At 39.0% G+C, this 142,449-nt stretch overlaps 13 protein-coding genes across 15 annotated transcripts in view; 5 read left to right on the forward strand and 8 right to left on the reverse strand.

Annotated features, from left to right (window-relative positions):
* Positions 1-526, reverse strand: part of avil (advillin) — an 8,375-nt gene extending 7,849 nt beyond the window's left edge. For both annotated transcript variants that reach the window (XM_053315166.1, XM_053315165.1), the window contains exons 1-3: positions 467-526; positions 177-251; positions 1-4 (exon numbers count right to left, since the gene is read on the reverse strand). The exon at positions 1-4 is cut by the window's left edge and continues 193 nt beyond it. In XM_053315166.1, the coding sequence (XP_053171141.1) occupies positions 1-4; positions 177-251; positions 467-526 (139 nt within the window). The remainder of the gene's footprint in view (positions 5-176; positions 252-466) is intronic.
* A 4,474-nt stretch (positions 527-5,000) lies between these two features.
* Positions 5,001-8,097, forward strand: olfml3b (olfactomedin-like 3b). The gene is given in 4 exon segments (XM_053316311.1): positions 5,001-5,108; positions 5,111-5,233; positions 6,205-6,490; positions 7,313-8,097. Coding segments are annotated over 4 exon segments (1,302 nt in total).
* A 6,264-nt stretch (positions 8,098-14,361) lies between these two features.
* Positions 14,362-17,751, reverse strand: cdk2 (cyclin-dependent kinase 2). Its single transcript, XM_053315055.1, has 7 exons — positions 17,409-17,751; positions 16,545-16,622; positions 16,323-16,443; positions 16,041-16,211; positions 15,272-15,373; positions 14,959-15,162; positions 14,362-14,637 (listed from the first exon to the last, which is right to left on the reverse strand). The coding sequence occupies exons 1-7, from the start codon at positions 17,522-17,524 to the stop codon at positions 14,533-14,535; spliced, it is 897 nt and encodes a 298-aa protein (XP_053171030.1). The 5' UTR covers positions 17,525-17,751; the 3' UTR covers positions 14,362-14,532.
* Positions 17,752-23,423: 5,672 nt separating this feature from the next.
* On the forward strand, positions 23,424-30,384 carry LOC128356145 (melanocyte protein PMEL-like). Its single transcript, XM_053316592.1, has 13 exons — positions 23,424-23,481; positions 24,641-24,736; positions 24,826-24,972; positions 25,368-25,502; positions 26,355-26,516; positions 26,611-26,895; positions 27,001-27,209; positions 27,372-27,846; positions 27,966-28,127; positions 28,230-28,332; positions 28,942-29,147; positions 29,242-29,332; positions 30,234-30,384. The coding sequence occupies exons 1-13, from the start codon at positions 23,424-23,426 to the stop codon at positions 30,382-30,384; spliced, it is 2,280 nt and encodes a 759-aa protein (XP_053172567.1).
* Positions 30,385-37,654: 7,270 nt separating this feature from the next.
* Positions 37,655-43,331, forward strand: prph (peripherin). Its single transcript, XM_053316599.1, has 9 exons — positions 37,655-38,202; positions 39,999-40,059; positions 41,196-41,291; positions 41,492-41,656; positions 41,740-41,865; positions 41,952-42,172; positions 42,935-42,987; positions 43,100-43,173; positions 43,260-43,331. The coding sequence occupies exons 1-9, from the start codon at positions 37,658-37,660 to the stop codon at positions 43,329-43,331; spliced, it is 1,413 nt and encodes a 470-aa protein (XP_053172574.1). The 5' UTR covers positions 37,655-37,657.
* Positions 43,332-46,626: 3,295 nt separating this feature from the next.
* On the forward strand, positions 46,627-56,514 carry timeless (timeless circadian clock). The gene is made up of 29 exons (XM_053316591.1): positions 46,627-46,717; positions 46,864-47,017; positions 47,383-47,497; positions 47,972-48,034; positions 48,187-48,288; positions 48,425-48,580; positions 48,679-48,812; positions 49,320-49,407; positions 49,511-49,687; positions 50,255-50,472; positions 50,559-50,662; positions 50,758-50,927; positions 51,013-51,135; positions 51,648-51,799; positions 51,881-51,978; positions 52,063-52,186; positions 52,321-52,522; positions 52,609-52,748; positions 52,926-53,005; positions 53,119-53,242; positions 53,362-53,444; positions 53,580-53,734; positions 54,113-54,344; positions 54,612-54,680; positions 54,836-54,954; positions 55,133-55,367; positions 55,725-55,776; positions 55,871-55,938; positions 56,147-56,514. The coding sequence occupies exons 1-29, from the start codon at positions 46,636-46,638 to the stop codon at positions 56,275-56,277; spliced, it is 3,750 nt and encodes a 1,249-aa protein (XP_053172566.1). The 5' UTR covers positions 46,627-46,635; the 3' UTR covers positions 56,278-56,514.
* A 4,581-nt stretch (positions 56,515-61,095) lies between these two features.
* On the forward strand, positions 61,096-75,119 carry LOC128356149 (transmembrane protein 198-like). The gene is made up of 5 exons (XM_053316598.1): positions 61,096-61,188; positions 72,559-72,811; positions 72,987-73,562; positions 73,667-73,815; positions 73,970-75,119. The coding sequence occupies exons 2-5, from the start codon at positions 72,658-72,660 to the stop codon at positions 74,117-74,119; spliced, it is 1,029 nt and encodes a 342-aa protein (XP_053172573.1). The 5' UTR covers positions 61,096-61,188; positions 72,559-72,657; the 3' UTR covers positions 74,120-75,119.
* A 25-nt stretch (positions 75,120-75,144) lies between these two features.
* mmp19 (matrix metallopeptidase 19) lies at positions 75,145-80,090 on the reverse strand. Its single transcript, XM_053316600.1, has 9 exons — positions 79,927-80,090; positions 79,701-79,789; positions 79,468-79,598; positions 78,267-78,476; positions 77,915-78,160; positions 77,059-77,178; positions 76,525-76,689; positions 76,297-76,424; positions 75,145-76,187 (listed from the first exon to the last, which is right to left on the reverse strand). Exons 1-9 carry the CDS (start codon positions 80,020-80,022, stop codon positions 75,957-75,959), a joined length of 1,416 nt encoding a protein of 471 aa, XP_053172575.1. The 5' UTR covers positions 80,023-80,090; the 3' UTR covers positions 75,145-75,956.
* A 4,677-nt stretch (positions 80,091-84,767) lies between these two features.
* On the reverse strand, positions 84,768-93,033 carry suox (sulfite oxidase). Its single transcript, XM_053316593.1, has 5 exons — positions 92,904-93,033; positions 89,987-90,057; positions 89,502-89,670; positions 88,016-88,282; positions 84,768-87,150 (listed from the first exon to the last, which is right to left on the reverse strand). Exons 2-5 carry the CDS (start codon positions 90,043-90,045, stop codon positions 85,927-85,929), a joined length of 1,719 nt encoding a protein of 572 aa, XP_053172568.1. The 5' UTR covers positions 90,046-90,057; positions 92,904-93,033; the 3' UTR covers positions 84,768-85,926.
* A 4,783-nt stretch (positions 93,034-97,816) lies between these two features.
* Positions 97,817-104,030, reverse strand: mcrs1 (microspherule protein 1). Of its 2 annotated transcripts, none has more exons than XM_053316597.1 (14): positions 103,875-104,030; positions 102,935-103,089; positions 102,606-102,744; positions 102,335-102,499; positions 101,622-101,731; positions 101,390-101,498; positions 101,088-101,226; positions 100,245-100,302; positions 100,082-100,110; positions 99,761-99,853; positions 99,587-99,669; positions 99,419-99,506; positions 98,349-98,476; positions 97,817-98,254 (listed from the first exon to the last, which is right to left on the reverse strand). In XM_053316597.1, exons 2-14 carry the CDS (start codon positions 103,087-103,089, stop codon positions 98,168-98,170), a joined length of 1,383 nt encoding a protein of 460 aa, XP_053172572.1. In that variant the 5' UTR covers positions 103,875-104,030; the 3' UTR covers positions 97,817-98,167. The 2 variants fall into 2 exon arrangements, with proteins under 2 accessions (XP_053172572.1, XP_053172571.1); XM_053316596.1 differs by having other exon boundaries at positions 100,245-100,320.
* A 2,348-nt stretch (positions 104,031-106,378) lies between these two features.
* LOC128356147 (25-hydroxyvitamin D-1 alpha hydroxylase, mitochondrial) lies at positions 106,379-112,934 on the reverse strand. The gene is made up of 9 exons (XM_053316595.1): positions 112,672-112,934; positions 111,801-111,991; positions 111,132-111,322; positions 109,896-110,096; positions 109,121-109,284; positions 108,866-109,032; positions 108,689-108,770; positions 108,379-108,576; positions 106,379-107,638 (listed from the first exon to the last, which is right to left on the reverse strand). Exons 1-9 carry the CDS (start codon positions 112,903-112,905, stop codon positions 107,525-107,527), a joined length of 1,542 nt encoding a protein of 513 aa, XP_053172570.1. The 5' UTR covers positions 112,906-112,934; the 3' UTR covers positions 106,379-107,524.
* An 11,381-nt stretch (positions 112,935-124,315) lies between these two features.
* mettl1 (methyltransferase 1, tRNA methylguanosine) lies at positions 124,316-132,497 on the reverse strand. Its single transcript, XM_053316046.1, has 6 exons — positions 132,233-132,497; positions 130,960-131,087; positions 130,669-130,853; positions 127,341-127,454; positions 125,388-125,489; positions 124,316-124,649 (listed from the first exon to the last, which is right to left on the reverse strand). The coding sequence occupies exons 1-6, from the start codon at positions 132,310-132,312 to the stop codon at positions 124,506-124,508; spliced, it is 753 nt and encodes a 250-aa protein (XP_053172021.1). The 5' UTR covers positions 132,313-132,497; the 3' UTR covers positions 124,316-124,505.
* Positions 132,498-135,665: 3,168 nt separating this feature from the next.
* Positions 135,666-142,449, reverse strand: part of LOC128355880 (E3 ubiquitin-protein ligase MARCHF9-like) — a 7,360-nt gene continuing 576 nt past the window's right edge. The window contains exons 2-4 of the mRNA XM_053316259.1: positions 138,505-138,660; positions 136,897-137,089; positions 135,666-135,976 (exon numbers count right to left, since the gene is read on the reverse strand). Coding sequence (XP_053172234.1) covers positions 135,666-135,976; positions 136,897-137,089; positions 138,505-138,660 — 660 coding nt within the window. The remainder of the gene's footprint in view (positions 135,977-136,896; positions 137,090-138,504; positions 138,661-142,449) is intronic.

Genomic DNA, 142,449 nt, shown 5'->3' on the forward strand with positions numbered 1-142,449 from the left:
GGGTCTGATGAGATACAGGAGTGGGGAAACAGTGGATATAAGAAGATCATGCTATCTGATATACTGAAAGAATAAAGGCAAGAGTTTGAGTTTAAAAGAATAGGACTTAAATATACAAATGAGCAGCACTGGCACGCAAAACCACAGTGATTCATTAGTGACCTCCACAGACTTACAGAGAGAAGGATGTAGCAGTCACCCTCGTAAAAGTTTCCATAAGATTTCTCAGGGACTTGCACCAGCTCCAGTTTCTATTGCAGAAAGAGAAGAAAGTGTCCATTTTACTTAAATGTCCATCAACATTTCAGAGCTTCTAACCAGTATTCTTCAATCTCAGCTTTTTTACATAATTGCAGCTCAACAAGTGCTGAACTGATTATGTTTGTGGAAGAATAGAAGTTTTTTAAAACAGTGAAATGTTGTTTTGCCATTCACATTCACTACTGCAGCATCAAAATCAAATTACCTCGATCCTCCAGATGATAATCCCCGGGTTTTGAGTTACTGCTCTAAATGTGTACTCCATGTTGCTCGGATACACTTTCAGTGGGACTTTTGTTACTTGGCTTTCTTCTCTTGGAAAAAAGACAATTTTTGGTGCACTTAATGCAAAATCCTTGTGGTAAAAAAATGCACAACAGCACAAATGTAGAAATTATTTTTAAAGGTTTTCATCCTTAGCCTTTTCTCTTGCTAAACAGCACAAAATTATACTTTATGAATTACAGAACAGAACATACCTGGTATTCTTGGTTACAGAAGTTCCTGTAAGCTTATATGATCTCCCAACAGCTGATTTTCGATCTGATAAAAAAAAGCCCTCGATCCTCTTCCGTTCAGTACTCCTAAAAGATTTGCCTGTGTTTGCATGTTTCAGGACCCTTCAGTGTTCTGCCCAATCACTGAGAAAGACACAAAATCCTGTAGGCAAATGTTCTGAAAAAAAGGAGTGACTCATATTCAAATTATTACATACACACATTAACACAGATCATCTCCATCACATCCATTCATTTTCCTGCCTTCTTGTCCCTTTCCCTCCACGTTCGCACCATACATGGTTATACACACAGCAATGATTACATAGATAAACAGTGTAAAAAGTGTTTATGACCTTTCACTGGAATACTGTAACATGATCATTACTGTATGAACTCATAAAGATTTTGATTATTGTTTAAAATTGGATTATAGATACAGTTATTATAGTAGTAGTGTCTTAATAGTAGCAGCACTAGCAGCAATTTTAGTATTATTATATCCAAAGTGAATGCAATAAATAAGATGATCATAATTATTCCACTTTCAAACAGACAAATCCAGTAGGCCTATACATTAAGCCTAACTGTGTCCGCCCATACTTTGTCACTGTTTGCACCCTTCTTACAGTTACAGCTCTGTGAGCTGCAGATGGGCTCTGACATTGGTTGGAGACACAGAGACAGCCCGTCCAGGACGAGCCCCCTCCTAAGTGGGTCCACAGATATCTAAGTTGAATGCAGAATCAATATGAAATTACATAAACTTATTCAAATGGATGTAATTGAAAAAACAAAGCTATTGAAGCTTAGGTTTCACTCATTCCTGGAGGTCACTATACTGTATACAGTCATTCCTCCAAGATAAATGTATCATACAAAATCATTGGAGTTTAATGTGCTTCAATGAGCTGCTGTTGACTTTTACTACTGTTGACTTTCAACTATTTCTATGCTACTACCATGTCTAATTTAGATTTGTGTTTCATTTTTGCAAAAACGCTTTCATTCTCTTTACACTTTCATTCTCTTTACATAAAAATACATAAACCTTAAATATTCAAATCAACCATCCTTATACAAACAAACCTTAACTAATGATGGCGCGAGGTGGGATAAAAAACAGTCATAAACATGTTCCAGGATTTAGAATTACTATAGTGTAAATAACCAAGGGTACAATAGCCCTTTAGATGCGTAATGTTAAACAGCATCAGTGCATGAAGATGAGATAGCCTGGGAGCCCACTGGCAGAATTACAAATGAGTTTCTACTCTGTACAATAGACTACTGTCGGCAAGAGGAAATGACTTTCACACTGGCACAAACCACTTCATGAACAGTGCAGTGTCATTAATGATCCTCAAGTCTTAAAAGTTGCCAGTAGAAATGAAGGCATACAAGCTGCAGCACATCTTTCTGGGCTTTGTGAGGCTGGGCTTTTATGTTTTCAGGTTGGTAAAGTGATTTGTATCAGTAACTTGATAAACAGAGAAACTGAATGATGAATGTTTCTTGTCATGGTGGAGTCTCTTTACTTGAACAATTGCTGGTCAAATCCTGTCATTTTTGTGATCTTTAGTTTTATCAGTAATTCTTCCACACATCAGACATCGGAACAAAACACACAAAATACAGAAGCTCCTCCCTGCTTTGAGGTTCCTGGTTTGATGTGATCAGTGAGTGATATTACAAAGATAAACTCCACCATGTCATGATAGGGTCAGTGGACTGTGCGTGGGCAGACACACTGCAAATATGAAAAACAAAAGCAATTGTAGTTTGTGCAGAGTGAAAATAATACTGTTTTTATTTGCAGATTCCATTCAGGGTTTTAGAAGCACACAGTGAAACTTTTTTACATTTACATAATAACATGTGAGACAGAGCATGAATGAACACAGTGACTTCAGTATTTAAGCAGCTGTAAACCGTCTGAGTTTCATAGATTGTAAAAACTGCTTACTTTTCTGCTGGACATTACATCATGCTGTCTTAAGCCAAAATGGAATGAAACACACACGTGTCCACCTTAAAAGGACAGGACGATCGTATCAATTATAGCATGAACACAGTCTGTCCCAGAATGGGTTTAAATATACACATACACAGTAATCAGTCTGTGCTGAGTTTTAGAACCAACTGGAAAAACACAGTAATCCAAACTTTGTTGAAAAAGAGATGTGCAGTGATGTAATTTACTCTTCTTGGCTTACTGATTTTTTAAAGAGCAAGGTGGTTGTAATTACAGGGGAGACCAGAGACAGTTTTAACGCTATTTCCTATTGCCCCAGTAATTCACCATTCATCCAACCAACAACTGTTTTGGTTTTGTTGATGTCTGAGAGACATCTGTCCCAGTATTACTGCAGCAGCTGGAAACATGGCAGACACATCTATAACACAAAAAATATTTAACATATGAATCCAGCATATATATTTCCTTTTTCCACAACTTTGTTATATTTTAGGTTTACATGACTACTTAAAGTGCTTAACAAATGAAAGTAGAGAAGAGTAGACAATTTAAACAACAGTTAAAATCTTATAATTCATTTTTTTCAGTTGCTTTGGCACATTTCACACGTTTTCATCACTGAAGATGCATTTACCAAAACAGCTCATAAATTCAGCAAAACACTATAGTTAGCCTGCAAAAGGCCTTAACTTATCCAAAACATTTCATTCATGTTTCAAAATTAGGTTATTGTGTCAATGAATAAATCATTTCTACCTAAATGAGACGTTTCTTTGACACTGTGTAAAACCAAAGTGGTCAAAATGTTTAGATGTTTAGTTTAAATGAGAGGAGTCTGGGAGGACGTTCCTTATCATCATCATGTCTAAACAGTCTTGCCCATCATGTTTTCTTGGTGTACCAGATTGTTATTTTTCTGAGGCTAACTGATGGCTATTGCGTATCAACGTGACTAATCTTCAGACACTGATTTCATCCTTTGCAGACTTCTGATGGTAGGTCATCACAAGCAGCATTCATTGCAGAAAGCAAAGGGATTTGTCAACGTCCATACTCATAACTTGCATACCATTGGTTGACCTAAGATGTGAGAAACTCCCAACTCCCTATTTAGTGAAGTTTGAGTTTCACCTGACAACAGATTTATCAGACTTTACAACAATTTCATATCAGTGCTATTTATGAAACATGGGCTTGGCCGATTTTGACAATTAAATGGACTATTCTGTATGTGATGACTTAAACAATGAAAGAACATATTTTTGAGAGTAACACTATTCAACTGAGAAGAAATACAGTAACATTGTTTTGACAACTTCAACTGTCATTAAAGTATTGAGCCAAAGCAAATGAGAAAAAGCGGAAGAGAGACGCAGGGAAACAAGAAGTAAAATAATAAACAGAAGCAGAGTAATAATAATACATATTAGAGCAACAACAGTAATAATCATTACTATAACCACTTTAACCACCATCACCTTAATTGTTTTAATCCTGTAAGATTAAGCAATAGTGTACATAATGAAGAAATGTCAGTGGAGGAGTAATAGACTCTGTGATTCTAATTAATCCATTCATAAGTTTCAGTATAATATCCAAGAAAATCAGAATGGTTGATGCCCCTGGGAACTTCTCATTATAACTTAATATGACTCAAAAATGTGTTTTTCTGTTCCTGTATGCAACTTACATGAATGTGATTTGGAAACTCAAAACCTCCAGTGAACAAATGCTGAGAATGCACTTCACAATGAAGCAGGAGACTTCTTGTGTACCGTTATTACATTTTTGACATGAAAAAATATTTGCATATTTATAGATTCTGCATTTTTTAAATAAGGAAGATATTGGTGGACAAATAATATGAAACATAAAGTATTATTCAAAGAAGAGTATTTGATTTACATCTTAAAACATGTCTGTAGGAGGCTTTGGAATTAGGCTGATTTTCTATTCTGATTAAAATATACTGTGCAGAGTTTCCTTTTCCACACTACTACGGAGCTCATTGACTCCTGAGCCCCACCTACATTAAGCCTCCTATATAATGTGTGCTCCTTTGCCACATCTATTTGCTGTTTTCCTTTTTTTTAATTAATATATTAATTTTTAAGTACTTCTACTCTTTAAACCCATACATGTAGTTAAACATCAGATGACACATTTGTTTGTTCTTATCTCTGCAAACCAGGTAAAAAGCTGAAGCAGGAGTAGGAAGGACTGGCTCATGTCTCTTTGAGACTTTGTGCCTTCATCTCCACCAGATGTTAGTGACTCCTCCCAGAGAGCTCAGCGAAACATTCCAGCCCACCTCTGGGACTCTGCTGGCTCCTTCACACACTCTCACTGAACTCCAGTCAGGAGCTTACAGTAACAGAAGCGACTGACCTGACACAAAATGAGAGGACTTGTTGTCTTGGTAACTTTGGCCTGCTTCACCAGTGCTCAGCACCAAACGCTGATTGACTACTTGGAGCGGAGGCTGCTTGCTATAGAGGTAAGACTCACTTTACCTTCCTGCCGAGCCCTGGGCTCCAGAGTCCCTCTGAGAGGAAACTTTCAGGGACAGGGCATAGGCAATGGAATGCAGATGTGGGTAAATCCAGGGGAAAATCCTGGAAAACTGAGCTCTCACAAATGTATAGGGAGTGAGTCTTACCAAGGTAGAAATGCAGTTTAAAAGTTTCATCAGTCTTGATATGCATATATGATGTAAAAACTGCAGTCCAAAATTACATTATTAAAAAAAGTTGATATAGCTGTAGAATTTGTCTGTTAAAGATGATCAAGTAAAAGTCAGTCTCAGCATGTGCCAGATTAAACATTTCTTAGAGGATTTCCTGCCTGTGTGGAAACTTATTTCTGTGATGTCACTTAATTTAAGGAACAGGCCACTGCTAAATAACCAGTAATAGCTCGCCATGTGGATCTTGCCATTCAGTTATACTGTTTTAACACTGCTGTTTTGTTTGTATCAAAAGGGTTAGGGTTAGGGTTTTTATAACACATGATCTACTGTCTTTCATACCAGGTCTATAGTCCTTTTTACATGGATTATTACAGTAAACTATATCTACATTCCTCAGCCTCTGTGTTGCTGGAAAATAGTGTCAGACTTCGCTGATCACCTGTAGAGAAAGTCTATCCTTAATAGGGAGGTCAGAGGTCAGAGTGCACGACAGGGCAGCACCCGCAGTGAGTGAGCTGGTGTTTTTCTGAAGGATATTTGAGCAGGGTAGATGTTTGCCACGTTTGGGCTGAACCTGGCTGTTTGAAAGATGAGTCTCCTACTTATTATGCCTTTCTGTCCCAGTCTATTCACTAAACATGATAATAACATCAAATTATGGCCTTTTGAGTGAATTCAATACTTTCTGGAAATGTATTTACATTCCCTATAGAACACATATTATAAGAAAATTAAAAAATTCAGATATAACTAATCTTTGTCCCCTTATTTAAAAACAGGACCGTATCTCTCTGTGGCATGAGCAGACCACTCGCTATGCCTCAGAGCTGCGGGAGCTAAAGCAGCAGATGGTTTCCCAGCTGGAGAACCTGGACAAAGAGAAAGAAATACTGCGAATAAATCTAGACAGCGTGGGGACTCGGGTGGACCGGGTGGAGCGTGAACTGGACTACTTGGAGACCCAGAATGGGGCTCAGCCATGTGTGGATGTGGACGACAAGCTGATAGAGCAACAGGTGACTCTGGTGAAGGAGAAGCAGAAGGCCAAATATGCAAAACTCTCAGGTGAGATGTGGTGCTCTTAAACTACACGACTAACCTGTTTACCAGAATACACTGTGTGTATTAATGTGCAACAATTAGGATGAACCTGAAAATGAATAACTTCATATGACCAACAACTAAAAAACAAAGTATTGCATTTATAATCATTTGAATTGAGACATGAATAGAAATTTGTTCATACACAGTTCACCTAATCTATGCCTGCAGTGTACATCCAGTAGAGTTTATATTTTAGGAAATATAATTTTGAAGTTACAGATTAATGACACATGTAAAACCTGAATGAAACATAATGTACGAAGCTGATTCCATAGTGAATGGTTTGATGAGTATGAAAATGATATATAATTTGATATGTTGTGGGCTTTCAACAGCTGCTGTCTGGGATATTTTGGACATGTCTTTATTAGAGGGCACTCTCCTCCACCATCATCAAATCACTAAATCAGGCACAGATTTTAAATTACAAAGAGGTCAGGTTTAATTTAAATAACTAGTACACAGATCATGAAAGCTGATATTGGCCAAAAGCCTTACGGTGACATTCAATGTTGGTTTTCCTTAGATTTGTCACCCATTTGTATAAACCATGAACAAATAAGGCAAAGACAAGAGAAACACATCATACAATCTGTCAGTAAACATGTCTCCAAGCTGTAGATTGTTTCAGATTATTTAGTGAAGTCTGTCTTAAGTAACATAAACAAGGACTTGACTTGGACCTCAAGGACTTGGGACTGGTCCAAATTACTTTAGACTTGACTTGTTCCACTTCTTATATTTTTAAATGACATCATGCAATGCCTGTCACTCTTATTTCAGACTGCAGAGACATGATCTCCAGTATAAAAGCCATGAAGATCTTGAAGCGAGTTGGAGGGCCGAAGGGCATGTGGACCAAAGACACCAGCAGGGGCTCTGGGAAGGTGTACATTTTTAACGGGACAGATGAAGACACCATCTATGAGTTTCCCACCATACAAGACTTCAGCCGTTCGTCGAGCATGTCTCTGTCGAAGCAGATGAAGTTGCCATCCGCCTGGAAAGGAACAGGTCATGTAGTCTACAACAATTACGTGTATTACATCAATCAGGTCGAAGAGGTGAAGGTGGTCAAATATGACATGAAGAACAGCTCTGTGGCAGACAGTGCAGTGTTCCCTGTCCAGGACCATGTCCCAGTGTACGGACTGACCCCTGAGACGGCGATGGACTTGGCTGTGGACGAGGAAGGCCTGTGGGCCATTTATGCCACACGTCAGAACGAGGGGCACATCTCTCTGGCTAAAATGGATGCCAGCTCGCTGGACATTGAGCAGATGTGGGACACAAACTGTCCAAGAGATAATGCAGAGGCAGCCTTCGTCATCTGCGGCACACTGTATGTGGTGTACAACACCAAGCACCCCGGCCGTTCACGCATCCAGTGTGTGTTTGACGTCAATGACATGGTGACCAATGAAGACGCACCACTGGTTTACTTTCCGAAACGTTATGGAGCTCACTCTAGTCTGAAGTACAACCAACAGGAGCAGCTGCTCTACGCCTGGGATGACGGCTACCAGATTCTCTACAAGCTTGTCATGAAAAAGAAACTCGAGGTTTGAGCTGAAAAAAACAAACAAACCCAAAAACAACACACCCAACTTCCACAAGCGCACCTGATAACCCTTCAAGATCCACACCAGTATTACAGTGCAATACAGATCAAGTATACTTAATATCACTGCTGATCATGTTTCAGTGTCTGCTGCAGAATTTCAGAATTTAACCTGACTGGTCTCCATTCCACTCCATATGCATGCTAGCATACTATTGAATATGACTTGAATTGTGTATTTTCCATCACAGAAAACATTTTGAAAACTTCTGTTGTTACATGTTAAAGCAGTTAAAATCTAGCCTGATTTAAAAGTCTGCACTGCATTACAATTACGACAATTACTGAATTATTTTGACAAAAAATAATGTACGTACAACTTTAACTTTGCCGTGACATGAGTCTGCCTTTAGATTTACATATCATAGATATATGAATGAGAAGCAATAGAAGGAAGGGAAGACACATTCAAAAATGTGTTAACACTATTACATTGTTTTAAAGATAGCCAGCAGTGATATTAAATATTGTAGTAAAGTGAAATGGGTTAAGCATGAAAAATCACCACAATAGTCCTTTATTCTGAATCTCCAAAAGCATAAAAAAGTTTAAAAGTGCTGTCTTGTAGAAAAGGTATCTGTATACTTTCACACATTCACAGATGTGAACGTTGGACATATTTTTCCAAACTTTTTACTTGATTAATTATATGACTTCTTCATCGGAGGCACAGTTGTGTAATCACCGTACTGCTTAGCAGTTGCAGTGCACCTTCATCTTCACAAACATTTCTGTGTCTGCTCGAATAGATTTACTGTACTTACCTGTGATTTCTTGTGCCACTCTCTTGTGCCAGGTTTCTAAAGTTATTCAAAGGTCAGTTTAGTTCAGCTGTTAAATCAGACAAGCCCTTGTTTCTTTTTTCATGCTGCGAATACAAACAAATGCAAAAAAAAAAATCATAATTTTAAGCGATATAATAATATACCTTAACTTCACTAGATATGCTTTTGTACTTGTAACCTTTAACCTAGTGCTGTTTTCTTTAATTAATGTGTGATTTACTGTTGCCACATTTCTCATAGACAAAAGACCCTTTTCACATCATTTTTACTTTTCATATACGGATGCAACTAACTTTAATAGTGGCTACACTCTATTCATATAATCCAGAACCAGGACCCCAGTATTGCGGATACTGGCTCATTAATCAACTTACTGAAACTTAAAAGAAACAGAGACATTATTAATGTTATTAGTAACACTGTTGCTATTCCTGCTATGATGTGTCTGCTGTGGGGAAGGTGTAACTTGTTTTAAAGTCAAATCAGCTGATTTGTACTGTAATCAGCAGTCAGAATGTGAGCAGCTGTTTGGTCTGATTAGTGGCTGCATGGTTGATTATTAGAGTTTATGAAGGACTTCCATGGCAGCTTAAAGGTTGGGAAATGCTGGTTCATCTGGAGTAAGAGCTTTTCTTTGCTATAAGCATATTAGAAAGACAAAGGTAACAATATGAGTAGCAATTATTATAATTAAATCTAAACATAGGTTTCAATGCTACTGAGTTAGTCTGAATATATATCATGGATATTGTAAAACATTTTTTAGAGGCAATGCTTAGTTCAGAAGACAATAATGTTTTCTTTAGTCATTCTTCAGATTTTTCTCAGTATCAAAAGACCCCTCTGTGTCTTATAATGCAACGACAGCAGAGTGTAAGCTCAGAGCTGCAGTCAATATAAATGGGACATCTTCAATGATCAGCTAGCAGGTTAGCACTGTTATCGTTCTCCGTCTGTCTCATTCAGCACTTCAGTGGTTCAAGTCAAGCACATACAGTACAGTATGTAATGCTGTTGAGTATAGATGTTTTTTAAAATTTAAATAAAATCACCAAAATGAACAAAAAGCACCACTATTTGAAGTTTGTCTTTTACAAAAAAAATGCAAGTTTTTAATAATTTATGTCTGAAATGACATTTGTATTTTCTGCTTGTATTATGTACATTTTCTATCAATACTCTGCCTTCGTTCACTATGAATTAAATGACCTTTTTACCTCTTAACAGTGTCTGTCTTTTTCTATGATCAGTATGGAGGGTATTGAGCTCTTGCTCACTCGCTTCAGATTCCGGGATAGCCTATTGTATATAATTTGCAGGTGTCAGGGAGCCGCTATCAATAAATATCTACCAGAACTTCCGGGAGAGTTTGGATGTCTGTGTTTCATATGTTTTTGAGTTATAAAGGAAATTTGGGCCTGTTTATTCCGATTGAGGTGTTTACATTAATTTTTTCATTTTCATTCAATTTGTGCTTCTAAACCGATTCTAATCGGAATATTATGCTCCATGTAAACCTGGCTAGTGAGTGTGGTATCACTTGATTATTCTTGCTATTACCACCAGATGGCACCAGAGTAAAGTTTGCAGACGACACCTCTGTGGTCGGTCTCATCACCAACAGCAACGAGTCATTGTACAGGCAGGAAGTGGATGAACTGGAGAAAGGGTGCAAAACTAACACCCTTATCATCAATGTTAACAAAACAAAAGAGATGATTGTGGACTTTCATAAGGCTGGCACCCCCTGAACTGCAATCAACTGGTGATACTGCTACCATTTTGCTGCTATTCATGATTTTAACTATTTATTATATCCCTCAAAGGCATGCTATAGCTAATGCCTCTTGGTCTGTGAGATTTTTGATAGTACACATGTACACTTAATCTCTATATCGTTTTAGTTGGTTTCCTTATTTTTTCATTGACTCTTAATGCCTATTGTGTACATGTTCTTTATTTATCATATATTTATACTTTACTATAATCAATGTTCTAAAATACTGCAACATTCACAAAAGGTCCCAACAGAAACTCCATGTCATCCGCAAACTCGGTGCCCTCTCTGTTGCCCCCACCTTCTGTCACTACTGTACACCAGCATCATTCAACCCATCCTCATGTACTGTTCACCCTGTTTCTACAACATGCTGTCCACCACTAACAGGAACAAACTGACAAAAATAAAATACACCGCATCCAAGATCATCAACCATCCCACACCCAACCTCACCAAGCTCAACCACAGAGCAGTCCAAAATTGCGGACTGTGGAATAGGTAGCCAGCAGGTTAGGTAAGGAGTGGGAAGTGAGAGTATCGGTCGACTGCCTGTACGAGTCCAGTAAACGATATCCTCAAACTACTTCTTACTGAGTGACTTCTGACTTCTCTGCCAATATTAAACATAAAACTGTTGGAGCTCGGAAACTAGACGAGAGTCCTGGGGGGAGAAACATCAGGGCTGGCAGGGTAATGGAGGCTGGGGAGGAGGAAGAGTAGCAGACTGTAAGTACCACAAGGAAAAGGAAGGACAGGGAGAAAGTGAGAGGATATAATTCGAAGGACAGCGACATGGATAACCAACAGGTGATGCCAAGAAAAGTGGAGGCGAAGGGAGATGAACAAAGTGTTCATCAAACTGAAAAGGGGGGGGGGGGTCGGCAGCTTCAGAGGAGCTAGCCCCCTAAAGTTATCTAAGGCCCTTAAAAATGAGATGGGGGGTGTACTTAATGCCATTACATTGAATAATGGTGCACTAAGGATCAGAAACAGATCATAAGAACAGCTAACAAAAGCTTTAAAAAATGAAGAGCCTAATGGGAAAAACGGTTGAGGGGTATGCTCCAACAGGCAGGACTGGAAGTAAGGGAGTAATTTACAATGTATCAGTGGAGATCTCAAAGCAAGAGTTGTTAAATAACTTAAAAGGGGGAAATACACTTAGTGTGACAAGATTGGGATGATATCCGAATGGGAAAAATAGTACTCCAGTACTAGTGGAGTTTAAAGAGGAAGGACTGCTTAATAGCGTGTCACTGGAATACATGATGCATGTATTCAGTAAGACCATATGTGAGAGCCCCTTAGTTTGAGATGTTTCAAATGGCAGAAATATGGCCATGTGGCTATAGTTTGTAGAGGCCAGCGTGGCTGCAGACGACGTGGGGAAGATCATGATGGCAAAGAGTGTGAAAAGCCTGTTAAATGCTCAAACTGTAGATGAGACCATCCTGTTTCATTTAGAGGGTGCACAGAGTATATCAAAGCAGAGCATGTTCAGAAAATAAGACAGGAAGACAAAATATCATATCCTGAAGCAGTGAGAAGGGTGGAAGGTCAAAAAAGGCCCACGACAGAACAGGTACAGAGGCAAAGAGCTGGGAAACATGTCATGTTACATGAGAGTGAAGCAGCTTGTCAACAAGACACAATTGTGGTTAACAAGAAGGCCTTTCTAGCTTTTGTGGTAGAGGCAGCTTGGAAGATCAAAATGGTGGCAAAAAGAAATCCGATGCAGCATGGGAAGTTGTGTCAGCAGCTGAAAGGCTGATGGGGATATCAGGAATAAGACATTTCCTAAGAGAGGGAGAGCTTCCTTGTTGGAGATGGGCATGATGTATGTTTGTCTCAGAAAGTTGGGACCTCACAAATCAAATAAGAAATATAGACTAAGAATGGGCTGAAAATGTACCCTAACATAGAAATGAAACAAAGAGCAGGGGGTGCGACGGGTTTACTAAGCAACACAGAGCGATCAGGGTGCTTTCTTTCTCTCTATCTCTCTCTCTCTCACACGCTGCAATGACAGTCACACACACTCACTCCCTCTAGCAAACACTCTTGCTCGCTCCAGACTCCGGGAGATTATTGCAAGCATCAGTGGAGACTACTGGAACTTCCGGGAGAGTTGAGATGTCTACCATATACATATATGTCTATATCTATGATGTCTACAGTATGAGTAGCATTTGAAAATCTCAATTGGCACCACCCAGTGGAAGTATGAAAGAAGGCACTGTCACTTTTAAACCACAAGCTGTTGTGAATTTCACCAATAATTAAATAATATTGGTCTGATACTGATCTAGATAGCTGGATCTAGTATCTGACACTTTTATTTTAATGTATAATCATTCAATTAGTTTTATTATTTTTTTTACATTTTGTTTTACAGAAAGCAATGTTTAAGCCTGATGTTGCAGACATGAAAGAATGATCGGTCTCTTTCACACAATGAGATAGTCTACAGCTTTTTAATCAAACACTGGTATCTCTAGTCTGTATTGGCTGATATTCCCAAAGCCCATTTATTGGGATTGGGACTGAAAAGGTCAGATCGGTATTTCCTTACCATTACCGTTAGACATACTTAAGTTACTTCATCTTCATCACTACTGCTATTTCCTGACATAAAAACAGGACAAAATACACTTTTACTTAAAAAACTGGACCTGTGTATTTGTAGGGCCAGAGATTAATGAAGTGTAAGAGTAATTTGATTAAAAATGCAACACAGCAGAGGACTCTGGTATTTAAATTGTTTCACAAGCTTTTTGACCAAAAACAGAACTCATTAACACTCAAACTGTGACTCAGCTTACTTACCAAATGAACCGACTGTAGTCGGCACTTATGATCATTATCAAAATTATCCTAACAGCTGAATTTTACTTTAGGTAAACAAACAGTTATATAAACAAGTTTATTTTTTCAAACTGTAAATAAACAACATCCATAAAAACGGTTCATTAGGTGTGGATAAAATCTAGAGTAAGAAAGATGGAACAGCACATTGAGAACTGTAAAAGAACCATACAGAAACACTTTTATATCACAACTGTATGTACAATGCTGAGTAATAAAAGAGTTTGGTGAGTGATCCGGACAGGAAACCTGAATGGCTAACAGACATTTTGGTGCATTACAGCTAAAGGTGCAGTATTAAAATCACTTCAAGAAAATATGGACCCAAATTTGAATTTAAATGACAGAAAATCAACCTATAAGAATATAGTTTTAATCTCGTGTTCTTTTTGCACCGACTGTTTCGCATCAGCTCACTGTTTGTTGTGTGGCAACTTGTGCTGAGAGCCGACACTCCATCTTTCATTCGGCTGGTGCTCACCCAGTCTTAGAAAGCATGACTTTTGTTATTTGCACTACCCCAAAAACGTATTAATCATTTATTTCTAGCTAGTTGACTATTTAAATTTGGACATCCTAAAGCCAAAATACCGTTTAAATTCGGAAATTGAATGGCACAGAATGTGTCGATCTGACCTGCACTCCAGTCAGACCACTGCCCCGATCACAAATAACATTTACATCAAAAGGTAGCAGTTGCAGATAAATATACAAAATATTGATATTGTAGAATTACAGTTATATCTATTATCAATCAGATCTATTACAACATTTAGGGCTGGAAAAAACAGCAAAACTCTCGGGACATCTACCTTCTAGAAACTGGTTTTAAGTATCGTATCAAATATACGACACGTCCTGTAGTGTCCACTTTGTTTGTCCGTTCCAGTCATTGGCCTGAAGTGATGTCCTTATTGCTTAGACGTTAAAATAGCCAAATATTTTGCATAACTCAGAGTCTCAGATGAGGAACTTGCATGGTGACGTCACGGAAGAATCGATGTGCAAGAGCGTTTTTGGCAGATAACCTTTTGTTTGGGTCATAATTCAGCATTTCCTGCAAGAGAAAAAACAACAAAGTGGTCCATTTAAATTTGGAGGGACATGTCTGAATGTAATCATTCATGTGCACATCTGGATCCAGATTTTCATTAGTCGTGAATCATGAGACATCAGATTTATATCATTCAAATTAGTAGAGAAATAATGAGGATGTTAAAAAAATGTCTAAAATGTGTAAACTTGCAATGCTATGAACTCTATCAAAAAAATGCTGGATTCACAACAAAGCTAATCACTTGTTCATTCATCAACTTACACTGAAACCTGCTAACTAACTAATGAATGAATGAATGAATGAATGTATAAATGTTCTCACTCCAAGCAGTTCTCTTCCATCCTCATCAAGAAGAGGCACCACTTTGGATAAATCCTGCCGGGCCCACTTGGGGAAAGATGGTTTGTAGTCGGGCATGGACGTTACTCCTGGCCACACGGTCTCATCTGGTGTGCCCAGGGTGCGGAAGATTCGGAATAACTGATCAATCTCTGAGTCGCCAGGGAATAAGGCCCTCCTGGTGATCTGAACAACAGCGGACAGTGATGTAAGAAGGTTGCTTCCATTGTAACGCGCAGGCTTCATTTACTCATTGCGCAGTTGTTTTATAAAAAGATGAAACTGAGTGCAATACCATTTCAGCAAAGATGCATCCCAGACTCCAGATGTCGACAGCTGTGGAGTAATATTTGCAGCCCAGGAGAATTTCTGGTGCTCTGTACCAAAGTGTTACCACCTGGAAAATATCAACGAGGAAACTTACAATTACTGCTCAAATAAAACGGCACTGAAAGTATCTAACTCCTGTATCGCGATGCATCTCCAAGCGAAACAGGATAGACAGGCTGGACAAAACCCTGGGAGGATTTTTATTTGAATGTTGAAAAGTGGGCATGTCATAATGAATCTCAACTGTGCTGCTAAAAGTTGAAGATTGATTGATGGATAAATGTCATGATATAGGTTTTCAATTGGTTTTGTTCAAGCCTACGTAAACACACATCACATTTTGTTTTACATGATTGTATTTTGATATAAGAACACAAAGAAATTGTGTGTATTTCTTGGCACATATTGTTAAACAGGTGAACAATGATAGGCGAACAATAGTTAATCTTGACTTTAGGGTTACAAAAACAATTTCTCAACAACAACAACAAAAAAAACCCATTTAAAAAACAAAATAAAAAAAATTAGCCACACAGATTATCTTAAAATGTGCTGCAAAGTTAAGAGATTCATGACTTCTCATTGAGTCTAGTTCTTGAAAATTGTGGTTCTTACAGGAACATAGAGGTTCATCCCCTAACTGGGCACTGTAATGAATATGCACTTTATTATTTAACCCTCACTTACTTAAAAAGCTTGTTGATATGGGTGAGCTGGGCAGCTGTACACCTTACCTCATGTGTGTATGTGCGAACAGGCACCCCGAAGGCTCTTGCCAGGCCGAAGTCAGCCAGCTTGATCTCACCCTGAGCGTTGATGAGGAGGTTCTGAGGTTTTAGGTCCCGATGAAGAACCCTGTGAGAGTGGCAGAAGGCCAAACCTTGCAGCAGCTGGTAAAGATAACTCTACAAACAAAAGAAACACACACAGATGAACCAACTCAGAAATCCATAAGCTCTTCGTTATTAATGAATATATCAGCTCAGAGACCGAGACTGCACTGGTCTGATGTTTACCTTAACCAGAGGCAGTGGGAAACCGGTGACTGACGAAGAGTCCATGAACTTCTTCAAATCTTGATGAAGGAACTCAAACACAAGGTAGAGTTTGTTCTCCGTGTGGATAACATCCCGCAACCTGAAACATGTAAGCAGGCACAACTGGCTCAGAAACTGACATAAGCAGGTAACACGTGACTCGTGATGATTTCGAGTTTCTGGAGGCAATCGGGAACTTACTTGACAATATTTGGGTGACTGAGTTCTTTGAGAAGAGAAATCTCTCTGATGGCAGTGCTCGGTACACCCTCTGTTTCCCTGTATGAAAAACATGGAAAATTGACAATAATTTCATTTTGTTCATTATTTCAAACAATTTACATTATAAACAATGTTTTTAATGAGTGAAAACAATTGTATCTTTTTACTATCAGGACGGTTTGACACAATTACTGGACTTCCATTACAAAATGTAGCCATAGATTTAAAAACAGCCTCTCCTCTCCTGGCACTGTACGTTAGCCAACAAACTAAACTGTGGTCTGAAATAAAAGGTCAGAAATGTCAGTCATGTGATACCATGTGTTACCATGTGTTCTTAGTGTGTTGTTTTTTTAATGATCCTTTTAATTTATGCAGAGCATCTTTGTGCTCCCTGAAAAGCAAGTTACAAATAAAATGTATTATTGTTGTAAAATACTGAATAAAGTGAGTCACTGATGCTACCTGCTGAAGCCCAAGGATTTGGGTTTCTTTGCAATGCATGGCAGCATACAGATATATACATACATCATATGGCTTGTAAGTTCTTCTCTACTAAACAAATGATATGTTGTTGAGAGCTCCAGTTGTAGTAACTTAGAAGAAAGCTATAGATGTATATATTGGATATGAGGGTTTTCACTTGTAGAAAAATATATGAGTAATGTTAAAAATGAGTGCAACGCTTTCAGTTTCCAGGTGAGTCACTCTTGAAGTGTTCAGGGTGGTGGTGTGAAACACAATTATCTGTCATCGTGATGAAGCAGTGTGCCGGTTCAACAGCCTCGGTACAGACATATGAAGGCTTCATTCACGTTACCGTCACTCATGTGTAACACTTACGTGTCCAGTCTGATTTTCTTGAGAGCGACAGTCTCTCCAGTGACTTTGTTCTTGGCTTTGTACACCACTCCATACGTCCCCTCTCCGATCTTCTCCACCTTCTGAAACGCATCCATTTGTACAAAGCTATGACCGGTGTGTTGGTTATTTAGCTTGCTGAGCTTCAGTCTTTGTGTCGGGGCTAACAACTGGCTCGGTGGCTCTGGATACAAACGTTAACCGACATGTACTGAGCTGCTCCTCCCGATAAGTTCACAACGGTCCCGGTGTCACTCCACAGCTGGAGGAGAGTCGCCGTGTCGGGGGTAAACCTTCTCAGCTCAGAGGGCGAAAACAGGTAAAGATCATTGGTTGACCCAAATACTGGTTATATCAGTTAATATCACGGTTAGCGTGGCGGCGGCTCCGCTGCGGGAAACACAACACAGTAGCGTTTCCCGCGTTGCCCTGGGAGCGCTCGTTTTTGTGTTCAAACACTCCCGACTGATGCAGGCGGGCGGTGTTGTTTTTGTAATCGCTTCTAGTCCTAATCGGTAAAACAGTTTTGTAGGAGACTGGCGTTAGTGAGTGAGTGAATGTTTGTTTTAATATGCTGTAAATTGAGTTTAATTTGTTAGTTTCAATTGTACATTAGTGGGTGCACGTCGCGAGGGCGGGGCTGTCGTGTGTCGAATGAGAAATAAACATATAACAAACTAACCTTGGGTCACGTGGTGAGACGGCGAGGACGTTTGACGTCATCAGCGTCGAGGCGAAAGCGGTAACAAAAACGTTTTTTTAAATTCATGTTTTTACACATTTTACATAACAAAATAGTCCATTATTGTAATTACATTATTACTGTCTTTTTTTTTTTAAATAAAAAACTTGTAAAAACTTTTTGTTACCAGTTAATGTCTTCTCTTGAGCTGGGCCAGTAGAATTTATTAATGCCATTGCAGTTAATGCATTTAACCAATATGTTTTGCTCTTCCACTTCAAAAATGATGCCAGGATAGGCGTCATTGTCGTAGTTTACCACACACCATACCCGAATGTGTTTCGCCTCAATGAGTTCATGCCACCATCTGATTTTACTTGTGCTAGCAGATGCAGGGACATCTTCTTCATTCATAGTTGTCTCCTTTAACTGGTAATGGGGACAGTCCAACAGACCTTCTCTCTGGCAGAGACATGTGATGTCCCGTTATTTCAACTTGCCTGGTGACACACTGACGCGCCCTCATTGTTCCCTTTATTGGAGCAATATATCATTTTTAACAATCAAAAGAGTGGAAATGCCAGCCCCAAGAAGTTCTTTCTGCTCAAGGTTTCTGAAGAGTAAATTTCATTTCATACACAGTATACCGCAGGCGATAATAAAGGAGATACACAATTGCTCTCTCTAATGGCATTAAGTATAGTTCTTTCACTGATCTATAGATTCAAGTGAGATTCAAGAGATTGTATGCACAGCAACACAGCAGAAGGCAACATCAAAGGCAGTGGAGTCTGGCGTCTTTGAGCTCTGGTTTTAGAGTATATGATAAAATATTTACATTTTTTGTAAAAATGTCATTGCCTTTTTTTCCTTATCTTTGGCTCTCATTAACTCTTGTTTCATTTCTAAATAAAGCACACTCAGACCATTTTCATTCATTTCATTCTTTTTCGTAGACCACTTTGTCCCCCTGGTCATGAGCATCCCATCCTGAATCTGTGACCACCCAGGGGCAAGATAAATCAGTCAGGGGGCCCTGGGGTAAAAAGGTGCTGCTGGTTGCCTGTTAATACTCTGCCCTCCCAACAAATGTCTCCAGTTGGGACACAAATGGAGGACATTACTATCATATTGTATGCGTCTTAACCAATAAGCCATCAGGATGCCAAAGTAAGCTTTAATGTTCCTGCAGTTTTGTCAGGTCTGATAAGGAACTGCAGGACATCTGACTTAAAAAAAACTCAAACAGGAGGAGGATCATGACTCTGTAGCCTCTTATTAGGTCTGCATGTACTGGCTGATGACATTTCCTGTCAGCTGTATTGCACTTTTAGGGGTGGGAGTAGTTAAACTTTTATGATTCTTATAAATATATTCCTCTTGTACATATGTGAAGTTTACTGACATCAGAAAACCTTTAGCATAACTCCACCCAACGTTAAACAGTACACAAGTCTAATCAGCCCGAAGGAGTGAAAACGTGTGTGATCAGATTGTGAAGAGGCTTTAAATGTAAAGTTTTTGAATGGTAATAGGACATTATGATATGTTTCAGTAAGAAAAGTATAAATAATTAAATAAATTATGGCTGAATTCAGATGGGTTGTTTCAGTTTCAGGGTCCTGGTGGTGTGAATGCTGGCTCACTGTCAAACATACTGAAATACTGTTGAACCATGGTTGATGTTATTAACACCTTTGCTTTTCCTACTCGGACAAGTAAAACTAAATTCATCTCAAATTTGGACCAGGATGACGCATTTGGTGTCTTTTGTTTCTGTATGAAGAAACGGCCTCTGTTGGTCTTTCTAGATATGGAAGCATTCATACCAGCACTGCACATGATCAGTACCCAGAGGCCTGGCATGTCTCCACCCAGCAGATTTATATGTAAAGTGACGTCTCTGGCCTTCACAAAGAACTTATTTCATTGACATTATTATACATACAGTATGTGAGTTAATGGCTCTAGTTTTTATCCCACATGTAGCTATATTGGCATTGTATGTCGTTTTCTACTAATGCTGTTTTATATATGTATGTGCATATTAATATTTTATCATGTTGAGGGTCGTGGGGGGCTGGAAACCTTCCCTCTTTCTTCTGGACTAGTCCCATCCAAAAGTGCTGGATTCCTGTTTTCCTTCTTGTTTTGCTTTCCCATTAAGCAGTGTTGGTGTTTGTGGTAAAAAAAGTAATTTTATGACCAATAAACAAAAGGAATTAGGATCACAAATGCAAAAATGAGAGAAGTTTCATTCAGCCTTTTGGTTTTGTAGTCCTTGAATGTACTGAATGCCTTTTAATGACTTTTTCATGAACTGATTTGACTGTCTGGTCTGATCATGTTCTGAGCTTTCACAAACCAAATAGCCATATTGATCTGGCTTTTTGTCGATTTTAAAACACAACAGTGCTTTTCTGTGAGTTAAAGCGTGAAAAGGGAAAGCTGGTGTGGGGGTGTGTGGGACTACAGGTGGGGGGAGGGCTCAGGGTTTGTGTGAGTTTATATAAGTTTTAAGGCATTGGTTTTCCTTTGTATGAATTCCCATTACTTTTCACACATAACTGCGCTTTTTGACCCTATGAAACCAGAGGAACTAAACTGTAACAGTTTAGGCAAACTTGATTATTTTCAGCTCTATACATATTAGATTGTTGTCACTTATTAATGTTATTATGGAAAAGCATTAAGTTAGACTAGCTGTGAACAAAACTACCAGAGATCCTGAACTGTGAATCTGTGTAACACATAGTTGAATCGATCTGTAATTATTCCTGGAAAGCAAGCAGCCGTAAATTTCCCAAGTTTTCCATGACATCTCCTCTCTAAAATACAACTCTCTTAATTTTAAATGGAATAGCCAGGCAGGAACAATGTTGTTAAAAACATTATCTACAGTAAGGACTTAAGAAGCTAGCAGTGGACTGTTTGTAGTATGTGAAGTCAGGTGCTCTGTGGGAAGGATTTATTTCCTCCTGAACTCTGCTGTGAGCACATGAGAGGTCACATGCAGTGCAGCCTGAGCAGTCTCAGCCATGAGGCATCATCGCTGGGAAAACCACCATCACTCTGATCCGCTAACAGAATTCCTAATGAATTCCTGTTCAGAGTAAATAGTTATTTCGTTAATAGTTTATTTTTTATTACCAATATATCAATAATCAATCATCAATAATCTATTCTCTATATAACTTCATACATATATAAAGTTATTATTTATTTTATTTTAACCCTTACAAACTGTCCATATTCTGACTCATAATTAGTCTAATGTTTGATTAATCCTTCTGTTTGATTAAAAAGACATTCACAATCACTATTTTATGGTCCAGGAGAACATTTCATAGAATATGATGAAAACATGTTTGAATGCTGATTTTGGAATTTGTTTTAGTAAACCGAGGTTAAATTAGTACATTTTGTATATTTAACATGTGTATCAGCTGCACAAAAATAACAAAAAGATGCATTTTATTTTCATGTTTGTATACTGTTGGTCACATTAGGAAAAGTCAGACTAAAAGAAATGTTTATATAGTGCTTTTACAGCTTTCAAATGTAAAAATTGGTCAAATTGGACCCTGAGCAGTATGTAAGGGTTAATTACTTATAGCTTACAGTTTAAAAGTAACAGTGATTTTTCAGGTCCTTGATGATTACATGAAAAAACAGAAAGCAAGTTGGTTTTCATATTAAGGTTGTTAATTTTCAACAATCCTTAATAATTTAGACTATTGACAATTCTTTAACTGACAGAAAATACTTTTCAATCCTTTTCATTGTGTAGTTTTGTGTTGCACTATATATGTGCATGGTAGATTGTTTCTTAAAACCTCAATACTGAGCATATTTCTCCTTTACGACCAAATCACATAACCCTTTCAAAGAAATTAAGAATATCTGGAAGTGGAATTTTGGAAAATTAAGAGTTACACATGAATACAAAGAGAAACAGACTGAACCATTTTTTTTTAAAATTATTATGAACTCATCTACTAACTTCATATTTTGCCCTTCAAGAACATTTTTATAATGCACATTTGTTTTATTTGAATATTAACTGGTGAGTAGTTTATTAGAGTAAACTTCCTAACCAACAAGGCTCAATCCATTTTCTTTTGCAGCAACATCTTTCATGAATGTTCAATTATTTGTACATATATTGAGGGTTGTGTTGCCATCTGGTTTTTATATTACAAATTAAAATGTTGCTTTTATGTGTCCCAGCTTTATAGAGCATAGTGTTCAGAATACCATTAATAATTAATTGTGATCTGTCAATGATATCTTGTTTCAGGATTTATTGATTTTTTTTTTTTGCCCTGTGTTACCAGAAAATGCTAAATAAGTGACGATTTTGTCTTGGATTAGATGTGACTTAAACTGAAACCATGCAAGAGAAAAATAACTGGAAACTGATTTATATTTTATGATATAACAACTTTTGAGTGAAAATGTTTTTTAGTCATTTGTAGGATCAATCATCTCAGTCCTCTAAATGCATCGTAATCTCCTCTGGACTAAACTTTTGGACCATAAAGGATGATCGGTCTCATCATCTGAGTCTGTGTGCTGCTGTGATTCTAGAGCTGCTGCAGCCTGAGGAGGACAGCAGGATACGGAGGAATGGCTGAGGAAATAAAAGGATGCTATTGATTTGCCGCCCACACACTCATCTTGTGACGCCCGTGCACACATAGCTGTAAGGTCATACGTCTGAAACAGGCATGACTCTTTTGGTCACGGATCTCAGCACGCGTCATCCTAAAGCAGGCACAACATTTTCATTTACACTTTGCAAAAAACTTATTTCCCAATAAATGCCTGCACTTTAAATTAAATGACTAATATTCACTTTCTCTTTAATTAAGGACACATTTTTTGCCTCAAGTCACTGTAAATATTGCACTCTGACACCTTTTTGTCACATCAAAAACCTTTTTTTTCCATCACAAGGCATTTGCAAGTTGTTTTTGATGTGGCTCACATACTGTACACCTTGAGATAAAACACTCTTTTTGGGGGGAACTTTAATACAAACTGAGTAGCTGTGAGTGAGAATAAGAGTTCTTACAAAACACAACAAAAGTTAACAAAACAGTACTCCCTGTCTGTTCTCCACTAAAGGGGGCGGTGCTGTTTTACATGATGTCAGAGGTGAGAAGAAAACTTATGGTAATTCAGGCCCGAGACCCTCTTAAGGAGAGTGAGGAGACATTTTTTAAGTCTCTCTGGGAGTTGTGTTGGGGTTCAGGACTGCCTGGTGAGGATCGGGGATCAGAGAAAAGAGAAGGGCAACAACCAAATACAGGATGAGGACTCTGGCATCACTGCTGCTGCTGGTTTTGGCTATTACATTTGCCACTGCAAGTGAGTACACCTGGATTTATGGATAACAAAACTTTCATAAGACAATGGTACATAAATGTCCTCAGCTCTTCATTTTATACTGCAAAAATGTAATTCATAGTATTTTCAAGGATTTTCAAGACTTTCTTTCTTCTCCACATGTCCCATTTCAAAGTAATGACCACTCAAACAAAAATAATCTGCGAAAAAGTTTTTCTCGTTTGTTTAAGAAGAAGTCTGGAAATGAGTCTAAATTATTTATTAAGATGGACATTTTGTGTGTCTTGTGTTGCCAAATTCTGCAATTAGAACTTTGTGAAAGTGATTAAATTGTGATTACTGTGACTAATGCATTTCTGCTTCCCATTAACTGCAAATGTTTGTCTGAATCTGTGAAATAGTGATTCTTTGTTTGGACAGCAAATTGTTTGATCTGTCATTTTACGCCTGTGTCATGCTAACACCACATTCTGTTATGGATGTAGAGTATGTAAACTTTTACATGCTAATTTTACGTTATTACACCATTTTCTATGCCAATTTGCATTCATAACTCTAAAGCACAAATATTATGCAAAGTGTGTAACTCTACTGTTATTCATAATCATCATCATCATCATCAATTTATATTCATAATGTTCTTTTTTCATTTAAAAAAAATCATTATATTGAGAGTATTTTAAGCAATAGCATTTTAAAATGATCTCCCAGACATTCTCTCACACTCACACCCAGTGTCTGGGATCCCTCATTCCTTGGGCTGGGATTACTGATGCTGCTACTCAGCTGATAGTCACATGAAAGGGATTGAGGGGGATTGCAGGTCGTGTGACTGCCACTGCTAAGAACCCTGACACCCCTCATCCTCCTTTGTTTATGTGAGGTCGGGCCTGTAGAAACTGAATTTCCCCTCTGGGATAAATAAAGCTGAATCTGAATCTGAATCTGAATCAACACCAAAAACACTAGACCTGCTCTTATTTCCATCAGCATTTCCATCATGTTCAAATAACTCAATTTAACACCATTAAACAGGATTTTTAAACACAGAATAAGTCACCCCATTTTGTTGCTTAACTGTTAACGCTCATCATGTTTGGTTGTTGAACATACTTGGGGGAACAATATGAGCTGCAGAATGTAATTTCTTTTCCTGAAGAGTTTGTAATCTTTCTCCCAGGGCAAAGAAGCCAGTTCACACGCTACCGCTCATGGAACTCACGGATGTATCCCGTGTGGAAAGATGGAGACCAAAGATTCAGAAACTGTTGGTCTGGTGAGGCTCTTTCTTTTCTACTGTGCAGGACTCATTTTCTCTACCAGATGATATAAATATGTAAAATTTGTCTTTGATGTTATTTTTAGGCGGTGAAGTAACCTTTGATCTTAAGAATGATGCACCCACGCTGACTGGAGCAAGAGCGACCTTCAATATTAATCTCAACTTCCCACCAAACCAGACTGTGCTCTCTGATGGTCAGGTGGTCTGGGCGCGTAACTGCACCATCAATGGTAAGTCAACATTTCTGCTAATAGCACTGACTCTTTGAAGAGGAGACATCACCACAAATTTTGTCTGAATGGGAAAATTTGGTGAAATCATCAAATTGCTACCTTTCATAAATGCACAAAACCAGGAAGTAGTAACAAGCAGCTATGAATGGATAGTTGATCATTTTATTAAAGACGCATCTATAAAATTATCTTCACTCAAACATTTATTTTTTTCAATAAATACTTGATGATTATGATGAAAAAATCTGTAACTGTAATTACCAGTTAATTGTGAGAATTTCATCATGATGTTACGAATGAAAATGTATTCTTAGTTTATTTCACCTCATTTTAATATACAGTGTTGCTGGTTATATTATCATTGGTTATATATTTATGTTGATCATTCTCAGGACAACAGTATGTGGAGGGTCAGGCTGTGTATCCAGATCGAGACACTCAGTCAACCGGAGTTTTCCCTGACGGCACACCGTTCACCAGGAGCCAGAACAAGAAACCTCACTATGTGTTTGTGTGGAAGACATGGGGTAAAGATATTTAATTTCTGTTTGAAACCTTTTACATTGTGATTCACTTGAAATTACATTATCACAGAGAACTTCTGTGATGAGAATACAAACCACCTAAGAAGAGCCAAAACACGGAGCATAAAAGTGTCGTGAGAGTATCAAGGGCAAGATTTTCCTTGATCCAGTGAAGTTAAAGTTTAACATTTGCCCCAGGTTGTATCATAAACAAAGATGTTATAGTAAAGTTCTTGTCAGTGCTGAAGATGTTCTTTGATCATTTTATATTTGGCATGAAAAATCATTAATACAACATTAAGACACTCACAAGACACACAGGTTTTAATTGTGCTGTTAACTTGTAAGTGAGACGTTTTATTCACACAATGGCCTCAGTTTTTCATTTCAAATCATCAGGCTAACTAAAACCTGGCCAAAGGGAACAATTGCCCTGGGGCCTCAGACCCTCAGGGGACCATGAGGCCATATATACATGTTTTTCAGCTCTGTGGTCATTTAATTAACTGCTCATTTGTTTTGGCCTTTAGGTCAATCCTGCATTTATGCCTCTCTAGTTATGGGGCCCTGTGCCACTATTTACATTATGCTTATTCTTAATTACATTATTTTCAACCAAATGACCCCCAAATAGGGCATCAATAGTCAATTAGCTATGAAGAAGCCAACCTATGTGTTCCCTGATGAAGACGCATTTTCTTAATTGAAATTAGGAAACAAAAAGGAACAGAAATTGAACCTATTCTATTACAGCTTGTCAACAAACTATATTAAAACATATATTGAAAGTGACATCTGTGTCTCCACATTTAAAACCAGTCAACTCTGAGTAATCATGTTGTTGCTGTATTTAAGGGCGTTACTGGCAGGTGGCAGATGGACCATCCTCCTCGCTCACCATTGGTACAGACAACATCCCACTGGGCTCCTACAACATGGAGGTTGTCATCTATCACTGCCGTGGCAAAGACAAGTTCATCCCCCTGGGCTATGCCTCCACAGTCTTCACCATCACAGGTGACCCATCCAATGATTTATAAACTCTTACAATGTCTAGTCTACATTATCTATCCTCACTATGACATCTATACATTTTCTGTTCCATTACCAGACCAAGTCCCCTTCACCGTATCACTCGCCCAAGTCAATGACATAAACCAGGATGACACAAACTTCATCCAGAACCGAGCCATCGCTTTTAGCGTCAACCTCCATGATCCCAGCCAGTACCTCGGTGCAGCTGATATCAGCTTCAGCTGGGACTTTGGTGACAGCACAGGAACTCTGATCTCCAGGGAACGCACTGTGACCCACACATACCTCGCTGTTGGGACCTTCAAACCTCAGGTGGTATTGATGGCGAGTATCCCCAATGGCTGTGGAAACCCTACTGCTGGTAGGAGTTTAAACATTTTTTTCTTTTTCATCTGTTCTACATACATACTGTTCTATGTGATCGATGAATTAAGTTTTACTCACTTATTTTACACTTTTCTTTCAGTGGCTCCTGTTGACGCTTCTGCTGCCCCAGTTGTAATCATTATGGCCACCACCCCTGGAGCTGTCCCAGCTGACGATGGAGAAGTGGTTGTTGATACAGACACAGAGGTGGTGGAGATTGCCTCAGTAGCACCTGCAGGAGTTGATGCAGCTGTTGTTCCAGCAGAACAAGATCCTGCCAATACTGTCGCTCCTGCCGTGGAGACAGATGCTGCTGCAGAGGAGACAGATGCTGCTGCCGTGGAGACAGATGCTGCTGCAGAGGAGACAGCTGCTGCTGCCGTGGAGACAGATGCTGCTGCAGAGGAGACAGCTGCTGCTGCCGTGGAGACAGATGCTGCTGCAGAGGGGACAGCCGCAGCTGCTGTGGAGACAGATGCTGCTGCAGGAGAAGTGGCCACTGCTGCCCCTGTCGCACCTGCAACTGAAGAGCCGGCAGATGCTGACACAGCTGCTGCAGATGAAACTGCAGTGGTTACAGATGCAGCTGAAGAAAATGTAGCTGTGATTGACGCTGCTGCTGCTTCAGTTGCCCCTGTTGCTGAGGGAGAAGAAGCTGCAGTTGACGGAGGAGCCACTGCCCTTCCAGAAGTTGCTGACACTGTTGCTCCTGTGGCAGAAGTAGCTGAGGATCAAGAAACCGAAGTTGTGGCTGCTGATGCTGCTGCTGATGTTGCTGCAGAGGTTGTCCAAGCTGCAACAGAAGCCCCTGCTGATAACGCTGTAGCTCCTGCTGCCACTGAGAGCACAACTGTAGAAGAGGCAGCACCAGCCGAAGCTGCAGTTGCTACTGAGGCCGAAACACTAGAAACAGAGAATGAGGTTGCAGCTACTGAAGCTCCTGCAGGTCTGTATTTACTATAAACTCAAATAATGACACACTAAATAAAATGTGTTAAATAATGAATGAATGAAAACCATGTTGTAACGTTTTCATCTTGTCATCATTTATTTTTGAAGAACCAGCAGGTGATGTGACGGTTCCAGCTGAAGGTGAAGTTCAAGCAGAGGTGGAAACAGATCCAGCGCAGATTGCCCTCGTTGTGGCTAAAAGACAAGCACCGGAGCTGACAGCTGACTGCATGGTCTACCGTTACGGTTCCCTTGCCACCTCCGTAGATGTTGTCCGTAAGTCAACACAGTTTTTTTATTATAGCAGTTAGTCTGCAGTTCATCATAGCTTAATAGAGTGTGGTTTAATGTGTCTTGTTCTCTCTTTCAACCCTGCAGAGGGTATTGAAAGTGTAGAGATTGTGCAGGTGTCCAATGTTGTGTCAATGGCGACAGCGCTGGATCAGAATGCTGTGGATGTCACCATTACCTGTCAAGGAAGGTGAGTAGTAACATTCATTGCATATTGAGACTGAGCTAGTTAAAAAGTTACGATTGTGCTTGTTAATTACCTCAGTCTAAAAGTACACAACTCTTTCTGTCAAAATTGCCGAACTAAATGAAACAATGTATTGATAATTTGTTGCAAGCAAAGTTGTATCTTTGTTTGTTTGACACACTGACACAAAACAACTTCAGAATAGTAAGACAAAAGCATAGATGCAACCCATTTTTTATTTATTTTGCGATCAACCCATGAAGTTGTCACCTCTGGTTGTCTGTTAGTGTGTGCAATCATCATAATCAACCTGATACAAAAATACAATTGTCACTTTGAGGAACTGCATGTTAATATTACAAAGCTTCAAGTGCCTGCGACTTAATATATAAAGCACACAAACAAGGTCATAAGGTCCTCTCAGGTGTAGAGATTTGGACTAGTCCAGCTATTCATATTAACTAACAACATTAATTTATAATCTTCTTGTTAGCCTAAATGGAAACCATGTCATGTAATTGTGTAGTATGTTTATAACAAAAATTAAATATTTATGTAATAACAAATCCACTTACGATTGTTCTTGTGATGATTGTTCTCGCCTTTCTTCAGTCTGCCAAGTGAGGTCTGCACAGTCATTTCGGATGCTGACTGCATCACTCCAGTGGAAACGGTCTGTAATGCAGCTTCACCATCTCCAGACTGTCAAATCGTCCTCCGTCAGTTCTTCAATGACTCCGGAGTGTTTTGTTTGAATGTCTCTTTGACCAACGATGTCAGTCTTGCTGTGACAAGTGCTAGAGTCAGTGTAGCAGTAGGTGAGTTAAAAAAAAGTCATTTATTGACATCCACTCACAATAATTAATCTGTATGTTATTTTCTTCTCATCTGAATAATGTGCCTCAATTGCAGCCTCTGGAGGTTCCCCAGCTGGAACTGCTGCTACAGTGCTGGGCGTTATGGTTCTTGCCTGCGTTGTCTGTTGTATCGGTTTGATGTACAGGTAAGTGCCAGTAAGAGCATGAACAATATCAACACCATATCTTGTCTAATCATCAGCGGTGCATTATTTACTTATGCAGTATTAGGAAGAATAAGGGCCCATTGATTGATCCCTGTGGAACACCCCAAATCACCTGATCAGAAATGTACAAAAAACTGGCAACCTTTTACAAATCTTACCTTTCTTGAAGTTCAAACCAATACTAGCTCACTCCAATAGTGTCACAAAGCGAGGTTAACATGCTTATTCATTTTCTTGTCAAGAGTTAGATTAAGATCAGTACTGTACAAAATCTACAAGTCAGTATGCTCAATATGAAGCTGCACCCAGGAGACGTTAGCTTGGCACAAAGACTGGAAACTGGGGAACTGTGTCCAAAGTTTAAAAATCTGCCTTCCAGCACTTCTAAGCTGTTCCAACATTAAACCAAGATTTGACATTTCAGTGTACTGATAAATGAACAAAATACAACATGTTAATTAGTGACCTTCAGCGGAGCTTGAAGTTGTACTTTTTAAATTTGATACTATACTATACTATACTATACTACACTATACTACACTATACTACACTACACTACACTATACTATACTATACACTACACTACACTACACTATACTATACTATACTAAGGTAAGTAATCACCTGCTGGCTGTAGCTTTATATTTATTGTGCATATATCTAACTCGCAGAAATAGTGATGAGTAGAATCTCTGCTTTTGGTTTCTTGTTAGTTTTGGTGTCTCCTCAATGGTTTCTTTCTTTTTCTTTTTACATTTTTTTGGCTCTTCATTAATGCCATATAAACTCATACAAGATTCAAGGAGAAATTCTCATATTCCGTTTAGTGCCATGAGTGCTATGGGTGAAATCTTGTTACTTGTTTCATGGCTTTAAACAGGCGGTTCAAGCAGTACCAGCCACTGAGAGAAGACCATGACGGTAATGGAGGCAGCTCGGTAGTAACATCAGTGCCTTTGTTGTTGTGGAACTTGCTAAGCCGACAGTCACCAGGAGAAAGCCGTCCACTTCTTCAGGGGAGGATTGTGTGAACATCATCATCCGCTCATGCACTCTACAACAATATCTGCTAACATATCGACTTCATACACATAATACTCTAACTGTATATTGTAACTCCCAGTCAGTGTATTAAAGCAGAACCAATTATGTGAACCAAGTTATGCAAACCAGTTGCCCTTTGTACAACATCATTGGATTCAGTTGTGTAATAAAAAATGTTGAAACATTTTTAGAGAAAAGCAATATTTATTTTGACCAACAGTCTTTTATATTAATTGGCACTAATAGTTTATAGAAGCCATCATTTATTCTGTTATTTATGGCGTACTTATACCAAACCAATTGGAAAATCATCATCAATTGATTTCAGTTCAATTTACTTACAACGTAATTTAAATCACGTGCGTCACAGAACATTATTGTCTTTGTTATCCTAAAAGAAATAAAATGGAACTTTATCACCATCATGTGTTTCCTTTTCCTATACATTTAATTTTTATTTTTATGTGAAATTCACATGTCCTCAACAGTTCAAGAGCTGGTAAAACTGGATTTTTAATCTGATCATCGAAAAGAACATTTAGTAATTTTATTGAACACCACACAATAGTAGGAGAAAAATACTGAGGAACTGACACACCAGAACAAACATTAATTATATTTAATTGCTATTTTAATGAAGCTATTGAAATTGAAATTTTTACATAAACAATGGATCAAATTACTTTATGTGATGTGAAAGATGCTCAAAGTGATCAAACAGAGAAATATCATCCAATGCTGCAGTTCCCCTCAGGTCTGTGGAGCGGTTTGGCGTCTTTCAGCTCATTGTTTTGTTTTTTCTACTTGCAACTTTACTGTTTTGGTTCATTCTTATTGCTCTCATCATCATCAGTTAGAGATGCAGCAGGCAGCTGTGATAAACTTACTAACACCAAACCAGTCAGATATTTTTCTCAGGAGTTACTGAATACCACATATTGGATTTATATAAATTAGATGAGCAGAAAGTCTCTGCTGGATGTGTAAATAATGTTCACAATATAAATTTCATGAAGTGATAATATGCCAGTTAAACCCTCAGAGTTGTTCTACCACAACTTGGATTCAAGGTTTGTATTTGTAAAAGAAGTCAGCTTGTAATCGTTTAATAATGATGTTAAGTTAAAGAAATGTATATATAAAAAGAATAGCGAAAATGTTCAATGTATCACAAATTTAAAGTGAGCCACAGATTTGTTTGAGATGCAGAGAACATTTAAGCAAAACATGATTATATAACATTCAGAAATGAGCAACTACAGCAACTCTGCAATATATAAATATAAAGTCCTGCGATGAAAGTATTATTTAAGTAACAGCATGCAAGCATTATTAACAAAATGCACTTAAAATATCATGTAAAAGGATTCATAATGCAGAAAAAATGCTATTATACACAATATAAAATTAATGCTCTAATAATTAATGCATTATTTCTAGCAGTAGTTACTCAAGTTAGAGCTCATTTTAAATATTTTATATGCTGCCTGTTAGTTTAATCTGTAACACTACATCATATTTTATAAACCTCTCATGTTTTTTATGTTAAAAAAAACTCTAACATTGTCAGATAAATAAGTACTGATTAGCAAGAAATGGAAATATTCTAGTACCAATACCTTATATTTGTAAATGTATTTAGTTTCTCCCATTGCCTATACACAATACACAGTAAAATATTCTAAAAACAACAAAAGATGCTGTGTTTGAACGGCAGCAAACCATAACTTTATAAAATATGTATGACTATATCATTAACAATTTGGATCAGGCAGCAAAGATGTGGTCAGAAAGTGGTGTGGTTACAGGACAGACTGTAGCTGTCTGTGCTGCAGAAATATTACCATCATGTTCTGCTCTCTGCTCCATTAAAATTATTATTGTTTCGGGCTACCTCAATACATTGAGCTTACAAAGAGCTGCTGGTAGTAACATGTACACTGTATGACAGGAAACACTGTAGCAGGAAAAGAGGCTGACATCACTGCAGTAAAAGTCGTTAATGGAAGATGCATAGCCTACATGGCAAGAACAAAGATGCGGTCCGACGGGGAATTAAAGGAAAACATTGCTCTTGATAACATGATTAGCATACATGAATCAAACTTTATGAAAATTGTACATAAAGGCTGTTGCATTTTGTCCCAATGATTGGTGTTATTGTATTGTATTGTATTTCTATACAAATGTTGGAAAAAGTAATATACAAATTGGTCTCTATGAAGCAAAATTAGAGCCAAGACATATTCTTCAGTGTTTCTCATCAAAACCTGTTGGGATTTCAGTTTTTATTGGCATGTATTATGCATGCATGCACTATTCAACAATGTCCTCTCTTGCTGTGTCTCTCGTTACTTACAGTACATACGTATTCCAGATGAATATCCTCCCACACAGCAGAGGTCCATTACACTAATTACCAAACACAGTCATTAATCATTCTTGGCTGTTAACTTGTCTCTTGGTCACATGTACCAAGTGCTGTTTGGTCATCTCCATTCACTCCTGATGTGCTCTGCAGCCCCAACAGACCATCATTTTTCACAGATGATCTCTATCTTGGCCTAGACAGACCTATCAGATCTTCAGCTTTAGTAGGTCACAACATCCTTGAATTGTCACAGACAAAGCAAACCACAATTACTGGCTGTAGTGTCACAAAGCCCCAGACAAAGGTTGGAGAGGCAGTGTACTGGTTTCTGTTTGTCAGATAACAAGACCAGACTTACAACTTTTGACTCTTGTCTGGGCTTTAATCTGGGAGATGAGTCAGTGAGGTAACACCAGCTGAGCAGCCTCACAGCTCTAATTAATATGACACACTTTGTTGTTCAGCACTTGCCAGCAACATATCTTAAAAAAGATGCTGTTCCCTTCATCCGTTCTCCACATTGAACAAACCCTGTTATACTCAGCAACTAACTAACGTAGCAGTTAGCCTCACTGCAGCCCACAATCACCGTATACTGCAGACTGTTTTCATACAAAAATTGTCTGGTTATGTCTTGGTTGTCGAATGGTTAAAAGCATTACTTATAACCACAATGTCCCTTAATTTTTGGTTCATCTTTATTCTCTCTGTTGTCACATAAAAGAAACCCAGAAACCAACTATGTTACTATGTTAAATTAAAGCCAATATTTTAACCTGCACACAACATGAATATAAAGGACCTATTGTGCCTTTTGTGTTTTTCTGTTATTTACATACTTATTATGTTGGATACCTATGTTAAACTTGGTGTTCCAAAACTTGATGTTAATGTATGAAGAAATGCTCCCTGAAAGTCAAAAGCCAGGGCTTTAACTTGCTCTGAATGTTTTGTTTGTAACATTTTTTTCTATCTTGCTGACGAGCTTACCTCAGATTGTTGCTTCTGGAAAGGTGACCAATCAGAACAGAGTGGGTTCCTTGAGAGAGGGGCCTTTAAGAGACAAAAGCTTAAATTTCCTGTTTTATACAGATGCTGAACTGAGGAGCTGCATGAAGGGCCGATATAAGATAAAAACAAGGAGTTGTTTGAACTGTGAATCATGCAAAGCTACTCTAGTGGAGTCCCAGAATAAAATTATAGACCTTGAAATGAGCAGAATAGGTCCTCTTTAAAGTCTTCCATCAAATGTGGCCACTTGCAGTAGCATAAAAAAAAACAGCAACATACATACACTATGGCAAACAACTTGCAAGCGTCTAAACCATGCCAGACCTCAGATTATACTTCCTGCTTGGGAGTGGGTTTCTGTATTGGTCATTACAAAAAAGTGTAAAAAATCTGTAGTGTATTTTGTATTTACAGCTTATAGTAAGACTACAATATATTCTTTGACTCAGCTTGTTGCGTTTTCAGTTAAATCAGGTGAGGAAGGATTACGTGGAGGAAACGGTCTCATATGTTGCTTTTATTTCATACTCTTCTTTACAGCACCGGGAAAAATACATCAGTAGCCATGGTCTCATAAAAAGTTACCGCACATACACAGTGCACCGCTCCCACTCATTACCGCCGTCTCATATCACAAAACGTAAAATGTCAAGAAGTAAGTGCCCAAACATAAAAACAAGGTCACAACAGTTAGAGCATATGTCTTATAATACAGGTTCAAACAAAAACAGACTGGCTGTAATCCTTACAATATGGGAGCTTATCAAAACAAATGAGATGATATAACTTAAATCTAATGTAAATAATATGGTTGATGAGAGTACATAACTTAACACAGCTGATAACTGTTTTAATTGAAAGGATACTAAAGCCAGTTCCCTCAGAAAATCAGTTCATATTGGTTGCACGATATACGTTCACGACGGCTGTCATGATATACATTCTATGGCAACACTGTAGTGACACAGATTGTAAAACTGAGGATGATGGGGTGGTGGATGGGCCTGTCTTAAGTGCATGTCCCATCACAGATTTGCAATTAATGTATGCTACTACTTTACCAATCATACCCACAGTCCTTCTCTAATTGTTTTACTTGTGTTACTACAACCATGCTTTAACCATAGTTTATTTACTTTTCATAGTTGACATGCACAGATGTTGTAAAAACAGAAATTTAAAAAATGTTGACTTCTGTATAATCCAGGGTTTTACAAAATTGTCCAATACTGATATTCTTGTCAGACAATAGGGTTGGGACACTACTACTATGAGTCACAAAAGTCACAGACATTTTCACATCCTATCCACAGGGGCTATAAATGGAGCTATAAGCTCAGTTTTCTGCAGCATTTTTCTGCAGCAATGCTCTGTGCTATTGTCATTGCTGGTTGCATTTGAGGACATATTTGATTAGATTTCCTATAAGAGGCCACACCCAACACATGAAAAGCATATAGGACAATATGATGGCGCTCAAACGTCCATAATGAAATGATAACAGAATATAATTATACCTTATTTTCCCATAAGACTGGCATATCGAAATACCTATTTAGATGTGAAACATGACACACATATTGTGAGTTCAATGTGTGGAAATGGGAGTAGATATTCTAGCTTGATCCTGTCAAAGAAGCATGATTGAATTTATGGCCCCTGTGGGAATAGTCTGAGAACCAGAAGGATCAATCGCTAATGGTTACATCTGGCAGAAGTTTAGTATTACTAACACAGTCGAGTCCAAAATCATTAACTGTATGTTTTGTGTGTGTGTTTCTGACATACATACTGTTTTTAAAATGCAGGACTACAGATTGTGTTACAGCTGATAAGAAATCCTGAAAGAGAGGCCATATGTGCAGGTTGGAGCAGGATCTGGAAAAATAATAGGAAGTGAGATGAGCTCTGAGTAGAGAGAGTGAGACAGAGAGTGAGACAGATGGGGAGGGAGAGTGGGGAGAGAGTTACTGACCATAAAGCAGGTTGATTAGATTACAGGGCCACGGCTAACATCGGCCATTTATTACATAGAAAGCCAGGCCTCAGCAGCAGCACACATGCAAACCTGCAAGGAGGAAAGTCAAGTGTGTAGATGTGTGTTTGTGAATGGGAGATAGAAAAAGAGATAAATATATATATATATATATATATATTTTTTTTTTATTTTACTACAGTGTGCTCCAGATGCTCCCTTTTAGGAAGAGCAAAGTTCAGTTAAACCAGTTCAAAACAGTGCTGAGTATTGATTGATCAGCAACATAGACTGAAGTGTGTTTGAAAAAAGAAGAAAAAAGACATGACAAAAAACATTATATTTGGTTGTATATTTGTATATTTGATTAGATAAATGAAAAATAAAATGGACAGGAGGTACCAAGCATCACTAGGCACACAAAGGGAAGAAAGCGACACACCCAGTCAGCACTGAGCATGCCCAGAATTACATCAACTTTATGCTGGATTGGTTGCCTGTCTGCAGACCTCAATTAAAATTACTATAGTCTTTGAAAACACACACACACACACACACACACACACACACACACACACACACACACACACACACACACACAGCAGTGGCTTCATAGCAGAGTCCTATTTGCCTCTATTTGAAGCAACTTCAACTGATTTCAGAAAAAGTCTTACAGTGTGTGTGTGTGTGTGTGTGTGTGTGTGTGTGGGGGGGGGGGGGTGATTATTACAACTTACTTTGCATCAAAATACATTATTTTCTGGGCTAAAGTTGCTGAATATTGAATATTGACTAGTTAAAAGAGCATCATTATCAAGCACTGAGTGTATTCAGTTGGCTACAGGGTGTGCTGCTAATTAAATAATTGTTTTCAATGTTACATTAAACTCTAAACTATTCAAAATGTGATCATGGCTCCTAACCTTTTAATAATTTATGCTGGTTAAGTCAGTGAGTCTCTAAACTGCTATAACTTTAGTCACTGTTCCTCAACCTGTGTCATCTGAGTCCTGATTCAGACTCTGTACAACTTTACTGTTACATCACCTGCACCAAAAACCCATTGCCCCCAAGAAACACCCACAGTTATTTGACAGCTTGTACTCTAACAGGAACTACAGGATATAGTGCATTTAAAAAGGATAGAATAACTGCAGAGTCATGGCGCTGTCCCAGACGCCCAGGATATCAATAAAGTATTCCATTACTGTGAAAGGAGAGAGAGCAGAGAGTGGGAGCAAGATAAATGGAGAGGAAAAAGAATCAAAATCAATTTATCCATGTGATCCAATTTAAGCTTCAGTTTCACATTTTCTTATTGAGATATAGGTAACAGAATCCTTGACACATTAGTTAATAATGCTGTGAAAATTACAAGTGCAGGCAAGAATAACAGAAGATGAAGTTGAAGGAACCACTTTGAGAAACAACAATCAAAAAACTGAGACTTAATAAGTGAGCACCAGTGTCAAAGAGGACATAAATCAGAGATGGGAGGAGGGGTGGACATAAGGAGACATCTTTAGTTACCAAAGCAGCAATGTGGAAGCTAGTCTGGCCTCCTGCCAAGTGCTCTGGTTAAAAAGGGTGGAGCTGTCGAGACAGAGAGCAAGACAGAGCGCCGGTAAAAGCACAGAGAGGCAGGGTCTATTTCTGAAGGGTAGGGAGTGGCTAAAGCTTGTATGCTGAAGAGTGATTGAGAAAGGAAGGGTTTATGTGGGTGGGGTGAGGAAAAATGAGGGAGGGGAGGGTGTGAGGATGATGAGATAGCTAGCCTGAGAGCATAAAACCCCCAGCCTCTTCAGTCTGATGTCCTGTTGCTTGATGAGCATCTCCAAGCCTCCAGCTCGCCACCCTTCCACCTCTTGAGAGAATAGCTGCAGAAAATTGAACAAGACCAGCCATGAGCCACACAATGCATACCTCCACTTCCTACAGGCGCACCTTTGGAAGCCCACACCCAATCAACGTGTCTTCTTACTCCCCTTCGTACTCACGTATGCCCTTGTCCGGGGGACGCTATATGCGTTCGGCGTCACCTGTTGTGGCATCCCGCTCCACCACCTACCACCAACAGCGTTCCCGCTCCAGCACCCAGCCCCCTCGCCTCTCCTATGACAAGGTGGACTTCACCCTGGCTGAGGCTGTCAACCAGGAGTTCCTCAGCACCCGCAGCAATGAGAAGGCCGAGCTACAGGAGCTCAACGACCGCTTTGCCAGCTTCATCGAGAAGGTGCGCTACCTGGAGCAGCAGAATGGTGCACTGCAGCAGGAGCTCAACCAATTCAAAGGCCAACAGCAGCATGGCCAGCCCAACCGTGCCTCTGAGATCTTCCAGGAGGAGCTGAGGGAGATGCGGCGCCAGATGGATGACATTGGAAAGGAGAGGGACCAGTACCAACTGGAGAGGGATAACCTGGCTGAAGATTTGGGCCTGCTCAAGCAGAGGTTGGTACCAACATGATGACAAAAAGTGTGGTGCGTGAAGACATGAAGATAAATTAAGTGAAGCTTGAGACAGACAGATAGACAGATAGACAGATAGACCGATAGATAGACCGATAGACCGACAGATAGATAGATAGATAGATAGATCTAGCATTGGTTATCATGTCAACATTTTAGGTAAATTAAGGGGCAATAAAACAAAGTAAATAGATTGTAAGAATACAATAAAATATTTTTAAAGAATTGTTCAGCCTCATGATCATGAACATTAAAGAACAAATTTGCAGAAAAAGATGTGAACTCTTGCATGCCACCTCACTTTTGTATTCACAACTGTTTTTTCTCCTCTTCATTCCAATATTGGTCTAGTGTGAGTTTGCCAGTGTTGTAGCCTAAATTGAGCCATGGGTGTGGGCAACCAGTGCCACCATGATATCCTTCCACTGACACTGTAACATTTCAGCGTCCATTGTCAACTTAAAGCAGAGAGGAGGAGTAAAGTCCCTGAATGTCTGCCACTTGAGACCAATAAAGATGCTGGTGTAGGGCGTGGCACCTCAAGCAGACTGGACACCAGAGGCACTGCCCTGCATCATGTGTATCAGCTTTTTGCAGTGTGTATGAGCCTTCACAGAATGTCTTGTACATTGGTAATTTAAACACAAAACGAGGTGAACCCTATGACAGCAAACCCTGCAGAAAAGTATGGCTGTGATGAATGATTTCCTGAAATAACGCAAATGTATACATTATTAGGAACACACACACACACACACACACACACACACACACACACACACACACACACACACAAACTTATATGCCTTATATGCATGCACACAGGGAAATGAGAGGCAATAGGAGGAGGCAGGATTGATGAACCAGACACAGGGTGGGGTCGACTGAGAAGCAGGGAGGGGAGGGAGAGGAAATGGAACCAGAGGAAGAGAGGTTGGATATCAAGCATGGTGAGAATAGCATCAGGAAAAATCAATGTGACTCAATGACTCCATTAGGTATGTTTTCACTGCCCTGTACTGATGGGATGGTGCCAGAGACCCCATTAGGACAAAAGGCCCCACTGTAACACCACATGAATTAAAGATGAGGAAGCAGGCTCTGTTCTGTGATGCTTTCCACTCTAATCTACTTTATGTCCAGCCCGGGCATGACTTCTGTCAGACAGGACAGACCCACATCCAGACATGTACCCCATCTCTAAAAAAAAGTTATCATAGAATGAGAAAACTTATGTGTCTGACATTTTATGTAATTTATGATGACTCATCCCAGTGACTCATGAATTTTAACTGAGTTTGCTACAGGATAATAATAAGAAGCCTTCAGAAATTGAACATAATGTCCTTTTTCCATTTTTATCCAGTTACACTGAAAATGTTACTCCTATTACCTCTCCTTTGACTGTTTACTGACTAATATTAAATCTCCAATTCTCCACAGTTTCAAATGTTTAAAAACATGGGAAGTATGTCTACATAACCTTATTGAGTGTCCAGATGACCTTATTGAACTGTAGAGAAACTGCATTAGTTGAAAGGAACAGCTGCTGATCCCACTGGGTGCACTCCCAAAACCCTTTTACAGGACAGTGAATTAACTAATTGATCCAGAAAGCTTTTTGCCAGCTGATGCCCTGGTGCAATTTTAGACAGCAAGGATGTTCTTGTAAAAAAAATTTAAAGTGACAATTTGTATCTCTTCTGTAAAAAGGATTCTGTATCTGACAGAGATAACCAAATTATTTGAAATATTCTGTCTCTCTCTGTGTCATCAAGGATGGATGAGGAAACCCAGAAGAGGGCAGATGCTGAGAATAACCTGGTTGCCTTCCGTAAGGTAAACACTCAGCTGGGTGGACCGTGTTTAACATATTGATTACAGTGTGCTCAGGCTCGGGTGGCAGGTCAAAATGAACAGCTTTGTTTTATCTGCAGCACTTCCAGTGTCACCCCGGAGTGAGCAGTACAATGTCAGACCAGGCTTATACATTTTCATCTACAATGTCATCTAAATTGTCAGACTACTGCAGTGGACAGAGACTTAAAAAAAACCTTTCTTCTCTTTTGGCTAAAGCACTTCTCCGTAGAATATCAACGGTAGTGACATGGCTCTACAGATGGAAATGTCTGTCAGTCTGTTGGTCGATCAGTCTGACTGAAATATCTGAAATACTGAAAGGACTGCCATGGAAGTCTGCAAAACATTCATGATGCCGAGAGTAATGAGCCTAATGACTTCAATGAACCTTCACTTTTTGACTACCAACAACATCAATTACCAAATCAGCTTAGCTGCACTCTGACTTTTGTGCTAATTAGCAAACTAAAATGGTGAACATGACGAACATTACCATAAAACTGGTTAGGCAACAGAACTGGTGCAATAATTTACAGACTATTGACATGGAACAGGAATCCTTGTCAATAGTCCACAGGCTGTTGGTCCTGACTGGTTTTCCATGTTGGTGTTCCATTAGTTTGTTCTATTGGTGCAAAATCGGTTTCCAGGATTCATTGCTGGACCTCTTGTAGACCACTGACCAGGACATTTTTATCATCATGTGGGGCGTTTAAGTGCCGTTACATAGGATATTTTTTTCCAAATTGGACAGTTTTAACCCAGACCATGACGTTTCCCTAACCATAAGCAAGTGGTTTTTTTTGCATAAACCTATCTATTTTAACCCAAACCATGGAAAAGGTTGGCGTATCCCACTTTGAAACAATTGAATTTGATCTTCAGCAATCAATGTCCATGTGCATGTGTAATAATTCTGCACTAACATAAACTAACATAAACAGACTATTGACATAGAGGAATCTGAATAGGAAGCCACTTCCAGAGCTGTGAACATGGCTGTACACTCTTTTGTATTTTTTTTTTGTTAATGAAGCTTATGATGCAGTGTTTTAGCAATAGGTGACATTTCTATTATTGCAACATAAACAATGTTTATCTAATATGACAATTAGGATGTGGATGATGCCACTTTGGCCCGCTTGGAGTTGGAAAGGAAGATTGAGTCTCTGATGGATGAAATTGAATTCCTCAAGAAGATCCATGATGAAGTAAGTGGTGCCACCATTTCCCCTCCATTCGTGTAGAAATGGGAAAATCCCTTCAGACAAGAGTAATTTTATAAAAAAAATCTGGACGTCTACAGTACTAGTTACACTGAAGGAGCATGTTGTTGCTTTTTCATTTTTAAAATTCTTGCAAAGGCTTTGATTAGACATTTGTGTTTGTGTGCAAATGCTTATATTATCAGGAAATCCAGGATGTACAAGTGAGTGTACAGACCCATCAGCTGAAGATGGAGGTGGACAGCACCGTCAGGCCAGACCTAACTGGTGCTCTGAGGGACATCAGGGCCCAGTATGAGACCATTGCTGCGAAGAACATGCAGGAATCGGAGGACTGGTATAAGTCCAAGGTAGGCCAACAGAGAGAAAGATAATCCCACTGGAAAACACAAGCACATACTCATGCTTCTTTGCTTAATGTTTGTTCCTGCAGTTTGCTGATTTGACTGAGTCTGCAAAACGCAACGGTGATGCTCTGAGGCAGGCCAAGCAGGAGGCCAACGAGTCCAGGAGGCAGATTCAGTCTCTCAACTGTGAAGTTGATGCACTGAAGAACACGGTGGGGACAAACACCACATGTTATTTTTCTGAATTAATTTATAACGTTACATTGTACACATTACACCTTTAATACATGTTTTTCAGAATGAGGCTCTGCTGAGGCAGATGCGTGAAATGGAGGACCAGTTTGGAAATGAGATTGGCAACTACCAGGACAACGTAGGTAGACTGGAGGATGAGATCCGCCACCTGAAGGAGGAGATGGCTCGCCACCTTCGAGAGTACCAGGACCTCCTCAATGTCAAAATGGCTCTGGACATTGAGATTGCCACTTATCGTAAATTGCTGGAGGGAGAGGAGAGCAGGTAAATATCTGCAGGATACCTGTGTAAAATTAGTAATATATAAACTTCCGAACAGATTATTTTCTTATTATTATTAACACAATTTGTTTTATGATTTCCTTTTCCTTTTTATTTCACTGTCATATATGTATATATATATATATATATATATATATATATATATATATATATATATATACATATGTGTGTGTGTGTGTGTGTTTGTTCTATGATGCTGAAAATGATTGAGATGATTATTTTGTTTACATGTTAATGAAATGCTTAGAGACATTAAATGACTCTTCTTGGCTTTTTACTTGCAAAGCTCTTATTGCACTTACAACAATGTAAGGAGTTCACTTGTGTCAATTCTCCACCGCTGTTTGTCTCTCTGCTGCGCTGCACACACAAGGAGGACTGCGCAGGCCTGCAGTCTCTTCTCCCTGACGCTTCCCATTTCTCCATCAGCTCCCTGTTTACGTTGCTAGCTAACCTCTGTGTACTGCAGGAGGGATGTTCACGTTACACATGCCTTTATCCTTGCGATATATCTAACACATTAAAACAGCCCATTATTACACCCCTAAAATCAAGAGGGCTTCGCGACCCCAGTAGACATGTGGGTCCCTTTGGACTCTATACAAAAGGATTGCAAATTGTTTGCATGTTGAATGTGTTATTAATGACTTTTTGGATGTTGACTTTTTCACCATAGAGCTGCAAAATGTTACTTTTTTAGAAAGCATTAGTATATAACACTCAAATTTTATATTCCCCGTTTAGGATCACTGTACCCATCCTCAATCTGGGCATAACAAATCATCTGGGTGAGCGAGGTAAACTATGATTCTCTTTTGATTCAGCAAAGAAAAAAACCCTCTTCTTTTGTGATACAACTGTAATGTCTGTAATGTATCTAAATGTAAATGTTTAATCTGCTTTTTACAGACTATGAACACATTCCAGACAGCGGGACCAAGAGGACCGTTGTGATAAAGACAGTTGAGACTAGAGATGGAGAGGTACGATTATACATATATATTCATATTTCAGCCTGAGAAATTGATATAAGAGCTAAATTCTAATCTGAGTGTTTCTTTTCAATCAGGTGGTGAAAGAGTCCAGGAGGGAGAAGGAGAGCGAGCCAGGACGCACTGACAAGGATGACCATGAGGAGTAGATTAAATCAGATTAGATAATGTGAAGGCTAGTGCCATGACAGGGGGAAAACAGTAAAAAAAAAAGAAGAAAAAAAAAGAGAAAAAACAACTCTGACCTATTTAGTCCTCATTCCAACTAGTTGTGTTTCATTATCTAGTGCAGAGTCCCTCAGTATAGGTGCAATGTTAAATGAATCCCTTTAGACGTTGTCACTTTGGTGCTATTAAAACCACCTAACTTTTGCTGAACATTTTGTCTCATCTGTAGGGCTGAGCTGAACCACTTTATTAACATACCACTCGAGGCCTTGATTTACAGTGCAATCCTGTGGAATCCTTAGATGACCACACATTTGTAGCAGACTATTAAACAACAGTCTAAGAATAGTTTGAACAGTTAAAGATTTTAGTTGTTTGTGTCATAGACTTACTAACAAAACTTGAGACACTGCCCTCTGGTCAACACCTTAAAGGACAAACCGATAATAAGTTAACTTATCTGCATATGTTTTAGACGCTTTGCTATCCTCTAACTGTTCCAACCTCCAAATCTCCAAAGACAGTGATCATTGACAAACATATAATACACAAGAAAATGATAACACTGAAAAGATGACAGTCATTGATTGAAAAGACTTACTGAATGTGCTTTGCAATGCTGTGTGTATCTGGCACGACTGATGAATGATTAAGTAAGTGCAAATAAACTTAATTGGAGCAAATCTGTGTTGTCTGTCCACATAACTTTTTTTTACATTTTACATTTATATTTACTACAAGACTGTTATTTGGACTTAGTTATAAGGCCAGTGCTCTGTTCCATACAAGGTATTAATAATAATCTTATTGTATTTTATGTACAAGAGCTTCCTGGATTTGTGAGAGTCAAATTCTGGTGTCAGTCATTCAGAATCAGTAGCATGCACAGGAATGGACAAGGGCATTACTAATGTAAAGCAGAGTTTGATGATCAAAACAACATGAAACTCATATGATACATTAACATGGTTAATTGAGGAAACTGTGCTTGATTAGTAATAATAATAATAATAATAATAATAATGATAATAAGCACCCTTTGTGGTGGATTAGTGAATCTCAAAGTGCTACAGCATTAAAAACATACAACACACAACATAAAGAAAATAATAAGATGAAAAGGCCGTCCCAAACAGAAAGGCCTTTTTTTTTCTTTTTTTCACCTTCATGTTGCTTCAGCAGCTGCCTCGCCCCCAAATCTGGTCGTCCTGGGGGGTATTCCAGGTAAGAGGTTCAACATACTCTGAGTCTAACCCTGAACTCTGAGTTGAGATGGGAAACTCTGAGTATCCGGTTCCAGAACAGCTGAACTGAATTAGTTCAATCAACTGAGTATGTAAACTTTGAGTTTAGCGCCTGTGCGACCAATATAAAAATCCACCATCAATGGAGCCCCGATACCTTGATTCACCATGGCAACTATTGAGAAAAAAAGCTCGAGTTACGTCACCTCATTGGAACTCGGGCTCCCCCTGCAGGTCTGTGGCGAATATAATAATAAATAAAATACTTCCTAAAAATAAGATTAACAAGAAGGCAGATATGGCCGGAGAATGTTAAGAAATGATTGAGTGTAATGAACAGTGATACCGTTCTAACAGATACTGATCACGGAATGAAAGCACATCCGAGTCAGTTACCATGGTGACTGACTCTGAGTTTCAGTTACCTCTCTTTCTGGAACGGATAACACGGAGTTTCCCTCATCTCAGGGTTAACATACTCTGAGTTTTCCACATAACCCGCTTTCTGGAATACCCCAATTATTTTAAATATATATTATTATAAAGTTAATTAGTTATTGACAAATGCCGAGGCGAACAAGCAAACACACAACACAACATAAAGTTTTTACGCTACAGTATGAAGCATAGACATATGCGTCTATAGTATGAAGGGCTCCTTCTACTTGTATATTTTGCCCTGAGTACAACCTCTCAGGCGATTCTTTAGCCCTAACTCCGGGTATATTTCACTAAATCCTCAAACCAAATGTCGACCATGGCGCGAACCCTAATCTTACCTTCTTTTCCTAACACAGCCGATTTGGTTTTATTTTGTTTGGACTAGAGTTTGCTGGCTCGGTTGACCTTAAAAGTCAAACTCAGGGCACAAATATCTCCTTAATGACGTATTTCCACATCCGCTGTCTTGGCGCGATACTTGTCTCAGCTGTCAGAGCTGTGTAACAACAGGCTGAAATAAACGACTTACTGATAGAAAATAAATCCAACATTATACACCACCGGCTGCTGGACACGGCAGATGGAGAGTTGCAGCATTTGACTGATCTGGTAAGTTATTTAGGCTCTTTTATAAAGTCGTTTCGCGGTCTCCGTCGTTAAACTGCGGCTAACTAACTTGGTTGGTATCGTAGCAGAAAGTATCAGCTAACAGTTACTTTAACAATGTGTAGAAAACCCGTCCTGTGCTGTGTTAAGATACTTTAACTAATGTAAGCCTTTAACCTTAAATTGTCTACCTAGCAATTACAGTCAATAATTGTGCATTGACCTGGCGTAAAGTTGTGTTAGTTTTGATTCGGCAGCAAAGAGTCCAAAATTGTCCTCCAAAGTACCAAATGACTCACTGGATGTAACACTAGAGGCAGCTTGCTTTGTCTGGGATTTCACTTGATCTACAGGGAACGTTTAAAAGCTTAAAAATATAGGTAATCTGTGGATGATTATATACAGACCCCACTTAAATTATTAAAACTTTCCAGAAGTCTTTAATCAGCTTACTTGAGCAGAGTTGGGCAGACACTTGCAGTGCATTAAAACAAAGTTGTTGATGTAGTAATCCCAGTGGTTCCTAAAGTGGAGTTAGAGGGACCACTAGGGGTCTTTGAAACAGTTTCAGGAGGTCTCCAGGAAAAAACTCTCTTTCTGTTATATAATATTTTACAGCAGAAATTTTGATATTGATTCCTGTGTCACCACAAATCAAACAGGGGGCAATCTAATGCTCATATACTTAGAGGCTATTGACAAGAACACGTTTTAAATCCCTTGAACTAGGAGATTAATAAACACAATCATGTCCAGTTACTGTCATTATCGATTATTGATTGTGTTGGCCTTGTCCTAGAGAATTACATATGAAACTCAGGAACACAGTGGGTGCAACATTTTGTTGCTTTGTCCTGATCTGTTTGGGAGTCACACTGTAAATAAGTTTCTTTCTCTTCTTCACTGTTTCTTTTTCTCTGCTTTACTGCATGACTGATCACATAGATTGAACCCTCATCTTTGTGCTGGCTGATGGTGTTTGGACTTACTCAGGATGAATTGCGAGCTCTTGGCAACGTGTAGTGCTCTTGGCTACTTGGAAGGAGACACCTATCACAAAGAAGCTGATTGTGTAGGTGAGTGGTGTCAGATGGTAAAGATGTATAATCTGAGTTTCCTGCCTCATGAGATGGATGGGTAGTATACTGATGTTATTGATAAAGAGCAGAAAAGCATCTATGCAAGCCCTATTTTCATGTATCTCATGTATTTGTGTTTGCAGAGAGTGTGAAAGACCTGATCCGGTATTTGCGGCATGAAGATGACACCCGTGATGTCCGCCAGCAACTGGGTTCAGGACAGATTGTACAGAATGACCTTCTACCTATCATCACTCAGCATGGAGAAGACAAAGTCTTGTTTGATTGCTGCATCAGGTAGACGCCCCCTGACGAAACTTCTCTCTTGAACCTAAAATCTATCCTGATGAATATTTATAAGCGAGATGAAACAAACTATATATTTGTTAATCTTTCATAAAACAGTCTCATAATGCATATCAGTGCCACTATTGTTAGACATTACTGCGTGCTGTTTTACTAAAGAAATATTTCATCACAGTTATTCAGAAATGTACAATTTTATGCAATACTAGCAATCTGTAAGTGTTGCTAATACTTTTGAACAGAATTAACAGTATTTCCTGAAAGCTGTATATGATACTGAGTCAGAAAGCTGGGTACTTATGTAAACCTTTTTTTGTTGTTGTTGTTGTTGTTGTTGTTTTCTATTGTTTTTCCAGGCTCATGGTCAATCTCACTCAGCCTGCCATGCTTTGCTTTGGTAAAGTCCCTGATGACCCCGTGTTTAGACATCACTTTTTGCAAGTGACATCTCATTTACAAGACTGTAAAGAGGTATTGTTCCCTTTTATAAAAGTAATTGTATTTACATTTTCTTAGGGCTACATTTAATACATTTCAATTATTTTCATTATTGATTAATCTGTTGATTGTTTCTCAATTAATAGAATTGTTTTTTGGTCAGAAAATGGGGGAAAATGTCAATCACTGTTTCCCAAAGCCAAAAATTGCATCCTCAAATGTCTTGTTTTCTCCAGACCAACCCAACATATAGTTTAACATCATAGAAGACTAAATAAATCTGTAAATTTGAGAAGTTGGAATCAGAGAATTTGTACTTTTTTTTTTTTTCTTCAGATCAACATAACTGGTGATTAATTTAATCGCCTCTACGTTTTCTTATATGTATTAATGTCTGTATGGTAAATATTGAGGAGTTGGATAAGTTCTTCTGTTACAACCATAACAATTCATGTTTATCTGCACGTGTTAAACATGGTAATAAGCGTCATCTGCCTTTGGTTTCAGGCATTTGCCAGTGAGGCTGTGTTTGGTGTTTTAAGTGAGACATTGTACAACCTTCTACAACTGGTAAGTGATTCACTGGTAAACATTAACAAACAGTAACATTTTTACTTTAGCACTTTCCAAGATTGAATATTGAAGTTTTTCAAGACTATAAAAGTAAAAATGTGTTTGTGCTTTTCTTCCTGTGTCTCCCAACTCACACTCTTTCCCTTCAGGACTGGGAGCAGAGACAGGAGGAGGATAACCTGCTGATAGAAAGGATTCTGCTGCTGGTCAGGAATGTGCTACATGTACCTGCGGACCCCTGTGAGGAGAAGGTCTGACTCTAACACGAGTACCAGCATGATTATCAAAAAGGCAGAGCTAAAGCTGTCCTATACTGAACTACTCTCTCATTTGCCCCTCTTCTCACCTTACTTCCTCCTTCCCTAACTTCTGTCACTCCTGATGTAGAAGGTAGATGATGATGCCAGCGTCCATGACAGGCTGCTGTGGGCCATTCACATGAGCGGTTTCGATGACTTGGTCAAGTTCCTGGCGTCGGCCCAGAGTGAGCAGCAGTGGAGTATGCATGTATTGGAAATCATCTCCCTCATGTTCAGAGACCAGGTTAGACAGAAGAATCTCTTCGGAGGTACACGTGTCTAGAGATTTCCAGCTGTTTTGTGTGTTTGAGTTTTATCTTCTTTTGTTTTTTTCCCTGACAGACACCGGAAGCTTTGGTGAGCGCTGGTCAAGCTCGCTCAGCAGAAGAGAAGCAGAGAGACGCTCAGGAGCTTGACGCACTGAGACAGAAGGAGCTTGCAGAGAAACGGTCTCGCATGTTACACAGAGGAACCAGGTACATGGCAGCAGATATACCACTTGCAGTATTTGCCAGACAGAAAGGGAAGCTCGTATAGCAATCATACCTCTTAAAAACTCCAATCTGAATTACCTGTACCTGAGTGACCTGCTGCAGTGCCTGGGTGATCAAAGGAATAAGTGTATTACAGGAGAACCACAAGTCTTAATTCTTCAGTCCAGGAATAGATTGTATTTCACTCACAGGTGAAATACTGCTCATCTGGACTTTTATTTATTGCATTATACGTTATACGTTATATTTCAGATTCATCTGTATATACTGTTACATATGAACAGTATACATATACTTTGTGTAAATGATTAATGTTTCAGTGTACACTTAATTCTAACATCCATAGACAAATATCTATCGTATCTATCGTATCTATCGTATCTATCGTATCTATCTATTGTATCTATCTGTCTATCATCTGAAAAACATATGTATATTTCTATTGTATTTTGCTTGACGGTGCATTGATTGTTGTTTTTGTTTTTTCAGACACTCCCGCTTCAGAGGAGCCTTTGTTATTCAAGGCCTTAAGGCAATTGGGGACAAAGATGTGATTTATCACAGAAATATTCATGATGTGAGTTGTAGAATTACTAATATCTGTGATACTAGGATTGGTGATGCTTGCAAAACTCCTCTCATAATCATGAATCTGTCTCCTTTTTTTTTTTTTTTGTTAGTTCAAAAACTATACTCATGATGCAGGTAAAGCAGTGAGACGTGTTCCCAAGAGGAATCGACGGGCACAGGAGTGTAAGGACAAACGCCGCTCTGCCTTAAACGTTCGACTCTTCCTGCGAGAGTTTTGTGTGGACTTCTTGGAAAACTGCTACAATCGGCTCATGTACCTTGTCAAGGTTAGCCACTGTAACATGAATGATGATTTTCTTGTCACACTGACGCAAAATCACACTTCCTCCTTTGGTGAACTGATACAAAAAAACATCTGAATTTTTCCAATTAACTACTGTGGCCTGTTTTATGTTAATAGCTGTCTGACGTCCTCCTATTATGTACACAAGAAAGCGGCGTGGCCCAATGCATTTCTTACTTTTTCCATTAACCTCACTTTCTGTTTCTAATATTGATTTCCACTCTGGACCATTAAAAGTTGCAGTTTTTATTAATAGTTGGTGTAGATTTATTCATTTTTTTTATGAATGTAGGATTCATACACATCACGTTATTATTTGATTAATTCAGATACATGGTTAAAGTATTCATTTTTGGTGAGCTGCAATTGGAACATTTATTTCCTAGGCTGTGCACAGCACACACACTTGCAGGGAAATTACACCATTATTATTATTGCTGTATACAGTTTTCAGTTTTGTATACTTCTCGTAAGTTTCAGAAGCCTTGTTATATACAATAGAAAGTATAATACTCTCAGCACTTCTTGTTCTTTCTCGTTTCTTTTACAGGAAAGTCTGATTCGAGAGCAGACTCAGCAACACGATGAGACCTACTACCTCTGGGCACTCAGCTTTTTCATGGCTTTCAACCGGGGCAACGGTTTCCGTGCTGATTTAGTGTCTGAGACCATGTCCATCCGTGCTTTCCATTTCATTGAGCGCAACGTCACCAACTACTATGAGATGATGCTCACTGACCGCAAAGAGGCCACGTCCTGGTCCCGCAGGTAGGAGGTTCACTAGGAAGCAGGTTATTAGAAAAATGTCAAAATCTGTTAGTTGGTCGCAGACTGATAACATGTTGTTTTTGTAGGATGCACCTGGCACTAAAAGCATATCAGGAACTGCTGCTGAATGTGAACGAGATGGACCGCTCACATGATGAAACCATCCGTCAGAGCTGCAGTGTTATTAAAAGTAAGACCCTACTAGCTGTAGTTCAGATAGAGTACTCTTTGAAACTTTGAAATATGAAATCCTGTTTTCCTCATCTATTCACTGTCACCTTCAAGGTAACATATTCTACATGATGGAGTACAGGGAGATTTTCCTGACCTTGCTGAGGAAGTATGATGAGACCAGACAGCCTCACTCCTACCTCAAAGACTTGGTGGAGTCAACTCATCTCTTCTTGCGTATGTTAGAACGCTTCTGCAAAGGTCGCAAAAATTTGATGGTTCAGGTAGGTTCTCATGCTAAATTTGTGTACATTTTTACTGTTTGTACCTGCTTGAAATGTTTAATATCTAGCACTGTTAACTCTACAGAAAAAGCGAGTGAAGCGGAAAAAGTCTCGAGGTGGAAAAAAGCCTACTGTAGAGACTAGTCCAGAAGCCCTGGCAGATACCTGGAAGGTTGTGGAGGAAGAGCTGAAGGCTACAGGGCTTCAGGTCAGTGTGGAGATCTAACTCAGAGAAGGAGCAAAGAGATAATCTCCTCTCGTCTGGATTCATTGAATTTCAGAGGGAGGTTGTCAAAGGACAGATTTTGCATGTGCAAGTGTGTTCGGCTTCAAAGACGTTTCTGAAGGTCTGTAATCAGGATCCCCTTTGACGAACCTCTTGAAAGACATGATTTAGGGCTTTAACCATTTAGTTTGAAAAACAAGTCCCATTTTCTGGGTTTCTAACTGGATATTAAGCTCTTATCTATAATAAGAGTATACTGTAGACCCTCTGGGTCATTCTGTGACAGTAGTAAGAATATTTTTGTAAAAGTTTCATGAGTTTACTGTCGCATGCATCATTATAAAGGCAAAGCTATTGTCCACAAAGCTCAGCTCATACACAATAAATGCACTAGAGTGGATTAGATCTTAATGAAAATTTTAAAGTAATAAACAACTCACTAACCCTAACCCAAATGGGACACATTTGGTCTGTCATCTGCTCTCTGTCTGCAGGTGTCAGGGGCTTTAACAGAAAACACTGTGCCATTTGATGCCACATCTGAAACTCCGCTTGAGGAGCAGCGGACTGAAGCTATGGTGCGGGTGCAGGATGCCCTGCTGGCACGACTGGGTCCAGAAGCTTTGGCACTGATGCGTGCTGCCAGGTCAGTGAGACTCAACACACTGCAACAACCTCTAACACATCAAGTGTGTAGTATATAAATATTAAACATTTTCATACTTAGGGAGGTGTGGCCAGAGGGAGATGTGTTTGGTTCAGCTGATGTGGAACCTGAAGAGGAACTGGAACTCCTCAAGCAGATACTGCATGCCAACCTGCCCAGTAAGTGTTTTAACTTTATATTTATGTGAATATTTGCGCCATAATATATGTGCAGCATTCAAACCTTGCCTTTTAAAATTTCAGGATCATCTCTTCCAGAGCCTGTGGTAGAGGAGGATGATGATGCAGGGTTAGAGTTGGAAGAAGAAGAGTTGGAGTCTGTCCAGGTTTCTGAAACAGAGTTCAACTTTCTGGACTTTATCAAGAAGTGAGGAAAAGTTAGAAATATCCCTCAGAACATATATCTGCCACTGCAAGGCAAATAGTAGTTTTGAGTTTACTTGCTAAAACATTTTGTGACCTTCCCAGTAAGGCATGGTATTCTTCTCTGACCCCTCACAGGTTTGCCAACCCCAGTATTGTGCGTCCATACCTCCTCCTGTTAAAATCATACTCAAAAAACACACCTCACACTAACCACTGCATTGCTCGCATGCTGCACCGCTTGGCAGTCGACCTCAAAATGGACGCCCAGCTTTTCCAGCTGTCAGTATTCCACCTCTTCAACAAGATCATGAATGACCCTGCTGCAGCTGCTTATAAGGTACAGTAACAACTGTAAGCAAGCTGTTTGTGATGTGAGGTGAACTATAGACTTACTTATATACTTTCTCTCTCTCTCCCTCACAGGAACTAGTGACCTTTGCCAAGTATGTGCTGAACCGTTTCTTTTCACTGGCAGCACAAAACAACAAGGCATATGTTGAACTGCTGTTCTGGAAAAATGTGGGGGCTGTACGTGAGATGACTGAAGGCTACAGCAAAGACGGGTTGGTGCTTTCATTGTTTTGTGTCTCTTCTCTACCAATGTGTGTCATGTTAAACTGACCCTTATTACTTACAAGTGAAATATGCATTTGTATGAAATTGTAGGGCATACAAATAACAAAGTCCAATTTGTGTTCTGCTATTTGAAATATTGCATCTTGTTCATTTAAATGTTTCAGACAGGGAAAGAAACCAACATGGACTGAAGAGGAGGAACTGGAGTTGCGCAATCTTTATGAAGAGCACCGACACTCTGAAGGTCTGCATGCGTTTTGTTCTTTGCTTGCCCATCTTTTCCTGTCTGTCGTATTCTTATAAGTTTCACAATGTGTAATTGAGTCTAATACTCTGTCACTGACGTTTGATTCTTAGTGCCAGACATTGTGGAGACTCTGCTGCCATTACTCAGCGATGCAACCCGCACTCGACGCCAGGTCGTGATACAGTTGGTGCATATGGGACTGGTGGGAAATGCTAAAGAACTGAAGAAGCAGAAGTACGTACAGACAGCCTGAGTCATTTATTTTATGTACTCTAGATTGGTTTGGTTTGTAATCTTATATATATTTCAAATGTTGAGACCATTTTTAAAAGGATTGTACTTATTTCACAAAGGAAAGGTACACAGATTGTTCTTTGGACTGAAGACCAGGAGGAGGAGCTGCAGATGCTTTATGAGGAGTTCAAAGACTCTGACGGTACATATTGAATACCATATCATCATTGTAAAAGCCATGACTAGAGAAAGCAGTAGCCTGTTTTTGTACCTCATTTATTTGATGTCATTCATTTGTCTCTTTAGTAGATCAAACTGATTGTATGTATTTCCACAGATGTGCTGGGTAATATACTGAAGAAGCTTACAGCCAAGCGCTCTCGTGCACGTGTGGTGGATAAGCTACTCAGTATGGGGATGGTGTCTGAGAGACGAGAACTTTATAAGAAGAGGAGCCGTAATAATCAAGCGAAGAGTTCTGGTAGAGGAATGGTAAAGTTATTTTAGTTTTACTTCGTACTTCTTTTACAGTAAGACTGTAGAACCAATTGAGAAAGATGAGATGATTATGCCACTGATACAAAAATAAGTATATCAAAATAAATAATATTTGGACAGTTACACATGTTTTGTTCTTCAGGCTCTGTCCTTCAGCAAATTCAATTTTTAAAAAAAGGGATAGTACAAGTGCCTATTTTCAGCTTTAATTTGATGTGGTTTACACCAATATAGAATAAACTGTGTGAGAGATATATAAAAAATCATCATGTTTAATATTTAGTTGAAAATCCATCAGCAGACGCTTTCTATTTTCCCTGGTGAGGCTCTCCTCTACTTTACTCACAGTCTGGTCTGTATTTTCTCCCACAGACTGAAGAAGATTTCCTATCTGGACTAACACAAGAATTTCCAGATGACCTTGTGGACAGAGATGATGACGAGGATGCGTCTGAGGAGAGTGAGGAAGAGGAGGAGGAAGAAGAAGAAGAGCAAGAGAGAGAAAAATCAAAAAAAAATGGAAGACGGAGGAGCCAAAGTGTGCAGTCTCCAGTAGAGAGGAGAGCTGATGTTGGCGCCATGGTGTCTAATCTGCATCAAGAAGGTGAGACAAAAGCCAAACTGTCCACAATAGTTTTTACACCTGATTTAAATGGATATTGGGAAATAGTGAAAAATTGTAGATATTAAATACGATTAGAAAATATAAAGTAATACCAGAAGCTGTTTCTGTTAGATGAAGTATGATGTTAAGCCTACAGACTTTGGTGTGTATACAGATTTTCCTGAATTATAGGATTATTATTATTGTATTATTTAGGATTAGTTTTGTTTTGTGTTTATTTATTTATATATATTTTTTTAATTAAAGGGATGTCGGGACCTTTGTTGTGGCTACAGAATTGCCTGAACAGAACAGCACTTGACCGTGAAGAAGATGGTAAGTTCAACTTTCAAAAAAGTATTCCTAGAAAACCAACTTTTCTGTTTTGCAATTGTTTATGGGTTTGTGAATGTCTTATTGTAATTAGTGGTGTTTAGTCATTTGAAACACATGATCTGATGTGTATGATTATGATGTGGTCCATTCACCAGACTTGTCCCAGCCTGTGGCACTCGTCCCTCTGACTGAGGCAAATGAAGATGCAATGGAGAATAAGAGATTTCAGAAACTGTTACGCAAACTGGGGATGCGAGCACCTGCAGATGAACAGGTGTGGTGTTTTTATTTATATATACCCTTTATTTTGTATATATATGTGTGTGTGTGATTGCAGAATAATGAATAAATAACAGATACATTAAGATACACCTGATGGTATAATACTATATTGCTTACATTGTACATATATATAAATCAATGGCAGTAATTGTTCATTATTTGGTAATCAGGAGACATTTTGGAGAATCCCAGCAAAGATAAGCCCATCTCAGCTCCGGAGCACAGCTGCAGCTCTTACTCAGAGAGAGGACGAACCTGAAGGTGTTGAGGATATGGAGGGACAGGGGAGTCTTACTGAAGAACCCCGAGAGGAGAAGGAGGAGGTCTCAGGTGAACAGAGAACACAAGCTCTGAGAGCACTGCTGCTCGCCCGCAAGAGGAAACTTCCCACCACAGAAAATGACGGTATGTGTAGAAGTTTCTTATTCTGTGTCTTGTCTCACAATTACAGATGTGCGTTAAGTGTCATGTTACTCTGCTGCACATAATAACCTGTTTTTGTCTAGTGAAGTAGCCAAAAATGTGGTTTCGACAGTGAGAAACCTGCAGCTACAAGTTTGAAAATTAAAGTGTACAGTGTTGTAATCAGTATTAAGTGATGTTAAGCTTCTCCTGTGGTACGACTGGGATATTTGCTCGAGGACGAAGAGCCAGCACAAGGCAGCTAAAAGAGATGTGATGTGTTCAATTTTAGATGTTGATAAAACAATCAAGGCTCAGCTCTTTGACCTGAGATAACTGTTATTTTTATGTTTTTCTTAGCTCCTGTGTCAGATGTCACCCCTTCTGAGGGTGTAGACGGTACAGTTGAGAGGTGATGTATCAACCCCTTGTTTTTGAGAAATAAGCCAAATTCCAGCCCTATCAGTAAATCTTCTAAATCCTTACTTTGTGCCTGTTCATATCAGATCCCAAAAAAAGACTTCAGCTAAAAGAAGCAGAGTGCTGGACGACGACGATGATGATGAAGAAAAAGGTATTTCACTTGGCTGTTTTGATAAGGACTAATAGGATACCTACACAGCCAGAAAGATAAAGGCTCAAAGTGAACCTGGATAAAGATTTCATGTGTAGCTTTACATCTGTGCCATAGTAGTCCAGGACCAGTATTGGGTCTCTCACAGCAGAGGTGTTTAATCATGACTGTACTTCAGCGTTTGGCTCACACAGTGCTGTCTTTACAGAGGATAAGTCCACCGCTGCCATGGACCTGGATAAAAATGATGACGCAGATTCAGACAAGGAGGATATTTCTGCACCTGTGAAGCGTAGACGGAAGATGGTCTTAATTGATGAAGAGGAAGATGAGGATTAGTCAACTGTCTCTAATGGACTGTGAAACCCGCAGGCAGGGGAGACATAAAAGTCCCTAATTTTGCTCAGAGGTAGGTGCAGCCCTCTGGGGGTCTACAGTCCACACAGCAAAAACTCCATTAATGGGAAACCAAACAACCCGTAAACCTCCATGTATATAGATAGATCCTGTTAAGCATCTTTTCCCTTTTGTCATCTCTTTGGTAAACAATAGATCAGTGCATTTGTTTAGTTGTGATGAAAACTTTCCTTTTAAGTTGTTTTTCTTGCATGGACATCATACAGACGATGCACTAATGTGTTGCATCAGATAACTTTCATAATTCCAATAATCAGATGTGATTTGATCTGAAAGCTGCAGGTTAATTGATTTGTTTGTGTTTTCTTTTTATAAAATTGTGTGTACGTATTTTTCTGTCATGTTCACTTTGGATATCTGAGTAAAATTCATACTTGCAAATCAATAAAAAAAGCACTGTTGTCAAAATAGTGGCTCCCTGGCAGTTTTTTTGTCACTTTGTTGCACTGCCTAGTTTCAACACTGGTGGGCACATGTTTCCCTTTGAGGAAATATTTGGGGATATATCTCTTTTAATTTAAAACATATTAATTATTTAGAGCTAAAATTCATAATGAAATGAATACAAACACTTAAAATAGATAGTTTTAAACAGCTGTCTAGTGAGTGAGAACAGGCACAACAGGGAACACAACAACATTGCAAGATACTTTGAATTTGATTTACACTTCTGCATGAGAATACCTTTTTGACTAAGCTTTCCTAAAAATGGGGAATCCTATATCCTCTGTATGTCAGCAGTCGCTGCCTGTAGTCATCCACGTTTTCCAGCTGTGTCGGAGGTGGTCTCTTGTCCTCACATCTGGACCATGTTAGTAACTTCCTGTCACAGCATCTGCTCTGCCCCCATCCCACTGAGCCAGAAACAGACCTGACAATCCACAGATACTGCTGTGAGTTAAGCACATGTGCACAGTTGTGGGCGGTTGTAGTTCATGAAGCTAAGAGGCTAAAGGTATATCACTTCCTTTGAACACAGAAACGCATGTGTGAATGAATTTACCAAGCTTAGACAGTCTGAAAATTACACAAACCGATGACTCATTGTTTTGTCACCAGAACATAAACGCAAACACCTGGAGGCTGTCTTACACACGTGAGGAACAGATGCATTATAACAATCATTAAATGTTGCGCAAACTCTCAGAAAATAGATGCCATATTTTTATAAGTGAAAACAAAGACTTGTCTTTATATTGAAAAGGGATAGAAACTTCAGTATGAGTCAACACGTTTCATATATGAAACAACAGATTGGGAGATTTTAGTTGACAGAACAATCTCACCACAAACTCTATGTAGTAGCTGTTACAGAGCTTTCGATCACATATAATCATCAGCAGATGGAGTTTACTCATTTTTTGAGAAATTATGCAAGTCCAATTTTTCATTTTTTCTGAGGAATTTAAGAACCATTTGTCCATGTTGTCAAAGAAGCTAAGGTTCAAAGTCCAGTCTTGGTTTAAGAAACAACAGTTGAGAAAACAATCTCACAACTAGGTCCTAGACAGCATTAATCCATGTGTGGTTCACAAGTTGTAGAAGGCCTTACAGTGATTCCTCCACCGCTTACTGTCATTTACCTTCAGGCACATTCTAATGTTTGGATAAATGTTCAGTTTGTGTGTGGAGGGTGGGTGTTACCTGACTTGTTTATCATATCATTTATTCTTCCCAGAACTCTCTTGGATTGGAGTTGAGCATGTTGCAACACAACAAGAAGCACATGTAGCCATTACCATACTGCTATGGGGAGCTTTTCATGTAGAATTGAAGGAATGAATTCTAAGGAACTCGTCAGCTGCTCACTTGCAGTCATTTAATCAACAGTTTATTTTATTCTCTGTACAAGCAAACATTAAGTCTATTGCTAAATCCTCTTGAAAACACAGTGAAAAGAGGCTTAGAACAATGTGCCAATAAAATATCAAGTTACTGGGACACTGAAAGGCACAAAATCTTGGAACCTACAAGCCACGTCAAAGTATTAATGTGTAATCTTCATGATCTGCTCAGTCAGGTTTTGACATGATCTCTGTATACTGTTTAACGTAGACTGTGGATACACTGAAGGTGGGAAACGATGAACACGTGTGGCTGCAGAATTGTTATGTGCTGTGGCCATAGTGTCTATGGTCATGGCTCTAAATAAATAAGACCCTGATCTTTGCACACACGGCCACCTCCTCCGGTGTACCCTGTGGAGAGAATGAAGTGCTCCCTCAGTCTGCACTCACAGCTGTAGCTCATTCCCTCTGAATATAATCCACAGGGTCCTGTGTCACCAGTTGGTGCTCTCTGAATCCTGCAAATCCCCATTCCTCCTCGGTGTTTCATGTATAAATATAAAAGGGAGTAGGGAATGAGTTAGCCTGTAATATATACAACTTGTCCGCCTGGACATTCAAACACATGGTCACTGTCTTAACACATGGAGCTCATTAAACTTAGACACTTTTATATGTTAGTCATGGTGACTACTTTCTAATTAGCACCCTTTATAAAGAGTAAATTGTAACAAAGTATTTAATTAATGGTTAATAAAAATGTACTAATGCTTTATAAATCTGTGATAAGCCATTAATTCAATACATTTGACTGGTGACTCATTAACAGACAATCGTGTGTCATCAAGTGTGCACTTAATGTTTATAAGGGATTACTATTAAGTCAAAAGTTTCTCCCTTTCTAATAAGCCAAAAGCAAAAGTTAGGAAGACATAATATAATTATAAATGTGAATAAGAAATCCATCCAGTCTCCATAAATAGGTTTTGGATTTCAGACACACTGCAGCAATTTTCCACAAAAGTTACACAGTTCCAGTCCTTCTGAGTGCTTTATGTGAATGATCAAATAGTGTCTTTTATATGGAGAAAGATGAACCTAGTGACTCAAAATAGTGTTATTAATTAGAGTGCTATATAAAACATTAATAAATTAGTTATTATTCATTGAAGGCATTATTTTATAAACCCTCTATAAGGGGTACATTATTTAGGATACTACCCATACAGCAATGTGAAAATACTCCATTACAAGTAAAAGTAAAACATAGTTAAAGTAGTGGTTGGTCCCTCCGACTGATATATTATTATATATGACATCATTAGATTATCAATACTGAAGCATCAGTGTGAGCAGCATGTTACTGTTGTAGCTGCTGGAAGTGGAGATAGTTTCAACTACTTTATATACAGTTAGCTAGTTTAGATCCCAACCTAGGGGTCGGGTCCCTCCAATAGGTCATCAGGTAAATCTGAGGGGACCTGACATGATTAATGGGAGTGGAAAGAAGAGTACCCTAATCTGTTTTCAGTTTTTGAACTTTTTTTCTAATTTGTGATTTTTTTGCTGAAATTTTGGATCATTTGAACATTTGTTGAAATGAAACCACATAAAAAGTTTGGAGAGAAAAATAACTGTTTAGTGGAGCTGTTAACAACTCATAGACGGAATCCCATTGCATTCACTTGAAAAAAAGGAGGAAAAAAGCTGTTTTTCTGAGTAATCTTTTTCTGTTTTCTGAGTCATTTTTTTCTGAGTAATATTTTTTCCCCCGTTTTTCTGAGTAGTCTTTTTTAAAGTGATGCAATATGATGATCCAGACTATACACTGATATCAAAAGCCAGATGGGTTGAAAAAACCCCCACTGGTTTCATCTTTAACAATGTGTTGTATGTTAATAGCTTATAGCTTATATTGTCATCTGTCTAAAAAGTAACGTAAGCTCACAGTACAACACCTCTTCTTTAAATTCTACATTTATGAAGCTTCATACATTTTCAGTTTTTGTTGACATTGTAAAGAAGGTGATCATTCTACTTCATGTTTATTACTGAGGTCATTGTGGGTGATGCTGGTATTATTAGGGGGCACTATATTGAATGTTCCTAATATTTTATCCTATCCATTAACTTACATGAGAGGGTCAAAATATTAGGGACACCATTCAATATAATGCACCTCAGTATGCCACCACGATTATAAACATAAAGTGGAATTATCACCTTTTTGATAATGTCAACAAAAACTGAAAATAAACTTCAAAAAAGTATAAATTAATGACAGAGCTGTTGTATTAGATTGCACAGGTGTACCTAATGAAGAGGCCAGTGAGTACTAAAGTACAGTGCCACAAAACTGTACTTAATACATTACTCAATTAAATGTACTTACTTTTCTAGATACTGTTGATATATGATACTTCAACAGCCCCCCCCCCCCCCCCCCCCCCCCAATCTCCTCGGTGGATGTCCAGGCAGCCCCTCTCCCCTCCCCGCCCTTCCAACGGACCTACTGAGGGCATAGGGAGGAAGGGAGGTGGAGGGGGGGGCATAGGGACTACCCCGGAGGGAGAGAGCGGGAGGGGGAAAAAACGGTTTTCTCCTTTTGTTTTTTTAAAGTGCCACTCACTCCAAAACTGAGAAAGAGGAGAGGGGTGGAGGTCCAAGAGGAGGGGGAGATGTTGTTGCTGAAGATTTTCCAGAGAGGTCAGTAACACAAAGTTATGTGAGAATGGAAAGTAGCTAAGCTTCCCCTCAGCGGCCGTCAGAGGAGTCTTTTTAGACGAGATTTGCATGAGGCGGGGACAGAAAAAAGAAAAAAAGAGAAAGAGAGAGAGAGAGAGAGAGAGAGAGAGAGAGAGAGAGAGAGATATGTCGTTGTTGATGGCTTATTATTACAGCCTGTGAGTTTTGAACAGAGCCTATAGGGAGAAAACCGGTTTTCCCTGGTACCCTACCGCCGCTTTGTGTTAGTGAATGGTGGGGAGTTTTTCCTGTCTGACGGGGAGAAGTTAACCTTACAGCCGCTGAACACACAGGCTCATCGGTAAGTCAAAAAAAGAAAAATCACTTTTACAGAAGAAGCAGAAAGTTATTTTATGTGTGTGACACGTGTCTACATATCTTCATATATAAGCTCTACTTTTCGTTTTAAACACCAGGTTTGGTTGTAGCCTACGTTTGTTGTACTTTCTTAGAGGACATTTGAACTCCGTTATAACTCCGCCGTGACAATAGCCGCATATTTCATTACTGATTGATTATAGTTGAGCATTTCCAGCCCAGATACTGACTGATCAGAGCCAAACTCTACAGCTGGAAATGTTTGTAATAACACGTAGCATTGGCCAGACTGCTGCCATGACTGCTCTCCTCTTTTGAAGCACAGCACACTTCAGTACAGGGACCATAATACAACTTATATCCTTCAGCATTTGAAGACAAAGACGTAATGATGGACGAACATTTGGGCTTTATTAGTGAGCAGGATAACAACTTCAGGATTTAAGTTAGTTAATGCAGCAGTTGTAGTAGTAGTGTATTAAGTCAGGAAAGCCTCATTTCAAGTTCTGGACATAATAATGAATAAATAAACTCCACAGGTTGTTGGACAAATCTGAGCACTCACATCCTGTTTATGCAAACTATATGGAAACATCCTGCATGTTGTAAGGAAAACATTTCAAGTCTCTTTATGGCCCACACATTGCCTGCGAAAAACTCCTGGGCCCTGTGGTTCTGCTGTGTGATCCAGGGTGGGAGTGCCTCTCGGTTTTAGGGCAGTGTGATGACAGCCTACAGGTCCTGTCTTTACTGGGGACTGTAGTCTGTAGTTACACCCTCTCAGTGCACCCCATTGACCTATACTGTCAGCCTACACCAGATGGTTTTGCCCCTTTTGAAAAAGGCAGAGAGGAAGCCCGTCCTTGCGTTGGGGGAAAAAAATAAAAGAGACGGCAGGAAAAGAGGTATAAGGAGCAGGGGTTTGATGAGAGTCAGACTGCACATGTTGTTTTGCGTGGTGCCTTTTAATTAACACAGACTCAAGCGTCTCATTTTTGTCTTTGCCTTTGTTGCTAGAATATGCTGACGCGACATGCTGACTTCCCTTGTCTTCAGCAAGCTACACAGCATAACGTCTATATTTTTTGTTCAAAATACTGTCAGCAGCATTAGGAGAGTCTTGCTGGGGATGAAGTGGACTCAGTAGGAGCAGCTGACACACAGCAATGTTTGAATCCCCATTTGACGAGGGAAAACTTTAATTTTAAGTTTGGGTAATTACTGTGTTTGGATGTGCTTTCTTCTTTAAACACAAGCTGTCTTTTTTTCCTACAGACAGTCGGGTTATAGGCGACTCTCGATATGATGGCAACAGTGATTGACTATATTTTGTGGTGAAAGAAAAAATGAAATGAATTAACCCTTTCTTTTGGGCCAGTTTACATTATAAAACAAATATCTTCATCTAAAGCTGACTTTTCAGAGCCTGTTTTTAAAACATTTGGAATTTCCTTTTTTACTTTCAGTTGTTGTAGATTGATGTCATTGCTGTCTGTGGTTTTGTCTGAACACATTATAATATATTCAATTGTGTTGTGAACTATATGATCTTTGATGACAGCAACAGCCATGAGAGCCAGAGACATGTCTGCTCAGCCTTTCTGAAGTCTTAAGGCCTGTTGGGTTCAGGGTCCAGCTGCATCTGACCCATGTGCTCACTCAGCCTCCCTTCGTTAGTCCAGGTGCGGTACATATGGACAACACAGAGCCTGTCATTATGAATAAGAGCAGTGTTAAGGAAGAGCTGTGCTGTACAATCTGCTGCAGTTCTTCTGATAAGGAGTCTGTAATGCTTCGTACCAGCAACTTTCTTTTCTTTTAGGAAAGTGAATTTGAGCTTTTTTGTTTTCCAAGAAAATTAGTCAAAACAAATAATCAATTATTCAAATAACTGACGATTCATTTGAGGTCGATTGACCAGTGAATGATTAATCAACTCATCGTAAATAAGTAAAGACAATCATCTTGTTGTTCCTCTTTCATTTAGTCTGATCTGTGCGTAATACATAGCACAGAGTTGAGTAATGTGGTCATTTACATTACTGATTATGACTAGTTTTGATGACGTAAAAGAAGATCCTGTCTTGATTTTGCTTCTTACTGTAAATGATTGTCACAAAAGTTGCCTCCCTGAGAGAGAAACCGACATGGCTAAAGAACATTGTGAGTCAGTGTGGGTCCCTGAGATGGAAAAATCTCTGTTCTGGGTGCAGAAAAAGCCCATTGTCACACAAAAACCACATAAAAACTGATACCAGTCATTTCCAAACATCCATCCATGGACTACTTATAGCACTTTAAACATTGGTTAGAGTTATGTGACATGGGATGGGTGTTGCATTGGCTTGGAAAATGATGGACATACATTATGGGATATTTTAAGGCCTGTGAGATCTCTGCTGGAGGTACAATTATTGTAGACTGGAATGTGACAAATAGGGTTAAATGATAGAGCTGCAGAGGAGGAACTGCAGACATATATAGGAACTGCGTGGAGGTCTGAACCAACACTGTGTTCAGACTCCTCGTCTACTGCTATAGCAAACTTATCTATAAACAATCACAATTCAGTAAGTAGCTTATGTGATTTTACTTTGGCTATGCACCTAACTAACTGTTTAAATGGAAAATTTGATAAGAGCTAATCAAAGTTTTTTATTATTACACTATAGAGATATCCGTCAGGTGTTGGCATCTTGCTCAAGGGCACTTCTGCAGGGTGGGTGGTCGCTTGTAGTTTCTCCACGTCAACATAGAGTTCACATATCAGCAGCACATATTATCTCATACACAGAGCTGTACTGTCACGCTCTCACCAACATATGGACATCAGCCTCTCCACCACACCGCCTACTAAATGCTGCTCTCTGCCACAAACCGTAATAGAGTGTTGTGGAAATGCCCCTCCTTACTGCACAAACTCTACACTCTACTCGCTGTCCTCTGCTGCTGCTCTGACTTACTGATGAACAAATGGTAGCACATACTCTGGATTCTACAATATTAATCACCATGTGTAATCACCATGTGTATTTTAGATGTACAGCACTGTATAACGCGTGAACCATAACCTTGTGACTCTCTTCAAAAGGCTTCTCATTGTGTTTCTGATCTTTTCTCATGCCTCTCCATAAGCAGCTCTCTGAGGTCTTAAGTTGAAAGGCCTCTATTGTTTAGACTGAAGTCAGGCAGACATGAATTTGGCGAGATTATGAGGTGGGAACAAGTTAGAGATACTACAAATAAAGTATTGCCAAGTGACTATTGTTGAGGTCCAAGGTAACAGGGAAGTTTTGGCCTTTAAAATCTAAATTTGATTTATTGTTTTGGGAATAGTCTTTATTATATGGGACTTCACTGTAACAGAGCAGCAGCCAAAACTGTGTAAAAATAGCCAGATGTTGTATGTGTGACGTGTGATGTGACTTTTTATTACTGTATCAAGGTGATAAAATCTAGGAACTTTATTGTTTGCAAAATGTAGTTGATTTGCTCAGCTTTGAGAGACGCATATTGGGACTAGCGTTGCATAATTTCTAGAGACCATGTTGTGAGTTTTAAAAACTGCAACAGAGTTTAATCTTTGCCCTCATAATAAACCCTAAAAACTGAGCTGCAAAAGAGTTGCATTAAATTATGTTTATTGGTAAAAGGCTGATTGATTTGTCTTGTTACAGCTGTGACTGAAACAGCTGATGACGAACCATGATGAAATAACATGTGACACTGTGGGGAGACAGCTGATAGAAGAAAATAGATCTGCGGATGAAAGAATGAAAAGACAGTCACAGCTCAGAGCTGTGTGGGGCGAAGATTAAGTCTCGTCGATGCTGCTGATTAGCCTGGCTAATGCCAGATCCTACCACAATTGAGGTAGGGTCTGGCGAGGAGCTGTTCATTTCCTCGTATTTGAGGCGGGATCAACGAATGTCAATCAAATGCTTCTGTACGCTACTGGACAAACTTACAGCCAATCATATCAACAATAGACGATGACGTATTCAGAACCTGTAGGGAGCATCCTTTTTATAAAGGGAAAATCATGTTGCGCAAGTTTTGTTCTATTTTCAAAGTGAACTTGCCTTCCAGTTTATTTAACACACAATCTACTGCTGCTTTGAATGGAACATTTTGTCTTGGTGGCCTTGCTAATTTTCTGAGCAAAGTGGAATGTCCCTCGAATGAGAGCATGGGTATACCCAGGCTAGCTGCTGATCACACTCAACCCTAAAATGGCACTTTGGTGATGTGATAAGAGGTGAAAAGCTGTAGTGAATGCACCCACAATGCAGTGAGGATGCACTGGGATCAAGTCACATACAAAGGTCACAGACTCATGTTCATATGTGTGGTGTGTATGAAAATGTACCCCTGGAAGCAGAAAGTCATCTCTGAGGTGTGTTTATGGCAAAACAAACCTTAAAATAGCTTACAGATGATTTGCCTGTGACAAACAATCAGATAAGGCTTTGAAGTACCAAGTAGCCACCACAATGCTCTTGTCTAATTGTTTTTTTATTGTATTTATTTGTGTGGGTGTGTTTGTTTGTTAGTTTTTTCAGCAGGGAGGAAGGATACATCTGGATTTTCAAAAAAGGGCCTTAAAGCCTTCACCTATGTCAAATGTCAAATGACAAGAACATGACTGATGTGTGACTGGTGGATATAATATGGCGGAGAGTTTTTAGCCTCAGGATTGTGACCATTATTAAAATAATCAGTGCATCATTCTGCATGGAGCTCAAACACAGAATATATGAATAAACATAACAAAAGCCCAGAATATTTGAAGTCTGTAAAAAGCATAAACTGAGGTGCTTTGTTCATTATGTTGATCACATGTTTTCACACATGATCTTGTTGCCCTTTCACACATGCAGCCACTGTTGCTCATGTGGGAATGTTGGGTCTCTATAAAGTTAAAACCTGAAGAGTTTGGTTTAGAACCTGCTCTATGTGTAAAGTGCCTTGAGATAACCTTGTTGTGATTTGGCGCTATACAAATAAAGATTGATTGATAGCACACAGCAGGAGATTTTCCATCTCACGATACGCAACCTCTCACCTGGTTTAGGTGAGGGGTGATGCTTTAGTAGAGTGTATGGGAGGCAGGAAACGACGCAAAAAGTAGGCTATGGTTGTTCATCAGAAATAAGGCGCTAGTTTCACAGCAGAGCATTCAGGTTTAGTCAGAACAACACAGTTTAACTGACCTGCTGTGTGTATCCAGCACCAGCCGCATGTAGGTAACATCACCAACACATTCACACATAGGTGCAGTCAGACATTACAAGAACTTTGAACTAGTTTGGCAGGGTGAAGTCTGTTTAATGTCTGGTTTGAGTGATTCGGACATTTGCGCTCACACATGCAGCTCCTCCAGTTAATGCCCGGGTAACTTCAGGGTTGCAGTGCGTGTGTGAAAGGGGCTTATGTAAGTTGTGAGAGCACATCAACACAGCAGTGGCTGCCACACACAAACACCCCACTGAAATAGTCTTAGTCATGCATGCAGAGGCACTCGATGACACAATAGCAAATGTTTTATGTAGATTAGCGAGTCTGAAAGATTACAAGCAAGATTATTGCAAGGCTGCCTTTCCTGCCATTTCCATAGCATGGATACAGTCCTTTTCTCACATCCACTGCTTCATATGTCAGTGTGAACTTTCTTAGTGGTCCAAAGTCCTGCTGTAGTCGGCTGCCTCATGTTTTCCTGCCCCAGTTTCTCAGCTGAAGTCTACAGTGTTGTTGTTGGGTGAAGTGAAGCTTCAGTGTGGATGATCTGACGTTTCTATCACAAACACAGGGGTCAGTTCCTGCTGAAACCTGATGTTCCACTTCCTCATCTGGTCCTGGGCTTCCTGCTGTGGAGAGGCAGGAAGTTCGGTAGTTGCGTATAAGATCTTGCTCAGTATGTTCCACTCAGAGGGAAATCAGATGATATTGTGATATGAGCCTGAATTTATACAGTTTAATGCTTAGTGTAATATGGCAACCCATTTTAACAACCCCCACTGTGACAGCAGCATTACCTCCATGCTTCCTGTTCTTCCTGATCAAAAAATTAACTTTTTTGTCCAGCCACTCAATAGATTACCTTTGTTTTTTGTTGTTGTGTGTTTTTTGGTTAGTGATAGAAGCAAATCTATCAGCCATTTGCATATTTTACCATCACTCAGCTGTTGCTAATTTTGAGTCCAGTCTAGACCTCACCAGTCTTGGGGTGTTCAGCTTAAGGTGGCATGATTTATAGCTGCAACTGCAGAGCATGGACCCTGGTGCATCTCACATTCTTGGGAGAGTCCTCCAAATGAAGTTGTCAGACAGCCAAATCATAACACTGCAGGTTTTCAGCTTCTCAGCTGGCCCTGGCTGTCAGGTTGGAGGAGGACTTGCAGACTCTTTGGCTGTGATCACACACTCCCACCCCTTGATTAAACACACCCAAATTAGCTATGTGGGGAACTTGTAGTCAGCCCTGCCTGTTCTCAGCAGCTGAGAACTCAAATATGAGCTATTCAGCCCCCTGCAGTGTTTGTTCAGGGGGAGTAAACCCCTGAGCAAAGTTTTGTTTCAAGGGCAACATAATATAACAGCTCATCATGTGCAGCCGACGCTTACTGTGGCTAAAACTCAATTCTTATCTGTTGCCCTCTGAGTACATAAATGTATGTAAGTGATTCTCATTATGTGTGTTTTAACAAAACATTTAAGCTTTTATCAAAACTCTGTGACAAGTAAAGGTATTTGACACTTTTCAAACCTATGGTCAAGCTGGAAATGAAAGAGTCGTTCAACCCTTTTGTCAGGACCAAGCAGCAACTACCACACTGATGGCTGCCAGATGATGGCTCCAAAAAATCTCTGGCTCCAATTGACTGACATTAAAAAACACATCAACCTTCTCTAGTGGCGCTTTTCCACTACACAGTTCCAGCACGACTCGACTTGACTCGGCTCGACTCGACTCGTTTTTTTTTTGCGTTTCCACAAGGGATAGTACCTGGTACTTTTTTAGTACCTGCCCTGCTGAGGTTCCAAGCGAGCCGAGCCGATACTAAATGTGACGTCAACAGACTGCTGGCCACTGATTGGTCAGAAGAGTTGTCACTGGAAGAGTCATGAGCCGTACCGCATAAGAATCAAACCCGGCATTTTTGAATACCGGCAACAGCGCTACAGCCATACGGCTCAATTTTCTTGCTTTGTGTGTGACAGAAAGCCACATACAGCAGAAAGTACACCACTGCCTCCATGTCCTCCATTGTTTATGTGTTTGTGTTGCGTATAAAATGAAGTCTCTGCAGTTTCGCTGAGCCGTACTATGACGACCCCGCCCCATTGAGTAGGTACTTTTTTGTAATGGAAAAGGTCGTTCCTGGAACCGTACCGAGTCGAGTCGAGCAGAGTAGTGCTGGAACTGTGTAGTGGAAAAGCGCCATAGAAATACTGAGTTAATCATTTTTTTCAATAAGTCATTATGGTCTCAGTCTCTAAATTCAGGCCCTCTAATAAGTGTGCTGAAGATCAATTTGGAAATTAATAACATTTGAAGACTTATAGGAAGCAATTTAGCTAAAGTAGGCAATGTTCTGCACCACTCAGTGTTCCTAGTTAGATTCACTTCAATGCAGGTACCGGGTCGTGTTTCCAGAGTGTGAAAGGCAACCCCCCCCCCCCACACACACACACACACACACACACACACTCATCTCCAAACAGAAAAGATGGCAACAGCTGTAAGCAGAGTCCCTGATTTTTCCTTTTACACCACCATGAATTAAATATCTTGACAACATCCAATGTATTGTTGTTAAATCTGCTTCAAAATTTGAATTAGTCCATTATGACCAAAAACCTGAAGATGAGTCACATCAGTTTCAGCTGCACTTTGTGTTTAGTGGTTCTTAGCAAACAGACCAAACTAAGATGGTGAATTTGATAAACATCAGCACATTAGCATAGTCATTATGAACATGCTAATGTTAGCATTTAACTCAAAGCAGCCTCACAGAACCGCTAGCCTGGCTGTATATTCTTAGTTTTGTTGACCTGCATTGAAATAGTTGCCAGGCGACTTTAGCCTGTAGAAAATTCATCTTGGGAGCGCTGGGAGAGTTTAGTCATTGAGATAGATAGGTTTGCTTGCAGTTAGTCCCTCTTCCCTCCACCACTCACCAGCCCTCTGAAGGCAAATACTTGGCACCCATCTTAAAGCAAACACTTGGGATCTACCAGTCTCCTTGGTGCTCTCAGCCATCTTTATGTGGCCTCCTTTTTCGTCCGCATGGTTTCCTCTTAGTGCCACTAGAGGTCACAGCATGGGCCTCAGAGTCTTTGTTATGGCCCATAATGGCTCTATTCTCTCACTGCAGCAAGGACTTCCAAAGCTGGTAGACATAGGACACCATTGTGACTCACGGAGGGGTAACATGAGGCAGACACACAGAGACATGGGAGTGTCCATGGATGTGCAGAGTGTAAAGATAAGTAGACTACTGTTAAAATGGCATTTGAAATATTAACCACTTCACACTCATGTGACTGGCGGTGACTAGTGGTTAACCAAACATGTTCCTTTTATATACGAAACTTTAACAACAACTAAATACAATATGTGGTTGAAAAGGAGGACTTTATAATTTTCATCTCATAACATTGATGAATTAGCTATGAACTGACCACAAAACATTCATTCAAAGTCCTGGCTCACTACAAACAGTAAAGGAAGTTGTGGCAAATTTAGTTAGTGTCCAATTACAGTAATTACTGTACACATAAGCTGCTGTGTGTGATGTGTTGTAAGTTTATTACCCACCATGTGGGTAAAAAACTAAATTTTGAAGTAAATTGTTTTCAAATTTAATCGTGCTGTATGTTGAACATGAAACAAGACACATGAAATCACAGTTACGTTTTCGTCTTGGTTTATTCAGAACTAGATGAGGTTCAAATTCACCTTTTTTAAAATTTGGTATCATATATTTACTATATTACCGTATCTGTGTATAACATTATGTAGCCCTTGAGTAGTAGAATATGACGTTCATCAGGTTTCATATTTCTCTAAATAATAATTACGTCAATTGCAAATAGCTTAAGGTCAGCGGTTGGTAAAGTAGTGGAAAGGCTTTAGAGCAGAGTCAACCACAAGAGACTCGCATGAATCTGGTTGTGGGAAGCTGGCTGGTGCAGGTGTTTTATATCCAAACCAACTGGGTCCGATTATGCTGCATTCATGTCTCATGGGACAAATACAGATGGGGCCAAAACACAGAGACAAACAACAGTATTAAATGACAGTTCAAAAAAGGACTTAGTTTTTAATACATACAGTAAAGTTATCTTTTTGGAGAGACCTGCTCTAGTTTGTAACATTAAAAAAGCAACCTCTTCTCATAGGACTAAATCTACATTCACTCACAGTAACGCCCAAATCGGAGGGAAACAAAAGCTTCTAACAATGAGGTTCCTGTCTGTCCTGTTCGGGGTCACTGAAGGCTTGAGTCCTCACCTACTGGGAAAAGGAAGCCAATCTGTCACAACACTCAGATTAACATGCTGCACTCAGAAAGGCAACAGTTAGCCATCACATTTGATCTCTTATTGCTGAGCACTGTGCAGCCCAGACCCCCGTGTATAGTTTCATATTATCCCACAAGAGAGCTCGGTTCTTCATTTTAAATTGGCTGAAGTTGATGAGAAGATTACAGGCTTTATTCTATACAGAAATCACTGCTCATTTTGTCAGAAAAGTTAGATTTAATTTTGGGTCTGTCTCACTCTATCCAGTTTTCTGTTTGACCTGCGGTAGTTGACAAAATGTCTGTACTGTATTTTAGCTTTGTCTTCCTCACATTTATCCATTTCATTAGATTCATAAGTAATTTCCTATGCAAAAATGAAAGTTTGTAGCAAAGTGATGGAAAAACTAAGTCCAAAGTAATTAAACTTTGTATGTATATGATTAAGAAATCATAATTATTTGATATTTCCCTGCACTCATATCAAATAATTTACAGTAATCTACACATCTCAATTTCAGCAGTTTGCTCATATCTTCAGAGTTTTAAAAAAAAAGTACGTAATTTAACCCACACTAAACATTACTGGTCACTGGACTTCAACTGGTCACATGCACAGGCATATTTGGAAATATTTTCCCTACATTTTTTGGCTTTTCTTCATCAGCAAAGAAATTAGACATTTCTGACAGAAAGCAGAAAGAGGGAGAAAAGACAGACAGGTACTGAAGAGCTGTGACTGACTGAAGAAGAAAACTTTCCCATGAGCTCTCATTTTTTCCATGTAAAGTCATTCATAGGCAGGACATACAAATTACACAGTCTTGTGTAGGCGAAAAACAAACGAGCCACATCGAAATGAAAATCAATTCAAGGTGGGGAAAGTTTCAGGTGAAGAAGGAGAGACGAGGTAGCAAATACGATGGAAAGAGAAGGAACTGGAAAGTATTAAAGAGAACAGGCAGGACCGACTGTTCCTGACTGCGTGTCTAAAGTAGAAAACGTGAGTTTGCTGTAATCGGATCTCCTCTGTGGTGAGATCATATAGGAGGCCTGCCAGCAGCCTCAGAAACTGCAGTCCACCCATAAGCCTTGGGCCCTGCTGCAGCCCTCTGTGACTCTCAACAGGCCTTAACCTATCATATATGATATTTCAAGAGTACGGCTCGGTTCTCATCTGCTGAGACAGAAATGAAAAGCAGTTGGAGATGAAATGTAAACTACTTGTTTGATATGTAGAAACACAATAACATAAAAAGAGAGGCTTCAAACCATTTTAGATTGACGTTAATTGGCCATATCTTCTGTGTTCATCCATGCAATTAGAGTGCTAAAGTAGAGGTCAAATCACAGTTTGAAGAATGTACTGAAATAAAGGATAACAATTTCTTAATAACATAAAATCTGGCAACATTTACCATATGAAATCTGCAACTTTACTACTAGTTACCACTCAAGTCTACACACTGGACCTTTAAAAAGAAATATTACTTGTACTGTTACTTTTCTCCCCTTTCCGTATCATTGTAAAAGGACAATATGACAAATACAACTAGATTCTTTTACTTGTGTAAGAAACTGTAAGAGTTTGAAACCCTGAATGATTCAGCGGGTGGGGGGTCTCAGGGCTGGACAGGGGTCTTGGCACATCTATGTTTAAGTTGTGTAGCTTTGTGTATTGAGTTTGTGACAGCTGCACACACAGAGCAGCGAGGAAGAAGTTGACCTGAAGATTTCTCACTTCACCTTTACCCCTAAAGTTTCACTGTTCATTTGGACAAAACTATTTTATACATAATTCATTCATCAATATTTTCTCTTCTCAGTCCTCACACCTGCTTAGATGGACCTGAGATAACGCCACCAGCAGGTTAACCCTCATCCTGGACTACAGCCAGCCCCGCAGCCTCCGACATACACCCAGAATGGCAGATCCCAATGGGCTGAGCTCCGAAGCGGCGGGGGCAGGCGTAGCTGAGGTTGATGCCTGTAGCTTGGAGATAGAGAGGAAGTATGATGTCATCCCTGCCGTCATCTGCTCCATGTGCTGCCTGTTCGGCATCATCTACTGCTTCTTTGGTGAGGATCCCCACCCCCTCATAGATCTCAAAGTTGAGCAAGCTGAAACTTTTCACATCACACACTATCAAAATGTCACTCATTCTGACTGTAAGCGTGTGTCCATAGATTTACTCTGCTGTGTTTGTTCTGTACAGTTCCTCATCGTAGCTCTGGCCCGTCTCTCCTCTTGTAGGTTACCGCTGTTTCAAGGCCGTCATGTTCCTGTCTGGTCTGATGTTCGGCTCTGTCATCATCTTCTTGCTGTGCCACAAGGAGCATGTGTTGGACACTCAGCTGAGCGTCGAGGCCAGTGCAGGTATTGGCCTTGGTATAGGCCTGCTGTGCGGCCTGGTAACTATGCTGGTGCGAAGCGTCGGCCTCTTCATGACTGGACTGCTGCTGGGCCTCCTCCTGGCTCTTGCCGCCCTGCTGGTCACTCACCAGTTCTACACTCCAACCACTGTCTGGGTGCCCCTGGGTGCTCTTCTGGGAACAGGCATGCTATTTGCCGTGCTGACCCTACAGTGGCAGAAGCTCTTCACCATGCTGTCCACAGCTGTGTTCGGGGCAGCTATCATGACAGTGTGTGCCGACTACTTTGTGGAGATGCTGGCTCTGGCTACACACGTGTATGACTGCTTGCGCCTCACAACTGGGCCACCTCTCTGCTGGTACAGTTGGGTCATTTTGGGCATCTGGCCCGCCCTCAGTCTCATAGGAGTGCTGGTCCAGTGGAAACTGACAGATGACAGCTTCTCACACACTGATGGTAAGGATGTAACATCATGATGTTTTCACTCTGTTAGTTCTGGCACTAGATTTTGGGTAAGTCCGATGTTTTAAAACTGTTTTGAAATCCCCCTTTCCTTTTAGTTGTTATTAGTCGGAGACAGAAGAGAGTCCAGCTGATGCGGATTCGAGAGAAGGACGCCAAGAAACGACAGCAGGCAGGTGGGCAGGAAGGCACGTACCGCCGTAAACCCACCCCAGTGAAACGTTACGCTGGGGATCTACTGGCACCGGTCAGTGTCACCCAACATAGCGTGTGCTGTAGTTGCTGATCATTGTGTGCACAACCACAAAACTTTAAGAAAAATAACTTGTCTCTTGTCTTTTTTTAAGTTGACATCACCATTTCTGTGTTCCTCACTCACCTCTCTGTGTCCTTCTTCTCAGAGCTACCTGCAAAGTCTGCGGGACAGACAGATGGGCACAGGCACTTCCCTTAGCAGCCAGGGCACTGCCAACCACACCATGATCGACTTGGATTATGACACCGGGTCCACTGTACCCCTCACAGCCACAACCCCAGTCGTCAGGGTCTAACCACAGAGATAAGAAGGGACTGCGCTCTCTGGTTCTCCAGTAGTGACTTTCTAACGTAGAGTATAACCTGTAAACGGTTCCATGCAGGAGAGGTTTTTTTATTGCCCTTAAACTGATTTCTTGAGATTTTGGATTTTCTCTTATCAGTGTGTCAGTTGTGGATGTTTTACAGAGAACATCCAGTGGAAGAGAATGCTGCTTTTTAGGGGGAAGGAAGCTTCAAGCTCCTGTATGGTGAACGCTATAACCACTGCAACCACTGTGTTTCTCAGAGAAACACTCGAAACAGATACTAACCAAGCAAGGTCCTCCATTTCTTTTCATTGTGTATTAAATACATAACAGCAAGTACGAGCCTCAAAAACAGGCACAGTTCTGTTTTGTAGTGAATATGACAAAGCAATTTGTTTGACATTACATGTACTGTACTTAAAGAAGTTAGTCATTGCCATGAAGTGTTGTGTTATTACCAGTCTTACTGTTTAACTATGTGGTCGTATGATTTGTGAAAGTTTATCAGTTAAACAACTTTGATTTTGTGTTTTGTTATTTTAGTTGAAGTGTGATGAGAGAGAGCAGAATATGACAAAGTGAAGCAAAAAACAAAATGATACAAATAAGAAGCTGATGGTATTTAAAAGCTCTTTGCTGGAGCCTTTAGTGGGATCTTTTCTAGCAGCACTATTTCTGTGACATTTCTTTGTGTTTGCAATGTAGTTCGTGTCAAAATTCAGCCGGTGAAGAATTTAGACTGTTGTGTGTGTGTGTGCTTGTGGAGTATCTGAGTAAACCTTTTATAATTTATTTTATATAATGACAAAGTACATGGTAGATATGAAAAAGGACAAAAAAAGAAAAACACAAAGCATGTTTGTTGTTAATTTGTAGATTTTTAAATAATTATCAATTTTTGTTGTTTGAATTTTTCAGGGACAATACATACCTGAATCTGTACATACTTGTTGATAGAAATTTCAAAGATAAATAAATGTGTTTGATACAAAAAAAAGTTGCTATTGCATTGGAGATCAGTTGCACTGTTTGTCTCTTTGGGCTCTTAGCAACACTGGCAGCATTACTCACCAGATTTTTCATAGGCAATAAAGAGGTCATGGGGAGGATTTCCTTCTCTGCAATTGGTCAGGGTTGCCATGGCGCTTCCAAAGGTTTTTTTTAGCAGACAAACACAATGAAGGACAGACAGGCCTTTCATCATTACTGAACATTACTTCCAATGCTTTTTCGGGTGACAGGGCATTTTGATCAGTAAAGTAATTTTGCTGCTGACGTTAATGTAAGATTTTCACTTACAAAACCAGAAGACAGATGTTACACATGTTTTCTCACAAACCAGTGTGATTCATAAGCATTGGGTATCACTAATTTAAAAACACTGAACACACCTAAGCAGTGTTTTGGTTCCACAACATGTAAAACTCTGAAGAGAACGTGCACACTCCCATCATCACATTACATCTTACTGAAAGTATTACAACATATAATCCAACACATATGTTAGAGAGAAAAACAGAAGGCCTCCCTTGATTTCTCCCTGAGATCATACAAAAGCTTACATAATACTCACAAAAATACACATTTGGGCTCAAGCCTCACAATATAAAAATCAGCCAGTTTTGTACCAGAGGAGTAGCTTGGCCAAAATAAGATCCAGTGGGGAAAAAAAGCAATCAACACAAGTTTTAATTGTTTTAGATGATAATTCACTATTATCAGTTATCAATGCTGTTGAGGTTGCATGGTTGTGAATGCCCCAGGAGTGGAACCAGCACCCCTGCTGTAGACCTCTTGGTATCTGCTGCCCCCTGATGGTGGATTCTTAGCATCGCATCCAGCGCTCTTTCTTGCTCAGTGGGTATCCTTTGTCTACGCTGAGCAGCTCGTTCACGCGCCAGTAGTCATCTCCCTTGAAGAAGAAGATCTTGTCGTTGGTCCAAGTGAAAGCTGCATCAGGACTGGATGGCACTCCAGTGAACAGCATGGAGAGTGGTTTGGGGTAGATATTCATGCTAGTGAACTTCATCTCATCCCACTGCCAGTGCTCTGAACCCTACCCACAGGTGGACAGCAAAGAGATGGAATAAAAACTGATTTAGAGAGGAAAGAAATGCAGTTATATGTTAAAATGCTGCTGTTCCTTATGCTTTGATCTTATGTACCTTGATAAAGACCAGCTTCTTGTTCTTCTTCAAGTACAAGGCTGCATCAATATTAGGAGGGATTCGTTTCACTTCTTTGGGGTAGCCGTAGTCCAGCGTGAAGGTGGTATATCTCCACACTTTACTGCCTGTCAACAAAAACAGTCCAAACATTAACACAAGTTCTGTGCTGACAGCTGGAGAGCAAAGGGTATACAACAACTGTGTGACTCTGTTGGACAGCTGTACCTTTAAAAAAGTATGTCTTGTCTGTCCTTGGTGAGTGCACAGCTGCACTCAGGTTTCCGGGGAGTTCCTTCCACAGCTTGTCAATCCTTATTGGTTTGTTGTGTCCCAGATCTGAGACGGTCCACACGTAATCTCCTCTGAAAGCATAGGTTTTCCTCCACGGGCCTGAGTGAAGAAACAGTAAACTCCTAAACGGTTGTGACACATTTAATGACTGTGCTGTTGCACTTAAAAATCTTTGTTTGGTCGTATAGCCCACTGACAAAATAATGCAAAGCTTTCATTAAAGAAAACTTGAGGTCAACCAATCAGCATTACAAAAACCTGCTTTTTAAGATAGGGCAAATGAACTAATGTAGTTTTTTTTACTAAAAACTTACATGTCAAGTCTGTTATTTTAAGATTACAAACGCCCCTAATTTGTGTAGACATGGTCTTGTCTATCCTAGTGTGGTTAACACAAAGTCAGACTATGATCCTCACAGGTGGGGCTTCTCCTGTAATTACCACAACTACAACTGAATGATGTCTTACCCAACATGATCGCATCCAGTGACGCAGTGCAGGGGTCAGGAATTTCCTCGGGGCTGTTTTCTGTGGGGAAGAGGCTGTCTAGGGTTGTTGGACTGGCTGAAGTGCTGCTGATGCGTTTGCCTGTAATAAAACAGAAGAAGTTGTAGGTTTTAGGATGAATGCGTCCTGACTTTATTTTAAAAACTTGACACTCAATATTGTTTTCCATGCCAGACAGGTACAGATGAATCTGTGTTTTTGTTATTATGTATTTTATTATAACCAATGAATTATGCAAAATAGTTATACTATGAGTCTATATTAATTGTCTGACTTTCTGACACACAACATAAACATTTTCTCTGGATCCTCAAGACATGTTTAAGACATATAAATACTCTACTTTGAAAATAATTAGATGTTTTTTCTATAGAAAAGTTCAATTATCTTGCTAGACATTCCTCAAAATTACATCTGCTCCCTCAACCTCATTAAAAATCCAGAATCTATGAATATGCAAATGTATTTCCTTTAAAGGTTTACTTCTTTATGTCTCCTACTTTGCTGAAAAGTGTTTGTACACTGGTAGCTTCATGTTTGCACATCACAGTTGTGTAAGTTGCATAACAAACTAGGATTTACTTCCAAACTAGTTGTGATGTCATAAATCATACTCATAGGTACACGCCCTTTTGTTAAGCGCATGAAAACTTTCCACTTTCAGTAGTGGAATGTGAAAACAGCTTCCAGTTTCTGCACATAGATCATTGAGAAAAACACATTTTGAGTGGAGGACATATGTTACAATCAGTCAATACTAATATAGTCGTAGTGCAGTGTAAACACCATCATGTTGCTGACTCCTTCATCCACTCACCATAAAGCATCTGGATGCCTCGCACATCATCTGAATGCAGCTTAAAGTTGACACGGTAACCACTGTAGACCGGTGCCATCAAAGCGCTTCTGAACTGAGAGTGACCCAAGCCAAGGGCGTGGCCGATCTCATGGGCAGCTACAATACGCAGATTAGTTCCATAATAATGTCCCTCTGTCCACCGCTCATCCTCATCAAAATGGACAATACCAGATTCTGGTGACTCAGCATGGGCCAGCACATGACCTGCAGGCGGTAGAAACAAACAGGCATGATTACATGTTCCAGGAGCCAAGGGAATAAACAGTGTTATGACGAGACATAAATACATGTATTTATAGTGAAAACTAACCAGGGCCATCAAATGGGTGAGGGCAGCCATCTTTCTTATGGAAGGAAATTCTTATGTCCGCTCTGCCATAGTTGACCTCTCTGAAGGTCAAAGCAGCCACATCAGACCAGTACTTGAAGGCAGACCGGATGGCTGCCATCACCTCTGACTTCTTCATATCAGGTGTGTAGTTGTAGATACGGTAGGTCAGAGCTCGCTTTCTCCAATGACCTGAAAGAGAAAAAATATTTTTTCTAAGTCACTAACAGTCACTAAAAGTTTTTTTACATTTGTAAGTGAGGCAAAAGATTACAACATGAGTTTGACGACACGATAAAAAGGGACCACAAGACAAGTATACATTCAAGAATCTGTGCAGAAATAGTGGACAAAACCACTTCCAAAACAGAAACAGGAAGAAATCTGAATGCACTTCTAAACACAGCTGTTTGTCCAAACTATTCTTATTTTCTTTTGCCTCTCAGTGAATCAATTTGTGTGCACACATTGAGTATTTTAAAGATATTACTATGTGTACAATATGAAATTATGTAACTTTGGTGACTGACAGTTTTGTCAAAATGACACTCAAGACAAATGCTAATGTTGCTCTGCATTTGCTGAATGTGTAAGTATATCATAGTTTTTCTGCTACCCAATAGCTATTACTGATTATTGTAACTTTAACCTGTCTTTCAAGTCACCCAGCCTGAGTTCATGCAAACTGAAGAGCCAGCCAGCCAAGAGGAGTAATCTGTAACTTTGACACTTAATTCTGTAATTTTAAGTATCCTGGTTGTTAAATTGTGAAAATCATATCTAATTATGTTCTCTTTCACTATAAGGAGGACCACAAGAAAATATGTATTATCTACTCTAGTCTTTCTACCACTAGTTTAAGTCAAGGTGATGGAGGTTGTTGACTTTACAGGTACAACCATTCAACTAGAGCTTAATGGTTTCTAAAAATCTGAATATAGGAAATGTTCATACACTGGTTGCCTCAACATGGTCAAATGATTACAAACACTATTAACATTGCAGGACAAGCTAACAGTGTATCTAACTTGTGCTGCTTAAGAAGTGAACAGAAAAAATAATCACCAAAAATCCCAATAAACTACTTGCTAACAGTTATTAATTGATCAACATTATAACTTTGAAAACTCTATTAGTCTAATGAATGAGAGAACCAAATTAATTGGCAGCTGTACTTACTCACCAAGCAATCTGTATTTATGTTGTCTCTTGTTGAAGGGGTCCTCAATGCCACAGCGGGGCTGCTTCATCACATCCATGGTGGATTCATCTAATTCTCCAGTAGGTGGCAGGTCATTCACCCTCTGGAAAACCCTGCAGGCACGAAGGAATCAAACATCTGCAAACTGATATGGAAAGTATTGTTCCACATGTTGTTCCCTGTGTTTCCCATAAAAGGAAACTCATCTATGTTACCTGAGAGCTTCAATGATCTCTTCCAGTAAATGAGATTCATGTGGATCATCAGCAAGTTCACTCAGGTAGCCATACTTCTTTAAATAGGCCTGTAAAAAGTATAAGCAAACAATTAAACTTTACCACACTGAACAAAGTAAGCCATACAGTTATGTATTGAGTCCTTGCTGAGATAATTATATACATTACATATTGTGAATGTGTGTTAAAAGGAATTAAATCTTACCGTTGCTTCATCTAACTCTGCCCACTGAACCACTACACAAAATGAGCCACTGAGACTGAGCACCAAAAGCAGCACCAGCAGCCCTGTGTAGTTCATCTCCACGTTTATCCACAGATCCTGCACTGAATATCCTTGGCTGATGCTTGGAGCTTGGGAAGTGCTCAGCAAAGGCCCACAGCAGACTGTGTTTGTTCTCCGAGTGCTCCAGTTTTTAACTCAGCCCTGCACATGACTCAGCCCCTGTGGTTGTGATGAGCCATCTCTGAAGAATGAGGATTACAAGAGCAGCCAGCTGATCTACAGCCAACATGTCTGCTGGTAAGCCATACAGCTGTTCAGAGAGGATGTGGAGCCCCGGGAGTGGTCACCTACAGACTAAGACACAAAGTAGTGGGTTTTTGCTCAGCTTTTTATTAGGCACTTTATCTCTCACTCTGAACAAAACTATCACTGCAACATTCCCATGTCCTGTTAATACAGCACTGTATATCATGTGAATCACAATTAAATTATGTATCTAAGCCATTAAAGGCCTCACCCTTCATTTTGAGATTTTCCTGTCATCCCCACCTCTTCTCCATCTGAGACAAATAATTATGTGTACAACACAAATTGATCCATTATTGGACCCTCCCTGCTGACGGAAAGGGATCATATATAGGTTTAATAGGCTGGCAAGTTTTCAATGTTTTATACTATAGCATCTTTATTTGTAATTGTTGAACAATAAAATGTATTCATATTTCATTTCTACTTCTTTTTGATAAAGTTAATTAAATGAAAATACAGTGGGCACAATTTTGAGGTACTTTGCTTTACTTGACTTACTAACTAATAGAAATTTAATCTGTGATGTTTTTAGTCATTTTTGAGTACGTTTTAGTGTTAATACATCTATACTTTTACTTAAGTATCATTTTGAATGGAAACTTTTACTTCTAATGGAGTATTTTTACATTTATGATATTACAACTTGAAGAAGTACTCTTTCAGTCACTGAATACAGTACATTTTTTGTCACGTAATGAAACAAATGTAATCTTGAGAATTTAAAAGTCAGCAATTTGTGATCAAAATGGACTATGGACCATGGACCGGTGTTTCAATGGGCAGACTTTCACAGCCTAAAGCTTTTATCCCCAGCATAGTTACTGCATGGTTCAGTCAGTTTTCAAAAACAAGTTTTCAGTAAAAAAAAAAAAAAAAATCATAAATAAATAACTGTACACTAGCTCCCAAGCTCGAACAACAGAGTTAGCAACTAGCTGGTGAAATTCTCAAGGAAGAGACAGATTTGTTGACCACTGAGACTAAAACACAGCTAAAGAGAGGTAATATTGATCTAAAATTCTTCAGGCGATCAACTCAAATATGAGTCATAACACCACTTTGGGTCTATCAGATGTATAAATAATGTTAGGCCATTGTCAGGACTGCATGTTTGCCAGCTTTCTGTGGGGATTTTTCTGCAACTTGGTGCCTAAAACTTCATGAAGTCCCTTAATTATGTTGTAAATTGAATTTTAATTATAATGCCACGAAAATTAAGGATAGTTAAAGAGGAAAGAGGCTAATCTGTTAATGTATTTCAAGAATGAGAGAAGTGAAGGAGTTTGAGTTACAGATGAATTGATTGGTACTCATCAGATGTTTTTTCCTTCCACCTTGTCAACCAAATTCAGTTCCTGCTTGTTTCAAAGCTGTTGTGTGTCATATTTTGTCATGTCCTAATTTCATCCCAACATTGCTTCATTAACGAAAAAGCAATGTGGAAGTCTGCAGAATTTATAAATATTCAATTGTGGATGACGAAAGGTTGATGTCACCTCATGAAATTGTCGTCATGTGTATTGATGCCTTTATCTTTCAATAATCTGGAACTGGATCACAATAGACTGCAGTGTATAAAACCAAGAGAGATGTTACAGTAGCATTATGCGCCCAAACAGCTGGACCGCAGATGTGAGTGCATGGTGGGTTGATGGCATCGCTCATGCTCAGAGATACTTCCCAGACTAAAACCTGAGACATAGAAACACACACTAAAGGATTGTCTTTTTATCATGTGCCAACAGCAGAGCTCAAATTGACATTTTCCAGAAAGTGAAATAAATAACTTTTTCATCTGTCAACACAAAAGGGACTCAACTAAGAACCTGACAAAGTGTCTGGTGAGCTGCAGACAGTCAAAACATGCAGTGTTAGCATTTCTTTTTTTGGATATTAGCATTAAGTTAATCACTGTCATTAATCCCACAATGATTCTGTTTTCATTGGTTTAATGATTAAACTCTAAAACTAAAGTCTTTTCTTCCTCCATCTTTACATTCCACACTATATCACAACTTACCGCACAGAGAAATAAAGTGAAAGCAGCAGTGGTTTGCATTTACCACCAACATGACACAATTCTCTTTGCTTACAGAGAAAACAGTAAAACTGAGAGTCAGCTTTATCTGCTTCCGATTGACTGTATATGTCACTGTAGTGACAGATATCATAACTGAAAACAAAAGAAAAAGGAACAGAAAGTAGGAACAAGGACGGAGTGGGAGCTCTTTTTAAAAAACACATGTATATGATGAAAGCGGTAACTGTGTTGAAAACAAACACACAGCCGCATAGTATTATAGAACATTATTATGGTTAGTTTAATATCACAGGCTAATATTTATATGAAGTGATTTCTTCCTCTCATCTTCCTCTAAAGCCAGCAGATATTTTTCACGTTGCCAACTTTCGTTCTCTGTCATTTCTCTTAAACCCTAGTGAGTAGTGCACATTTGTATTCCGCTTCACACACACTCATGACAGCGTCATGTTTTTGTGCACAAAACCAACAGGACAATTGTTACAGCAATATAAAACTTGTTTTATTTGTTTAGCTCAGTTCTGTTAACCTCAGCTGTAGTCATTTATGAGTCAGAGATGGATCAGAACGATGAAAGTTTATAAGCAGCCCTCCCAGCGATGAATCCCCTCCAGATACTGATATACAAACAGGTCCCACGGCTTTTATGACACATGTAAACAACTAGAATATATCTGGTTTATCATATAAAAATGTCTTTTTCATTCTCTTGCAAAGAAAATGACGTGCAGGAGATCATCTACATCCTATTAATCCTGTTGGGCCTAATGACAAACTACTTGTCATCATGGGAACATCATGACTCCCACTTTATTAAGAAATCACACAAGCTGACATTAAAACACAATAGTTTTAGACTAATGACAACTCAAATAACTGTAAATTTTACTTTATATTTTTCAGATTTTCTTATTATAGTCCATCTCCTCCTGTCATTTTTTCCTCCTGATATATCCCCTCATACTCACCTCCCTTTTTATCTCTTGTCCACCTTCCTTCCAGCTGCAACCTCATTCCTCAGGAAGCTGTCTGGGTCATTTCATATACCATTTCCTCTGTTACCACATTTTGGAATGATTAAATAAAAGTAAATATCTCATCATGACTTGGTATAATTTTACTGTATACTTTAAAAAAGATTGGTGTCAAAGTCGAAGTATCTAAATCCAGGGTGATGATTTTAGTATCAACATGTGATGTTGGACAGATAGTTGAAACTTCACTTTTTTCTGCTGAAGTAATTAAAAATGTTGTGATTATTAGCCATTCTCAGCAAATGACTGCACCCTGATGGTTTCAGCTGCTACTTTAAGAACTGGGAACTGAATTTTACCAGAAACAACTTTGGCTTTCACAACCACACAATGTATCACTGTGTGAGTGCAATGTAATCTTTCAGGTCATTAAATTCCTGTTGTGAGACTTGGAATTATCCCCTTGGTTTGGTGGTTTTTCCAGATCTCACAGTGAAGCACAAGTCCTGAGTAAGTCCAGTAGTTTTCTAGTTTACAAAAAAAAGTGAGTTCATGTGGTTCCCATAACAACAGTGATTACGCAGTATATTACTCAAGCTGTTACAACCTCTGGGGACTTTCTCCTTTCAAGATAATAAGGTCAGTGTGCTTACATATGTTCCAACTCTCAAGTCTAAACAAAAACTACGACATCACACCTATTTTTTAACTAGCATGTGAAAACTGGAAAACATTTCTACATGCTATATTTTGAATAATTAAAATCACCTTTGAACAAGAGTAATTGTAGTAAATGTTTTTCTATCAACTTAGGAAAACTGCTGTCAGCTACGATGTCAATGTGTTAATAGTTGAGCAACACCAAAATCAAACAGGTAACAAATAAAAGGAAAAACCAACATAAAATGTCTTAGTAAGGTGTTGAGCCAACACATGCCTCCAGAACAGCCTCAATGATCCTTGTTATTGATTTTTCTCTGAACTCTACTAGAGGAATAAATACCATTCTTCCAAAGATATTCCCTCATTTGATGTTTTGATGCTGGTGGTTGGGAACGCTACCTACCAGGTAAAATATCTCATAGGTGTTCAATTAGGTTGAGATCTGGTGGCTGTGAAGGTCATAACATATGATTCAAATCATTTGTAAACTCATAAAACCATTCAGTAACCTGTCTTGCCCTATGGATGGGAGCATTGTCATCTTGAGAGGGACCACTCCCATAAGGATAAAAATGTTTCATCATAGGATAAAACAACTTTGTATTGACTTGCAGTGATCTGCCCCTCTGGACTCAAACCATGCCAGCAAAATGAACCCCACTGCATAACAGAGCCACCAGATCTCCTCACTGTAGGGGTCAAGCAGTCAGGCCTATACCGGTTTTTCATTTAATTTGTCACCCATGTGTAGTTCCTTGTTCAGAAATGTGCTTCATGGCTCTGACTCTTCACCAGTGAAGAATCCAAAGAAAGCAAACATGGCTGATGATCAGTTTTTGTGGTTTCAGCACATTTATTTCAAGTGTAAAATTAGAGTTGTTTATTCATCATCTTCAACGGTAATGCACATTTTATACAACACATGGTGTAATCCAAGTTAATCTCAGGGCTAACTGCTATGACAGGAATTCAGCAGATTCAACTGTCAGTATATTTGAACATTAATATAACTGAATATGACCCTGAAAAACAGCAGGATTACTTCTGGAAAAGCTGTGTGATCACTGCAGTTTAAATGAGTTTCAAAAGCGTGTATATAAAGGTTAACTGTAGCTGGCCTGACAAATTCATTTGTCTGCTTGATAGGAGTTAACATACACTCTTGTTATATTCCTCTAAGAGTTTTTCTGCTGAGCTCAGAAAACTCTCCATTACCTGACACTCGCCTGATAATAGAGCATTTGTTACAGATCAGATCAATCCAGAAATCTGTAATGTGTTGTAGTGTAGTTTGATATGCACGCAGATCTCCAACAGAGATCATAGTCAGGTCTTGTGCTTCAAATCAACTTTGAAACAGAGAGAAGTACAGCCTGAGGGTCATAGTTCAAATCTGACAGCTTAAAGCGACTCAAATTTCTTGTGCAAAATTATTATTTTTTATTTATTATTAAATCTCCTGGCTTGTAGAGGTTAATTTTAAGAAAAGCACAGCTGCAGATAAACAACCCCCCAAATGTCTTCATTGAAAATCAATTAATTGCATTCTTGATAAACTTCAGTTGTTCCCTCAAGTAAACACTCCATGCAACCCTAACAGCCTTCACTATAAATACAGTTACTACATAATTAACTTCATTCTCTGCATATTCCATCATATTAATAAAAATGAGGCTTTTAAGTTATGATGCAAGTTAATCGCAAAGAACAATTCAACCCTTTTCATAAACTGTGCGTACATCTTCGGCATTAAGGATGATTAGAAAAATAAATGTTTTCTTTCCTATAGATCAAAAAGATTCAGGATTATCTGAATCACATTCTCAATTAAGACAAAAGTGTATATGGATCTATATCTGACAAAACTGGACATGTTTTGGTTTGATCATTTACAGGCTTCAGCAACACTGTTTTAGATACTGCTGAAATTCTTTCAGGAAACAAGACTGTATAAATATCTTGTTTCTTGTGTATTGACACATCTCACAGAGTCTATTCCTCACTCTCGTCCTCTCTGATCTTCACCTTCACTCGGTGCCAGGCGTTACTCAGTACTCCTCTCAGGTTCCAGATGGGAGCAACTGTGTCCGGCTGCATGTTGTAACTGTTGTCAACTGCCTTGCAGATGATCTCCAGCTCTTGAGCCTCGGGAGGAAGAGGCGTTGTCAACTCCCAGAGCTTCCAGGCCCAAGCTCGTCCCGTTGGTGGCGTAGGTCCAGGAGCTTGTCCCTTATCGCTGTTCCTCAGCTGGGCCACGTGCCACGTCTTCCCTCCATCCAGAGAAACATCTACACGCACCACCTCTCGGCCTCCGCCACTCCATGCATAACCCTTCACGGTCACCTCCTCGTCACTTCGGTCCACCACAGCGCCATCTGCTGGTGTGGTGATGGCTGACTGAATGGGCAGCTCTTGGATTGCCGGAGCAGATTTAAAGTCCACCGTGTCCCAGTCCGTCCCAGGGGAGAAGCCCTTGTAGTCATTCTGCTGCCAGTGGCTGCTGCTCTCCTCTGCACTTACTATGATCTTACCCAGCCACTTTACATTGCGTGCGCCCACTATACCCGGTACCACAACGCGGACAGGGAAGCCATGGTCAGCCGGAAGCTCCTGACCATTCATTTCATAAGCCAGCAGCACATCACCTTCCTCAGTAACTGCCTTGTTTAAAGGGATGGAGGCACCGTAAGTCGTCCCCGTCACATCTTTGTCCAGCCCCTCAAACTGTACGTGGCGAGCCCACTGTGCCACCTCTGGCCCGTATCCAGCTGCCTGCAGTACATCTCTGAGCTTAGCACCGCTCCATGTGGCATTACTGATGGCAGCGATGCCCCAGTTCAGTCCTTTCACCAGTTTGATCGTATTCATCTCAGAACGGCGGTTACCTGCACACTGTAGCGTGGCAGTCACAGTGTGCTTGGGGAATCGAGTCTTCAAGTCCTCTAAAGACAGCGTCAGCACTCCTCCAGGCAGTCCCTCTACGTGCAGTTGATATGACGCTGGGTCCACCTGAGGAACTGGCAAGTGGTTCCTTTTGAAGAAGAAAGCAGAGGGGGTGATGTAGCTGTCAGAAAGGATTTCAGGTGGCGGCTCCGCATTGAAGGGTTTGAGGTTGTTGATGCGCAGTACGGGGTGACGCTCAGGGTCAGAGGAGTAGGGGTCGGATGATTTAATAGCCTGCTGCTTCTTCTGGTCTTCTGCATTCAGTTCACCAACCTTTTATTATCCACAGACACAGAAAAGTGTTATTAGCCCACATGGGTCTATCTCATTCAAAACATTTCTATTGGTCTCAAATGAGCTCAAATATATCTTTCCTTTGCTGCATACCAATTCATGCTCCCCTGTCTGAAAGGTGTTATATTGTACAATAAATGCTCTTCTGTTCTGTTGGCAGCTACAGAGCATTTTTTTCACTGGCCACTTGAGGGAGTGCCAGTACTTAGTCAACAGATATTATTTTTACCTTGGAACAGACTATGCAGTAGACCATTTCATATGTATCCTCAGAGACCAAATACATGACAGACTAAATAAATGACATGATTGTCCCAGGATCAAATTCAACAGCCCTCATGTGGTAATATCGATTAAACATTATTTAATGGCCTTTCATTCTAAAAAGATGAGTGAGGAAATGCTGTTACTGGATATGCAGATTACAGCTTTTAACTGCCATCAACTCTCACTTGAACTTTGAAACAAACACGCTCCTTTGTTGCAGGTTCGACTTTGATTGGTTGTCCAAATACAGCATCACAATAGCAATCTCAAGGTGAAGCAATGTTATAAAATGGCGTCGACGAATGTTTAAGCTGTCTACACATAAGGTTACTTTGACTAAACTTGGAAACTTTTCGCCTGCAAGACCAGTTCATGTCTGCTGAAAAAGCAACCTTTTATCTGAAAGACTATACTCTACCTGTAGTTCACTGGCTTCATAGTAAATACAATTTTTTGTGTGACAGTAAAGAAGCTAGTGACATGAATGTTCTCTCTTTGAGAGCTTGTTTGATGGACTTGAACATTTTTTAATAATGTTTTTTGAAGTATTAATAGAAACCAACTCTTATATTCCCACCTTATATTCTGAGAGGATTTCCAGCACATGTTCCTGGTTGTGTACAGCATACAGAGCCCAAAAGGGTTCAAGTGCCCCGCCCGCTGCCAACAAGATTTTATCCCCACCTGGGTGCATGGTAACAAACTCAGTGATGTCATAGACGCTGCCTTTGTAAGTCACCCACACACCGTCTTCCAGAGAGCGGTGCTTTGTGACTTCTGCCTGGCTGAAAATGGGAAGAGTAGATGTCTTGTCTGTGGTTTGAGATGTGTCGGCCTGCTGAGCCTGCACGGGAGAGATGAGAGGCAACATCAGTTTTATGATTGTAATTGCGCAAATGACACATGCTGTAAAAACAGCAGCAGCAGCATGTTCTAGGTTGTTACTGATTTTTAAACCTCTTTCAATTGTCAATTACCTGTGTTTGATCATAGAAGTTGGAGCATATACATGACTTACTACTGTTTCTGAAAGTAGTTAATCTTTAGAGAGACATTTAGCAGTATCACTGTGTTCACACATTTATATGGAAGAGCTGCTCTGGTGCTCAGAGAGGTTAAAGTTTTCTTAATGTACGTGTAAGAGCTGTACGGATGAACTCACATAACTTATATGGTAGTAAAGTCTCTGATAGGAGAACTTTGCCCTTATTGCTCTTACTGTGCTGATTTTTAAATAAATGAATAATCTAGTCCATCACTTTCAGGTGCAAGAACATAAATTTCAGTTTTGAGTTGACTTCAATTAGTTTAACAAATGTGAAAAGTAACACAATGACCTAAACAGGATGTTACTACAGCATTTCTGCTTTTATAGTCAGCGGTTTGAACGTTTGCACTTCCTGCAACTCTTCTTCCCTCTGCTGAAGAGATCAGGCAGTATACTCAGCTCAGCTCAGCTGAGGATGAGTGCACATGTTGAGTCACGCAAAATGTGGGAGTGAAAACTGACAAATGAGCTGCCAAGTGTGCACCAGCAGATATGATAGGTCATTGTAACATCTGGTAACTGTTTCCAAAAAAACATAAAAAGGGTGTGTGACTGATAGCACTATAACACTATAAATTCTTCCTGCTTCAATGAAATGTTACTGAACTTTAAATCGTACTGCATAATCGCCTACTTTTACCATTGAAACTGTAACATACAGTACACTTAAATGATGCTGCTCTAGATCAGCACATTATTCTTCATTGATGACAACACATCTGTCAGACAAAGCTCATTTCCACTGCTGCCATTTACTTTCAAAATGAGCGAGGGATTTATTTGGTGGCAATAAAGAACTATCTGGTAAAGGATTGTAGCTGGTGGACTGTAACCTGATTTCGTCGATAGTAATTACTGATCACTTATAGTATTTTATTAATTGTTTGGTCAATAAGATTTCAAGAACATTGTTAAATTAATGTCTTTAAATTGCTTGTTTTGACATCATTTTGCCATATGAGAAAAACCAAAAGGTTAACATCTACAGTCTTTACAGATCTCTTGGCCTCCTAACCTTGTGGTGGTGGAGGACATAAGCCAATACAGCTCCTGTACCAGCCAGCAGTCCCGCCAGGCCATGCCTCCAGCTGGAACTGTGAGCATGCTGGTGCGATCTCTGGTCATCACTGCTGCCGCTCCAGAGACGAACCGCACACGGTGCCACGACAGGTGTCACCTGATGTCTAAGAAATGAAAAGTTTTCATTGAAAACAATGGAAATCTAACTTCTATGCATATCAAGACAAACTCATTATTTATATATAGGTATTGAGTGTACAACTGTGTACAGTGTTATATGTTCATATGCATGTATAATTATACTATTCTGAGGTATTCACAGACTGTAAAATAAAATATAGAGTGATGAACACCACTAGTTAGTTTATTGTACACAATATTCTATTAACAAACTCTAAACTTTTGGTATCCTTTATGAAGGTCAGACCTGTAATTGGTGCCGGTCCATAATCTTTGACAAATACTGATGTAATACTGTACCTTTGGGACTTGAGGGGGCCAAATCGAGTTAGGCTTTGGCAGCGTCTGAGAAGCAGCATTGCACTGATATTCTGTGGAGACAATGAATTAAGGAAAGTTAGCGAACATCCTTCTTTTGATTTAAAATATTAACAAAAACATGGTCAAATATAATTTGGTAAACTCAGATTTAAATAGTTTGGTCTGGCAAAAATAGAGAAAAAAAGGCAAATCACAACTTCCTATTTTCAAACATCTTCCACTAATGAACTGATAAATGATTAATCGATTATCTGCTTATTTCCAGTCTGTTTGTTTGTTTATTTTCTAGTTGTCACTGGGTGACAGTGCAGATTAGGGTGGTGGTTTGGGTCTGCGTCATGATGGGAGCAATTAGTTTTAAGGCTCAGGTGTACAGGTGTACCGGCGCACGGTTTTTACCGCTCCCTAAGACACCATTTTCTACCAGCCAGAACCATTACAATTAGTCAGATCACTTCATAAAACCTTTTGCCATGATGTAAACCTGCTTTGAATGTGACTGTAATAAATGGAACCTCACCCCACTGTGGACGTCGCTGTGGACATTCATTCATTCCTCCATTCATTCATTCATTCATTCATTCATTCATTCAGCTAAGCGTGTTAAAAACAAGTCCCATCCCACACCCAGCCGAGGCTAACTGGTTGCCAGGATAGTCGCTATATCTGCTCTGCTTGACCTCTGCATTACTAACCATGGACAGATTTAAGTTATGCTTATGCCACTCAATAGGAAACCAAATACTGGCATGATATTAACAACTATCCTCAGGCTTGAGAAGCTGCTAGATTCATTATCAGAAAAGTGTCCATTCATCAGCACTTGGATGGTGGTAAATGCTATTTTTTTCACTCAGACTAATCTGGTATCTTTATCTGGTAACAACAAAAAATGCTGCTGTGTGCATAATTTTACACTTCACACACATTTTGTACGGTGAAATAACTGCTTCGTTTTATCTTTTTCAGCACAACTCACCAAACATACTCTATGTTTATAGTCCCTTTATAGTCTCATTAAAATGGCCAACTGAACCTTTAAACCTATTGACTCCTACTAAACTGACCAACCAGCAGTTACTTCAATTTTCAAAAGGAGCCAACCAGCTGAGGGGGAGTGAACAGAGACAAGGAGGAGGGCTCAACCCTGTTCACTCTCCTGACCACAGAAAGGTTAATGTATGTAAACACAGCACAGGATTAAATAACTACCCGAAACTTATCACCATTAAATTGGAAAATGCAATTTATCTTCTTCTGTTGACCAAGACTTGACATTTCAACAATAAAGATGCAGGACATGACTCAGTAAAGGCTCCAGTCTGAATAAAGGAGTGGACTGAATGTCTCTCAGCTCTAGATAAACATATTTGTCTTTAACTTCATGAGGAAAGACCTGTGACTGGAAAGACATTTAAACTTATTTACTATTAATTGGAAGTTTGGACTAAAATTAAAAAGGCAAAAAATGATAAGGCTATTTTAAGAAATAAAATAAAAAAAGAAGAATAAGTCAATATTACTATGTTTATTATACCACTCATAAAACAACCGGTAGCACGCAGAAGAAAGGAGCTTTATCAATCAATTACACCTGCCTTATCACTATTAACAGTGGCTACTGCGATTACGTGTACTTGGGGGTTATCTCCAACTTTCACTGAGGCAGCAAGCCAGCAGGCCAGCCAGCAAGCCAGTCAACAAGCCAGCCAGCAAGCAAGCAGCTAGAAGAGCGCCACTTAAACTCTGCTATTACTGAAGGGAAAGCAGTCCTCTCCTCCTTGTTTTAATGAATCTTGCTGTGTTCACAGTGAGAGAAAAGGCATTCTTTCATAAAGAAGAATGATAATGTTACTATAACTGAACTAAAACAGTGTCAACAGAATAGAATAGTAATGGTTTTGAAATCAGATATACAACTTGAAATGAAATATTGACTGTGCAAAGGAAATACAGACAAGAAAGAAAGAAATGAAGTATGTGAAATATATTTATGTGGCAAGAGCAAAGATTTTCTTTATCTGCAGTCCCTCTTATCTGATTGATAATTGACAGACCCTGGCACATTTACATTTCTCTTGATCAATTAAGTTAAGGAGTGTTACATTTAAGATATGAAGTGGAAAAGTTTGAGAGATACAGAGCTCCCATATTTGAATTAAAAAAAACACCTGTTTGTGTTGCGCAACAAGGGCTGAGTGAGGGGAAAAACACTTTTTAAAAAAACTGGACTTCTCAGGGATTGAACAACTACGGACTTCCTAAACTGCAAGTTTACTGACGACAAACTGTCTGGATATTGGACAACCTTCCAAATTCCCTCCTAATTTACATGCTGTTAAATTTATTCGTGTAAGTGTGTGTGTGTGTGTGTGTGTGTGTGTAGATTTAAAACAACACACTAAGCTGTTTATAGATACACTTTGCATTCATCGTCATATTTTATACCTGGAAGAAGTGCAACAGTATTTGATGCAAGTCCTCTGACAGTAATATTTATCATATAAACAAGAATAATTTACAGTAAACTTGATTGTGTAGGTCGGATATTTACACACATGTCAACTTCACTACTGAGAGGCTGACAGCAGGAGAAACTAGCGGTATGTTCATTTAGCCTCATGTTGGTACAAGTAACACGGCAGACACTAAAATAAATATAATAGCTATATAATAAGCTAGTCAGTTCAAATGGTGTAACAGCGGCCACACATTTTAATTATCGTGGCAATAACCTTTATATGAAGCTGACGGCGTTAACTTAGCTAACAGTCCGGTTAGCAGGCTGAGATTAGCCCGCCCGGCTTCACACAGCTGCACACATATAACATGTTCATAAACACAATACACATGACTTTAAGCTTCAGGTCCTTCTCCCGGACAAAGCAACACTCACTCTGGTTGTGTCAGTCGCCTGCTTGGACCATGGATGGACAGGTTTACACACAAATGCCCTCCCTGGTGATGAGCCGAAACAAACTTACTACGTTGCTCTGAAACGTAACACAGACTGAGCAACGTTCAAGAAGACAAATAGTATTCACTGGTCATCTGCAACACTCCCTACATCTGAGGCGAGCCAAAAAAAAAAAAAAAAACGTCTGAGGCGAGCCACCGTGGGTAAATATCCAACTTAAAACTAACTTCATTGCGGTAGGCGACCGAGCTGCCACCCACCAAGATAACAGAGTCAAAGTAGGACAACATTTTAGACATTGGTGTAGGCCTATAGATGAACACTGTGGGAGTATGGCTATTCAAACTAAGTACTATTTACTTTAGTACAGTTTTGAGGTACTTGTATCTTTTGGTCATTCATTTAATTTAGTAGGCTACTGAAAAACAAAAAATGGTTATTTGATTTTAGTTTTGAAATAGCCTACAAAAGGTGAAATTGAAAAACGAGCTGTTTTTTTCTTTTTCCTGGTCAATAAGGGATGAGCATAATTTTTTTCAATTTTTTGTTTTGTTTTTGTATTTAGAATAATTAAAAAAAAATAAAACCACTGGCAAACAGAAACAAAAAATGACCCGTTTTGTCTTATTCTAAGACCGGATGTCAAGGCAAGAGCACAATAAAGATTAATAATTAAAAAGAAAACAAATCCTGCCCCTGTAGGAGAAAAGTAACACTAACCACCGCTAAATAGTTGTATTTCCCTCTAAACTTCTCACATGGTTTCATTTCAATAAATGTTCAAATGATCCAATATTTCAGCAAAAATCAAAGATTAGAGAAAAAGTCCAAAAACTGAAAACATTTGTGTATCATAACTTTGTTTTTCATCTTTCCTCTCCAATTAATCGTTTTGCCACCCCTCAGATTGTTCTGGTGACCCTGTTGAAGGGCCCGACCCCTAGGTTGGGAACCACTGAACTAAACCAGCTAACTGTGTATAAAGTAGGTTAAACTAGCTCCACCTCCAGCAGCTACAACAGTAACATGCTGCTACACACTGATGCACACACTGACCAAACTACTACTTTTACTGCAATACTTTAGCAAGTCAGTCATCATCATTAAATCAAATTAAAGGCTTAATAGAAAGTGTTACCATTGTCTCCATGCACAGGTGGCTTCAGGGGCCCGTCTGGTAATTTTATTGAATATGTTTGGGACTGTGCACCAATCAAAGAATGTGCCAGAGGCTTTACAGCAGGTTAGTTTAGACTTGCTCCTGTACACTGATTCTTCATGTCCTTATCGCTTCCAGTCATCACACTTTACGAGCACACCCTGAACGCACCTAAATTTACATGGTAAACAAACAGAGACATGCAGGAGGGCAAAGGGATTAAAAGTTTGAATAAAGCCCAACATTGTCAACAGAGTATTGTGTAGTGTTGTACTGACTGTGTAAAAAAACAGAAGCTCAACAGAAACATTTGTCACCATCAACAGGAGTCAATGAGTATGTGTTTATCAGGAAACTTTAATGCTTCACTTGAAGGCCTGTTGCTATGGTGTCAAATTATTGCAGTTTGACCATGATATAGTTAGTTAGATGTGACTTGCTGCCATGATTGAAAATAAAAAAATGGATATGTGTTTGGCAATAACAACAGCATCAAATAAGCAGTAATAATATAAATATCAAATAGCTTTTTTATTGTGATGCTTGGTGGGAAAGATGTAGATTAAGTCTGTATCTCACAGCTGGACTACAGGTGGTCTCATCAACAAGGCAAGGACCCCCACCTACGCAGACTGTTCACCCACCCATGGACACTACACGTTTTATTAATGTAAATCTTATAATCTAACATTTGCCCATTTATATTTTCATTCATCACATCTAACTTGGTGCAGTACATTAACACACTGCATATACTATTTACACTATGAGCATTTTCACAATCAAATGCTGGTCAACCTTTTTTTCCTTCAATTTAATCTTGTAACAGCTTTTCATAATAATATAATAATAATAATAATAATATTCTATATTATGTATGATCACTTGATTTTCTTTTTTCAAATATCTTGATTTTTATAGACTACAAAACTGAGGCAAATTTTTTATATATGCAAACCTAACTTGGAATTGAACCTGATTTTGACTCACTGTTTCTCAAATTAAGTCTACATTTCCCATAAACTGCTTCCATTCACATGTTGCCACTTGTCCCATTTCTGCCTCCATGGATTGACCATATGTGCATTTGTTAACTCTTTTTTTATCCTTAAGACAATAAGAATCAGCTTTTAGACATTTCCAGCAGCAATCTCTTTATCTTTAGCTCAGTTTCCACCAAAAGAACAGTAAATAATCCAACATAGTTTCATCATCTCAATGTATAATGCAACCAGTGTCAGTCTTCTCAATGATAATCTTGTTTTTCTTAATAGTAAATACACCTTTGTTCATAAAATGCAATGCAGCAGTGATTCCTTGATGTTACATGATGCACATTTGACTAAAACCTAAAAGTAGATTAAAAATTATATTAATTTGATATTTTTTCCTCTTTAAAACAGTCTTTTCCATCCTTTAAATGGTTGTGGCAGGTATCAGAAACACTTCTTTTTCTATTCTCTTTTTGCTGTGCAGTAATTAGTATCAAAAAGGAAGAGATGAAGACTCACACCATGAAGATATTTCACACTCAAATTCCACCTGATTTTCTGTGTGCCACCAACCCAACAGAAACTACAGGACAACTGACACAATAGGATTTCTGCAAATTCAGCAAACAACTGCTAGTTCAGACACTAAACCATGTGGTACCACAGCATTTTAATTTTTTTCTTTCTCCCAATGCAACATTTTTTAGGTGTTTCCTTGCTGAAAAGCTGGTAACCTTAAATCACTCATAGTCATGATGTGTCTGGATTTGGCCCCTGTTGTGTAAAATATGGCTGGGGCTTTCCTTTTTTCCCATGTTTAAACTGTCCCAGTGTGAGCTTAACCATGTTTGGGGAATGCAGTCAAAACATAACCTGAGGCACGTACTTAGGATTAAGTTGCTATAGTAACAACTGATTCACTGGACTGGACTGCCTGTGTTTTGATGACATTTTCCAGACCCCATGGTGCACTTGTATGCTCGTGTTAGGATTCAGCCACAGGAATATTTTTCTTCGTACATGCACATATCATTTTTCAGGTAATCCAGGTTCATGGTGTTCAAGTTGTCCACAGTCCTCGCTGCCCTCTCACACCCTCAGGTTAGTAGAGTACACTTTGTAAATGGACCAGAACATCCTGTTGCTAATTGAAACATTTTAGACAAAGCAATTCCTTTTACCCACCACAGTACAGTACAGGCAGAGGCGCTATAAGGGGGTGACAGGTTAGGATGATTCTAAGGGCCTGTGATTGACAGGGACCTTTAAAAATGTGTAATAAGTTCTTATCATTAATAGACAATAATAAAATATTTGATTTACAAAGCACTTAATTAAACTTCATTTTTCTTATTTCTGGCAAAAAGTAACCATCCAAAGCCTCTATATTACCCATACACCCCCCTTTATCTACATGAAATGGTTCAGTCTCCTATTTTCACAGCTCAGTGTCAGTAAAGATTGTATAGCTAGTATTGGACTATAAGAACTATAAACTATAAGTGTTCTCAGGTAGAGGTGTGGTTACAGTATTTCTACATGGTTGGTGTTGGGGCCCAATGTGATATCTTTTCATGGGGCCCAAAATCCCTGGCAGCGCCCCTGGGTACAGGACAGACATTACATTTCCACATACAAAAAGAAAGTCACGGGTAGGCCACACTGTAACTAAATACACAATTAAAATAAATATTTAAGTAATGATATTGTGTGTAGGTTGTGCAGTTGGGTGCAATCTATGAAAGTATGCAAGCAGTAAGATTTTTTGCTGTGCAGCGGAATAAAAATACATTTAATGCTATGTTTCTGATGATTGTTTTTGCATATATTGTTGTATGGCTTTGTAGTTTTCTCTATCTGTGTAACCAGTTACCTTGAAATGACATTTCTCAGAATAAAACCTACAATATTGCCCCTGTGGTCTGTCACTGCTGTTCTCTCTAGCACTACCTGCTGGTAATGCCTATACAATCAACAATACAGTTGTTTCAGATCACAAGTCTGCCACAGGCTGCAGACACAGAGTGATGAACAATTCAGTGAAAGACAGATTGCAGGTTGTTTCATCTGATTGCATCAAAAAGCCCACAGGCTGGATTATATACTTCAGTGTTTCATAATAAAACATATACTGGAGCAAGTCAGAAATAGACATAAATGTATTCCTCAGTAGTCACCCCATCCTCAGCTTGATAGGAAACTGAACCATTAACTCCAGCTTCAGTTTGGTGAAACCTGTTCAAATGTAGTTGATGCATCACTATTTTTTTTTTTTTTTTTTACATTTTATTGATAAAGTTAAAGAGACTTTCACTGACTTCTTATTACAGGATCTTGAAGCACTTAACATACTCTGCTATTCCAAAATTCCCTTGAACTTTTCAGGATTTGAGTCAATCATGAGGTGAATATTTTACATGTATCCCTCATTGGTGCTCAGATAAACTGGTCTTTTCGTAATTTTCTGATTTTTTACTGATCAAAAAATTATTTCAGATCATATAAAGATCATTAATCTTCAGATTTAGCAACAGAAAGCCACGTAGACTTCATTTTGACACCCATATGAGTGTAAAGTCTGTGTAGGTCACTAGTTTTGCAGTAACTGTTTAAAAGTAACATGCTGTAGATCACTGAATCCCTCCCAAATGCAACGATGTACTGTTTCTCACAGTTCTTTGTTAATATGTTAAACTTAAGGTGTCAAGAGTTAATAGGACTGTAAAGACAATTTCAGAATCTCATGTGTATACAAGTTTAATATTTTGAAAAAGCTTTACTACAGAATTTAAATACAATATTCTGAAAAAAGTGGAAAAACAAGGCTCTACCATGAGAGTGTCTACATTACAACATGGAAAATGTCCAAACATCACCTAAACCTGTCACACCATCTTGCTCCAGGATTTAGCTGCAGCCTGTTTAAAATTCACATTTCATGTTAACATATCCGTTGTCAGTCTGATTCTTGGTAGCACTACTGTGCTAGAAATGAGCATCTGTTAACCACTGTTCTACACAGAGGGACAGACTGGATCCATATGCCTGCCAGTACGTCCTTCATGTGGATTCTCCTGCTGGATGGCGGACGTTCACTGCTGCGTCATCTTGGCTGCTTCAGCTTTTATTAGTGAGATGAGTTCCAGGTTAATTAAAAAGACGAAGCGAAGGCCTGCAATCTGTAGGGACAGATATGGTCAGTTAGAGCCACGTTTCACTCAGTATCCATCAAATATATCATGACCGCTACAGATTTAAATCATATCCACATACCTCCACCACTGAGTTGTTGTTGAGCTTCCACTTGTTGCCCGACAGAACCGGTCTGCCATCAATGTAGATGGGTCGTCTGCCCTCATTGGCGATGAAGAAATCACCATTATTCTTCAGTTTAATAATTCCTGGAAACATCAATACATAAAAAAACATTAATATGGTTGATTGTTGAGTTTATTGTCTGCAGCTTCGTGTTCCTAATCCGACTGTATAATCTGACTAGAATCCTACATGTACACAATCTTTTCTGCCAAAAACTGAGAAGTTTTGGTTAATTCACATTTCATTTGATTTTTTTTTGTCCATATGCTCTTCAGTTTTATTTGAGGTGGGCTAAGTTGGAACAAGGTGACGTCACATTCTTCTATGCACTTATCAGGAGTCAGCAATGTTTGAATCAAAATCTCAGTGGGTTCACAGTCAATCAAATCTTATCAAATGCCCTGCCTGGCACATTCTGCATGATTGTGACACTCTGTTTGATGTAACCCCCACAGATATGACTGCTTGATGTACAGTGTGTAGGCAAAACGTCTAGACGATTTAAACAGAGGATCAGTGAACATAAAAGTTCAACCTGTAGGAATGATCGGGATTATCTACCATCAACACTTCGTTTCACTGGTATAGAAAGACTGTGCCTGCCCAAGGGAGGGGTTTGAATGATAAACTATTACTTAATGTGACCAACCGTAGGAATTCACCCTGAGTCACAAGGTGTAGTCACAAGGTGTAGCCACAAGGTGTAGCCACAAGGTGTAGCTTATTGCTGCTAATGAAATGTTTGTGATGATTGATCACTGTGAATCTGCCTTTTGTACATAAAGATGTTCATTCCACCTGCCGGCATATACCTGAGAAAAGATCTTTGACCGACTTTCCCGATGTACAAAAGAATGAATTAAACATCAACTGTTGAATAATTAACTTCTTGGAATGTATAATTCCCAGACCTGGGACCTTTGGTGGGCCAGGAACTACAGCAGAGGTTCTAGATCCTGATTCTAACTAATAACAAATGATTTTAACTTTGCTGTCACAGCCTGAAAATGTTGAAGTTTATTCACCTTGTTTTCTTGATATTTTCCATGCAGGTCCCTCTAGTGACAGATCTACATCTATCTGTTTGTCCTTGGTCGCCCTGCCCAATGTTATCTGTGTGAACATGAAGAAAAAGACAATTAGCATCATACTAAAATCTGACGTAATGTATTTATGAACAAACAATGACTTACCTCTCGTGATCTCATGAGGTAGCGTACCATTCGCCCTCGTAGCGCCGCCAGTGTCTGGTTGTCAAAGTCGGGCATACTCATCCCTGGTGACAAAGACATGAACATAAATAAGTTACACCAAACTGACAAGACTAAAATGATCTGCTTATACTCGGTGAGTGAAAGCTTGTATACCTGTGATACTGTCCACAAGGACCTGCCAACGTGGCAGCTCCTGCTCTAACTGTCTGATCTCCCTTTTTTGGTGACGATCAGAAATCATCAGCTCTGCAGAGATAGAAAATCAAGAGTAAATACATTTATGAAAACAATATCAAGATGATTAAAGATTTAAATCTGTGTGTACAGCAACAGGAAAATCCATTTGGACATTTCTGGCTATAATAACAAACAACTTGAACCTTAACTAAACCTCACTGTAGTGTCAGCTTTGTCACAAATCTTCAAGTAATGAAGCTGAATAACAACTTGTGTCTTTCAAATGAAATTTCTTACCATGTTCCAAAACTTCGTCTCTGCTCTCCCTGTGTTTAAGGAAACACAAAAAAGGGATCAGCATTAAAAACTGATGGACACATAATACTCTAGAAAGAAGGTGGACTCTTTTACAACAAACTGAAATCTTATATGAATACTGTAATGTGAAAGACTGTCTTACTTTAACTTTACATCATCAACCATCTGCTCAGCATCAGAGAAGTTCAGGACTTGGTCACCTTTAGGGAGAGGCTGGACTGTAACAAACAAAAAAAACAACAGAATACTGAGTATAGAGCTCTTCACTTCATTAATGTGATTATTCAATAAAGAGTCATGTCATTTCCATCACAACTGGCCTCTATTAAAAGATGTTGACAAACTATTTTCCCGTATTTTCTATAATTATTGATAAGAGTACGATTTGGTCTGCTCTGAATACTGCAAATATTAGGTGGCATCAATAACAGGTGATTGAGGGAGGCATATTGGATATTTAGTGCTCAAGAATTTATATTTTTATTTTATTTAAAGATGCCTTACATTATTACATTATATGAAAATAAAATAGTTCCTACAAGTTTTGCCATGCTAAGATCCTAATAAAGAGTGAAAAAGTGTGGTTGTGCTTTAAGGGGGAAAAAACCCTTACAGTTATTATGTAGTTAACTCTGTCTGTTTAGGTAAAATGATTTGGTTTGTTTGTTTTTAAATGTTTGCATGTACTTCTGTCAGAACACACCCTTACTAGTGTTTATTTCAGTTAGACATGAAGAAGAGTCTGGTGTGAGATTAGTTCATTTCATAATGTAGTGTACTGTATCGGATTTCAAAGTGACTACTGACAAAAGTTTACACTTCACCAAATTTGTATTTGAGTTAAAGTGGGCAAGTATAACAATACAATTTTTGTTTTTATTACACTAATTTAGGATATTCAAGTGTTAAATTAAATGTTCTTCAATAAACTATTTTGCAAAGTAGGGTTGCCACATCAGGTGCCAAACACTGTAACTGCACTCACCACTCTGGTCATCCAGCAGGTAATACTGCTTTAGAAGCTGCCAGTGTACCAACAGACTTTTTGGGGTGCGAGATTGGTGAAAGACACTGGGGTGTTTGCTCAGGAGCTCCTGGAACACGTCCAGTTTGGGCTGACTAGTCTGTTTAATGACAAACATAATGCAAAGCCTCATGTGAATTCAAAATGCAGGAATCAAAGGTACGCTGTATTCTGAAATAAAACAACAGCTAACTTTTGAATTACATCTCAGACACTATTTGATTGGTGCACATCAGCTAAACTAAAGAAACAATTTCACTTACTGAACCAATCTTGGCCAGCAGTGCCTCCTCAGCCTGGCTGAAGAGAGCTTTGCTTTGGATTGCTGCAATGGCTTCCGGATGAAGCTGCCGCATAGCCTGCCACGCCAGCCTAACCAGACAGACAACAGACAGAACTTGACTGAGAGAAAACTCTAAGGGGAAAGGTGTAAACAAAAAGAGAAACATATTTTAAAAAGTGGGGGAAGGTAAAGTTGCTGCCATGGTATCTTACTTTGAGATGACAGGATCGTAGAGGAGAGCGTACCACCTCTCTTTAATTTCCCGCAAAGTGAAACGACAGCTGAACTTGACCCCCAAATGAACAGAGGTTAGGTCTGTGGTCTAGAGACAAACACAAGATTTCACAAGATAGTACAAAGACACATGACTGTGACACTAATCGCAGTTGGCGCTTTTCCACTATAGAGTTCTAGCACTACTCGGCTCAACTCGACACGGTTCCAGGAACGACCTTTTCCATTCCAAAAAAGTACCTACTCAACGTGGGCGGGGTCATCATAGCGCGGCTCCGTGAAACTGCCGTCACTTCGTTTTATACGCGACACAAACACATAAACAATGGAGGACATGGAGGCAGTGGTGTACTTGCTGCTGTATGTGGCTTTCTGTCACACACAAAGCAACAAACTTGAGCCGTATGACTGTAACGCTGTTGCTGGTATTAAAAATGCCGGGTGTGATTCTTGTGTGGGACGGCTCATGACTCTTCCAGTGACATCACATTTAGTATCGGCTTGGCTCGCTTGGAACCTCAGCAGAGCCGGTTACTAAAAAAGTACCAGGTACTATCCCTTGTGGAAACGCAAAAAAAACAACTAGTCGAGTCAAGTCGAGTAGTGCTAGAACTGTTTAGTGGAAAAGCGCCAAGTGATTCCTGAATGACATCCAACTTCCAACATCCGACGTTAAGCTGGTGCTACTCACCTGCAACACTGCATTTATGAGCAACAGATCATCAGTAGGTTTCCACCGGCCCAAGTCTTTGGTAATATGTAGAGGCTGCTTGCTTTTTTTCACTCTTTTGGTGATAGGTGCAGGGTTTATCACCATTGTAAGTGGCGGTGGTAGAGCTGTTCCTGATTTCGCCACCTGAAAGGGTCGCATGAAAGCCCAAAAAATTAAATCTTCCATCAATCTCATGCAAGCTTTATCTCAGTTGTGCTTTTCTGTGGGACTCTTTTATGGCCTTATGTACCTTTTTTCTCTCACTGGATGAAGGCTCGCTCCCCGAACAGCGGACAGGCTCGATGACGGGAGGACCTTTAACTCTACTGGATGACTTGACAAGGCTGCTTTCCACCAGCTCGTCATCAAACTTCTTCCTCTTTATTGACCTGAGGACATTATTTTGGCGACATTTACATAGCAATTCTTCATTCTTTAAATCCTCAACATACACACAACAGCAACACTACATCACATGCAGTCAGCAACACATCTATATTCCCATTTATAGCCAAAAAGCATGTTGACTATGCTCGTATACAACTGAACCATTACATTGCACAACAGAATAAATCAAACCTTGAGGAACTTCTGCGTTTGGGGACACCACTGCCAAATGCTTGTGTCGCTGTCCTTTTCACATCTTTTACTCCGAGTGACTCTTCGTCCTCTGATCGGCTCTGAGCACCAGCTACTCCCATCGGTGCACCAACCACAGGGTCACCTGCCTGCATCTGTTCAGTCACAACATGACACATATCAGGAAATAAGTTTTTAGCTATTATTTTCTGTCTCTCACATTTATGAACCTTTAACTTAACACTTTGTCTGTCTTATTAGGGTGTTTAAATCCACGTGAGAACATGAGCTTAGGCATGTTTCATGTTGCTCGCATTAATTACAGTCCTGTAATATCTAGCTGAGGCAGGTAAGGGGTACCATTGGTTTCAGGGACACGCCACAATGACACATAGTTTAATTAGCTTGGCCTGTCAGTGCTAAATTAAGGAAAAACCTGGAATCCGTCTGCCTATGTTGACCAGTGTTTACTAATCATATGTCATCTCTGGGCACTAAGTATCTTAATGACAGTGTGTCAGATAAAGTCAAAGTTATGAACAGACAAAATACATATCAAATCTATCTCTTTCATTCTCAATGTCGCTTTACAGCTCCGCGTGTGATCCGTTTTAGTTAGTTTGTGTTTTTGCCTCTGCAAGTCAGAGGAGGGATGAGGCTGCTCATCACCGCCTTTTGTTTACATGTAATCTTAGCTATGGGGCCTTTACGGCTGTCTTCAATGTATGATTATTTATATGGAAATAATAGCTGTAGCGACCAAAAAAGCTTCCCTAAGATAATAGTACATTGTAACTTTGACAGTCTTTCTATTTAGCCTACAGTATCTGGTCAAAATAATCCTAGTTTCTGTTAGCCTAGCTAGCGTTAGCTTAGCCAACATAACATAGATAATTAGCAGGCAAATACGACCAGCTAGCTACACTGTCGTGCGACTCACCTTGCTGTTTGTGTTAGATGCGTGGTCAGATCCGTTAATGGGAGTCTATACGGAGCCTATATGGTCTATATCAACACCCCGTTAGCTTCTTGACTTGGGCGGTTTATTTAGATAGCTACATGGCTAACTGACCACAGGTATTTGACGGATGCTTATTAGCATTAGCTCATCTGCTGCTATGTTTTCTTCTTGTGAGGTTGCACCGCAGCTTCACGACACAACACCGCCCCCTAGTGGAGCGGAGACAGGGCCGATCAAATGTCATGTAAGACATCAATATTTCTTTATATTTAAACTGAACACGTGTTCTTTATTGAAGAATAGGTCATGCATTGTAGGTTAGTTGGTTACACAACAGATAATTGTCTGATAAGTTTAAAACCAGTAAGTGTCTTTTGGTATTGGACCATGGATGTATTACAAGAGAAAAAGGACTCTACTTGCATGGCACCTTTCATACAATAAATACAGCCCAAAGTGCTTTACAACAAAAAGATGTATGCACCAAGTGCTTCAAATAAAAGGAACTAAAGGGAGCTTAAAGCAATGTTTTAAAAAAAGAACAGAAAAGAAAGAGGAAAGAAATAAAATCATTACTGTAATATAAGATTGAATATAAGAATAAAGATTTAATACAAATAGTAATAGTAAAAGTAGCTTTAAAAAATCAAGTAAAAATACAACTATTAAAACGTCCTCCAGGATCTTCGTCTTATCCAATACAGTCCTTTAGGATTCCCATACATTTCTAAAAATCCTACATGACTTTTTATCCCGTTTCTAAGAAAAATGTTTGCTTCTTATAGGATTTTCTCAATCCTGTTAAAAATTAGTTTTTCCTGTTGGTTACAATAAAATACCCCAGGATTCCTAAAAAAAAAATTCAAAATCCTATTAGACTTTTTATCCCCTTTATAAGACAAATGGTTCTGTTCTTGTAGGATTTTCACGGTCCTATTGGAAATATGCTGTTTTTTTCTCTGTTGGGACTTACATATTTTAAACATCTTAGAAGAGATTTATTAATTTTTTACAAGAATTACTATTAGGATTCTTATTCTTTATTTAAAATATAACTTTGTAATGATGGCTTTATTTAAACAGTGTTAGCCACATATCAAATGAGTTCCTGCAAGTTAATCAAATGATAATCGAGTGAAAATGATTTCAAGCCATACATTCCCATCTGTCTGTGTAAATTTTAACAATGAACAATATTCTGTAAACCTGTCATGTCTCACACAATGGACATAATCCAATCATATTTCAGCAGTACTTTTTGCTCATATGTGTCAAGCTTACGTCTGTTGTTACTCACAATTGTTCTTGCTTATGTCTGCTCCTGTGAAGTTGTTCTGTAACTGTTTGTCACTTTGATCAATCATAGCTTGCTCTGCTAATGTCACTCTGTGTTTTATACTGTACTTGTTGTAACTAACACATTTTTCAAACAGTGTTCTAAATTTGTTAACAGATGAAAACTAGCCTTTGGGCCAATTTTGGCATATTTACAGAAATGTTTATTAATATGCACTGTCCCTGACAAATTGACAAACAAAATAATTCATAAATAAATCTAAGAGCATCAACTGCAGACTGAAGCTTTCTGTACTAATTTGTACCATTTCCTTCCTTATGGTTCTCTCTGTAGATGCCTATATTACCTGCTATCATTGAGGCTGGAAGAAATGTTTTTCATTCACGTTACTGTGAAGGTATTGATTTTGGCTTCCCTGGGCATTTTAGTCTAAATTTGTAATCATGAAGAAGTCTCTATCAAAGCTAGATAAGAGAGCCAATAGTCTAATGTTTGATATCAAGAATCAACACTTTTTGTGATTGGGTGATCACTTCTATGGACTATGTGGAAGGATGTTTTTCTGATGATATGGACACTCTGTATGCCCGTGTATAACTGTCAGCACGATGATTAAATTAACAGAATAAATGCTGCAATAAATGTTTCAATCTGACAAAGTCAGCAGTGCATTCATTATAGATATGTATGGATAATGATTCAGTTCAGTATTGCATGATTTGATTGTAACTTTGGGTGATGATGTGACATTGTGAACAAACCTTTTATCGTAACAAATCTATTTGGAGGTGAATCTCCATGTTTAGATTAAACATCATTGCCCCCCCATCTGTTGGACAGGTTGGTCCAAATTATCGACCTACAGCTGGTGCACCACGGCTCCACATGGTCATGTCACACAAGAACTTTGATACTCAGTGTCATATTTCTTAGAATTTACTGCCTACGTGCCACGTGGCTGTTGGCTGGCATCAAACTAACCACAAGGTTGTTTAATCAGCTAGATCTGATCTGATATGACTAATGTTAAAGCAGAAGTTGAAATCCTGAATGGTGACAGAGGGGTATATTTTTCTTAATAAGACAAGCAGGCATCACACACACAAAACTAGAGGTATTATTGATGGTAACCGGGTTCTTGGTTAAGCTAAAGTCTTAGTTAAGCCAAAGAAAATAAACAGACAGATTTAACTTGAAACCTTTTATTGACATTTACAGTAGCAGTTTCAAATTTTTTTTAAATTAGAATAAATACAGAATTCAGATACAGAATTTTACAAAATGTCAAAATATCAGTCATAGTATGTTTATACATTTAAAAAATTACAGATAAACTTGCATTGTGCTGCACTGTTGAATTGTTGCACACATTTGAATTTCGAAGACAAGACTTACAGATTTACAAAGTATGAGTGCAGAGCAGTGGGGGGTTTTAAACCAGTGGCACCATGGATTTCTGCACAGGAATATTTCTAACAGCTGCCATTTTTGTGGAAATTTAAAAAAAAAAGGAACCCATCACTAAAAGTTTTTCACCATAAGCACCTTATGAAAGACATTGTTATCAACATGTTAAAAATCGAACTAGTATATCAATGAGAGCTGCAGATGTTAGAAACCGTGCTTTTATGCCAGTCTGAAGCTCTCCTAGTACTCTCCAATAATTTACAATGCACTGTGCGTCTCAGACTTCACCAGACATATAATGTCCCTGCTGGAAAACTGGAATAACATGTACACAAACAGTCTTGAAATGTAACATTTGCAGTACCAGGACACACAGGAAAGCATTGATACTGCTGTATATAGTTCAGAGTGTGGAAGCTTGTGTGATATATGAACACAGTTCTTAATCACTTTTGAGAGGGCTTAATCAGAAATATGCTTCAAATATCTGCACGTCAAATCCTACATAATGATGTGACTCACATTATGGATAAAATACAAGTCTGAAGATTATTTGTTCAAACATATTGGAGGAGATCACTGGCTTGCTCTTAGCCTTTGTGCAAATAAGCGCTACAATGGTGGTTTTAAAAACAAAAAGGACATTGAAATTTGCAGTAGCACCGCTCCCAGGGTAATGTCTCAGTGATGCACCTTCACTCCTCTTCATCCTTCTCCCGTTTGTCCATCTCCACATGTCAGCCTCCACAGACAAGGTTGCAGGTATGGAGGGCTTTGGTCTTTGATGTGTGGAAGGTTGAAGGTCCGCTCTGAACTGCTCCATTGTGTGCAACGGGCTCACAGCTCCTGTGGTAACTCCGCCTGCTTGTGCTCTCTGCTGCCAAGAGTCTCACGTTCACGTAACTGTACCACCCAGAAGAGCGGGTCATCGTTCGATAAACTGGAGGTTAATGACATTTTCAGGAACTAGAAGCGTCCGTGTCATGGGCTTCACGGAAACTCCTTCTGGGTCTGGCTTCACGTCAAACTCTATTAGGATCTAATGAGATCAGAAACAGAGAGGGGGAAAAAAAGGGGATTGAAATAAAAAACATCAGTAGGTGCTCATGATGTGCTCAGTGTTGGGCAGTGACTCTTATCTGCCTTTATTAAGCAATCTAATTAGTTCATTAGAAACTGGATATGTGATGTAAATCTTATTTTCTCATTTGTTAATTTCCTCCGAGGAACAGTACAGCAACAGAGTTTCTCAGAAACATTTCAGGATCTGGTTATGTAATAGCACACAATCTAAAGTACTTACTTACTTACTTTCATAAGAAAACATTTCAAATAATCTTTGTGCATGCAGTATGTAGCAGATGGTGCTCATTTCCATGTTTAATGAAGGCTATCACATTTATTGATAACAGTGTCAGGTACTTCTACCACTTTGTTATATATAAAAAAAAAAAATCTTACCTGTTTACTCACATTCATTTTTAATTAATTTAATTTTTTGGATTTACAGTCTTTTATTCCAATCCATTTACTTATAGACAAATAAACTGCACAATTCTATAAATGTCTGTAAATAAGCAGATTTCTATTTGTGCATTCAATGCCTTCTTATTTTATCCATTGAAACTATTGACTCAGCCTGGATTACCATCAGAAATGGTGCTAAAAGCTCTTCAGTAATCTCACTGATCAGCAAACACTGAAAAAAATGAGTCTTCCTCTTTTATCTATATCAAAGTAAAAAAAAAAAAAAAACAGGATCAAGTTCAGCTAACTCACCCTGGCAAGAGCAAGGTAGAGCTCCAGCTCAGCAATACGGCGGCCAATGCAGCTGCGTTTTCCCACCCCAAAGGGTACGGAGGCATACGGGTGATGAGTCTGGTCCTTGTTCAACCAGCGGTGAGGATGGAATTCGTCTGGGTTTGAAAACACTGCCGGATCCCGAGATGTTGCATAGTGGCACAGGGTGATCAAAGTCTGGATAGAAACATTAACACTCACATTTAGGCCTGTATGAAGGGTCTTTGAACTGTAACCATATGGCATTAAGAATGACTTCAAAGTGCACTAATTCCCTCAACACACTTACATTTTTAGGGATGAGGTAGCCTCCAACCTGGATGTCTCTTTCAGTGATGACTCGTGCATTGGCGGGAATAACAGGATACAACCTGAAAGACAACGTTTCATAATGTGAGCATGAGGAAACTGGAAGATTCATGATCAATTTCTTTAGGAAAATAACTAAAAATCTTTTGAATTATACCTTAGCACTTCTTTAACTGTGGCCTTCAGGAGAGGCATGCGGGCAACATCGGCTGCCTCTGGTATGCGACGACCCTGCAGTACAGTTAGCACTTCATCACGGAGTGAGGCCTGCACCTCGGGGTGACGGGACAGCTCATACAAAGACCAGGACATAGTGCTGGAGATCTGAGATAAAATAGGAAACATGAGAGATTTCAAAAATCTGCAGGACTGACAGCAGAATCCAGCGAATAAGAGGACAAAGGTATCTTACTGTGTCCACTCCTGCAAGAAGAAGCTCTGTGACGTTGCTGTAAACAGTCTTCATGGGCAGCCCTGTCCGGGACAGGAAGTAGGTCAGATAGCGGCCCTCCACCTTTTCTCCACTGGCCACTTTCTGTGCTTCTGCTGTCAGACGCTGGTCAATGTGACCTTTGGCTGGAGGCACAGAGATTAAGGGTCATTATGACAGCAAAGGTAAATGCAAAGGAACTCAGTAAGTCCTGAGGGAAGACAGTGGGAGTGAGACGAATTATAGTTTGACCATCACGACTGACAGAATTTGTAGAAAATATTTTAGTGTGTGAGGCTTCAAGACTTTAATCTCCTGCTTCCCTACCCTGTGTGGAGCAGGGTGATTATTTTAAAACAAAATGATGTTTGATTGTGATGTCTAAGATCTGCATAAGTCTGGATAAGAGCGAGTGTGATGACAACCCAATTCTGAGTGGAAACCAGCAACAGCCAATGAGAATTGAGGAGAGCGGATGGAAAATGATTACATAAAGAGTGGAAAGACAAGCAATATGTTCCACCTTCATGTTTGCTTTGGTTCCACGTTGTAGTGACATAGTAGACTGAAGCTTCCTTATAATTTCACCCAGAATGCACTAAAAACATTCCTGCTCACTGTATGAGAGAAGCATTTTGTAATTTCTGAACATAAAATGATTACTATTAAAGTTAGTATTTTTAAGTAGGCACACATTTTAGCTACCATTTCCCATGCTGACACCAAACCCAGGTGATTATTAGAAAAATTAACCTACCGAAATCAAACATGTAGTCCCAGCACTGACAAAAGATGTTCCAGGGTTTTGGGAACAGCTGGTGCAACCAACTTGGCATGGCCATGGTGAGAAGAGTCATCACAAACATGGTGTTGATTGACTGGATGAAACGTTCTGTCTCTTCAGGAACAACGGGATCCAGGCAACCGATTCTGGATTCAAACAACACGGAGGAAATACCTGTCCAAAAAAAAAAAAAGTGAAATGAGAAGGTGAAGACAACATGGCCTGAGAGAAGACAAACTCTGATGTACAAGAAAATAAAATCACATTTAAGCTACTGCAACACAATAAAGCAGCATAGAAATATAATTGATTATGGTTAAATAATAATTTGCAATAACAATGTCAGAGTAAAAATAAAATATTATATAATAGGTAATTGGATAGTTGGTAATCTTTTTGCAAAATTTAAAGTTTTACATCATAAGTTCAGTCATGTTCTATCAATGGCCACAGCTAAGATCTTGTCCTGAGTACAGGAACTCTTGGAGTGCCCTGTAGCTGACGTCCCTGGTTCGAGTCTGGCAAGGGACCTTTGTTGCATGTCATACCCATATCTCTCTCTCCCCTTGTTTTCTGTCAGCCTCTATGTCAGTGACTGTCTACTAATAAAAGGCAAAAATGCTCAAAATGTGTTTACACAATACAGTAATTCTGGCAACAGTAAATGTCTGAAAATGAATTTTTTTTCAAAATGAATGAAAAATCTAGGAGAGAAAAATAAATGAATTTTGGTTGAAGTGTTGAGAAACAAAACGGCCAAAGGACAGTGACCACTTTACATGAGTATGCAGAAAATCCCATTTTTCTATTGCTATATTCAATAATTGGTGGTTAATCTCAGCTGTTATAAATTAAATTAAGATCAATCATGTGCTTTTTGCTTCCTAGTTAATTTTGTGCAAACAATCCACCTAACCGAATTTTCAAAAGAAAGATTATTTGGTCACAAATTGCTGGCAATCCAAATATTAAATCTCAGCTAGATTAACTTAAAAGTGAGATAAAGGTCACTTCTTGTTTTGCATACTGAAATCATTGGGGCGTGTTGATACAGGCTTTGATAGTCATGTGTGTTTGAAATGTCAGCTTTATAATATATAATATTGCTTGCAGCATGCAGCTGGCCCTGATTACTAGTGTTTACATAATGTAGTTCAACATATAGCGATGCATGATAGTAAAAACCCCTAAAACCGCATCAAACCTTACCCTCCAGGCCGAAGCGATAGAACTCGCTGGAGATATCTGTGACGAGGCCTTGAGGATGTCTGCAATGGCGAAGTTTGGCAATGAGGTCACTGACCACGCTGTTCAGGGTTTCATCGTAAGCTTCGACCGCCTTCGGCCGCAGCATGTGCTTCCCCAAGAGACTTCTCACCGTCTGCCACTCCTCCCCCTCACTAGGCACACACACAATAAAAATCAACAAATGCTCATGTTAGTGGGGCTTCTGCATGTATTTCCTCATTTCAGGAGGATGTGTTTGGCTTTGCTTTGACAATGCAGAAAAGAACTTGATACCAAACATGTTATACAGTAAGACAGTCAATCATTTACAGTCTTCTAAGTTTGGCTTCTCTTTGTTACACTTTGTGAAATTGTAGACTGTAGTTAAACTAAGGACCTTTTACAGACTCCTACACCTACTTTTAAAGGGGGAATCGCCTTTATCTTTATAAGAAAATAAAAAAGGAGCTGACTGACATATCTCTGATTTGAATTAACAATGAATGTCCTTATTTGAGCTCAGTTACTTAATTTACTTGAGTATCATATGTAATAAATTACACTGTCTTTTGATTTGGGGCTTCTAATGTTTGACAAAGAAGCGGAAAAGTCTGAATGTGAAGTGTAACCAAGTAAGGATGTGACACTTACGAAGTCAGGAGTCCGTAGTGATGTCCTCTCAGCTTCCTGTAGTCCTTCCAGGAGGAAAGGTCAGAGCGCATGGGGTGCTGGCCCTCCTGCCTCAGTACCTGCTCAATGAGCGCTGGGTCAGCCACGTGAACTGTCAGGATGGGGCCAAAGCTCGCCTTCCACATGGGGCCGTACCGCTGCGCTCCTTCCAGCTGGGAAAAGAGACAGAAAGGTCTGTAAAAACCCCTGCAGGCTATGAGATGATTGACACCCTCTTTGGATGTGTTCTTCTTTAGTCAGGTAAAAGCCAAGACGCCTGCCTTTAATTCACTAATGTGAGATAATTATCATTGAAGATATATAACTTGTTGGTACAGTTTGATCGGCCAGATCTTGTTTTTGGCTTGTCAGAACGGTTGATAGATGGGAGCCAAATTAATTTACAAAGTGTTTATGAACCTGCTGCACAGTAGACCAGCACTAATTGAAATTCTTAGATATATTTTGAGTATTACGCATCAGTGGATAGAACATCTGCATCCTGAAAAGCTGAGATTAAAGTCCCTTTCCACCAAAACAATGTGCTTTGCTTAATGTTACCTCATTTGCATGTTTGAGATGTTTTACCATTCATCTTTGGAAGGGGGAAAGTTTATCTGTGCTTATTATTATTTTCCCTACAACTACCTACTGTATGCATGCACAATCCATTATATTTTCAGAAATGCATTCATTCAGTCCTGTTTGGACCTCCTGTGCACCAGTCTTGCTCCACTATGATGCAGCCTGTATGCATTTCCACTAAAATGCAAGCATTGCCAATATACAGTGTTTTAACAGGATGTAGCCTACAGTGTCCGGGCTCCTCATCCCTGCTTGAACTTCATCCTACCTGTAACTCGTGCAGCCGTGACAGCCCCCGCTTGGCAAACAAGTCCCAGGCGAAGCTGGCCACCGTCGGTCCGGGCATCTCGTCCAGAGTCTTCCCTGCAAGCTGCTTTGTCCCCTCCGGACCGGCTGCTGCTGCTGTGCCCTCAACCCACCTCTCCATCCACTTGACTAGAGGGTAGGCGCTCCGGCCAGATACTCTGAGAGCTTGCTGCAGCATCCTTCTCACTAAGATCATGGAGTGGTGGCCGGACGCGGCTTCCTTGGCTGTCGATGCTCATTTTATACCACGCGGCTGGGGGTTGTATTTATAACGCGGGACCTTCTCCTCGAACCCGCGGAGATAAAGCTGTACATTTTCTTATTCTGGGCCAATCATGGGTGTAAATGCGGCCAGGCCCCGCCCCTTCTGAATGACAGTGTGAAGGCGTGAGCTGACAGGAAGGTGTGTCCAATCAGAGGGCTGAGCACGGACCATCCCAGAGTCAGCACACGTGGAGCTCCAGGCTAAATAATACATGACTTCTCTGTTACTGTTCAGGCTTATCTCTCCTCCTGTGAAGCACTTTGCTCTCTGATAGTGCTGCAGACTGACATATTTAGAGTGATCACGCACTTGTGGATATATGTCTTGTGTGTTTAAAGACCACTTACCCCCACGGCCAATGTTATTATGGATCCCATTTATCTGAAAGAGGGAAACCAGGTCTGTTTAACAGTGATAAGAGGGCTGGAGGTTAGATTTACCTTAAAAAGACAGGCCAAAACCTTAAACAGACACAGCTGATATAACAACCAAAAAGTGCCACAAGGTATGAAAAGATCATACTCACTATTATGCATCACAAACTAATACTTTATGGATAAACTGGAAACACATGCAGGTATAGCCCGTTTTTTCCAGACCTGGTGGTGCTTTGTTTACCCTGCTACAATCAATTATTTTGCTGACTTGCTGGGTTTCCTAGTGAGGGAGAAAATCCTGACCTGATTTCATGTGAAGTGGAATTTGTCCAAAGCACCATGTGTGCAGACTGGGAAGTAACAACCCCGGGGTTGTACTCAGAATCTGCTGTGACATTTGCTCTCACATTTTGTATGCTCTAACTAGAAATATTAGATCACCCAGTTTCAGAGAAATACAGAGGCCTGACTTGCAAGCTCCACTTTGAAATACTAAGGCCTGATGGATGATCTCTGCACTTCCAGTAGCACAAATATGTTAAACCTCAGCATAGACTTGCTGTATTTTTCTTATCCATTATGGAACCTACAATGACTAAATCATCATCTAAATCTTTCCTGTTAGTTTTTTTCTGTGATGTTTGTGTGGATTCCTCTAATAATTACCCTTTAAGCTACTTTAAGTTATGATCACACTAGGTCAGTCAAATGCTACTATCCTATTGGCGTGCATATAAAAGTATGTAAAAGGGCAAAATATGTTGGTGCTTGAAAATGAGTCTAGTAGTCTTCTAAAAGCCTGCTCCAAAAATGACATACTGATTTGTCTTAATTATAATGATGTGCAGAGTTACAGTGGACCAGCTTATTATTTATGCAGGAGAATCCGCTATATTTACTACAGTGGACGGGCCAGCTGTCCTGTGATGTTCTAACTTAGTCATGAACAGACAAAGACGAGTTTTAATGCATGCATGACAAAAGTGATTAAGAGAAACGTATTCCACAGACATTCACACTCCCTGAGTTAAAGGATCACTTCTGACATGATATATGACATTTTTGATTTGTAGCAGCCATTTGTTGTTACAAGGCTAAAACACTCAGAAATAGACCTTATGCTTTCAGGTCATGGTCTTTTGGGGTGGTGGGTTAGCAGTCTCATGTGTCAGCACTTTGCAAAGGTCAAGTAAAGTCTGCTTGATTTATTTGACTGTAGGATTCAGTCTGATGAGCATGACCTAGCACTGGTTATGTAGACTGCATGTGAAAAAAATCTTATATACCTAACTAAAAGGAACTATTTAATGAACTAAATTTGGTTGAATAAAGGGTTAACGTGAAAATGATGGAAAGATTCCCCTCCCAGAGATTCACATAAACCTTTTAGTGTGCATTAATGGCCAAGATAATGTCAACAATGGTCAAGACATGTCTGCAGTTGTCTGCATGAATTCTTGTCATAACACATACACACCTTTATGAATTTCAATACAGAGGTTTTTGTGTTTCTTAACATAATGCATGTGGGAAAAAAACTGACATATAACTGAAGCAAGAACAAGATAAATAGTAGCAGTAAGACAGTGACATAACATAGTTAGGTTAGGTTGCAAAACGATAATCATGGATACTAAAGTTGATGAGTATGAAATCTATTCAAACACTTGACAACAGCTCAGACTGTATTGAACGAAGCCTCCAGGGGGAAAAGGGTTATATTGAAAGACCATTGTTAAGCACTACTGAATATCTGACTTCACTATTTGCTGTACCTGACCTAGACATGTGAATCAGACTTCTGTTTTAGATACCACAAAGCAAAGCGTGAGTTACGAGGATGAACGTGCAACATAGAGCAAAGATCAAACGTGCTCTCTCTCAAAAAACATCTGTACACCAAACACGAGACTTCCTGAGTGGAGGATGCACAGTTATCTTTAATGGTGACAGATAAACAATGACCTCTGAAATTTAGATAAACACATAAACAACTTCTAAGCAAGGTCACCGGTACAATGATGAGTCTTGGTGTAACACAAAGATTGCAAACAAATCAAGCCTAAGAAGTGTGTATATTTTCACCAGGCTGTCCAGGGATGCATGCACATCTGGAAGAAAAAATCAAACGGGTAGAAGTGTTTTTTCTTTATCTACTTCTTTTTGTAAGACATATACTTCTACATTTTTCTCTTGCACAATGGCTCAGACACTCATCTTCAGTTTTCCCTCCTGTTAAGTAGGCTGGTAATTTAAGACCACACAAGAAGCTGACACAGATTAGACTCTCCCCAAAACCAGAGAGACGAGGGATTAATATTGATGATGAAAAACATAATAAGAAATCCCATGAAAGAATGGTCTCTTTGTGCTGTCGTGTGGTGCGAACTGATGTGGCCCAGTTGGAGATCATGCTACAGAGTGGGGTGGGGTGGGGAGAGGTATTTTCATTTACTGTATTGGCTCAGTGCCCAGAAGGGAGGCCGCTATACCCAGACTAGTATGTTAAAGTTCACTGCTGAAGTCTACCTGTCTGGGTGGTATCAGAAGAGTGTCTTTGTACACACACACACACACACATACATAAGTGTGTATTTGCCCAGAGGTGCACATGAATGAGTGAGTGCGTGTCTAGTGATTGTGTTATGAGCAGGCTAGTGAAGATGATGTATATGGGTCAGTGACAAGTGTTAGCAAGATGAGAAATTAAAAAAATGTCTAAAAAATAGTTTTAAAAGCAGCATTAGGTTTATTAATATGTGTATTTTGTGTTTTTGTTGGTTTAATGTAATTTGAAATGACATTTGCAACATTTTCCAAGTGCTCCTGAAAATGTCCCATGGTGTAACCACAAAAGAATGATAAAAAATTAAATATTTGAATCGCCTACAGTGTATTTAAGTGCATTTAGAAAATTTAGAAAAATTACTTCATTTTAAAACATCAAATGAAAAGAAAAAAATTGGAGTATTCCTTCATTTAAATTTAAATGCCTTTGGTCAATAATGATCAGGACATATCATAAAAACAGCCATTCTTTCCAAATAAGTTGGGGCCAATGATGAAAAGGGTTAGGGTTATAATGTATGATTATGCCAAACTAGTTGGTGTGGTGTTTTATTGAGAATCTGAGCATGTTCAAGCAAGTGTAATGTAATAAAGTAAATGGTAAAAGTAATGGTATCAGCACTCTGTTGTCTTAACAGTTCAGATATTTGTTTAAACAGTAAACCAATGTACCTGTTTGAAATGTCCTATTATTTATAATTTATATGGTAATGGACTCCGGGCTCCCTGCCCTTTCTACATGGTATTTCAAAGGCTATGTTTGTTACATTATGTCTGTGGGTGCATAATACATTATGGCAATAGTGCCTAATCTTTCTTGACGATGCAACCCTGCACAGTGGGCTATCTTTTCACTGGCAGAAGTCATCAAGCTCCAAATATGCTCTAATGAATACATTATAAACTGGATGTGATTGAACACTATTAAAAGTGTGTGTATATATACACATATTATATAGTGTATCAAAATCATCTATTCATATTGTGGTTCATATTTGCCTTATTATTATTTTAATTGTGTTAGAAAAAAAGTTCAATTTTTAGGGTGTAATATTCAGGATGTGTTTATGATGATTTAGGTAGATGTGTGTCTATTAATGTGAGTGAAACGGTGGTGGAGGTGTGCATGGAGTCATTAACGACACTTGCCAAAATGCCTAACAGCTGCAAGTGAGCACACAGGATATGAGGATGTAGTAATGAAGAATAAAAACAGAGCAATAAAATTAGTGAATCATTATTTATATTAACCTACAAATAGTAATTGATTAAGATGGGTCAGGGTTAGGGTTGGGGTTAGTTTTTGAAAACTGATTAATGTAATAAATATAAATGAGGTGTTTAAGGTGTGGTAAAGGGCATCTTGAATTAAGCGTACATCTGGACACCAGATGTTCTGTCATATGAGAGAGACTTTTTCTTTCTTCTGTCGTTATGTGATATATGTTCCCTACAGTGGCTTGTGATAGATAATGAACTTTTCTTTGTTCCTGTCCTTTATGGACGTGTAAAGGCACGTCCATTGTATAAAATGAGTGATTACACAGAAACTTTAATTCCATGATTTCTCACTTAAATGTGTTATTAACACTCCTGCCTGGTCGTGTTTACAAAGAGATGTTAGGAACTCTTGGCAGAAAACTAACTGAATCAGCCTTTTTCTTTTCTACACTGATGGTTTCACGATTTCTTTAGTCTTAGCAGTAATGGTAATTATTCTGAGGGTGGCAACACAAGGAAAGTGATAGTTAAGTTATCAGCCTCAGGGAACATAAATAAACAGTAAATTCCATGGATTTGCTTAATTACATTTGAAAACATTTGTTTAGGCTTTATTTGATTATTGGTAGTATAGAGATGGACAAGAAAAGTGGGGAGAGAGGAGGGTGTGACACAGTGCTAATGTCCCTGGATGAATTGAACAATGGACAATGCAGTTTTGTGATATACATGAGTGTTCAAAATGGAAAGTATTCATTCACTGGGGAACAAGAACATGCTCATAAAATTCAAGTTGTAAACTCAGTTGTGATATTTCTGATGGAGGCACTACACAAAAGATATATACCAAAATATTAATTCACTGACGCAATTAGTTCTGGATAAATCTTGTTTAAAAGTGTTTAACAGATGGAGAAACTGGACACCTACCTTAGGCTGTAGGGAAGAATAATAAAACTATGAATCAAAGGGGGACCTATCTAGATTTGTAAAAGGGGAACTGTAACACTTCCAAGACAGACAAACTCAAATTCATTAAAAGACCAAAGTACAGATACAGCCAACGTATGGCTAGTCATTACTGATGACCACTTGGCACTGTGTCATATTTTAGTAATCTGACACAAGCTGACTTAAATAATGAAGCCATCATGATGTCATGAGCAGCATGTGTAAACAGTTCGGGAAAACCTGAGAGGACTGCAGCTGCCCTCTACTTCAAAATAATTACTGGTGTCCATCAGCAGCAATGCTTAGTTTAAAATATTTAGGCAGATCACATTTCCTTCTATTTATCACTTACAAATAGTGGTGGGAGAAAATTGACTTAAAATGAAGGGAACTGTGTTGTCTACATACTGGCTATAACCATAGACAGTTACACATTTTTGTCTAATTTCTGTCTTTTACTGAGAGAGTGGGTTTGGTCATTTGACTCTAGGGTGTCAAGATTTCCACATAATTTGCTTCACTAAATGTAAGGGGGAAACTGATACGTCTCTGGCTGTTGCTCTAGTGTTCATGCAACTTAATATGTAGTTTTACCCATAATGTTAATTGTTTCATTCGGACAAAATACTAAATCCCAAGATATTCCCATTTTGAATCCATTGATTACTGTGTTGTCTTATTAATGGGAAATTGTCATCTGTAATAAAAATCTAGAGAAGGTAATACCATTGTTGAGTAAACTTAAATCCCATAATCACCATCACAATCATCATGACAACCAGTCAGCAGGCGTGACAGTTATCACAAATAATTTCTGTGATATTAGAGTACCCCATAAGTGATGGAGAAATGCATGAGAAACATGAGAAACTAGACACTGCTGTATTTCTTTCTATATTTTTACATATTGGAGAAGGTATAGAGGGAAGATAGAGAAAACTGAGATGGGATTAGATCTTTTACTTTTTTTTTTTTAAAGGGAGAAATGAGTTTTAGGGTGTTGTGACCTGACTAGACTAGTTAAGTCATTCCAGTCTGAGGAGGGCCTGCAGCTTAAAGAGATCATTTGGGCAGATAAATGACTGAGCTACTGCAGGACAGGACTGTTGTCTATTCTTTGGATCTGGGTAGTCTCAGGTGCCATGCAGACGGAATTTGGGATACTCAAATGATAAACGATTCGATTCTGAATGCAAACCTGCAGGATGCCAGAGCTGCTGTGATGTGGCTGTGAATCCCATGAGGATCATCGTTGGTGGGGGAAGAAATGAGTCAGGATTTTCTGTGGAAGTGCCGCAACTCGTTCTGGTTTAGGCTGAGATTAAGGTAACAGGCAGATATCCAGCTGGAGATGTCAACTTAAATAGTAACATTTTTGCTGGGGATGATAAAAAGGTTTGCTTAGAAATTAGTTTGAGCTAATCTGATCAGCTGTCAACAAAACAAACAAAGAAATGCCACTCACAAAATACATAAATTGTTACTTGTGAATATGTATTATTAAGACTTTAGCTACATAACCTGGTGCCATTTGGATGGAAACAAAAATGTTTACAGTGTCTGTATGGGTGGACATTACAGTATTTAACGTTTTTTTCACAGATGGACTGAAGCCTACATGCTCATGATAAATGATTATATACTGTCCGGCAAGATTATTAATTATTGAGGGGAAACTAAACATACTGTCTGCTCATTCCATATTCACAGATGCTGTTCCTGGATCATTTTCTCTTAATATTGGAAGCAATCTATAGATTTCTATGCCCAAGGAAACATGAAGCAGAAATTAAATAAAAAGAAAATGCCTTGAAGTTGGACTCGTATTTAGTTATGTTTTCCCACCATATAACCAATGTAATATCAAATATAGTGGGATAATGCCAGAACACCAATAACTTTAGCAAGGACATAAAAGGGAAATGGTTTCTAATATTAATAGCATTAGTTTTAGCTCATGAGTGCTGGGATTTTCTGTAATAAAAGCTGATTTTATAAAGAGAGAGTGTCTCTCAGAGTTAATTCCAAGAAACTCACATGCAGACTCAGTGACTATGTTAGACAAAGAGCTACTAACACAGTAAAAGAGTCATACTTAAAGTGGTAGCCACGCCTGTCACAGAAAATTACAGCGCACTCCAACTCAGAAGATTCAACCATGGCAATTAAATAATTTTAGCCTTCATTGTCTACTTTAAGAAAAATGTGTCTTGGGCATTCAAGCAGGTGACGTTGTGGCTCACGGACGCTCCATATATACACAATATATCTGTACACATGTACAATTAACTACAGTTAACATGAAGATCACATACAGATCCATATACACCAGAACATACATATCAAGAATACTGCATGCCTTACATCAAGAGATCACAGGTTCTCCCCTATCAGAGTCGTAACTTTTCACCCCCCCACAGGTGATTTTAAGGCTAAGCCTCCTCACTGTCTCCACAAATATCTCCTGGGGAGAAGCCTGGGGCAGGACACCACTGCACAGCCTCTTCTGTCTCTGACTTATGCATAGCAATGTCTGAACCTTTTGTCAGTAAACCAAGTATGGCTGCATCATCAGAAAATTGATTGTAGAAGTTTGTGTACTGGTTTCTACAATTGTTTGTATATAATGTAAAAAAAAGGGGGGAACTTACTTAGCTTCAGAAGCTCCAGTAAGTCAACCTGTATGTCAGAGAGTTGACTTGCATCTGCTGCAGTCTCCATAACAATTTATGTTATGTCTCTGCATCTATCTGCTGAGAACTGGAAGTTGAAGGTCAAATCACACAAGCTTTGCTTCTGATAACATCCCTACACCAGCTGGGAAGCGAGTTAAACACTTTCTCACACACGCAAGGGTAATACAATTAAGATTTTGCACACACGCACATAATCATAAAACAGTATAGGAGTATACAATTCTATTACAGTACTTCAATTACTCTCTGCCATCACCTTCAGTTTTCCAGTGTCTGGATTTCTGTCATTGGGGCATGTGCTGTCCTGTTCTTAATCACCACCCCCTGCAGCAGCAAAAGGGCTTCAAACCTGCACTGTCCCGTCTCCAAACTCCTGACAGACAAAAATACCTGTAATATACAGCCATAATCATAAAATGAGAGCAGAAAGCCACTATTTCTGCCACACAATCCTTTGATTTGGACTTCACTAAGATCCTTACCAGACACATCTGGTAATAAAGATAATACAGTGTGTATTTTTTTTGGTTGTTATTTGATTGTGGCCAATTTGCACTGAATTACGTTTTAATTACAGAGAACTATTAAGTAATATATAATGTCTTTTAGCACAAAGCCCTTAAGAAAAAACAGGTTCTTCTAGCAACTGCATCAAAAAAGGAAATGTTCTCAACTTGATCTAACAAAATGAACAGACTGTGCTGGAGCATGCAGGGTTTTTTTTAAATCACACAGCAACCCAAAGCTAACAAGCAAGATGTGGATTGTTGGCAAACTCAATTTAATCAATTTAGGATTCAGGGTGTACTATTGTGATTTAACGCCATGATGACTGACAAGTCACTTTGAAAAGTTGTCAAATTAATTAAAAACCCCAACGCTCTGTCTAATGGAGCAGGCTTAGTCAAGTTAGCAGGATAACCAAGTGGCAACCTCCGGGGCTCAAAACTGAAGCCAACATGGAGGTGCCAAAAACAGTTGCAGTTCCTTGAATGGCCACTCGAGGTTGGCTCCAAAAGCATGTCATCACCCATAGATTCACAGCAGAAATAAACATATTTACAGCCTGGTACAAAAACGGTTTTAGTCTCTATGATTAATTTTGCACATTCCTGACAACTGTATGGGAAGTGATTTTTTATATATAACTTGTCTGTTTAAATTTCATTAAAACTTAAAGTTATACATAATTTGGGTATGGCCGCTTTGAGTGACAGGTTGGTGCCATCACAGGTAAATTGCTACCTACAACAACAATGACAACCATGGCTTAATCCCAGTTTCACAGAGTGTAGCTGTAGCCATCGCTATTTCAGTGCAGTATTGTAGTAGTATTGTAACATTTGGGTTGCCTAAAAAGTCTTTGTCAGCATTTGGTTGTAGTAAAGACCCTCTAAGGAGTCGAATGTTCAGTTTTTTCAAGTAAGTACATTTTGTTTTATTGGTTTTAAGCCTGTTTTTTGTTAGTGAAAACTAGCATTAGCATTATCACAATTAACCACAGACAGTAAATGAACTAACCAAGCTAGCGTTAAAGTCAAATGTGGTCCAAATATGGTCACTTCTGCCTCCAAAAATTAAACATGGGCACAGTCAAAATGCAAACTTAAAAATGGGAGTCCACAATCTAATGGGTGATGTCTACCAGGCTACATCCATTAATTTTTACCATATACAGTGCTGCTTGTAAGTTTGTGAACCCTTTAGAATTTGCTCTATTTCTGCATAAAAACAAGATAAAGAGACAGCAGCTAAACAAATGATTCCAAAATCCTCCACTTGTTTAAAATTGTGTCAGGGAAAAGTATGTGAACACCTGGGATTATAAATTCATTTGAAGGAGAAATTAGAGTCAGGTGTATCAATCAATGTGATGACAATCAAGTGTGAGTCTGGGAAGCCCTGATTTATTTAAAGAAAAGAAGTCTGGTTCTTTACTGTAAAGCTCTGAGTTTCACAACCAGTGGCAATTTTAGACTCTTTTAAGGGTGCTCAAGCACCCCTTAATTTGATCTCAGCACCCCTAAACATAAATAGATAAATAATTATTGTATTTTTTTCCTAAAAAATATTTTATACAGCTTTAATTATTTTGTGAGCCTGTCTGTTAGAGATGGGACAAACAATATATGCTACAGGTTCAAATGGTTTTATTTGAACAGGTTTAATGTACTTTAGTAGTTCTGTCATTAATATATAATCTTTCCCTCAGGGTTCATTAACTATTTTAGGGTTCTCTCTGTAGAAATCTGAAAGAAAATTACACACTATAGCAGACCACTCAACTATGTATTAATATGTATTGTTGCAATTTACGTTATCCAGTCAAATGAGTCATTTTGCAGAGGATTTGAAAACTTGCAGGGCATTGTTTGTCAAATTCTCATTAGGAGCTGAGCCCCCCCTTAAGGCCTGATCCTAGAACCGCCCGTTCACAACACAGGTTGGTGGAAGTGTGTAATGGCTCGATCAAAGGAGATTTCTGATGAACTTAGAAGAAGAGTTGCTGATACTCACCAGGCTGGAAAGGGTTACAAAACCATTTCAAAAGAGTTTTGACTCCACCAGTCGACTATCAGGCAGATTGTGTAGAAATGGAAGACACCCAACACCAGTGTTACCCTCCACAGGAGTGGTTGGAATCTAGGAAACTAAAGGCCTTTATTGCAGTGGCTACAGTCAAAAGTCATGAGTCCACCATCACAAGAACACTGAACATCAATGGTGTGTATGGTGTGTGTAACAGAGTTGCAAAGAGAAAGCCCCTAGTTTCCAAACAGAACATCGCTGTCGTCTGGGGTTTGCTCAAGACGATGCGGATAATGCAGAGGGCGACTGGAAAGATTTTTCGAAGACAGATGAGACCAAAGTCACACTTTTTGGCTTGAATAAAAAGTGTTTTATTTGGCAATGAGCAAACACTGCATTCAAACATAAGAACCTCCTCCCATCTGTGAAACATTGTGGCGATAGTATCATGGTTCAGGCCTGCTTTGCTGCGTCTGGACCAGGACATGTGGAATGTTTTGGGATAGTCAAAGTCCTGACCTTAATTCTACAGAAATACTGTGGAAGGACCTGAGCAGACAGTTCATGCCAAGAATCCCAACAAAATCTGTTCTGTCAGGAGGAACAGGATCAAATTCCTCCAAACTGATGTGCAGGGCTAATAAACAGTTACTAGAAATGTTTTGTTGAAGTTATTGCTGTTATTGAACAGTGTTCACAAACTTTCAAGCAGCACTGTACGAGGATAATGGGGGAAAAAATTTAGATTTCAAATCCAGGATTATCATTTTCAAACAGTGTTCTGATCATTACTACAACAAACCAAATCCAAGATTTACTTTATTAGAAGCAGTTTTACTGAAAGAATTTACAGCTTTACAGGAAAAACAGCACTTTCAAGTTGGCAAAAGAAACTGAAGAACTTCATTAAAAAAAGAAAATATTCAAAAAGCTACACAAAACTTTTCATAAGTCTAGTCTCAATAGAGATTTACCTTGTTCTGTTTTTTGTGAGCTGAGGAATAAAGTTCATAAAACATGTGAAAAACAAAACCTGAATCAAGTGATGATGTAACTCTTTTTCCATACCAGAAAAAACCCATCTCTGTTCATCTGCAGTGTGAATAAGCCACAGCCTTCAGGGCAACAGAGCAGCATCGTCCTGCGTGTTGTTCATGTATGAATGTCTACATAAGACCATTATTAAAGTTTATCGCGTGTCCATACTTGTTTGGTCTTCATTTGAATCCTCAATCCTCCGGAAAATTGCGAGGAAATTCTTTCCTCCATTTCTCTGCACTTTCTTTCCTTCCTCTGTACAGGTACCCAAGCGATTTATGATGACATCATCGACCTGTCAAAAGATATTTCTTTGAAGTTACTGAACAAAATTTACAAATTTTCTTTCTTTCATGATTCAGTTTACTCACATTATTTCTTAAAGATACACATATAAATAAACAAAATATCATATTCAGTGTTTATTTTTGTAGCCAAAGTATGTTAACTGTAATAAAACAAACAATGTAACCTAAAACATGTAATTAAATAACTAAGAATAGTTTCACATTTTGACACAAATTCACTATCTTGCGTTTTTTTCAAGGTTTTCCTACACGCTTGGATGGGAAGAGGAAAGGGTATTTAGTTGGTTGCAATCTGTAACCTCACTGCTAGATGCCACTAAATCCTACACTTTCTTTAATGAACCACCACAAATATGCAAGATAACAAAAGCAGCTAATGTTGGCTATGTGACTTCAAGTTAGCAATGAGGTTAACTACCTTGGAACAATGTGAGAACACTCAAGTTTGAATAACAGAAGGTCTTCCTGTTGCCTTTCTGTTGAAGTTGGGAATGCAGCGTAAGCTCAGCTGTTGGCTGTAGCTTCATTTAGTGTACAGACATGAGAAAGATTTTCATCTTTTCATGTCACAAAGAAAGTGAAAAAAGTCTCAGTATTCCTTTACATTTGAACAATTTCTGATTAAGAGTTTTGACATCTTTTCTTCTAATTAGCTGATAAAAACAAAACAAATATTGTTGTCATGACATGCAAACACAGGGATGAAAAGCTCCATGGTAACATACCAGTTCTTCATCAGGGACACGTGTAAATAGTGGATGTTCACTGAAGTGCTTCACCATCCAGAGGTGGACCTCCTCTACATCTGTGATGGTATACACCAAACCCTGACATGACCAGGCAAACACAGGAAGGGTTAGTTAATAACACAGTTCCTTGAAAGATATGCTACATAATTTCTACAAACAACTCAAATATGCATCTATTTATCAAGTTATTTGTCAAGATACATACAAAAAAAAAAAAAAAAAAAATTATAAAATTATATATATATATTTTAAACACTGTCAAACATTTCATCCTGAGTTAAGTGCTTTCATCACCTCTGGAGAGCAATGATCCTTGCTAGGAAGATAAAAATAACACAGAGGTTAATCACCTATGTCACTATAGTTTACTTTGGAGAACAGATAGCATTACTAGAACGAGGATTTCTTTGAAAACTTGGCAGTGGCACAGGTTTCCGCAGCAGGCATGTTAGCACGTACAGGTTTTTTTTCCCCAGAGAAGCCAGGATGAGGATGTGAGACTATGAGCATGTATCTTACTGTTTGAGAACCAGTCTTTAACAAACAATACATTGAGGTTAATTTTGGTATGGAACTGCTTCTATAAATGAACATTTTCTTGACAGCTTCCCCACCAACCAGCACAGTTAGGGCTTTGTTCCAATGCTGAAAGCCCCTTGTAGAGATTACAAACACACACACACACACACACACTCAAACATATGCATGCACGAATGCATCAATGCACACACACAGAAACACACACACAGACCAGAGGAAAAACGATAAAGCCAAATTTAGACACAGGCCTTCCACTGTTCCAAACATCCTCCATCAGCACTTGCACCTTATTCAAGTGTCCCACTGCTGCTCTGACAGCTCTGACAGGCAGGAGTGGGGTGTGTGTACAGACGTCAGCCAGCTGCAGGCCACACCGGTTGCCCAATTTTATTTCGGTGAATTGGATGGATTTCTACACACTGCAATCAACTGATGAAATGGTAAGGATAGCTGTAATTTATTATTTGACTACTGCTAAGTCAGTTGTTTTTTTAGGAAGTCTCGTTTGCAGATATTTAAGTATGTCAGCAAATATAACAAACTATTGTATTAGTACTGAAAGATAAAGCTGGTTTTATTCTTTATTTTTCTTACTGTAGACTAATCTCATCAAAAGAGTAAAACCAAGAATACCTTTATCCTACTACCAAGTATTGTATGTGTAGCCAAAGCCTGATATATCTTATTCCTGTGCGTCATAGAGCTCCATTGTTTCCAAAACTAATTAAAAATCCTGCATTCACAATCCCGCTACTGTAAATACTCAATAGAGCAAAAAATGTGTATTAATCCACAGCTTAAAATAGTCCCCTGACTGAAGTGCACAGTTGACTGCTGTTTGAGTAACCTTTGCTAAACATTACAGCACCCAGCAGTTTTAGCAAATTACTGAGCAATCATAAAAAATGAAAGGATAGATGTGTGAGCTATAAATATTAACATCTTCAATAGCAAAGTGTTACTGATAGAGCTGGGAAGTCAGAAAGCTGTTTTAACAAAGATATAAATGATAATTTATTGAATGATCAACTTTGTATGTTGTATGTATGTTTTTTTTGTTTTTTTAATGATTCAAAGTTCAAACAAAGTGTAATTTACTGCAGAGGGAAGCAGTGGTTGCTATGGGCAACCTTGGCTTGAACTACAGTTATTATACTAATTAACTGTATAGTCTATACAATGTCACCAGTGTCATATCACAAAGCCCGGAGTAAAATCTTCAAATAGCTTGTTCTGTCCACTAAAGTCCAAAACCCAAAGATATTTACTTGAATCCTCATATCTAAAAATCTGAAATCAGTTGGGAATTTTTCATTTTGGAAAATGATCAAAAGGATCATCTAGCAAATTTCTGTTGATCATTGCAACAACTTTTGTTCATGTACGTACCCCAATTCTTAGTGTATAGGCATACTCTGCCAGCAATGTGGGGCTAATGATCCTCCATTTGTGCTTGGTCTTCTTAAAGTGAGGGTCAGGAAAGAGGAAGAACATCTTACTGAGCTGAAACACAGCAGGAAAAATGGTGAGAAACCGTCAGTAAGCAGCAGCAAAGAGTCTGAATTCACAAAAACACCACAATCCTTTTTTAACTCTGGTTGATTACTTGGTGTCATTCCCACACATGAGATCAAAACTAAACTTTCTATTTTTATCCACTTTGATACTCGAGTTCTAAAATGAATGAATGCCGACACTTCAATGTGGCCCACATAATATTTTGTGGTTGGTTGTTAAGCACCATGGATTGCAAAACTGGAATTTCCCTCCTTGAATTTTTTTTTCTTCCATAAAGTTCCCCGTGTCTCTATCTTTGACAATTGCAGGCTCCATTAATATTAGTCTGGCTGATACATTAAAAACCATTCCAGTAGTCTTTTATTAGTTCAAATAAATAATGTCAGGTATAGACAGAAAGAGGTGGGTATAATCACTGTAGACTGCTGCAGCCTCAGGGGCTGCTTCAGTGCTGATGGAAGATGGAAAAACCTTAACACTGAATTATTTTTGGTTATAAAACATACAAAAAAGAAGAAAAAAAAAAGAAGAAGAAAAGTATTACAGGTCTTTAGAATATGCCTTGTCAGGACTTGGAGCACATCATGCATGTGAGAAGGATTGGAGCTAGATTTTTGAGCACTAGCCTGGGTGGTCGTCTTTTATTTCTCTGCTTTGAAGTAAAATCCAATGATGGGTTTTATTCTAATCATGAGAGGAGAAGATAACCAAGAATAAAATGAGCTGTATGGAGAAAACTTTTATCTCTAGTCAATGAATGCAAGTCCACAGATGCAATTTATGAATGAGTTGAAGAGAGTGAAACCGAAATGCAAAATCGAGCCAATGCTTCTTTGTGGGAACCACGCAGATGTCTGGACGAATCTGAAACACTTCAAATCTCAGCTTGGCAATAAGCTCTAAAACAAGCTGTACAAATATTATTTAAAATGACCTGAAACAGCTATATTCTTTGTATGCAACCGGCACGCTGTACAATTATTACTCCATAGATGTGTCAGTGTTACAGCATTTGCATACTCACTCAGGGCTTTCGAGGTGAATCTTTTATCCAGGGTACCTAATTTAACCCTGGTACACTAAGCCCACTGTGTAATCTAATGCGAGTTTCAACAAGTCACAGATTACTGCAGCTAACTGGAATGGATAAAAAGCGTTTTGCACTGCTCTCTACTCAGCTGATGTGATGCCTTGCGTGTCAGTCAATGACCCCATTGTTGTGGATTTATTGAGCAATCCGTATAAACTAATTCAGTCCATATGTTAAAAATGAGGAAAGTAATTATTCTTAGCTAGAAATGGATGGGCTGCGTGTTGTTATTACCTCGGCAGCACTCAAACAGACTGTCAGCTTTAATTTAAGGTTATTACAGGTCACATCAGATGAGAAATAAAGAACTGCGGGACTTTTGTATGTGAGCTCTTATTAAGAGGGTGAGCTGTATCTGGGCACATTAACATCACATTCAGGTAGGCATGGGATGATAACCGTGTTCAAGGTATCCATCCATCCATCTTCTTGCCGCTTATCCGGGGTCGGGTCGCGGGGGCAGCAGCCTAAGCAGGGAAGCCCAGACTTCCCTCTCCCCAGCCACTTCGTCCAGCTCTACCAGGGGGTCCCCGAGGCGTTCCCAGGCCAGCCGAGAGACATAGTCTCTCCAGCGTGTCCTGGGTCTTCCCCGGGGTCTCCTACCGGTGGGACGTGCCCTGAACACCTCACCAGGGAGGCGTCCGGGAGGCATCCTGATTAGATGCCCGAACCACCTCATCTGGCTCCTCTCGACGTGGAGGAGCAGCGGGTCTACTCCGACCTCTGTTCAAGGTATACCGCGATATGAAAAGTCACGATAATCGAAACCGCCAGATGTTCTGTCATACCGTTCCTAAGGTATGAGCTGTTTTTTGTCTGGTCAAAGACAGAAAGTGCTGGTCAGAAATCCCTCAGGTGGTGCAGCTGCAGCGTAGAGTATCACGACCCCCCACACTGTCATTACAGTGTATATTCAGGTTAAATTAACATGTCTGTCTTTAATTTTCTTCCTTTTAGGAACATTTTAGAGATGTAATCACAATACCGCAATACCGTGAAACCGTGATATTTTTTCTTATGGTTATCATACCGCCAGAATCTCATACCGGCCCATGCCTACATTCAGGGGTTCTTTATATAGCCGGATCAACCAAAAAACATTTCCAAGAAAATGTGATATCTTTGAGATGCCTGCCTGTAGGGAAATTTTATATTTTCCTGTGCTCACAGTAATTTAAAAATCTACTTTTAGTAGTTAATCAGAATTGTTCACAGCCAGATCGTTGGATTACAGAGAGTAACAAGCTTCCTGAAAGGCTGTTTTGTAGTTTGGGTGAACTGACCCTTTACTCTAACTGAAGGTTAATGTTGCTGGTATGGTGCCTGTAGTGGTGTAATGCATCTTGGGTCCTACCTTGAAAGACAAAGTGTACTCTGTCCCACAGTTGCCTACATGTACCAGCATTTATACCCAATAAATAAATGTGTGACCACAAGCAGGATTTCTATGAAGCCTGGGAGAAAAGGCTGTAAGGTCTGTAAGGCAAAACAGAGTCCAGCCAAAGTTGGATGTTACCGTGAAAATGGCCAAAAAGGCCTGAAGTAGATCTGGTTATCAAATCTTAACATTTTTCAGGTGCTAAATGTGTCCATGGCACTGTAGTAAAAGCTATCAGGCACCCAAAGCTGTAATTGAATTTCTGGTTAGGCGCTTAATCTTGATAAGTTATTCTCAAATTTAAATTAGAATTTTGCCATCTTCAATTATTCCTCTCAAGTTCAGTATGGCCGCTTGTGTTTAGACAATATATAACTGTTAAATAGGGTATAATAAGGGTTTTGTTGAACAGGATGTTTGTATTTCTCAAAGTAAGGTATTTAAAAAGTATCTATTTGGTGTCTGAACCAAAACTCATGTAGGGTATTAACCTACAGTCTATGGTATTAACACACATAGAAAACTTTCAGGAGGAGGATTGGAATTAGTGGACGACCCGCTTCAACTCCTGAGCAACAGCTTTTATGAAAAATGTTCTTGCCTACTGACAAATTAGATTTGCTGGCTATGCAGTATTTACGTAACATTTCAAGCTCTCATATAAAATGCAATGATAGGCTCAATTTTATTAGTTCTTGTGACTTGCAGCACAAACACAGAGGTAAACCCACCTGTCCTTTGGAAAAGAAATTGGGGAGGTACTTCATCGCATTGCTGCGAAGGCAGGCAATGTTCTGGTAGCTTCCTGGTTCCGACGCACGCAGTGACTGGATACGATCCTGAACATAATCAGACACTTTTACCCGGATTTCCATGCCCAGGATGAGCTTATCTGGGAAAAGTGGAGATAACTCCACTGAGAGAAAGTAAAGATGCACCAAGACACAAAACAACAACATGAGTGAAGATTATATGAGGTTTATATAGATAAAAACTAGGCAGCAGATCAGTCACATTACTACCTAAAAGCCCGCCGTATCCACATCCAATGTCTGCAAACTCAACTTGTGGCGTCCCTTTCTCAGGCGGGTTGCTGGTAAAGAAGTCTGTATACAGCTTGGACCAGTCCATCTCCTCAGGACACACCGGGCTGACAAGGACAGAGCCGAATTAGACAGATACACACTGATAATTTACATTCAGAAGAGAGCACTCAAATGTTCTAATCACCATAAATCCAGCCCCATGCACACCCTCCCCTACAAAGCCTTCCAAAACTCAAGAGCAGAGCCCAGAAAAGAGTCCCCATGCCCCCTCTCAGACACACTCTGACTAGTCTCACACCAACACTGATTTGCAAACACTCATCAGAGTAAACCAGATTAGATTAAAGTAGATATATTAAAATGTTATCTGGCCCTAAAAAGAGATCATCAATTGGGAGAATATATCTAGTGTCAGAGATAGAAAACAGAAACAGATCCTCAGACTCAATGACCACTGAAATGGTAATCAAAAAAGGATGACATAAAAAATCATGGCAAGAAAAAGAAAAAAGAATATGTGGACAGGTGAGGCTGGGACAGAGGTGCACTTCCTCCTACAATGTAAGACATTACATGAAATAAAGAACATTCAGTTTAATAAATTCAATTCTTAATCTCAGATTCAAAGAGCTTAATGATCTTTAAAAATTAAACATACTCCTAGGAGAAGCAAAAGGGGCATATTTTCAATCTGAGGGAAGTGAATAACCTAAACACACACACACACACACACACACACACACACACACACACACACACACATAACAATACATTCATAGGACATACTGTATAAACACATAAGTATACTAGGCTATAAATATATATCAATCCTAATGTTATGTTATTGACATTTTGTTTCATTGGCTCTAATGTTTTGGCATTATGGTTGTTGTGACATTCATGCCAATCAAGCATCATTTGAATTTGAATTATTTTATAATATAAAATAACTGACAGTGATTTCTGTGGATTATCCAGAGAAATAAAATGCATGCTATGCTGCTTCTGGAAGGAGTTTTAAATGTCGTGAGCACTTATATTGTACTACAGTGGTATCTCAGACAATATCTCAAATCCTTTTCAAAAACACTTTTAACATCACCAGTTGGGAAAAAATGAGGAAATATGTGGAGAGAAAGGGAAAGAATGTACTAATATAAACAGATATATATCATGCATGAGGTATAAATCTTTATATACAGTGTGTAGTGTAAGTGTGTAAGTGCAGACACACATGTGCATCACTCACTAATCAAACGTGTGGTGAGCCATCGGGTTTGAATGGGCTCTCTGTCTGTAGTAACGCTTCTGAGGCATGGACGAACTCATGTTGCTCCCGATAATATTCAGTCTGTCCGGTTACTTATGAAAAAATACAAATATCCACTTTAACTATCGATTTACAAAGACAAGTCACGTTGGTTCCTGGAGAGTTTACCACCGGTTTCGAGTCGCGTCGTTTTGACGTCATCGCTACGCGTCTGATCTGGGTTGCCAGGTTTGTAGAAAGAGAAGTAAACTGCACACTGACTCTATCAACATGGTGTATCTAGGCCATATATATAGAGATATTATAATATAACCATGCTTACAGTAACAGTAGTTGAAGTAGTAACTGTTCTTCAATTTTCACTGTGATAAAAGTACAGCAGTAAAGTGTTTTTTTTGTTGTTGTTTTTTTAACCTCTAGGAGTAAAAATAGGCCACTCATCAGAATTCCCTCTCTCTTTGTTAAATTATTTAAAATAGGTTATAGCTTCACCCAAAAGGACATTATTTATGGGCTCATCGTGGACAATTATGACTTTCTGGTCAATCCTGGACATCTTAAAACTATATGAAGGTGAAATCGAGGTTTAGTGTGTTTCATAATGAGTTTCTATCTAGTATTAAAACCCTGAAACTCGTGAAAAATAAAACTGCAGTAGAACTATTTAGCATTATAGAAGAATATGATTTAAAGAACAAGTCCTTGCCCTTTTAATTTTATTCACTTTTAACTTTATTTTATTTAATGTTTCATTTTGTTATCATATATAATTTGTTTTTGATTAGTCTTTTCTGTTTACACCTGTTCCTTTACGGCAATGTAATGATCTTGGTGCCATGATGTTTGTACAAATAAAAACATAATAAAATAAATTAAAATAGGTTATTATAGACTACTGTTGGACTGTTATTACTGATGCACTTGTAAGCAGCCTCTTTCTTGTCTTGTTCTTGTTTTGTTAATCTGAGAGTGACTTTTCTTTCTCATATTGTCTCATTTGAAAAGTTGTACGTTGTTTTTTCCCAAGTAAAGATCTGCCTCTTATTCATATCAAGACTATGTTTAATTATTTTAGTTGGTGGATCTGATTTTTAACGCCCTATCCTACCGTTAGGGAGTAATATTCATGAACTGGCACATGTTATAAACTAATCAAATACAATTTGATAGAATAAATCTAATTATTCAGCCAACTATGGCCGCCAGATAACTGAAGTAAAGTAAAACATACAGTACTTGCCTTTGAAATGTACTGAAATACAAGTAAGTCATGAAGTAGTAAAGATGTAGGCTACTTAAAGAGATGAGAACTGGGTGTTAAGTTACTGTATTTCACCTGAGTAAATGTATAAAGCTACTTTCTACAGTACTGTTATTATAATTATTAATGTGTGATGTTTAAGTTGCCACCTCCCTTCAGGGTAACTTTACTTCTTCCCTGCTGTTGTTGTTGAATGCAAACCCGTACAGAGCACATTTGTTTTACTGTATTGTCTTGTTGTTGTCATATTGACGTAATTTTTGACATTTGACATCACTGACATCAGAAACTGTAGCCCGCTAACCTGGACTGAATGGAGTAAACAAATGCAGGGTTTATATTGCAACAATACTGATGACAGGCTCTTAATATTTTCTGAAGCCACTCTATTATTCTACAGGCACAAGCTGGGTGACAAATATTTCATTAACAAAAACACAAATCTACATGTAGTTATGTTTGTTTGCTCTCTGCTGGCTGAGACGTCATCTTTTGATTTTTGGTGTGCACACAGCCAGTGATTCTTTACACTGTGCTGTCTCTAGGTGTCCTGTCAGTCAGCTCTAATATCAATCTCAGTTCACTCTGTCAGCTTGGTGACACATTATAACCCTCCTGGTCTTTGACTTTACAAAAGAGAGTTGTCCGTATATGTAAAGACAGTGCTCTACTGTAGATTCAGCAGTATCCTGTTTCATCTGAGTATTATTAGATTTATGGATTTTTTAGATATGTACTGTAGATTATTAACACAATGTGAATGAATATGATTTTTTTCTCCAGATCATATTTTGCTTGATGTGATAGTTGATAGTGATGAGAGGAGACAGACAGAGACAGACACTGATGGTGGTTTACTGTGTGGCAGTGCCGAGCAAAGACTTTTTGAAGGGGAGGGGCAAAAAGAAAATTAAGCACACCACTGCTGTGTGGGCAAATAGTTTGTTCACTCAGTTTAAATTTCACTCAAGGTCATATTATTTTTGATAAATGTAAAATCTCCCCCTTTCTTTACAATATCTCACCTGACAAGGCATTTTCTTTTCTCCCGATATCCTTACATTCTCTGATGTTTGTCAAATGTTTTATACTAAGTACAGCAGAAACCAAGATCTTTATTGTAAACCTTATTATTACCACATATACATGAACATCATGTCAGAATTACATGTCCATATTAAAATGAGATGAGTAAAGTTAGTCTGAGGTGTCAGATTGAAACTAAAATGCAAACAAAACAATTTGAATACCGGAACTGTATTGTCCAAATTGAAATATACATTAATAGTGAATAATAATGAATGAATATTTTATAATGGTGGCAAGAGTATAGACATCAGACCTGCAGCTACTATTAGATATAATCCCAGCTGCTAATGAGAGCTGCTCGTCTGTGTAACATATGATGGGAAACTTTAAACAAATAACTGCCATACAGGGCAGTTTTGTGCCCTGCAGAGATAAAAAATTCTTCCTTTATTTTACAGTCCCATTAACATTTTTCCATTATCAAAAACAAAACACAAAACACAAAGTTTCCCTTGAGATCCACAAAGTCTTTATTACAAAACATGGATAGTATCTTGAGGGTTTATTTTAAGTAACTGTGTCATGTCACAATGTTGCGTTGGGCTTTTTAATGTCTGATCCATCAGTGCTACTTCAAGTGACAACAGCTCATATCTATCAGATCATGACGGACCCTCAGGAATAAATGGAATAAATTAGGGGGGGCTGAGGCTATTGTTATGGTGGTAACATGAAGAGGAATACATCAAACTTTCTATTATGAGCAAAATCTAAATCTTTTATTTTTTTTATAAAACAAAAAACCAGTCATTGTGTAATGTTTATTGGTCATGGTGGTAAAACATGATTAATAGCTTTAAGAATCAAAGCTTTTTTTCTCCCAAGTTATTTTTTTCAAATTTCTTCTTTATATTTAAAGACTCAGATAAAACTGCACTGCTCTCCCTTTGTCCACATCTCAGAAATATTCTTCCAGACACAAGCTGAGAGAGAAACTGCGAGCAAAATGTGAGACGAGAAGTTAACGGCAGTGTTTCTGTGGCAGATTTATGTTTATGAAACTCGGTAAACTCCTGTGACTCCTTCAACATTGGAGCACATTGGTCCATATATAAGCCAGCCTCATACCGTGGTCACCCTCATGACCACCTCATGATTGGTACTGTGTAGGTTGTTGGGTCTTAACTGGCTGAGGATGTGTAAAATAGTGTAGCCACAGTGGTGGTTCAGAAAAGTCCTTACATCCCGGCCTGCACTCCGTCCGTTTGAGACAACGTTAGAAGAGTTCCTCTCGACACGACCTTTACTGCTGGAACTGATGGGATCACCTAAGTCCTTTGCTTTCTCATAATTAAGCACTTTCCATTGCTGGTTCACCGCCTGCCAGCGCTTAAAGATCCGGTAAACAGACGATCCTTCATGGATTATAAGGCCTGGGCATAAAGAATAAAGGGTGGGGTAAGTGGATAGGCAAGAAAACAGGGTTACATACAGACAAAAAGTTGCTTATTCAGCGAGAATCCGTAAATACTCAAAAGGTACAGAAGGTACCGATTTAACATACTGTAAGACTAGAAATTCTCAGCACTAAAAAGATTAAATATACTCAACTTGAAAGGTTAGAAACACGTGTTCACAAGGAAAACAGGCAGACATAAAACAACCAATAAGCTCATGCAAAACAAATATGTGTCAGCGCACTTAGGATAAACACCTTAATGCATTCACCAAGAGGATAAATTACTGCATGCATCAGCTATCAAACACTTATAAATACAAAAGTAAGAGACCAAACGTAAGCATCAAATGAATGACAGCAAGTAGGATTAACTGAATACATATTTTTAATAAGGTGAGTTAAGAATGTGTTTACTGAAAAATTGGTCACACTTTATTTTAAGGCTCTGTAATTTCCTGATATTGTCATTTCATACTGTAGTTAGTTTCTTGTTTCCTGGAACACATGTAATTATAGATTAAAAACAATTATTTGTTCAAAAACTGAACCACTTCTTGTATGAGACCATTTAAACCCAAGTAAATATGAATTCATTATTCATTTATCATGGAAACTTTATTCTTCATTGATGTTGAACTGCATGCTTTCCTGTGCACACATTTCACATTTTTTGCATGTTCAGCTCATGGAAAGACTGTATAGGTTACATTAGCAATTAACTGGAATTCATTGGAAGTGTACTATTGAGCACAGTCTCTTTTCCCCCTAAAATAGTACCAAATTACATATTTATTAGGATATTTCAAAATTTGTTTGTGAGGAAAATAATCAAAACTTGTTGATATTCAAAGCACTTATAAAATAACCCACCTAGCCACAGTATCTGCGTCTTACCTATACAAACTATGTCCATAAAGCCATACATGCCGTAGCATATCTGGAAGAGAAGGTCCTGGCGCTGCCATTTGGCTGAGGGACTGAGGGAAGACCACACCAGCCAGGAGATACTGGCGATAAGGAACAAAGAGCCCAGGATGATGGCTGCAATCTGCACTTTCTCAATCACGGTCAGAGAGATGGCCTGCCACTGTAGAAACAGACAGAGTGAGACACTAACATGAATTGAAATCTGGTATTGTCAGAGGAAATTGCCAAATGCATCTCAGTTTGGAGAGAAAATGGTGCACGGTGTGTTGCAAAAATGCACCTCTTAAGAGCCCTTTGGATCTAAATGGTCATGTTCCTTTTCTGTTTTTCCCAAATGTTTTTCATGATTTCTGAGTGTAATCTGTGCCTCCGGGCAGGTGGTAGTGTTTTGGTTGTGCAGATTTGAAATTTAACTACAACTACACATTTCTTGTCACTATGTGTCTCTGTAGCAGGATACATGAGATGAGTTGATTAGTTTGCAAAGTTGGTTGTAAAATATTTTTCTAACAAGTGAAGTGCCTCTGTTTTGACATTTTTACTCTGACTTGAGCAGTTTCTCCAAACAAATATATTTTGACACCAAGTGAAGCTAATGCAAAGTAGCAAGTTGATTGAACTGAATGAAAATGTAATGAATAGCATTCCACTTCAACAAATGACATTGAACTTTAAAAAACGGATTAACTTTCATTCAAATGATGCTATTGCCTCTACTGCATTTTCTTTTCTAGTAAACTAATCTATTTTTTAAAATACTTGTAAAGACTTCATAATGACTAGTATATGTGATCAGATATACAGAGGCTTTACTGACTTGCTAGCTCTCTAGAGACACTCTGTTCTGGCAGTGTGGTGTCAGTGTTGGATTTAATGTCATTCAAGTGACAGGCCTCCGTAGATTTATTTGACAGTAACACTGCTTATATCTTCTGTGAGACAAATGCTTTATTGCCCTAATTCACTCTACACCTTCAAGGTGCTATGTCATCCACTATGTGCAGTTGCTGCAGAGCTACAACAACAAAAAACCACAACCTCACAGCTTTTGCACTGATAATAAACAGTCAAAACAAAGTGATTTAGAGAATTCACTAATCCTGCATAACACAAATTGTCCAACAAAATAGCAGTTTTATTCATAAGGTGCATTTAGATTGAGCAAGCATTTCATCTGAGAATATGTATTTCACTCTCTCATTCATGCTTTTATTCATTAGGTGCTGTCTTTTGGTCTACTGTCCATGAAATGTGACTTTGCGTTACTTTGAAATGTGCAGTGTCATGAATCTGTTCATAGTCCTCTCATATAAGTCCTCACTGTAATGTAAGTCCATCTCTGTCTTCTTCATTTATTGACTGAAAATAGTGTAAATAGTTCTGTGAATGATTGCAAATGGCTGTTCACTCTTTATCTGTGTTTCCTGTTGGGAGTCAGTGCATGTGGATTGGACAAAATCAGGTCAAATGTAGACTGGCAGCCTTATGTGAAGGACCATAAGTAGTGTAGCTCCTAATCCACATTTTTAATGGTTTCTTCCTCTTAAGATTGGCTAAATGTACATTAATATGTACCTGCAGCGGGTTTTTGGTGCTGATGGCCAGGACCTGGTACTTAAAGTAGCAGATCTCACAGCTCCAGGAGCCTCTCTCACTGATCCAGCGGATAAGGCAGGACTGGTGGGTGCAGCGCACAGAGCCGGCACAGCGACAAGGACTCAACAACTCCCCCTGCAGGACACAAGCAGAAGCAGCATGAGATGCACTGCTGGATGTTGAAACTGTTGGGATATTGAATCAGTCAGTTAGAATATTTGATTTGGTGGAGATGACAGTCAAAATATATACTTTTATAATGAATAGCCCAACTCGGAAATCCCCTGCCCTGATGATGTTACTGTCACATTTGATTTAGTGAAAGTGCTGTTTGAAGGTATTGTATGAAGTGTTGTTTGTGCCCTGAGGGTGATAAGGGATTAAAAAACAGATACACAAAAGTAAGGAACAAGTGCCAACAATTTTATATGCAGTAAGGTATTTAAATGCAGTAAACTGCATCAATTTGTTAAAATATTGGAAAGTACCACCTCAAAAGAATGATTATTATTATTTAATCATACTTTTTGAGATATGAGCTTAGTTGGGACAAAAGTGTTGACTGATGGTTATTCTTAGTTTTTTGGTTGGTGGAACATGTTGGGTATAATTTATTTGGGTTTTATTTGACTTATTGACAGTCAGTGTTGTGTATGAACCTATTAATCTCTTATAGAGAAAGAGTGACAAGAAGAATGGAAAAAAAACTATGATTACACAGCTTGTAGCACTTTACTCTGTCAGCTAAATTCCTCAAAATAATCCGTTCCATACTGATTATTTTTTGATGAATTGTTTAGTCCATAAAATATCAGTTACATTTTGGCATTTTTGCTGAAAAGCTGACTGGAAAGATGATTTGATTATTAAAAATAGTTGCTGATTAATTTTCTGATGATCAACTAATTCATGATCAACTAATTGATTAATTGGTTAATTGTTTCAGCTCTAGGATTAATTCATTGATATCTGAAAGACAACACAAACTACACAGTTTATTATTTATGTCTCAACTCAAAATAACACTTTGTATTTTTTATAAACTCCTTAGTTTGTGACATCTCAACATTTGTTTTTATGATTTACGATGGACTTACTGCAAAGTTTAAAAAAAAAAAAATTATCACTCTTCAAATTCTTCATTCACTGCCAGTGGTCACTGCAGCCTTCAGTAAACCTCACAGTTTTCAATTGGACCTCCAATTCTTTGAGAGACATGGTAGATACTGCTGGCTCTCCATCTTTTGTCTGACAGCTTCTCTGCAGCACCTGTCCAGCTTCACTTTCATCTTCAGCTGTTTTGTGCAAAGTGCTGTGTTGTGTTGAGTTAAAGAGAGGTACATGAATTCAATTCTGTTGAATTTTGAATTTTAAGATGCTGCTTTGATGCACCATTGATTAATCTCACTCAGTTAATTAGAGAACCGGCATCTACATCAAACACCTTTTACCTTTATTTTTGTGGTGAAATACTGACAAGCCCTTAAAAAGACTTGTGTTTTGATTCCATTTCATACAAAGGAAAGAAATCCAACCTACTCAGCATGAGACACATTAAATCATTTTGAAACTTTTTTATACCTAGATTTACTGTACAGTGAAATTTGTGAATAGGAAAAAACAAAATCAGTACATGTACACTATTTGCATTGATTGTTGCTGGTAAAATGTTTTTAAAGCTGCTGATGATACAGTGCTGTAGGGTTTATATCAAAGCATATATCAGGCCCCTAAAATAGCGCATATGAATGTCATAACATGTCTGAACACTGCCAGTCAATCCTTTCATAGCATGAATGCAGAAGGCTATAATTGTCTAGGAACATTTCCACAGTAGTGACGCTGAATTTGTCTAATTGCACTGGCTTGCCCAGTCACCAGATCTCAGTCCAGATTAACATTTGGGATGAGATTTTTGGATCAGTGATTGGCTCCCAAATTGACACACTTGCAGAAAATACCGGAGTCAATGGAGGCCAAAAATCATGAAAGAAGGTTTTGGCAGTTGAATCCCAATTTAATTATAACTGATAAGGGTATAAAAGTGAGTGTCTCTCATTGTGATGGAGGTATCCAGGCTTCATGAATGTATATGAGCAGATTCAAAAGGAAAAGTTAATTGGTAGAGCTGTTCAGTGGATATAAGCATGAAACAAATTGTAATAAAGTGAGAGTAAACAGTGTTTTGTTTCATGTGACTATCTGCTGCTTCATCTAGATACAGTTTGCTGCTCTCATGTCACTTTTCTGTAGCCTCGATAGAAATCACAGGACATCTGGCACAGGTTTTTGTTGTCAGGATGAGACTCCCTGAGGCCCTCAGAGTGACAACGCTCTCACACGTCTCACTTTATTTTCTGTCTGACTCTAGGTGATGTGTAAGGTCTTTAATTAGTTGGATATCTGGAGGGGAAACAAAAACTTTTAAGACCTTTAGCGAAGTCTGTCTTTTCAAGGTTGATTTCATCCACTAGATTTGACAAGCTCAGACTTCAGCTTTTTTTAAAAAAACACATCTTTACTTTCTATGCATCTCTGCTCTCCTTTATCAGAGTAGAAAACACTTCATGGACAGATGGATGAAACTGTACTTTGTGTGACTGATTGAGGGTTTGTTGCTGGCATCACTGCATCCTGCTGAGGAGTCCTTCAGCAAGTTTTTGTACTGGTGCTGCCCTCCTCGCTCAAATCCCTCTGAATATAAAGGAGTATAAATAAGCAACTTCTAAAAATGTCTTTTATGTCACAGAACTATTCTGCCCACTGCTATTTTCAGATTACTGTTGATAGATTAATTCCTTTTTTAGTCTTACTCGCTCTGGCATTTTTAGGTTGCGTCAGAGCAAACTTGATGCACTTGCTTGGTATTTATGCATAATAACTCACTATCATGGCTTTTGTATCATGTATGGCAGCTGTATAATGTCCTCTGTACCACTGGAGAAGTTTTGTCCATAGTGACGTTATCTCAAGATCTGGAAGACAAATTTATAACAAAATGGTTATTTGTGGGAATTGATCATCTGCAGAGGGCCTTTATGGGAAATGCAGGATCAAATGTTTTGGTGCTTAACTCATACCAGCATGCGTGGGAATGCAGCTCATTTTACAGAGCTTTGCTAGTTTGTTGTGCCACATATCACAACTTCACGACTGTAATGAAGGTCTTCTGAGAAATTTACAATGTAGCACAAAGTCAAGAGGTTATATTATATAGCACAGCAAGCTAACGAAGCTCTGTTAAGAGAAAGACGTTCCCACACATGGCAGTGGCGTCTGCTTTACACAGAACTACTCTCCGTAAACTAAAAACATGATCACTGTATAGTCTCTGGAGCCATTTCTAAACAGACCACCATGTCCAAACTGTTCGTGGTAGAGAAACACGTCATCCAGTACAACAGTGTGACTCATTGATCTGTTTCTAATTGGAGGTCTACAACACAGAGGAATACAATATATCAGGCTTTGGATACACACACAGTACACACAGGTTCGGCTCTGCACATGAGATTTGTTGACAATAGAAAATATTTCGAAAATTGCTTCATCCTTCAAGGGTCTTGGTCTCTTTTGCTTTGCAGTTCATCAGCTGTAAGAAATTGTAATATTAAATTGCTGGAGCAACTTTGATGATGAAAGCAGGTCAGCTGGTGCTAAACTGAAGGCTGGTACCAAAGCATTTCTTGGTACATATTATATAATTCAAAATACTCTTAAAACTGCATATGTCTTAGTAAACATTTGCATTCGAATGTCTAGTGTTCCTCTGAGTGTAGCATTTCATTTTGAAGATACCACACGTTTAGACTCCTCGGCTCAAACAGCAGTGGAGTATGATGAAGTTTGCAAGACGTCTAAGATGGTCTGGGACAGGTTTACTGTCCTAAATCAAACACATCTAAATCAAACATGGATGTTTTT

The sequence above is a fragment of the Scomber japonicus genome, chromosome 3 (genome assembly GCF_027409825.1).
Source record: "Scomber japonicus isolate fScoJap1 chromosome 3, fScoJap1.pri, whole genome shotgun sequence".
NCBI classification, from domain to species: Eukaryota; Metazoa; Chordata; class Actinopteri; order Scombriformes; family Scombridae; genus Scomber; species Scomber japonicus.

Bases quoted from the DNA above. Each gene is read 5' to 3' on its own strand.
- cdk2 (XM_053315055.1), bottom strand. From the start codon at position 17,524: ATGGATGCGTTTCAGAAGGTGGAGAAGATCGGAGAGGGGACGTATGGA. The intron at 16,623-17,408 runs GTAAGTGTTACA...TTTTTCATACAG, and splicing joins AAGAAAATCAGACTGGACAC to GGAAACAGAGGGTGTACCGA. The intron at 16,444-16,544 runs GTAAGTTCCCGA...TACATGTTTCAG, and splicing joins AGTCACCCAAATATTGTCAA to GTTGCGGGATGTTATCCACA.
- LOC128356145 (XM_053316592.1), top strand. From the start codon at position 23,424: ATGAGGACTCTGGCATCACTGCTGCTGCTGGTTTTGGCTATTACATTT. The intron at 23,482-24,640 runs GTGAGTACACCT...TCTTTCTCCCAG, and splicing joins TATTACATTTGCCACTGCAA to GGCAAAGAAGCCAGTTCACA. The intron at 27,847-27,965 runs GTCTGTATTTAC...TTGAAGAACCAG, and splicing joins AGCTACTGAAGCTCCTGCAG to CAGGTGATGTGACGGTTCCA.
- prph (XM_053316599.1), top strand. From the start codon at position 37,658: ATGAGCCACACAATGCATACCTCCACTTCCTACAGGCGCACCTTTGGA. The intron at 38,203-39,998 runs GTTGGTACCAAC...TGTGTCATCAAG, and splicing joins TTGGGCCTGCTCAAGCAGAG to GATGGATGAGGAAACCCAGA. The intron at 41,292-41,491 runs GTAAGTGGTGCC...TTATATTATCAG, and splicing joins TCAAGAAGATCCATGATGAA to GAAATCCAGGATGTACAAGT.
- timeless (XM_053316591.1), top strand. From the start codon at position 46,636: ATGAATTGCGAGCTCTTGGCAACGTGTAGTGCTCTTGGCTACTTGGAA. The intron at 48,813-49,319 runs GTACATGGCAGC...TTGTTTTTTCAG, and splicing joins ATGTTACACAGAGGAACCAG to ACACTCCCGCTTCAGAGGAG. The intron at 54,345-54,611 runs GTGAGACAAAAG...TTTTAATTAAAG, and splicing joins GTCTAATCTGCATCAAGAAG to GGATGTCGGGACCTTTGTTG.
- LOC128356149 (XM_053316598.1), top strand. From the start codon at position 72,658: ATGGCAGATCCCAATGGGCTGAGCTCCGAAGCGGCGGGGGCAGGCGTA. The intron at 72,812-72,986 runs GTGAGGATCCCC...CTCCTCTTGTAG, and splicing joins CATCATCTACTGCTTCTTTG to GTTACCGCTGTTTCAAGGCC. The intron at 73,563-73,666 runs GTAAGGATGTAA...CTTTCCTTTTAG, and splicing joins CAGCTTCTCACACACTGATG to TTGTTATTAGTCGGAGACAG.
- mmp19 (XM_053316600.1), bottom strand. From the start codon at position 80,022: ATGAACTACACAGGGCTGCTGGTGCTGCTTTTGGTGCTCAGTCTCAGT. The intron at 79,790-79,926 runs GTAAGATTTAAT...TACTTTTTACAG, and splicing joins CAGAGTTAGATGAAGCAACG to GCCTATTTAAAGAAGTATGG. The intron at 79,599-79,700 runs GTAACATAGATG...TCGTGCCTGCAG, and splicing joins GAGATCATTGAAGCTCTCAG to GGTTTTCCAGAGGGTGAATG.
- suox (XM_053316593.1), bottom strand. From the start codon at position 90,045: ATGCTGCTTCTCAGACGCTGCCAAAGCCTAACTCGATTTGGCCCCCTC. The intron at 88,283-89,501 runs GTTAGGAGGCCA...TCTCCCGTGCAG, and splicing joins ATGTCCTCCACCACCACAAG to GCTCAGCAGGCCGACACATC. The intron at 87,151-88,015 runs GTGGGAATATAA...GGATAATAAAAG, and splicing joins AAATCCTCTCAGAATATAAG to GTTGGTGAACTGAATGCAGA.
- mcrs1 (XM_053316596.1), bottom strand. From the start codon at position 103,089: ATGCAGGCAGGTGACCCTGTGGTTGGTGCACCGATGGGAGTAGCTGGT. The intron at 101,732-102,334 runs GTGAGTAGCACC...GTTTGTCTCTAG, and splicing joins TCATAAATGCAGTGTTGCAG to ACCACAGACCTAACCTCTGT. The intron at 99,670-99,760 runs GTATACAAGCTT...CTTTGTCACCAG, and splicing joins CCTTGTGGACAGTATCACAG to GGATGAGTATGCCCGACTTT.
- LOC128356147 (XM_053316595.1), bottom strand. From the start codon at position 112,905: ATGATCTTAGTGAGAAGGATGCTGCAGCAAGCTCTCAGAGTATCTGGC. The intron at 109,033-109,120 runs GTAAGATACCTT...ATTTTATCTCAG, and splicing joins TTCTTGCAGGAGTGGACACA to ATCTCCAGCACTATGTCCTG. The intron at 108,771-108,865 runs GTATAATTCAAA...GTTGTCTTTCAG, and splicing joins ACAGTTAAAGAAGTGCTAAG to GTTGTATCCTGTTATTCCCG.
- mettl1 (XM_053316046.1), bottom strand. From the start codon at position 132,312: ATGAGTTCGTCCATGCCTCAGAAGCGTTACTACAGACAGAGAGCCCAT. The intron at 131,088-132,232 runs GTGAGTGATGCA...TGTCCTTGTCAG, and splicing joins GCTCACCACACGTTTGATTA to CCCGGTGTGTCCTGAGGAGA. The intron at 130,854-130,959 runs GTAGTAATGTGA...ACTTTCTCTCAG, and splicing joins TGGATACGGCGGGCTTTTAG to TGGAGTTATCTCCACTTTTC.